Source organism: Sciurus vulgaris (assembly GCF_902686455.1).
Source record: "Sciurus vulgaris genome assembly, chromosome: 4".
Taxonomy (NCBI): domain Eukaryota; kingdom Metazoa; phylum Chordata; class Mammalia; order Rodentia; family Sciuridae; genus Sciurus; species Sciurus vulgaris.
The window spans coordinates 68,691,261-68,835,439 of NC_136464.1; the positions used below are offsets into that span (position 1 = coordinate 68,691,261).

At 37.0% G+C, this 144,179-nt stretch overlaps 2 protein-coding genes and 1 long non-coding RNA gene across 5 annotated transcripts; 2 read left to right on the plus strand and 1 right to left on the minus strand.

The window, feature by feature from the left end:
• Positions 1–18,007: 18,007 nt before the first annotated feature.
• CISD1 (CDGSH iron sulfur domain 1) lies at positions 18,008–36,183 on the minus strand. Its single transcript, XM_079138159.1, has 3 exons — positions 35,934–36,183; positions 28,473–28,678; positions 18,008–18,419 (listed from the first exon to the last, which is right to left on the minus strand). The coding sequence occupies exons 1-3, from the start codon at positions 35,962–35,964 to the stop codon at positions 18,330–18,332; spliced, it is 327 nt and encodes a 108-aa protein (XP_078994285.1). The 5' UTR covers positions 35,965–36,183; the 3' UTR covers positions 18,008–18,329.
• Positions 36,184–37,271: 1,088 nt separating this feature from the next.
• On the plus strand, positions 37,272–90,841 carry IPMK (inositol polyphosphate multikinase). Of its 3 annotated transcripts, none has more exons than XM_079138152.1 (6): positions 37,272–37,784; positions 52,387–52,481; positions 67,810–67,906; positions 75,175–75,347; positions 86,483–86,564; positions 88,560–90,841. In XM_079138152.1, the coding sequence occupies exons 1-6, from the start codon at positions 37,595–37,597 to the stop codon at positions 89,180–89,182; spliced, it is 1,260 nt and encodes a 419-aa protein (XP_078994278.1). In that variant the 5' UTR covers positions 37,272–37,594; the 3' UTR covers positions 89,183–90,841. The 3 variants fall into 3 exon arrangements, with proteins under 3 accessions (XP_078994278.1, XP_078994280.1, XP_078994279.1); XM_079138154.1 differs by having other exon boundaries at positions 75,175–75,293; XM_079138153.1 differs by having other exon boundaries at positions 52,387–52,472.
• A 39,852-nt stretch (positions 90,842–130,693) lies between these two features.
• LOC306659301 lies at positions 130,694–136,631 on the plus strand. The gene is made up of 3 exons (XR_013763264.1): positions 130,694–131,012; positions 131,114–131,924; positions 136,438–136,631. It is a non-coding gene; the product is annotated as an uncharacterized lncRNA (long non-coding RNA).
• The last annotated feature ends 7,548 nt before the right edge of the window (positions 136,632–144,179 follow it).

The window sequence follows — 144,179 nt, forward strand, 5'->3', positions numbered from 1 at the left end:
AGCCTCTCAAGTCACTGGAATCATAGGTGTGTGCCACTGTACCTGGCTTCTGTGGGTATTTTTAATCCAGCCTGTTGCCACGTCGAGATCCTGGGATCCAGCTCTCCTTCACAACAGCCTCTCTCCACAGTGAACCTCAAGTGGCATTTCAAGAGTGGAGTGGGGTGGGGTTACCTGCCAACGTGAGCCTGGCGGGAGATTTGGCGAGGGATCATTTGTTAAATCGTCCTTTCATTTTCAGTGCCATATCTCTTCCCACTGTGTCAAGTTACAGCCAATTCCTGAATATATATAGGGTTCAATTTTTAAAACTTTATTTTGAGATTTTTTCAAAAATAAAAATTGTTATTAATACAGAAAATTGAAAAATAGCATTGATACTTGTAAATATGTTTCCTTCTCTGTGTATTTTGTTGTCTTTGACCTTGTCTGTTTGATGTTTGTTATGCACAAGATTTTTTTGTTTTTTGAATTGAAGTTTTCAAAAGTTATGGCTTCAGCTTTTTTGTTGTTATATTTATCAAGTCTTTTCCAAAGAATGAAAACATATTGCCCTGTCTTCCAGAATTTTATAGTCTCTGTCTTTATATTTTTTGGGGAGGGGGATGAATCTGGAATTCATTTTGCTGTAAGATAGTTAAATAATGGTAGATATTATTTCCCCTAGCCATCTATTTAGTGTTTCTACACAATACTTGAATTGTTTATCGTTTTTTGATCATTTAAAATGCCATTTTTAAGAAGGGTAGTGGGGAGGGGAAGGTGGGAGGACAGGAGGGAAAAGTGGGGATCATGAACTGAAATCAATTTCTATGCATGTATGAGTTTGTTGAGATGAACCCAACTACTATGTATAACCATAAAGCTCTAATAAAAAAGGCAAAAAAATGAAAAGAAAATTCCATTTTTATATTAAATTCTCATTTGAATTAAGATCCTTTCTAAGTTTCTTTTTTATAGTTTTTTAAAAAAAATTCATGCTCCATTTATCACACCATTTCAATGATTATTGTAGTTTAATAATAGGCTTATCTATCTGGTTTGCTAATTTGGGGTTTAATAATAGGTTTGCTATCTTCCTACAGTGATCTGGAGAACATCCCAGTAAATGCTCAGGTTAAATGCCTCACAGTAATCCTTTCTCTTTCAACACAGACTACATCCAATCTATCAGCAATTCTGCTTCATTCTACCTTCAAAATATTTCCTGAATCTGACCAGTTCTCTCCCACTTCACCCTGAGCAAAGCCAATACCGTTTCTCTCATCTGCATTATTGTAATAGCCTCCCTAGTGGTTTCCTTGCTTCTGTGTTTGGTGCCCCTACCAGTTTAGTCTCTGCAGAGATGTCTAGGTTGTTTGTAAATCAGAAGTTAATGTCCAACTATTCTCAGTGTAACACTTCATCTTACTCAAGAGTAAAAGGGAAGTACTCACCTTGGCCAACACAGTCCTAATGACCTCTTTGACCTCATCCTCTCCTATTCCCTCTGTCACTCAGCTCCAGACCCAGGAACCTCCTTGCTTTTCCTCAAACACATGAACGAACACACTAAGCACAATCTACCCGGCCTTTACAATGGTCATTCGAGTTGCTTGGAACTCGTTTCCCTCAGATACCATTTAGTTGGTGGCAGAGATGGAAGACAGGGAGAAGAAAGTGTAAATCGTTCATGTCATGGTTTCTTTTTTCTTTTCTTTTTTTTTTGGTGGGGGAGGTGGGGCCGGGGACAATTGCTGGGAATTGAGCCCAGTGTCTCACACACACTAAGCATTTGCTCTGTCACTGAGCTATACCTACAGCCCCTCATGTCATAATTTCATTACATGTATATGTCTGCTCCAGACACCTATGAGATTAAATATACTTCATAATAAAAGTAACAACTAAAAAAAATACAAACTGTTCAAATAGAAGAAACACACATACCAAGACAAAATAAGCATAGAACATAATAGTGAAATATTATTTTAAAAATGAAGCCAAACAGTGGCCCATACCTGTAATCTCACCTACTTGGGAGGTTGAGGCAGGAGATCAGAAACAGGGCAAGACCCTGTTTCAAAATTTAAAAAAGAGAAAGAAACAAACAAAGAAACAAACAAATAAACTGGGGATAGAGCTTAGTGGTAGAGTACTTGCCTAGCATGCACAGGCTCTGGGTTCAGGTTCAATTACCAATACTACAGGAAGTTAAATTAAAAATTAAAAAACTATTGAGCCAGGCGAAGTGGCACATGCCTGTAATCTCAGTGACTGGGGAGGTTGAGACAGGAGGATCAAGAGTTCAAAGACAGCCTTAGCAAAAGCAAGGTGCTAAGCAACTCATTGAGACCCTGTCTCCAAATAAAATACAGAAGAGGGGTGGGGATGTGGCTCAGTGGTTGAGTGCCCCTGAATTCAATCCCCAGTACCCCCCCCAAAAGCTATTGAACTATGACTTATCTGTTATATTCAAGAATCTAAATATGTTAAAGTATAAAAGGAACCATGTGGTGGTACATACCTGTAACCCCAGCAATATGGGAGCTGAGGCAGGAGGATCCCAAGTTAGAGTCCAGTCTCAGCAATTTAGGGAGAACCTGGCTGAAAATAAAATACAAAGAGCTAGGAATGCAGCTCAGTGGTAGAGTACCCCATTCTATACATTGCACACAGAGAACAGATTTTTTTTTTTTTTTCCCCAGTACTGGGCATTGAACCCAGGGATGAGCTCCCACTGAGTTATATATCCCCAGACATTTTTATTTTTTATTTTGAGACTGAGTCTTGCTAAATTGCCCAAACTTGATCCTCTTGCCTCAGTCTTCCGAGTTGCTAGGATTTACAGGTGTGCACCATGGTGCCCAGCTTTAGAACCTAAACTACAAGTACTTAGAAAACTTGAAAAAGTAAGGGTTTTCTAGGAAAATACAAGTAAAAAGGAAATGACTTGGGCTAGGAATATAGCTCTGTTTGACTAGTATGAGCAATTCCCAATATCTCAAGAAATAAACAAAATAGAGTGAGAGGGCATATCATGCAAATTGGATAGCATAAGCAAAGATACAGAAGCCAGAATGTGGAGACATGCTGGTGAAAATGTATGAACAGGGATTAAGTATCAGGCAGGAATTTTAGGGGAGTAGTATATTTTAAAACAAGAAAGTTAGGGGTGTTGCATGAAGGACTTTGGGTGTCCAGGTGGGGAGCTCAGATTAAGTCCATTAATTCATGTGGACATGACTGATAAATGTACTAGAGTTTCAGATTTTTTAAAACTAGGTTAATCAAAAGACAGGGAAGGCTGCATGCCTATAATCCTAGCAGGAGGCTGAGGCAGGAGGATGGCAAGTTCGAGGCCAGCCTCAGCAACTTAGCAAGACCCTAAGCAATTTGATGAGATCCTGTCTCAAAATTTAAAAAATAAAGAGAACTGGGGATGTGACTCAGTGGTAAAGTGGCCCTGGGTTCAATCCCCGGTATAAGGAAAAACAAACAAACAAAAAAAACAGGGAAGCCAGGCATGGTGGTGCATACCTATAATACCAGTTCCTCAGGAGGCTGAGGCAGGATGATCCAAGTTTAAGGCTAACCTAGGGAATTTAGCAAGACCCTATCAAAAAATAAAATCAAAAGGACTGGGGATGTATTTAGGGGTGGAGTCCCTACCTAATGTGTACAAGGCCCTGGGTTCAATTCACTATACCAAAAAAATAAAAAAAATAAAAAAAGGAAGACAAATGCAAATGTATTTTACTTTGTATATTTTGTTGTGTATGGATTGCAGAATTCAAAATATTGGACTTACAGCTGCTTAGAGCTTTTCTTGCTGCACTCAATTTACTTCTCTGAGGTCATCATGCCTAACAGAGGACTAGACATTATAGTGAATATTTAATCACCATTACTGGCATTCTAATTATTGATTGATGCTTTGTTAGAAGGCTAGATAGCAGTCTACTCTAAGGGAGACTTGAAAAATAATTGATGGAGGGTAGAAAGATTGTGTAACGCAGAAACTGGAGAGTGAGTATTGGGAAGAACTGAAATTGAGAGGAGCCAGAGTTAGAATAACAAATAACAACACAACTTCTTGGCACTGATTATGTATGGACATTTGCGTTTTGGGTGTATTATCTGGTTTGTACCTTGCAATAACCCTTTGAACTAGCTATTACCTTTCCTATTCAACACACACAGGGTTGGAGGTTCAGAGGGGTTAACTGATTTGAAAAAGGTCATACAGGTGATATAAGAAAGGTGGGGCCAACAGCTACAGCCAGCTTTATCAGTCAATAGTTACTCAAATAGGAAGTAGAAAATAGTAAAAAAAAAAAAAAAAAAAAAAAAAAAAAAAAAGAAGAAGAAGAAGAAGCAGCAGCAAAAGAAACGCACAGTATCTTCTTCCAGCAACAAATAAAGGAAGGATCAGAAAAAATCAGGGAGAGAAATTTTGCTGTCCTCTGAAGAGGTCAAAAGATCAAAGGAACCTCATATACTAATGGGATATCTGCGTATTCCTCTAATATTACTGAAATATAAAAAGGAAGACCAGAAGTCTCAGAAAAAAATACTTGATCAGAAATCTCTGCAAGGATTATCTGTTGCTAGGATCAGTTTCCAAGTCAGTTGATTTTGGGGGATTATATAGGTGAAAGGTTGATGTAAAATCTCATTTTGCCTAGTTTTATGTCTTAAATGTGATGAAGGAGTATGTTGTGAGGCTTGTTGTTTATGTGTGAAGAAATATCTGAAGGAGTAATGAGATCTAAAAACAGTTTTTGCAGGAAATAACATTAAGTGGTGAGCCAAAGATTGCTCACGTATGTTATTTTTCAGTAGTGAAATTGCTATTGGAGATAATATGATTTGGTGGAAGACATTTCATGGTAAATCAACATAATATATTCCAGGGTAGTTTTCATATGCAACATGGGAATATGAAGGTTTTTGTGGCACTGGGACAAGTGATTCCTAAAATAAACCCTCTGAAATCTTATATCCAATTAGAGACTATTTTAGATGTTGTGTATACCGAGATTTGTGTCATAAATGGAAGTCCAGAGAGCATTTCAGGTTGAATCTGTCAAAGGACAAAATTGCAACAATTTAAAGATATTAATTGACTTTATTTTCAATTCTAGAATAGAACCACGTTTTATTCTATAAAATAGATTAATTGTTCTGCTGAGTTGAGCAGAGGAGGCTAGTTTTATAGACAGAAATGCTGAAGAAAGCAGAAACAAAGAACAAAAAAAAAAAAAAAAAAAAAAACCAAAATGGAGTGGTCATTTCAAAGTTCCTTCCCTTGCCAGGAGGGTGGAGAGGCATGGGGAAAGACAGAAAAATAGAAAAATAATTGAAGGAAGAAAAAGGAAGAAAATTAGATGCCCAAATTTCAAAACCCTTATTTAAAATAACATAGTAGTTACATAAAACCTAGGAACATCCTACCATATACTTTAAATCTAGGTAACTTATAATGCCTGATTCAATGTAAATGCTAAGTAAATATTTATTATACTGTATTGTTTAGGGAATAATTACTTCAGGGGTCATAACCCCAGTGACTGGGGAGGCTGAGGCAGGAGATGGCAAACTTGAGACCACTTTCAACAATTAGAAACACTTTCAACAATTTAGAAAAAAAAATGAAAAAAAATTGAAAAGGGCTGGGGATGTGACTCAGTGGTAGATCACCTTTGGATTCCATCCCCAGTACTGCAAAAGGATAAAAAATGATTTAAAAAAGGAATAAAGATGAGATGGAAAACAGTGTACATGCTCAGTGTACATGTCCCTGCCTTTTTTGGTGCTGGGAATTGACCTCAGGGCATTGTGCATAACCAGAAAAATTTCAGTCTGTGGTTAGTTGCATTTGTGGATTCAGAACTTGCAGATACAGAAGGGTGTATAATTTACATGTTTGTATATGATAAACAAGATGATCTATTGCTGCAGAAAACACACAGGACTTCAAGTCAGCATATAGCTGATTTTGACTCCCACTTTCCCCTTGTGTGACCTTTGCAAGGCACCTAAGTTTTCAGGCTATCTATAACATGAAGACAAAGAAACACTACCTACTACCCCACAGGGTTGCTGTGACAATCAACTGAGATAATATAGAAAAGTATTTTGTCATCTCCATAAAACCCTGTTACCAATATGATAGTTTTCATAGGCAGGTTCTTAGGAATCATCTGATTCAAACAGAAAGCCCAAATGATTGAGAATAAAGAAAATTTAATGGCATTTGCATAAGAGGAAGTTGTCATGAAATTCCATTTCACACAGAACTCTTCTTTCACTGCTTTGACCTGTGATCACAAATAAATGAGGGTGAGGATATTTGCGCTAGTGTCATTGAACACACAATTGTTACGGGTTCTTCTTTCCTTATTGTGTGCTTAGTATTTTAAGAACTAGCTCATGTTTGATTTTCTCCATGCAGTTGTGCATGCCCGATACATATGTGTGTGTGTGTGTGTGTGTGTGTGTATGTGTGTGTGTGTGTGTGTGGTACTGGGGACTGAATCCAGGGTCTTGTACATGCTAGGCGGCACTTTACCTCTGAGCTACAGTCACAGCCTTTTGTATTTCAAAACAGGGTCTCGCTAAATTGCTCAGGCTGGTCTCAATATTGTGATCCTCCTGCCTCAGCCTCTTTAAGAGCTGAGATTACAGGAGTGGGTCACTGCACCGGGTTCCAAGTCCTCTTTTTCCAATTATTGGAATTTAAAGAGCTCTTTCCTCTGGATCTCTCTGAACTCTTTGATTGTACAACTTCCTACCTTCCTCCCTCCCTCCCTTTCTCCCTTCCCTTCCTTTTCATGATGTGGGGGATCAAAACCAGGGCCTCCTACATGCTAAGCATGAACTGTACCATTGAACTGCATCCCCAGCCCCATTTACTTCTTTTCCAATTGTGTACTTCATATGTTGATTTGTATCTCTAATGTGATGCTTTATCTTGTAAGACATCATAAATACCATACATAAATTCATGCAGAGAAAGAGATAAACACCTAGAAAATTGACTCTTTGCTTTAAGAGTAGGAATGTATGGAATCCTTCTGATGGAGCAGGAACAAAGTCATTACCCTTTGGAAAACAGAAGATTAAGGTTAGAGAAACATGTTCTGCACAGGAAGTGTTATTTTAAATATTTCCTATAGTTTAGGATGTATTTGAAGGCAATGCAAGATTAGAAATTTTATTGGATATTACATGTGGAGTTTCTTAAAGCTCTTATCCCAAGTGTGCATTTTTCTGTACTCACTGATAAAAGAGCAGTTTGAGATCTATTTGCATTTTTATTTGAAAATTTTATTTAGATCTACTTGTTTTGATCTGTTTACTCTCTAACATTTGATTCTGCCTTTAGGATTTACATTCTCCCCTTTCTTAGATATTGATTAAAAACTTGTTGAAACGGTTTCTTTCAATCAAGTGGTACAGTAACCTCAGTCACTAGTATTGCAGTTCTTCTAATCTTCATAATATGTTAATGAGAAACATAAGATAAAGACTTTGACCTACTGTACTCTTACCTTGGGTAGAAAGGTGTGGCCAGCACTCCCCCTGGTGGGCATGGGAATTTCCAGAACTTTGCCCTTCCTCCATGACTTTGCTTCTAGGAGCAGATATTAATTAACTCAGCAGGCTGGAGGACGACAGGGACACTAGCGCACGAAGGAATGTTTGGGATACTTCTCTCAGTTCAAATTTCCAGTCTTGTCCCTTTGTGTGGTTTGTTGATTGCTTTTATCCTTCTCCAGTTTCTTCTTTGGTGTCTTTTAGACAGCGTTGACCAGAAGGCATCACAAACAAGGCAACCTTATCTACCAAACCAATTAGAGTTGGTTGACTAGAGTTATAGCTAAATTAGTTTCTGATTAAGAAAATGGCTTCTTTGAATTGAAAGTCGTGACTCCGCAATAGTAATGATTCCTATAGCGTTCTGATATGCTGCTGAACAGCTGAATATCAATGGTCAATGAATAATTGAGTACACTTACCAGGTGTCCCTGGGCATTGTATAAAGGGTGCAAAACAAAAACTGGGGAGGTTGTTGTTTTTGACTGAGCCACTGCACTAGGCCCAAGAGACTAGAAGAAGCCAAAATGGAATCACTCCTGCTGCCACTTAATCAAAAGGAAATTTAAAGGAAACACAAAGATCCCCAAACAGACCAGTTTTTCTGATAACGGGAGATTCCAGTCTACCTGAGTCAGCATAATGAGAACGTGACTTCTGCTTTGCTTCTTACAAGAGTTACCTGGGGTTAGCGGTATAGTTCAATGATAGAGTGCTTTCCTGCCATGCATGAGGCCCTGGGTTTGATCACCAGCAGGAAGGGGGATGTAACCTGATGTTAACCAATCAGTTTTATCTTATTTATTGTTCTGTGTCCTTACTATCACCTTGTAACCCCTGAACCCCATGCTTCTGCTGTTACCCAGTGGGAGCTCTCATTTTATTTTGTAGAATGGAGGCTGCTTTCATTTCATGAATTATTGATAAAAGCCAATTAGATCTATAACTAATTTGTTGTGATTTTGCCTTTTGACAGGTGCTTCATGTGCATTTAATTTTCATGACAGCTCTGTGAGATTGTCCTCTTATCCCTATGTTATAAGGGCTTAGAGAGGTTAAATAACCTGACCAAGAGTTCCTGGCTCCTTGTTAGGGATTCCCCCCAGGGAACTCATTAAAGGGCAGCAAATACTGAGAACGTGTATGATATAAACTGATAAACTAATCCTCTTCAGAATTACATTGTGGTATGTGCTTGTTCAGTAGCACATATACTAAAATTGGAACAATACAGAGATTAGCATGACCCCTGCACATGCATGACATTTATGAAGTATTCCATATTTTTTTAAAAAATTACTTTGTGGTATGGTATAGCTTCTGCACTTCTATGTTTATTGCAGCATTATTCATATTAGTTAAGAAATGGAAACAACCTAAATGTTCATCAACTGAAGAATGGATAAAGAAATGTGGTACATTATGCATGGACTACTATTCAGCCATAAAACAGAAAGAAATCCTGTTATTTATGACACCATGGATAGAAGAGATCACTAGGTTAAATAAAATAAGCCAGGCACAGAAAGGGAAGTACTGCATGATTTCACTCATATGTGGAATCTAAAAAATTATGGTTGTTGAGAGTGGAATGCTGGTTGCAGAGCCTGGGGAGAACAGGGAGAAGGGATGGGGAAAGGTCGATCAGAGGATATTAGGTTATAGTTAGATAAGAGTAGAAAGTTCTGGTGTGCTATTGCACAGTAGGGTGACTGTAAATTAAAATTTTGTACTGCATAGCTCAAAAAGCTAGTCAATTTAATGTTCTTACCATAAGGAGATGATAAATGTTTTGGAGATAGATATGTTTTAGATATGTTTAACTTGATTTAAACATTACACAATATATACATGTATTGAAACATCACATGGTACTCCATTAATGTGTATGACATTAATGTTATATATCGATGAACAAATTTAACTTATATTAAAAAACCCTAAAACTATTTGTACTGAGATAGTGAGACATTTCCACCTGCACCAAGTATTTCTTCATTGGGCAAAGACAATAATACATAACCAACATTGATTTCACTTTTTAGCCTTTCCAGCAAAGGGTCATGGTTAAATGCAAGTCCTTGGCGAAGACAATGAAGACCAACCTCTTCTACCCTGGTTTAGTCCTTTTTCCTGCTTTTACTTGATGAGTCAGGATTGACAACTGGACTTCAAATTGTACATTTCACAAGGGTGGTGGGGGGAGAATACTATTAACAATATTATTCCATAGGACTGTGCACTGAGACATAAGTGGTGGTAAGAGCCACCTGGAGCCATCTCAACAGAGATGAACCTGATCTCCCAGCCTGAGACTTGCTCACCCTTCTTCAAAAACTTACTCATGGTGCTGGTGACATAGCTCAATAGTAGAGTGCATGCTTAGCATGTGCAAGGCCCTGGAAATCAACCCTTAGCAACCAAAAAACAAAATAACATTCTTTGATTCTTACTGCCCTGACTTCTGGTTCTGATTTAGACCGGTGTGCTCTTATTGCTTTTGTTCTTAATCTCTCTCACCTCATATCTCTAATCATCTAATGGCCTGACTACTTGTCTCTTACACTAATTTTCCCCACACTAAGAGCTGAGTGGGGGATTGTGTGTTGACTAATTGATAAACTCAATGAGGGCAGGAATTGTTTTGGTTTTGTTACTTACAACTTGGTAAACAGTAATAATCATTTGTAGAAATCATTGTGGAAAGATCTTCTAACTTGAAAAAAACTGATTTTTAAAAAAATCTCTCTCATGCAGAAAGTAGGGGACCTTTTTAGAAAATTGTCTTGGAAATGTTTACAAAAGAAAATTACCAATGGTCAATCATTTCTCTATAATATGTAGGAAACAACACTGGGTCTCTGTACTGCTCTTAGCAGGTGACATGTTTTAGGGTAAGGAAGCCAAAATAGTATGTATTATGAGATACCATGATAGATGGGTAAATTCAGTATCTGTAACCCTCCTAGGGTGGGTATAATTGCTCTTTCATATGCTGAAAGAGAGAAAGAAAAGAAGAGGAAAAGAGGTCATGTTGGTTAGGATCTTCAAGAGAAACAGAACTTACAGGATGGAGGGGGAGGGGCGAGAGAAAGACAGGCAGAAATAGATGTTTCCTGAGGAATCTGTTCACCAGATTATGGAGGCTGACAAGATCCGCAGGGTGAGTCAGCAAGCCTGGAGCCCCAGGAGAGCAGATGGTATAGTTTGTCTGAAGGCCAGCAAGCTTGTGACCCAGGGAGAGATCATTCAGTTCAAAGGCAGGCAGTCAGACAGGAAGAATTCTTTCTTCCTGGAGGAGAGTCAGCTTTTGGTTCTATTCAGATCTTCAGGGGACTGCACCAGGCACACCTTCTCTAGGGACAACCATCTGCCTTTCTCAATCTAACGATTTAAATGTTAAGCTCATCCCCAAACACAAACTCTCAGAAGAATATTTGACCAACTATCTGGGCATCTTGTGGTCACACATAAAATAAACCATCATAGAAAATGAGTTCTTCAAGATCTTAACTAATGAAGAATAGAGCAGGGATTTGAATCAAGTCTGATTTAAAAGCCCATGATTGTTGCACCCATTCACCCCGCCCCAAAGAAGGGAGTAAATGTACTCATGGACTTTTCAGACTGACAAACACCAGAAAGTTTAACCTTTTACCAAGCAGCAAGCAGTCTTTCCTTTTTTGTCTTTTTCCTTCTTTTTCTAATTACTACAGTATTTATCTTCCCTTTATTAATAAACTAGTCAATGGGACTGAGGTTGTAGCTCAGTGGTAGAGAGCTTGCCTAGCACGTGAAAAGCACTGGGTTTGATCCTCAGTGCCACATAAATAAATAGATAAAATAAAGGTATTGTATCCGTTTACAACTAAAAATATTAAAAACAAAAACAAAAACAAAAAAAAACTTGTTCAACCATGTTACCTAGACTACCTGGAGAACATTCAGGAAAAGGTACGTGCAGGGCAGAAAGGAGAAAGAACAATGGGAGGCGGAGAAGGCAACTTTACCTAGTGAAGAGGATGAGAAAGGCCACCATCAGGCAAAGGGCCCTGCAGCCTCTGAGAGAGCAAAACCTCAAATGGAGAAAGGCCACTGCGGCAGAGGAGGGTTCCTGGCATCACCCATGGTGAGGCAGCTGCTGCTTGCTGTGTCCATGCCCCTTGAGATGGTGCTGCTTCAAAAGCTGCGGCTAGGGACAAGTGAGGTCAGGGGAATGAGAGGCTGCCAAGTTTCTGAAGCGGTCATCTGTCAGTGTCTGTTCCTTTCAGCCTTGCTGCATACAGCTGAAGGGTGGTCAGGACCAAGGAGAGGGTGGAGACGACCCGGCAGCAGGTGTACGTTGTTGGTGGAGGGACTGGCAAGGAAGCCAGTGCAAGGAAGACCCCTTGAAGTTGACAGTGCTGTCCACGGGTTTGAAAAAACATGTACTGTATGTCCCACTAATTATAGTACACCATGTGCATCCTGGCTTAAAACAAGCTACCCTGGAAAGCAGTTCTCCTTTCTTTCTTTTTCTTTTTTTTTTCTTTTTTCTTTTCTTTTCTTTTTTTTTTTTTGTGGTGCTGGGAATTGACCCAGGGCCTCAAACATGCCAGACAAGTGTGCTAACACTGAGCTACAGCCCCAGCCCTGGATAGTAGTTTTTGTTGGTTGATTTTTATATCACCAGTTTAATTAGCCACAGGAATGCTGATTAGGTAATCTGAATAATATTCAATCTTGTTAGGATAAGATAGCTGTTCAGTACATTTTCCTAATAGGGAAAAAAATCAAAAGTTTATAATACTAGATATAAACTACTTTGAAAAAAAGGAGTATCAGAGTTTGGGGCAGAACTTTTGCCGGGTGTGGTGGTACACACCTGTAATTCCAGTGGCTGGGGAGTCTGAGGCAGGAGGATCGACAGTTCAAAGCCATCCTCAGCAAAAGCAATGCCCTAAGCAACTCAGTGAGACCCTGTCTCTAAACAAAATACAAAACAGGGCTGGGGATGTGGCTCGGTGATCGAGTGCCCCTAAGTTCAATCCCCAGTACTCTCCCTGGCAAAAAAAAGAAATACTGATTTTTTGGCATTTATCTTTATATCTTTTAAAAATTGCATTCAAATCTGTTAATTGAAACAAGTTTTATTGAACATATTCTATGTGCTTGTAACTGTTCTAGGTGCTGAGAATAACTTAATGGTCAAAATTTGAAATATTTTCTTTCTCAGGAGTTAAACATGAGTAATTCCTGGAACATTACCAATGATTTCCCAAACCAGACATTAAAAGCATCAGGAAATCATAGAAATGTAAACTGTGGTTAAACAATCAAATTTTGAGGGGTACCATGGTACTTCAGGATCAGGGACTTAAATCAAGTGCATATCTTGTGGGGAGTGAAGGGAGGGAAAGGAGTATGGGGGAAGGAATGATAGTAGAGTGAAAAAGACATTATTACCTCATGTACATGTATGACTGCATGACCAATGTGATCCTGCAATGTGTAGTCAGAAAAATGAGATTACACTCCATTTATGTATGAGCTATCAAAATGTATTCTACTTCCATGTGCAACTAATTAGAATAAAATTAAAAAATTTTAAAAAGTGCATATCTTGTAGACAATGTTGAAATATAAAATGTTAACTTATGTTTTAATATTTTCATTATCAGAGACTCTACACTAGGTGGCGCCCTGGGTCAGGACTGAAGCAGTAGAAAGCAATGTAAACATTTTAGCTTTGTTCTAGAAGCAGTTCTCCCTGGATTCTAAGAGAAGTAGTATTAAGAGAAAGAGAGTTGGGCACAGTGGCAAAAGCCTGGAAGACCCATTGATTCAGTAGGCTGAGGCAGGAGGATTGCAAGTTGGAGATTAGCCTGGGCAAATTAGTGAGACCCTGTCTCAAAATAAAAAATAGAAATGACTTGGGGATGCAGCTCACCTATACAGTGCCCGGGGGTTCAACCCTCAGCACCTTAAGAAAGGAGAGGGGTGGGGGACATGGAGGAAGAAATGAGGTTGCTTTAAGTGATGATCACAGTGCTCTTTGTTGGAAGAGATGTGAAGAGAGTGAAAGCTAGTGTACTGGGAAAGATGAAGGCTGAGAAATTTTAAAGCTAAAATCACATTAAGGTGAAAGCACAGTCTTCTCTAGAATAAGAGGAAGCCTATGTTAAGAAATGTTAAGATAAAGAAAAAGGATTACTATACAGGGAGAGATTACGTAAGTGAGCTTTACCTTTCATGGTTGGGAGGTTTTGAAATAAATTTAACAGATTCAGCTAAACTTGATGATAGAGCCACAGGAGAGACACCCTCCTGTCATACAGAGGAGCCACTGTCTAATCCAAAAATGAACATATTGGTAGGCAATATTACCCAATAAAACTGGGAATCTATACAACCCTGTAATACTTACATATGAAAATAATCTCACACTTGAAGATTGAGGTCTTGATAAGAATTGACTTATGGTTATCTTGAGATAGGTTGGAAGAAGAACTAGAAAGGAGTATTTTATTCTCAGATGCAAGTACTACTAAAAGTGAGGAGCATCTCACACAGTACTTGGCTGACATTCTAAGCTTGGCACTCTGGTCCATGTTTGAGGCTCAATTACCTTTTTTGTTTTTCAGGCACACAGGTAACACCATAGCAACACCTCTAGTTTTATTTTTTTCAGATTTATTGATGAAAAAAATCTTATTTCCAGTCTTTCCCCTTCCCTGGCAACTTTGCCTAATATAGGCATTTTATTTATTAATAAAACATTTCCTTTTTTTTTTCCTTTTGTGGTGCTGGTAATCAAACCCAGGACCTTGCACATGCTAGACACTCTACCATTAAGCTAGGTCCCCAGCCAAGATTTCTTTTACTTTTTATAGTACTAGGGATTATACCAGGAGCACTTTCTCATAGAGTTGTATCCCCAACCCTTTTTTTGGAGACAGTGTCTAAGTTGCTGAGACTGGTCTCGAACTTGTGATCCTCCTGCCTCAGTTTCCCAAGTTGCCTCAGCCCAGATTTCTTTCTTCTTTTGGTACTGGGGATTGAACCCAGAAACACTTCACCACTGATCAACATTTCCAACTTTTTTTTTTTTTTTTTTCCCGGTGGTGCTCGGGATCAAACCCAGGACCTTGTACATGCAAGGCAAGCACTCTACCGACTGAGCTATCTCCCCAGCCCAACTATTTTCATTTTGAGACAAGAACTTGCTAAGTTGCTTAGGGCCTTGCTAAGTTGCTGAGGCTGGTTTCAAACTTGCAATCCTTCTGCCTCAGCCTCCCACGTCTCTGGGATTACAGGCATGAGCCACCATGTTCGGCTCCAGCTCAGATTTCTTAAACCCATAAAAACATGTGGATTTATTGTTGGGTGCCTGCCTTCCCACAGTTAAAACTTGCAAATTCCATGTTGTGTGGTTTAATCATTTAAAGTGACAGGCTGTGAAGAGAACAGGATAAATTGGCACTGTCTTTAGTGTGGATTCATGCTAGTAAAGTAAGTGAAAATAAAAACTTTTTTTAACATGAAAACTTTTTTCATGAAATCTCAAAACACTGTGCTAATAATCAGACATGAAACATTTCACACATACAAACTATGTATCAAAACCAATAAAACTGTGTTAATACCTTGATGAAATAACATGTCTCAGAACTTTGACAGAACTTGGCTTAAACTTACGTTTCATGGAGCTGTTAAAAAAATTAGTAGGGACCAATACAGGGCTGCCAACTTTTTGCCAAGCAGATATTTAAAGCAAGTAACATTAGAACATTATTATAATTTCATTAAAGAAAGGCAACAAAGGTGCTATAAAAGTTGGGATAATCTTATAGTAAAACTTAAGTTTGAGTTGACAATCTTCTACCAACAGTTTTTTCCCCTCTGTGGAGAGCGGAAATTTTAATCTTGACCTAGAATTTGGGGACAAATGCCTAAATCCTATCATTTACTTCACCCACTTTATTTTAAAAGGTTGAGAGTTGAGTGGCATAACCTGAGGTCTTTTTTTTTTTTTTTTTAATCAGGGAGAGAAAGCATAGCTTCTGATAACTAGTAGAATATACCATCCCTAATATTCAAGCACTACATATATTGTCAATTAAGAAACTTAGTCAATATTTATCTTAAAACCAAACCAAACACCTCCATAAACAATTATCAGTATCAAGTAATTCCACCTACTTTGTGGTAGTACTGCTTAGTGCAGTTGGTGATACCTGTCATAATTTATCAAGAAAAATAACCCCAAATTACAATTGCTGTAATTATGTAATCTATGTCATAAATTATAATTCATATTGTGAGCTTCTAATTCTCTGAAATGCTTCATTCTCCATTATATGATCCACAGTTAACTAATAAATATCTGTTGCAAGGATAGCTGTCAATCCCTCTCAACCTAGCAGAAGACTTTACTGTAGAAATCACTAGGTCAAATGATAGAGAAAAAAAGATGGACACACCAATTGCTGATAAATGAAAAGGCACTTTGAAGCTCTAATATGCTTAAACTAGATCAATAACTGCACACAATTTTTTTTTTGTGTAAAGAATCTCACATTAATCTAACCATACCCACTTTATTTTTATACTTAACAGGAATATGTTCCAATGTCATAAGGGAATTAGTTCAAAAGTGGGTGATAAAATTTTAACATGACTTTGAAACTCAATTTACCTAATTAGACTATCAAAATGCTCAATATTTGTATTTCATAGTAAGATAGATCATCTCGTTTCATCACATACACACAGTTCTGAAATTGTTACGAGCCCCAACTATAAAAAAGCATAACTAACAATTTCAAATTCAAAATAAAGACTATAGTTCATTCCATTAAAAGGATGTCCCTTTATCAGAAACTAGTATCATGGATTTTTCTTTAGAACAATTAATTTTTTAAAAGCATGATGATCTCTTTTGCTGACCCATTCATACTTATTTTAAAAATGGAGTGTGGGCATGGAAAATATTTACCTTAAGAATCTGACACAATCAGGGTAGATTTTAGATTTTGCTGGAGATGTGTCCTAAAGACATGTCTAAGTCAGTCACAGGGGCAAGTGCATATAATTATTGCAACAACCTTTATCTGCTGTAGTACATTAAATTGTACATTTAAAACATGTCAGTGATCAGAAGCTGGGGGTATAGTTCATGGTAGAGTGCTTGCTTGCAAAGCAGGCACAAGGCCTTGGGTTCTATCCCCAGCACCACCAAAACCACCCTCTACCCCAAACCTATCTGTTAGGAATGCTATCTGGTTTTATCGATTCTTGTGACTTCAAAGGGTACAAGAATTTGAAGAGATTGTGATTCAAGTGTACAAATGTTTGCTTTACCAACTTCAAATTATTTGCCCCAAATAAGGTATTGCCATGATTCTAACCTATAAAACCCCCAAATCTAAGCCATATACATGTGGGTTAGATTTTGATATATTCAAGGGAGGTGGTGTGTACCTATAATCCCAGCAACTTGGGAGGCTGAGGCAAGATGACTTCATGTTTGAAGGTAGCCTGGGCAATTTAACAAGACCCTGTCTCAAAATAAAGGCAAAAAGGGGCTGGGGATAGAGCTTGGTAATGACGTGCTCCTGGGTTTAATTCCCAGTGCCAAGGGAAAAAAATACACATACATAAAAACTATTCCTGCCTTCTTCCATTGCTTCTAATTATTTTCAGTTTTCATATGCATATTTTAAAATCAGCAGTGAATGCAATGCTTTTGGGCTGAGTCTTTACAACCCCAGCTCTGGTCTGTCTTTGAAGAATATAACATAAACACTTTGCCTTTTTAATTGAAGAAAAAAGATCATACAATTTAAGAGGCTGCATTTCATTTTTTTCTCCAAAGTAGTATCTTTACTAATATAAGCCATGTGTTTGATTATCCAGAGTGAGGAATACAAAATTTTCCCACGCCTTTGATCTAACCTTGTGACTACTATTTGTCACGGATGTGTGGCTCTCTGATCATGAGACTTGACACATGTGCTTCGATTTCTTCCATGTCCTCAGTTCCAGTGCTTGCCACTCCTTGATTAGAATTCTGGAGCATTAGATTTTAAAACATTCTTCATGACTACTTTAAATCTATTCTCACTGTAATCTAAATTTCTGCTAATGGATCAATTAAATATCCATGAAGATAAACACAAAGGAAGTTGCTGCCCCTTTATTACTGACCTGATCAACTTATAATTAAGTAGAGTGACATCCATAGTTCATTTTGATTGAAAACACAGAAGCTATTATTTTAGAGTTATTATCACTGTCAAGAAGAAAACCAAGGTTATAACAGGTTTTTCTTAGACTATTCTGAGAAATTAATGTAGCTTAATCACACCCTGCTTACTTTCTAGGTTAACTAAGCAATATGAAAAGGCGATAAAATTTCTTTGAACTCATAAGTACAATCTGCATATACATGATTTTGAGAATAATTTAATACATTAACTCCAAGATACAACTATAGTCTAATACCATTATTTTAAACTTAAAGAAACGGATCCTTACAAGACCAAAATAACCCACAGGCCATAAGGTTGGTTTTCCTTTTTTGTTTAAACAAATGTGCACCACAATGTTTCAACAAGTAAGGCAAATGCCATGAATGTGAAAGCTGAAGACTGCAATATACCACATCTAGAACCCAGGGGAGGTGAATTAGACAGAGTGGTAGTCATTCTAATTAAACAATCAGGTAACATCATGACAAGTTGGTCTGTAGCATCAAAACTGTCCATTTAAGTTTCTTTTTTCTTGACAAGCAGAGGTCCCACGTTGTCTCCAGTCTCTTCGTTATGTTTTGTGTGAGAACCATCACAGAATGGGAACTAGAAGAGAAAAAGAGAATGTGAAACAGCTAATCCCCAAACAGTATAGTACTTGGCAGAACTGGAGTGATGTTTAATTCACACCCATCAGACCTAAGAGATTTTTCTTGGCAACTTTAAATAGGCTTTCCTAAAGAGCACGTGCAAAGTATGCGTATTGAGTAGGAGGAAGAAATCACTTGTGGATAATATACATCATGAGTTGAATTTCACTGATATTTGACTATGGACGTGGCAAAGCTATTTCAGTATATTTACTAGTTATGTTTCCAGTGAACTACTATGTCCATTGCCTATTTGAAAGGATTGATTTTTTTCTTTTCCCTTGGTGCTGCGGTTCAAACTCAGAGCCTCTGCAAGCTAGGCAACCAGTGAGCTATAACCCTAGCATTATTAGTAAGATTTTAAGTTCGTTTATTTAAAATTAATTTGTACGTTATCTCTATTGCTCATCTTTGCAGCAATCTCTTCCCAAGTTTTTGTTTTTTTCATTTCCTTAGATTTCATTTTCATTCAGCTATGCCACCATTTCCCTTTTTACCATTGTTCATAGAGACTTCTACAGATGCGATGAATATAAATAAATTGCCAGTTTCTATTCTTTCACGTTTAAGTTATGACTGACTGTCTGCCATGACCTGTGTGGGTGGGGGATAAGTAAAGCCCCCAGGTGTGGGCTGGCTGGAAATAAAAGGCTGGAAAAGTAGTATTGTGAAATAAACACAAATAAGAAATATACTGAAAGCAGGGGCTCCATGGGTGGAAAAGACCCGATGGATCTGATCCTAACAAAGGGAAAAAGCCCGCAAATGCTTTATTTATAGTGAAACACACCAAAGGAATTTGTTGTGAGGAAGGGTTCTTCAAGGTAAACAAGAAGCAAAAACTGCGAGGAAGTTGGCCTGATTCGAGACTTATCACTTGCGCAGTAATTCTTTCTCCTTCAGGTAGCTGGCACCTCAAGGCTAGTTGGGGCCCTGGTACCTCTAACTCCGAGGAGTTGCACTGAAGTCTAGGGCTGTCTGAGCCAATAAAGTCCGAGGTATCACAGAATTCTTTTTGAGCACAACATCTGCCAGGGCAACGGAGCAGTCTCAGATCAGTAATACTGAGAGTTCTCTGAGGGGCACACCTCTGCTTTAGAGATGGCTCAGACATGCCCACAGTTTATTTGTGTCTTCCAATGACTGACAATTTGGTGTCTAGTAGGGAGGAAAGGGACAAAACTAAAATTTTTTTAAATAATTGAAGTTATACATTTTTATTGTGTCTTAATCAATAGGCATGTATTTTTGACAAGTTATAATTAATAGAGGAAGCACTTATAGGCATAGATGGGGAAAGAGATTAGAGATGTGATATTTGTAATAAGGCCCTGATATTATTTTAAAATAGCAAGTGTATTTTTATGTGACAGTATGCCAGGTGCTTTTTATAAAATGTAGTACAAAATGATTAATATTAATAGAGCCAGGCATTTACTGACTTCAAGCAAGAATTTTTAATAGTGTTTCCCAGATTGTTCTAAAGAAGCTGAATCCTACAGGTTATTCTGATTTAGTTTCCTTCTGCTTAAAAAACATACAGCCCTCTAGTCACAGCATTTTGTTGTTTTATTTTGAAGAAGTCATTTCGTAAAAAACTTATTAATCTAGAAATTTCTAAACTGCCTGCACTATTTTTAACTTTAATATCCATCAACATAGATTTATGTAGAGCATATTTTGCAAAATGCTGTTTAAGATCCTGTTGCTTCAATATTACTAGAGGCAATATCACTTTTCAAATTGTTATACCATTATTCATAATTTTATCAAAATAAAATCATATAAAAGTGCCTACTTATAGGTTCTTTGTTATCACACTGTTCAGGGGCAACTGTGTTTAAAAAGTTCCAGTATTTGATAGGGCAAGTTTCCCCTCATCATTCTTCTTTGCTAACTTTATTATGTCTTATTTATTCTTCCAGATAAGCTTGAGAATTTTTTTGCCTTATTTCTCTTGTAGTATTCATTTTCAGTTCTCATGCACATTCTCCTAAGATTATTTCTGTTGTTATTTTATATTTCTTTATATCATTTCCAAATATATTTCTGGTTAGGTATATTTTCCTATCTGAATACTCTTGCTGGGTATCATTTGTTTTTTGCAAGTATATCCTTTCTATTGTTAAATGATAAAAATGAGAATTCAATAACATTTTTGATGACTCCTCAGGATTTTATACTTAGGGGGGTCCAATTATCAGTAAATTTTTTTATTTCCTTCTATATTTGTACATTTTATTTCTATTTAACATAAAAGCATGAGCTAGCATTTACTATTCTTGATGTTTTGAACATAACTACACTCTAGAATCTGTGAACTTCATGATTTAATACAAGGTACATTGTTATTGAAGAAGTCTATTCAGAAGAGTAAAGTAACAACACCTTGCCTTCAAGTAACAATCACCTCATCGCTCAAATGAAGAAAGTATAATTTCTGATACCTGAAACCTGACCATGAAGGCACATAATCTCAAACTATGATACCCCAAAGCCTGTATTCTAAGGTTAAAATAATATTTGACTGATGTTCTAGAAATCTCATTTTAATTTTACTATTGGTACATAATTATAAGAGGTAACACATTAAAATTATAGAAAATTCAAGCTTTGAGCATATTTTATATTTCCAGATATAAAATATATCTTGGGGTAGATGGCAGTGCAAATGCAATGTATCAAAAGCTTATATATTTCTTTTTTTAGGTCACTAGGATGTGGCATATGTTCATATTAAAAATAAGTCCTTGTAACAAAAACATGAACTTAAGATTTCAGTTTTTTTCTTGGCATAGATGAGAAAAGAGGCTATAAAAATCAAACTAAAATGTATCCCACACCAGAGTTCAGCATTTCAAAGTGACATTTGTTTGATAAACAGATAATTTTACAGTAAGAATAAAAGTTTACATTGTAAAAGACTTCAGTTTTTATAAATAGCACAAAGCATTTTAGTATAGTGTTATCTACACAGAGTATAAAATATATTTGAAATGAAACATTTCTAAATAAAAAGCCTCAAATAACTTACTGAAATGGCACAATTAAAACTAACTTATTTTCTCATATTACTTCCTCCACAAAGAAAAATCAAGAACAGGAGAGTAATCTGCAGCAAAATATACAAAGAAATCTTTTTGTTTCTGAGGCGTTAGGGAGCAAATGCAGGGCTTTATGCTTGCTAGGCAAGTGCCTTACCACGAGCTACACCACCAGCCCAGAAGAAAATCTTATAAAATGTTAAGAAAATCAACATCTAAAGTCAGAATATACATTTTTCTAATAATCTATTTCTGCCTAAAAACTGAAATTTGGCTGTTTCTTTATGTTCTTAAGAGCAAACAAACAAAAAACAAACATTTCTTTAAAAAGTAGCAAACAGGGTTGGGCGCAGTGGCACATGCCTGTAATCCCAGCAACTCAGGAGGTGGAGGCAGGAAATTTAAAAGTTCAAGGCCAGACTTGGCAATTTAGGAAGACACCTTGTTTCAAAATAAAAAGAACTGGGGATGCAGCTCAGTTAAAGGGATACTTTAACTGAGCTGGTTCAAACCCCCCAGTTAAAAAAAAAAAAAGGAGTAATAAATTCTGGCTACTTGTTAATAAACTTTAATAGGTTTACAGCATATGAGGCTTTTATATCTTTAAAATGTAAACTAGGGCCTGGCCTGTAATCCCAGCTACTTGGGAAGGTGAGACGTGGATCACAAGTTTGAGGCCAGACTGGGCAAAGTAGCAAGAACCTGACTCAAAATATAAAGCAAAAAAGGGCTGGGATGTAGCTCAGTTTTATAGTGCCTCTGGGTTCAATCCTTAGTATCAAAAGAAATGTAAACTAGGTATTAAAAATAATTTTGTTCAGCAACTATTTTTTTTTTTTTTTTTCAGTGTTGGGGATGGAACCCAGGGCCTCATGCATGCTAGGCAAGTACTCTTACTACTGAGTTATATCCCCAGTGCACCACTGCGCTTGGTTATAGATGCATGAACATCGATTACAGTTCATGATCCCCCCTTTTCCCTCCTGCCTCCCTTCCCTCTCCCATTCTCCTTCCTCTACTCTACTAGACTTCCTTTTGCTTTTCTATTAATCTGTTTGATTGGTTCTTTATGTTATCCTATACAGATACCTTTTAATGGTACCTTTTTTATCACTTAACTTCAAAATTTATTGCACTAAATCAGAATCATGCCCCAAACCTTCATGTGACTGTATTCATTTAGTGCAGCTCTCTCATTTTAAGTTAATCAAAAGACAAACTTTTTTTTTTTTTTTTTTAATAGAGGGCTAAAATTGGTACTTTCTATTTCTCTCTGATACAGTAGGTCCCTTTTAGAGAGTAGCAAATCTAGCTTCTTTGTTTAACCTTAGTCCTTAGCCAAAGGTTTCATCTTTTTACCCCATCCTTCTTAGAAATTTAATGAGTATGTGTTTTCCTATGCTCAAGCGGTGGATGTATTAATACAGACTTTTTCTTCCTTAGATCTAGTAGGAAAAAAAATTATTTGAAGAAAGGGATTAAATATTTTTTTCCCTTATACTTTCTTGGTCAGGGACTTTATCTTTGAAAAAGTAGGAAATAGTTATTTGTAACTTGTCTGACGCCACAGCCAGCCTTAAAGTGGTCCATTCTGACTAAGGGTTAGAACAATAAATACTAACGTACTTGTTTGGGCTGTTGTTAGTTTATTTTTATCAAAATTGCCAGATGATAGGACTCAAGAACTTGTTACATGTTATTATTTGGTGTACTGATAACCACTTAAAAGTAAAGACTTTTGCCATACAAAAAAAAAAAAAAAAAAAAAAAGAAAATGGGTAATTTCAAGATAGGATTATTAATTTCTTAATACAGCACATATGGTAATGAAATATATTTATTGAAATTAACTCAGATTTTTCAATAAGTGAATGAATGTTACTTGGCATTATATTCAAATGGCAAATTATATAACAATAATCATGTTTTTCAGGAAGTGCCTTTCTTGACTTTTCAATGCAAGAGAAAGAAAATGTGATGAATATATGCTTTCAAACATACTTTCATAAGTTTTTGTATTAAATAATAATGTAATGAAAACAAATTCTGAAATTTGTTCAAAATTTAAATTTCTGAAATTTAAAATTCTGAAACTGTCAAGTGAAGAACTGAAACAAAAAACCCAAAGGATATATTTAATTCAGTTGACTTACTATCAAATTTGTTGTAAGATGCCAGCATTTCTTTATTATCAAATCCTGGAGAAAGTTTGTTAATCAAATTGGCTGAATTTCCTGGATGTACAGAAAATATCCTACTAATAACCCAATATGAAAACTATAAATCTTTATAACTGGGGAAGAGTATAAGAAGAGGTTAGAATAAAAGGGTAAGGAGAAAAACATCAGAGATCCTTGCTCTTCCCCTAGAAAAATAGCAATACTCTCAGGGTCTTTATAAAAAACACAAGACAACGAGATTTATTTTTTGAATGACCCCTATACCTCATGTGCCTACATTTAAGAAGATTCAAAATAGAAGTACATGCTCATCCCTGAGTCATCTCTTCTATCTGAAACAGTTAAAAAAAGAAATTAACATATTATCTTCCTTCTCCAATTTTTTTTTTTCTTTGTAATGCTGGGGACTCAACCCAGGACCTTGAACATGCTAGGTAAGAACTCTACCATAAGCTATACCCCAGCCCTAAATTTCATACTTTTTTTGGGGGGGATACCAGGGATTGAACTCAGAGGCACTCAACCACTGAGCCAAATCCCCAGTTCTATTTTTTGTATTTTATTTAGAGACAGGGTCTCACTGAGTTGCTTAGCACCTCACCGTTGCTAAAGCTGGCTTGGAACTCTCATCCTCCTGTCTCAGCCTCCTGAGACACTGGGATTACAGATGTGCGCTAAACTTTGTACTTTTAATGGGAGTTTTGATGCTACGCTCCCAGGAAGTTACTTGGGGTCATTTTGGCTCATTACCATTATCTGAACTGAGAAATATGATTGCTTTGGTTGAGAAAGAAAGTTAAAGTAATGAGATCTTTGAGACTACCTTAGAGAACAATATAACATTTTTACTTGTTTTATGTCCTTAGTTTAATAAAACACAAGATAGTGGACATAACATAAAAATACATAGAGAAATTAAGATTTTACAAGACCATAAATCCAAAATTGGATTTTCAAGGAATCTAACATTGGGAGTATTGCTTCTATGAAGAAATCAACTCAGTACAACCCACTACTAAACCATTAATAGGAAGGAGGCTTTCTCTCTCTCATTCACACACATACACATCCACCAAAACAGAAACAAGTGTACTGTCACCACCACTACCAACAAAAATAAGAATTCAAACTCCCAAAGTTATAAATGACAAAATAATTCTACATACTTGATGTGGGGGCCTGGGGAATGACAGAAATCTAGCAAGACTATGGTACACGTTCTTCCCTCTTACATTAAACTTCTTTCACTTTTCTTTTTGAAAGTGAGACTATCTCTTCTTCTATCCTCTTTCAAGATACTACTAACTCAAGTAGTACTTTCCCCTGAAGTTACTTTAATCTCTTCTCTACAGGCTTATTTCACTTTTACTTAAAATATGGACAGCCCTTTTGTAAAATATTATGAAATAGGCCAGTTTCTGAAACAGCAGAGAGCATATCAAATCTGGAAGGGCCAGAGGAGGTATGGGGTATGTTAAAAAGTGTAATTTCTATACATTAAGTAATCTGATTCAATTAGGTATGGGGGATTGCATCTAAAGAATATATTAGAAGTGAACAAAGTTTGTGTCTCATGATTTTTTGATTGGTAAAAAGGAGCTTAGATTTTGTTATAAATACAACGGGTTTGAATGAGAGTTAAATGAATATAAATTCAATACAACCATTTCAACATAGGTGTTAATTTTAAGTCTTCTGTGAGTTGGCAAGTAAATGTGTCACTTGGCTGCTATGTGATAACCTTAGGAACCTCAGGAATATGGGGCGTTTCCAAAGGTGTCTGAAGAATAAGAACATTCATTAACTTGAATGATATTCAAAGTGAATCCTTAATTGAGTCATGCAGGAATAACAAGTACCCAAGATTCAGTGAAAATTCATAACTGGCAAATCCTAGATGCAAAGAGGATTACTAAAGGCCCCCAAAGACTCCCTATCTCCCTGTGCAAAAAGACATCTGGCATTTTTTTTTCTTGAAGTTTATTCATGGGAAAATGGCAGTCCCTCTTCTAACCATCTGGGAACTTTAAATAATAAAAAGAAAGAGTAATACTGAAGTGTTTTGTTGAATCATAAAGTCTAATAAACATTTAAACCGGTAGCTTGTGTCCATTTGTGATCCTTCCTGACATAATCGAGATCTTGGTTTAAGAAAATCCATATTTACTTTATTGGACCCTTTTGCCTCTGGGAAAACCCAAAGGAAAACTCTCATCTTAAAGTGATGCTTTATTAGTATTACCTCAAGTAGTTACCTTATTTTTCTTTCCTTTATTATTTGTATTTACTGTAATTTTGACATAGACTTCTAGCATTTCCTTATTAGTAACTCAATATTAACCTACTTGGACACAGTGTTTAATCATTCTGCTAAAATGACACCAAAAGGTCAAATGCCTACTTACTTAATACAACTGTTGTACTACAATAGTTTATTTACCTGATTGTCTTTACATAGGCTAATGTTCCCTAATAATCTTTGAGAACTTTCCCATTTTCACTTTGAAGCCACAATATTTTTAGATTTATTGTAACCTCTTTGGCCTATTTCACCTCCTCAATTGACTTTTGTTCCTCTTTACAAAATGCAAAAAATTCTCCAAGATTTCATACTTAGCTTTTGATTTTTATCAGAATCAAGGATCAGTTACATTCTTACACTTGACTCATCAGTTTTGCTGATCTCTATCTCCAACCCTGATGTCTCAGTTTCACTCCCACATTTTGGATCATCTGCTGTATATTTCCATTAAGTGTCACCTCAAATCCACTCTGAAATTGAACTTGTTATTGCTGTTCTGGAAAACTGGGTTTTTATCTGATTAATGGCATAATCTTTCTAATCCCTCAACTTGGTTCCTTTAGTTTTGCTCTCCCAATCATCCACACACAGTCACTAAATGTGGCTGGTACGTCCCTCAAAATGTTTCATTATCTGTTTATTTTATTCTCATTTATACAGGTAGCATCCTGGTGTAAGTATTGTAACTTTATGTCTGAAATCCCTACTGAGAACCATAGGCCCTTCCACCCTCGCAAGCTCAGAAGGACAAATTCCTCACACTGTCACTCAGGACTCTCCTTAATTTAGATTTATTCCCTGGGGGAAGGAGGAGCTTGTGCAACAACCAGACTAGGGTTTTCACCCAATATACCCTTCCTCATATGAGACTTTTCTTGCAGATTTTGAAAAAGAGTCCCTAATACTTATAGCTTATTCATATACTACCTATCTTTTCAGGGGTATATGAACTCCCAATCATATATTACTATGCTTTCCCAGAAAATTTTAGTCCATGGTGTAAGCACTTCCTATTTTCTTATTAGAACACTTGTACTGCATTTATTATACACTTTCAAGAAAACTACTGTTTTACTATTTAACTTTTCTCATGCATGTATATATAGTAAGAGATAAATGAACTTATATTTAAGATCATTAACTAAAGAACCATTGCAACCCCAACAGAAATTCTATAATATCTAGTTGCATTACTTTCCATAGTTTAATGAGCAAAAAGAGAATGACACCTATTATAGCCAAGGTTTGTTTAAAAAACAAACCAAGTTTTGACTATGAAATATTATTAAATGATTATTTTCTAGCAACCCCACAAGTACTTACTAGGAACCCCATTCTAAATGTAGAGTGTTCTTTTTAAGGTATAATTTGTTTTAGTGGGTCTATTAATTTTGGGTTCATATTTCATATACTCATCAAGCAATTTCTGAACACAACAACATAATCTGACTCTGTATCACTGCACGGTACATAGATCAGTTTGGGAGAAATGGATTAGTGAAATATAATTTCTAGAACCTAGCAAACAGTTTCTTCCACATTTTTGATATAGGATTCATTAATAGGGTTCTTCACTGTGGGAAGGGCTCACCAATATGATGTATTTTCAGAAATAAATACTTTTTTTTTTTTTTTGGCAGAGCTGGTGGTTAAACCCATGGCTTTGTGCATGTTAGGCAAGTACTCTAATATTAAGCTACACCCCCAGACCAGATACATCGGTTTTATTGTTAATTTTTTGAACCTTTCAGTACCATTTTTCATGAAAAAAGTTTTATTTGAATGCTAATGGTGGTAGCACATATTGTGTTTTCACTGTATTTCTCAGAGTACACCACAAATTCTAAATCAAAAAAAGATGAACCCAGGAGAGGATTCTATTGTCTGGAACACTAGCTGTCACATCTAAACCTGAAAAGGTATCGTAGGTGATACTTCCACAAGCAATCTGAAATACAAAACTCATAAAAGATAATAAGATTTTAAAGAATCCTATATTGTTACATCTTTAACTAAAGGAGTTAAGAGCTGATAGAAGGCTTAGGATGCCAATAAGATAGGGTATTTTCAAAAGTTTCTTTTGAAATTTCTAAAACTTATTCTAGTATTCAGAGCTTTTATGCTTTAAAAAAAAAAAAAAAAGGTACCTCTTTTGTTTCTTGTACACAAATTGTACACTCCCATTTCCTGGGATAGAGGAAACTAAGATCCACTTGGGGAGGAAATCCTAAGAATAAATTAAAGAGACTTTTTTCTCCTATTTGGCCAAGAATATGGTTAAATTCACCTGAACTCAATTGAAGGTATGGCATAATTTTACTTCATGGTAGTTACATTTGTTAGCAGTAAATATATGGAAAATAGAAGAACAGGATGCATTAAAAAAGAAAAACGGTGTCAATATCTGGTAATACAAGTTTGATAGACTAGATTAAAAAGAAATGTTACATTAATAACAGCATCGTATGACTTATTTTCCTTACCTTTTTGGACCTCCAGCAACGGCAGAATACAGCTTTATCTCCCAGATCCTCCATGTCAAAAGCATGTACTATCTTGGGGTTGTCTTTCTGGATGTGAAGGTTTACCATTGCTTTATTGCTATGATCTTTAACACAGAATCTTTTGTAAGCTAGGTAACCAACAGCAGCTGTCCCAGCAGCAATGGTGACTGCTGCAATCCATTCAACTAAAACAGGGAAGGAAAAGAAGAATAATTACCAAAACCAAAATACACACTAAAAATCATTCACAAATGTTTAGGAAATCCAGTTTTTTAATACTAAGGAGTGCAGCAAAGATTTTCAATGTTACCAAAGTGACCAGAACATACTGGTGTAATAGTGAGGGCTGGGGAAAGTCCCAAAAAAGGTCTAAGGCAGTTAAATATTTTCTATTGCATGATGAAAGCTAAATTAAGATAGAAGAGGGAAACAAAGATTATTTTCCCTTCTTTAAGATAGAGAAGGAAAAACAAGGCTTTATCTTTCTTAAAGTGTTCATAAATAGATTTTTAAATCACAAGAGCCTGCAGGTATCTATGGCTTAAAAGAAAACAAAAAACCTGAAAAATAAAATTTTAGATTTAAACAAAACAAAACAAAAAAAGGAGGTGATTATGTTAGCAAAATGACTCAAATCATTTAAATAAAAAGTCCTTTGGTGATTTTTAAATGATTTAATTTACTAAAACTTCATTTAATTACAAACTGAGTCAGTATCCAAAGAAAAAAACAAAACCAAAACAAACAAAAAAACACAAAAACAAAACCACTCTTAAAGCTAAACATTCAAAGGAATGTACCTTGCAAAAGTCTAGGTTTCAAAGTCATTCAGAAGTCTGTGTTTTAAAGTTTCAAAGTGCTTTCTCATTAAAATAAAAATCAGAACATATGAATTTCACACAAAATGTGATCAATATAATTAATTATTTAACTAATTCACGTTTAATAAATTCAATTTCTATTAACCACAAGTGGATGATTATCTGAATTTCCTACAAACTCCATTTTTAATTTAGTGATATTATTCTCCTTTCTAATTATAATAATAATAAAAAACTTGTTTGACTAACAGGCCATTTACTTATTCTCTTTGCGTAGATTTCCAAGGAATCCTTAGAAACCCAAATTCTTAATGACTACCCCAGCTCCAGGCAGTGATGGAGAGAAGAAAGTTCTGCATAATCTGGTTAGTCTCAGCCTCAGATGAGAGTTGTCTATTCCCAGCATGTAGTGGGCTGCAGGACGATGTTGAACAGGGGTCAGGATAAACACACTGGACTGCTTCCCAGCACTTCCTGAGTCACATCTTCACAGTGTTTGAAATAAGTTCCCAGACTATCAAATAAAGCCCTAGGGAGATTAAGTACAAAAAACACATTCCAAGGCCAAATAAAAACACATAAGGAGTTAGTAACCATACGGCTTATTTGCATTACTGTTAAATTTCCTATTTAATTAATATGATCACTCACCATACCTAATAGTACCTCAAGAGTAGTTGTAGCTAAATCTTTAAACTGGAAAGGAATTATATCATTCTCATACTTAATTCCTTTTTATCTTGGTCTTTTAGTTTACTTAATTCTGTCTGTAACAAATTTTTCTAATTTCCATGTCCTATGGACTTTTCAACTTCAGTAGATTTTTTTTTTTTTTTTAAAGGGAATGCTGGGGATCAAACCCTGAGCCTCTTGTATGCTAGGCAAGTGCCCTACTACTGAGCTAGACCCCCAGCCCAGTACTCTTTTTTTCCAAAGTAATTTAGATTTTTCCTTTTCACAACACTTCCATTCTTCCATTGCTGTAACTCCCTAAAATAAACATTAACTAACATTTTATCCTTCCCAGGTGCTGCATGACTGAAAAAAGTCATTTGACAGTGTTAAACCTTTGGCCTCATCATGTTGTTTTAAAGTACACTTTCTGTAGCCTTCTCTTGAATTTTAGTGCTATTTCATGGTATTATCCTGTGGTATTTCCAAGCAAGGCTGCAACTTTGCTGTGATTTCTACCGTGATTTGTGATTTTCCTTTTTGATGCATTATTTACTATGGCCCTTTCTTGAAAAAACATTCTTTCTGTTAGGAGCTACAGTAATCTACTTAGCTAATGGAAAGCCACTCTGAATAGCTAAAGTATCTATTGTAAAATGGACTAAAACATTGCTATGCATAAGATATGCTCAGTAATATTTGCTGAATGTTGTCTTTAGTACAGACTTTAAAAGAGGTCAATATTCCAAGAGACAAAAATAACACAACTCGTTAAAAGTGAATCTTACATTTTACTTCTTAGGTGAATTAGGAAGTACTTTTTGACATATCTGTTTTAATGGTGCCTACATGTTGCAAAAAGTCCTGAGATCCAAAGAACTATAATTGACTAGTTATTAGTTTAATGTTATTTAAAAAATCCTCTAGGAACTTCAATATCAAACTCATCATAGGTCAAAAGAATCTCCCCTAGTTGTTAGAACATTCTTTTCTCATATTACCAACTGAATTCATTTAGTGACTTAAAAAAATTACCTCCTCTGGATTTTGTGATGGTAGAATAAGTGATAGAACAGCTGGCAGAGAAAAGAATCAATACTACAGGCATCATTTAAATAAATGGGCACTGAGTGTCTGCTCCATGGGGAATCAAAACATGTACTCTCTGACCCTACCCTATCAGGGGTCACTTAGGCCCTAAGCAAATGTCACAGTACGATATGTGTGCTAGACAAACAGCTTCGTGTTTGTTCCAAATGAGGATTTCAGAATCATGGAGCTAGATAATGTCTTAAGAATTTCCACTTTTTCTCTTTCCAAATTTTAACTCTCTAATCTTATTGGGGACAAATGTTTAAGAGTTCCCAGAAGAGTTGCTATTTTATCATTTCACTGCTGTGGCCCAAATCAGTCAGTCTTTTCTGGCAAAAAGCTGTGGATATCACTGACTACTCTAGGGAAAAGAAGGAAAAGGAAGCCAGATAGACAAAAATGAAGGTAGATTTAAAAGTCAACAATTAGGGGAGAGAAAAAAACTGAAAACTTGAGTGAACAAACAACATAACCCAAGTGACATTAAGTACCTGATAGGTATATGCCTATTAAGAATAGTCCTGCTGCCTATAATCCCAGCAACTCCAGAGGTGGAGGCAGGATGATTCAAAGTTCAGTCAGTCTGGGCAATTTAGGGAGACTCTGCCTTAAAATAAGAAATAAAAAGGGTTGGGGAAGTAGTTCTGTGGTAGAATGTCCTTGGGTTCAATTCTCATTATAAGTGGAGGTGGGGGGAAAAATAACTTCAGAGACAAAAAGGGACTCTACTAAGATTTAATATTTAAAATATTCTTTCATTTGGCATCTTTCAGACTCCAGGTCAGAACTGGGTCTCCTAAAATCTTCAGCATTTTTTTTCCCCCTTCTTCTGGCCTATCTTCATTTTGCTTTTTTATAGCCATTTCTCAAGGTGCAGTTATTCCTGTAGTTAGACTGAACCCTATTCTACCCAATCCTGTTTAATAAACTATCTCACATTAAAGAACATAAACATTGCTTGACTCCCCCTTTCTTATTTTCCCCTGGATTTCTCTCAAAATTATTCAGAGATGTTGAAAATGATAGACTTGGTCCCAAATCCCGCATCCTTACTTATAACCTATTCCTTAGGTTTTCTTTATCATAAGGATTATTTTGCTTTAACTTGGAAATCTCACCCTTCTTCTTTCCTTCAGTCCCTTTTCTGTTTCAAACTGCCTTTTTCTACCCACTGTCAACTGCCACAGAATCAGAACATTCCTTTTCTATCATGAGAGGGGGAAGGGAGCTGTGTTGAAACCCATTCCTTCCTGAGATTTTGCACGAACTGGAGGCTGTGCCTGGTAATGTTTTATTCTCAAGGCTTGGTATACAGGTGGTGTTCAATGCGAGTAACAAAAAAAAAAAAAAAAAAAAAAAAGGACTAATCTGAATTTGCAATTCCATCTGTGCACCTTAACAGTTTTATCATTCCTCTGCCAAATGACTTACCCTTACACCTGAATGACTTATCTTTGCCTGTCCATTAACCTATTGTAGCAAAGTGTGGAATTTACTTCCTGAGGTAAAAAACTTAAAAACCCAACAAACAAAAAACTCTTTAGTATGGAATATTTCAGACACAGAGAACATGCAAGAAAAAAAAAAAAAATCCATTTATCATCAAGTCCCAACAATTATCAACCCAAGACCAATCTTGTCTTACCTAGCCCCAAATCCCACCCCCAACCCTCATTATTTATTTGTTTATAACCTCTAGGAGCTACTGCTTTATCCTCAATATGATTTACACATTCCTTCTCAGAAAAAAAGAATCCCTTAAAGGATTACTTTCAATGAATCAATGAATTTACTGAATCAATATCATGAAGTTAAATGAAGTGGGAAATGTATGAATCAGTTTCAATAAAATCTAAGTATACAAAAGTCAAAGAAAAAAGATTTACATGAAGTTTGGGTTATATGCATTCTATTGATTAGGGTTTGGGATGGATGATGAAGTGCAATGAATATAGATAAATTTCTATTTTGTAACGAGGGGGTAAAGCCATGTGTGAGTATAAGTGGTTTAAATGAAAGGCCAGTTAAAGACGCCCTTTTAAAATACTTGGTTCAGTTGTTTTTTTGTTTTTGTTTTTTCCTTTCTAAAGATGAAGGTAAATTATGAGTGACTTTGGGCTGAAGAGAAGAAATTCATTATGAGGGGCTAAAGATTTAAAAGTGACAAGTAACAGTGAGGCGAGAGTTAAGGTAAACAGAAGAAAATGGCATCTGGAGGACATGGGAACAGAATGGCCTCAAGAATTATATTTTTCTTGTCACCAGAAGTGAAGGGGTTAAGGATGAGAGTGGATTCAATGTATTCCGGAGATATTAAGGAGCAGGGTTGGTTCTGAAAGTTGCATCTACCAGGTATCCAGAAGAATCCTAAGAGATTAGGGAAGCAAACAGGGAAGGGCACTTAGTGCTAAAATCTATAAGGAATGAATGGTCTCATCAACCAAATTGCTATCAAGAGCCATCACCAGACAAGATTTCAATTGCAATCACTCATTCTCATTGCCTACCTCCCGTCCTGGCTTGATCCCCATTTATTCTTATTTATAATCCACGCATAACTTTCCTATTTTTCCTGAATATAAGAAACTCAGCATGTATATACGAAGACTTTTACTTTTTATTCAACATATAACTTATCATTGTCATGTACTATATATATTCTAAACCCTTTAAAATTATGTATTCATTTAATTGAGAACAGGTATGATCATCTTCTTAAAAGATCTAAATTGACCTTCAAACCTATAGAAGTTAACAGGTTTGTTTTAAAACAAAAGAGGGCTGGTATGCTTGAGATTCTGGATTCTCAGCACCTCAAAAAAAAAAAAAAAAAAAAGAGTAGAAGCAAACTTTAATGGGGGGTGGGGATGTTTTATTCTTCCAACCAAATTCCTGTAAGAACCAAACTTTTATTGATTCAAATGTTAAGAGGTAGATTCCCAAGACATTTTCTGTTTCTACTTTGCCTACCACTGTACTTCAGGAGGAAGAAAGCGCTGGCGAAAGATTTATAAAGCCTCTGGGCCTCTCTCTAGGCCCCCACAACCTTTATGCTTATAGTTGAAATAAAAAGTAGTTACTCCACATAAGGAAGTTTCATACTTCAAGTTTAAGCTAACAATATGCTTTACCAAATGATTCTGTATCCCTTAGTCAATGACAAACTAACAGGAAAGTCACCTCTGAACTCCCTTATGGTAAGAATTAAAAAACAAAATAGTTGTCTTGCTTGCATGAAAAATGAGTCTGCAGATAGTGATAAGAAATCCTAGGGATTCCACAATATGCTACCTAAAGTGAGTTTGGTAGCAGGCATGGCTAGTCAGGAGGTTGGGACAGGAAGATGAAAAGTTTGATGCCAGCCTGGACAACTCGGAGACACCGTATCTCAAAATAAAAACCTAAAGGGCTTGGGATGTAGTTCAGTGGTAGATCACTTGCCTACCACCCGTAAGGCCCTGGATTCAATCCCTAATATCACAACAAACCAGCCCCTGAAAAGAGTAAATAGATTTCAGTACCTATTTACACAAAATAATCCCATATTTTAAACAAAAACATTTTGGAATCTTTTGGCCCATGTGCACAGTCTTTCTATAAAAATACTGGCAGCATAAGCATTTTATTTTACCTAACAGTCTTATTCCTGAGAAAAGTTTTTATAAAAATCAAAACCACAAATATCACTCCCTATTTTAAATGTACAAGGTGCCTCTATTTAAAGGAACCTCAAGACCACTATCCTTTCAAATAATTTTTGCAAATAATCACATTTTTATTATTACTAACTTATAAATGTCACTTTTTTTTTTCCCTACCTGCCAAGTAGATTTTGTCAACAGAAGTGGAACTCTCCAATTTATGGGGTATCTCTATTTAATACAAAATTAGGGTTCGAGTTAGTAGGGGCTTATTACAGAATCTGGAACTACAAATGCTCAGAGTTTACTTAATGAATCAATCGTACCAATTTTAGTTAACTTCTGGACAAACTCTCTACCTTTATTCAACTACATTTACAGGTAGCCAAATCTTGCGTTTTATACGTGGACAGAGATTACAAATATCATGTAGCATGTAGAAGGTGTTCTATTAACAAATACACTATCACTAACATTGTTATAAAGTGAACTTCGCACTAGGCAAATTTTATAAATAATTCTTTTAACTTTAATTGGACTTTCTGCAAAGTATTTTCCAAACACTAGGTACTAGTACAGGGAAGGACGACTGTGAAAGCTGAAGGATTAAGGAACTTGATTTTTAATCCTCTCTCTTGGACTAAGGCCACTGAACGCCAGATGCACGGGGCATAATAAAAAACTGGGAAAACAGAAGACCTCGGATTGGATTTCTTCACCTTAAAAAAAGATCTGCAAAAACTAAGATGTGATTAGTCATGCATGGCTTCAGGATTGTAGGAAATTGACTTTCTGGCTCCATGTTGATTTCAACTTGAGAAGGAGAACATGTTTGTTTTTCCCCTCATCTTTCCTTTTTCCAGGCCCAGAGACTGAAGGACACAAAGGCGTTTAGGGGTAAACAAGAAAAGATAGCAGCGAGATCATTATGTGTTAGGGTTCGACTAGTTGAGGGAAACACGTATCAGAGCTACGTAGATTACTGCATGGCCCCGCACTACTTAATGCCTAGTGACCATCCATGCACACCGATCTCGCTCCTTTTCCCAGTCCAGTTCAGAGCCCGCAGCCGGGCGGAGCGCGCACGTCCTTCTGCATCTCAAGGTTACAGGACTTGCAGGCGTGCAGGACAGCGATAACAAACCACAAGAGCTGCGGGCGCTGCAACCGGTGCGCAGGCCGCCAGCTTCACCCGCTCCCGGGCCCCACTTCACCTCGTATGCTGGAATGGGAAGTCAGACCCATGGCGCCGTCACTCGCAAGGCGTATGCGCAGGACACCGACCACAAATGGGCCAGCAAAGACCGCCGGAGTCAAAGCACAAGAAGCGTCTTAAGGGCACGGCTGGGATTGCTACGGCGCAGGCGCCGCGGCTGGAAGCACGTGCTTGTGTTCGCCCCGGGCTGATGCTGAGCATGCGTGGATCTGTGTCCCGGGCCCTAAGGAAGTCTGGAGTCCGGATCTTGACAGCTGCAGGAGCAGGGAGTAGGTAGATTTAGAGAGGCAGCGACTGAGTCTGCGCAACTCTGCAGGGCGGGGCCTTGGGAATAGGAAATCCAGGTCAGATTTTACGTTTCTTCCAGGTGTGTGAGTTTCTGGTGCTGGGGGACAGGTGCCTAGGCGTAAGATACTTCCCTTAACCATACCTAAGATATTACGTAAATTTTTCGTGCTCACTTCTTGCTTAATTTTTACCTGCAAGGCCGGGTTCAGTTTTCATATAAGATGCCAGCGGCAAACACATAGGGATCGACGACACAATCTCATTCCAGAACCTCCCTTAGGTCTCGATGTGCATCCACTCCTTTCTTCTGCCTTTCACCTAGTTAGTTATCCACTCAGAACCTTGGGGCGGGCGCTATCTAAAAGAGGTTCAGTATGAAGGCAGGAGGGAAAGGGGACATACTTATTTCTTCAAAAAAACGTGTTCACTTAAAAAAATTAGATTATTATTTTTCATCAGTCTGAAATTTGTGTCGCTTCCAAAATTCTTTTATAAGAGCAGTTTAGAGGCAGCAACTGGGGATGGGGGTTAAACTTGAAGAGTTCTTTAAAGGTGCGTCTTCTATCAAGCTACCAGCTTATACTTGTTCTTGTATAGGGTAGAGGCTGGAGAGAGTTGATTGCACAGAAGGGGTGGTCTCCCAAGCCAGCCCCGGCACTGCTTCTGCCTCATAATTCTCCCAGCACCTGACAGCTCTTCTCACCTGGAAGCCCAAGGGGTCTATAAGCCCGCCCCCGAGAAGCTCTGGGACGCGTGATGGATGAACGAAGGCAAAACTCCTTCTGTGATCGTGACGCCAGCCCCGGGGTGGGGACTAGAGGGACCCCAATTGCCTCTAGGTCGCGGTCAGCCCCAGCTGCGCCGAGCGTCCGCCCAGCAGCTGGGGTCCCGTCGGGCAGCCTCTGGGCATGCTCAGTGCGGCGCCGGCCGCGGGTCGCGCAGTCGGAAGCTCGCAGCCGCGGCGGCTGTGCGGGCGACGCTGACGCGCGCGCGGCAGCGGAGGGGACTGGAGGACGGCGGGAGGGGGCGGGGCGCGGGAGGTGGGGCCGCCGTCGCCGCCAGGGCCCCAGGGATCGCGGGGCGCCGCTGCTCCGCTCGGTTCCGTCTCCTGGGCAGCGGCGGGACCCGCGACCGCGGCGGGCGGCGGAGGAGCGGGAGCCGGGAGCTGCGGTCCGCCGAGAGTTGGACAGGGGAGCGCCCGCGCCTCCGCGGCGTCATGGGTCGCCTTCCCGGGCCTCAGCGGGCACCAGCCGCGGGAACCCCCAGGCCTCCTCGCGGCCGAGCCTGAGCGACCCCCGGGTTCTCAGGTGCCCGCTCCCTCCTCCCTATTTTTTCCTGCTTTCGCCGCCGCTACCGTTTGTGCTCCCCGTTATGGCAACAGAGCCGCCATCCCCCCTCCGGCTTGAGTCGCCCGGCCCCCCAGAGATGCGGACCCCACCGGTGAGCGATGCCACCCCCGAAGGCACCCCGCAGCCAGCGAGTGGCAGGCTGCGTTTCCTCAACGGCTGCGTGCCTCTGTCGCATCAGGTGGCCGGGCACATGTACGGAAAGGACAAAGTGGGTAAGTGAGGGTGGCGTGGGGCTCCCAGCTACCTTTCTGTCTCCAAGAGCTCCTTGGCCAAACGAGGCAGCCTGGCGCTCACGGTCGGAGCTTGGATACCCCCCTCCTCCCCGCTTCCCCTGGGCTGCACGCTGCACCCCTGGCCTCTTCCGCTCTCCCCCGGAGCCCCGCTACCGATGCAGAAAGGGGCCCAGAAAGTGGGGCTATTTCTAGGGTGTGGGGCTCAGGCTTACTGGAGGGGCGGCGGGAGAGGCGTGCCTGGTCTCCTTAGGGAGGGTGGGTGTTCTTTGGAGACGCGTTGTTAGTAAAAATAAGGAACTTCATTTTTACTGGACGGGGAAGTAAATTCTCCCTCGAGCGCAAGATCTGTTTATTATAGGCGAGTAGCTATTGCAAAAGAACAGGAATGAAATGCAGATGATGCTAATCTAGTGCCTCTCATTTGGGTGCAGCTGCATAGCTGGAGGGGGAAAAGAAAAATCCCCAAACAGGGCCTTCCCCCACCTCCTCTCGGAAGCTGGTCTTGGTTGAACCAGGATCTATCCCTCTTTGCTCCTAGAGGATTTTTTATTTTATTTTATTTTTCTTTTCTTTTTGGGTCTCCTCGGTTTCTCTGGGAGGCGTGGTTCCAGTAGTGCAGAAACTCGGATTCAGGGTAGGAAATACACCCTGCTAGAATGATACACAGATAAAACATTCATAAGATTATCATGGCCTCTGTAATACATTTTGTGAGTTCACAAGTTTTAAAGCATAATCTGAGGCTTATCTCAGTTTAGGAACTGTAATTCACCTCGTTTACTCACCGTGGTTCCCAGGGCCATGATTACGTGAAGAATCTGATGGCTGAGTATGTGAGTATTGCAGATCTTTGACCCGGCACCACCATCAAAGACAGTTTGGTTTTGCTGGTAAAATGATTCAGGTTTAGGATGATAAGGTAAAACGGACATTTTCAGACTACATAACTAAGGCTAAGCCTGGTTAAGTGACAAATACAGCTATTGTGTGTTAGAATCTGATACCAAGGGATTTTCCTTGGAATATTTTTTCATTGTTCACTACTAGGAGAAAGTACACACTGCGACTCAATTACACTAGGGAAATGTTGAAAGAATGAAAATTGACTGCTCTTTCAGTACACCAAGTTAGGAAACACAGTACTTAAGGTGCTTAGCATAGACATTTCCTCCTGTGTGTCATATCTGAGAATAAGAGTTTGAGTTAAGTCACTGTTAATAGAACCATATTTATTGATTTATACTAATAAACTGTGATAATATTCCTAATAATAATCTAGATATAGGGCTTAAAAATTGTCTACCTAAGGGTCCTAGAGATTGATTAACGTGCAAAGGGGAATAAGCCAAAATCCTAACATAAATAAAAACGATTTCTATGAAGATTGTTACTTAAGAACATAATCACTGCTTATCAAAGTATGTAATAGTGATCCTATTAAGAGTTACCTTAGATTAGTTACAAATTAATTAAGGTAACTTAAAACTACATTACAAACAGTGACAAAGAGTTAATCTGTCACCCAGATTGCCTAATTAAAGTAATAGTTTAGATTTTGAAGGATGTTTTTCCTCAATATTATTTTTGTGTTCAATTTAAAATACACCTTTTTTTCTATTAAGGGTCTTTTGACTAGGAACTGCCTTTATATCACCATAATACAGTTCTTCAGAAATACTGTGCTACCAACCTAATGAATATCGTGGAATTTACAGAGATATTTACAGAGTCATGCGTATATTAGTGTTTTGAAAGAACACCTGTATGATAATCTTTCTGTTCATAAAATAAATAACAAGATGGTTAGTAATTAAAAATTCAACATTTATGTCTCTTGCACTATCATAAATCACTTACAGTTTAAAGTACATTGTTTAGATCATACTTTGGTCTGTCAACTGAAATAATTCTCAGTAAACTTTGTTAAGAATATTGTGTGAATATTTGTTTTTGTATTGCTTTTTAATTTTTGTGTTTTCCATTTTAAGTTTGATACCTTAACTGTCTCCAAAAAGGAATTATTTTTGATAGTTTAAAAATGAAAAAAACATTTAACTTGATAGAACAGATGTTTAAACAGAAAAGTATATCTTGTTATAGCTAAGTATCAAGAATATATTCATATTTTGATTATCAGTTATAGCTTACATTCTCCACTGAAATCATATTTCATCAGAGTCCATTTTAATTCTGAGTTCTAAGATTAACACTATTTTTTTTTTAATTGTAAAAATGGTTCATAATCTTTTAGGGAAAATAAATTATTTAAGTAATGCCCTTCCAGGTATTCTTACTCTCCCAGAGACAATCACTGGTAACAATTTTCCATGCATCCTTATGCCTTTGCACCGACATAAACACATTAACACAATTCTAATTTTTCATACCGATATATCAGCAATTGTTTTTTTCTTTGGTAGTGCTGGAGTTTGAACCCAAGGCCTCCTGCCTGCTAGGCAAGGGCTTTACCACTGAGCCACACCCTCAGTCCCAACTTATTTTTTTAATCCTAATTATATTATGTAGTATAACCATATTTTTTTACTGAAATGTACAGGTGCTCCTTAATTTACAATGGGGTTACATCTAGATACACCCATTGTAAATTGAAAAAAAATTGAAAACACATTTAATACTACTATCAGCCAAACATCATAACTTGGCATCATAATATACTCTTATCCTTGTGATTGTGTACCTGACTGGGAGCTGTAGCTTTCTGCCACTGCCCGTCAGCGCAAGACAATATGCAGTATAGTCCTAGACCTGCAAAAGATTAAAATTTGAAGTATGATTTCTCCTGAATGCCTATTACTTTTGTACCATTATAAGTTGCACTGTTGTTAAATTGAATCATTGTAAGTTGGAGACTGTCTGTACTTTATTCATACTGTGTTATGTTCTGCAGACTAGATATATCAAAATTTGCTTAACAATATATTCTTATAAAAATATATTTTAGAGTTTGACCTTTTTTTTGCTGTTACAAATACTTTATTAAATATTCTTTTACATTATAGGAAAGCTTCACAAAAGCGTAAAAGCTCTCAATTTCCCAAAGCTCACCAAAGTTGGCATAAAATCCTTTTTCTGTTTTAATATTTAATATATACCATTAGTTTCTTTTAAAAGTTCTTAAAGACCAGGTGTGGTGGTGCATGTCTGTAATCACAGCTATCCCAAAGTCTGAGGTAAGAGGATCATAAGTAGAAGGCCAGCTTGGACAACTTAATGAGATGTTGTCTCAGAATACAAAAAGGGCTGGTGTTTAGTCCTCAGTAACACACAGGAAGAAAGAAAAGAAAGTCCTTAAGAGTGTTAAATAAGAGGTTCAAGTCTGAAATTTGTTCTTTGATCCAATTTAGGATGTAGAAATGAGATAATATATGGGGAGAACAAGAATTTAAACTGATAATGTGGGGCAGGGCAAGACCCCCAACTATTTTGGTTTATTGTGTTCATTCTTATTGAAATTAATTGACTTCAAATAACACGAAATGTACAGAAAAGTTGGAAGGACAATAGAACTTAACATTTGGCCAAATTTGTTTTATTATCCCTACACACATTATTTTTTTTCTGAACTATTTGTGAGTGGGTTGCATACATCATGCCACTTTACACAGTAATTGTTCCATGTTTATTACCTAAGAACAAAGATATTCTCTTCTGTAACCACAGTATATTTATTAAATATGGGAAATTTAATAGTGATAGTATTTTATAACCCATGTTCTCATTTTGCAACTATTTAAATAATGTCTTTTATTCCATTTGTTTTCTCAAGAAGAGCTGCTTCAAGATATCATGTTGCATTTAGTTATGGCTCTTAGTCTCCTTTAATTTGCAACATAACCTCTGCTTTTGTCTTTTATAACATTGTCATTTAGAAGAACAGTCTAGTTGGTTATTTATGAAATGTTCTTCAATTTGATTTTCTGATGGGTCCTCAGGATGAGCTTCAGGGGATGCATTTCTGACTAGAACATTGTGTAAGTGTGTCCTTTTTAAGATACCACATCTAGAGACCTGTTTCTTTGTCTGACCTTTATTAGTGGTTAATTTTGGTCATCTGGTTCAAGTGTCATCTGGCTGCTTCAGTATACAGTTCTTATTTTTCCTCTTGCAATTAACAAACTATATATGGGGAGACACTGAAGGTCATGCAGATATCTGGAAGCCTCATCCAACTATACCCCTGGGTTTGGCATCTTGGTTTTTCTTGCATTAGTCTTTTTTAGTTACAAAATCATGATTGTTCCAATTCTAATACTCCTTGTAAAAATTTTTATTATGAGAAATATCCCTCCTTTTACTCCTATGTGTGCATGCTATATTTATGATTTGTTTGGACTCATGGATTTCTATTTTATAATGTGTCATAACCTGTTTCAGAAATTTTCTTGCTGCTCAAATTGTACTGAATCTGGCTATTGAGAGCACTTCCTTTCTATCATAAATTACTTTAGACATTTACCTTCTCTTCTTCACCTTAGAATCAACCATTTGTCCAAGGAACCTGATTAGTTGAAATAGTATTTAGAAACTCTGATTTGGGTGCTATGTGTGGTCTTAACTACTGGGATGTCATTGCTTCCAGGTCTTTTCAATTGATGCAATTTAAATGAACTTATAAATATTTCAGGAATCACAATTTCATACTTCTAGTTTAATTCCAGTCTGAGTCCTTTCTTTTTTTGCTTGTTTCTGAATTGTTATTTCCCTTCATCCACATTGAAAACCCTGACTCCTAGTGTTATCGTATGTTTATGATTTTTGCTCAGTCCTATAATTTTCAGAATTTCTACACGTATACTCCTACAGAAAACAAACATAAAATGAAGAATTCAAAAGTAGATTCTTTTACCCTAAGGGTATATGGTTGGAAACTTGAAAAAATTTTTAGGTTAGATTTTTTGTTGTTGTTATTTTTCCCCTCTTTATGGTAATAGCATTTATTTGAAATAGTTGGGGTCATTTGTTTCTGTTTAAATTCATTTCCCTTCCATTATATACAGGAGTGCTTATAAACTAGCATGCTTCCAAAAGTCAAAACTCCTCCCCTTTCTTCAGTATGCCTTTGTAGATATTCAGTTTCATTGTTTTTTTGATTCATCCTTTTCTGAGTTTCTTGTACAAATAAGACAATCTATGAGAACTTTATTTCCCCTTCTTTCTGAGATAGCAGGTAGTAAGTATGCTGTATATACTGTTTCGAACTTTGCTTTTAAAAGATAATTTATCCTACAAATCAGCGTAGAGCTCTTCCTCATTCTTTTTTCACAATTCAGTTGTATGCCATTGTGCATCCGTACCACAGTTTATTCATTCGGTTTCCTGAATTTGCTTTTGGTCTTTTATTGGTTTTCATTGCTTTATTTATTTATCCTAATAATATTTCACTGTCTTGATTCAAGTGCTGTATTGTAAGAGTGATAAATAGAGCAAGCATCTTATTTTCCATTTCAAGGTTGTTTTTACTTTTTCTGGCCCTTTCCATTTCCATGTAGATTTAAATCAGCTTATCACTTTCCCCAAGAAACATGATGTGATTTTGTTTGAGTTTGCTTTAAATCTATAGATTGCTTTTAGTGAGAATTGATTTCTTCACAATCTTGAGCTTTCCAGAACATGAACTTGTTTTATCTCTCCATTTATCTAGTTCATCTCTAATTTCTTCTATGAGTTGTAGTTTTCAGTGTAGAGTTTGCTAAATTTTAAAGTATTTAATACTAATATAAATTGTATTGCCTTTAAAAAATAACTTATTTTGAAAAAGTTTCAAACTTAGGAAAATGTTTCCAGAATAATGAATTATACCATTCATCTAGATTTATCAATTACCAATATTTTACTACATTTGCCTAATTACTTTGTAGATGATGATTTTTGTAGAATCATATAATAGTAAATTACAGATATAATGACCCCTTTCCTCTAAATACTTGTCTAGCTCCTATTTTTTTTATATTTGGTTGTTTTTGGACTTTTATTTATTTATATGCAGTGCTGAGGATCAAACCCAGTGCCTCACACATGCTAGGCAAGCACTCTACCACTGAGTCAAAACCCCAGCCCCAGTGGTATTGTTGATATGACTTTGATCATGTGGTTAAGTGATGCCTGCCTAATTTTTTTCCACTATAAATTACCATTTTTGCTATAGTAATTAAGTAATTTGAGAGGAACATTTTGAGACTGTTGTATATCCTGTTCCTCATCAAACTTTATATCCAGTGATTAAGCATCCATTGATATTGACAGACTCACTTATTAGTATGGTTGCAAAACAAATATTCAAACTTTTTCTGTTACTTTGCTTAATTGGCATTCCACATTAAAGAGTTGTTTGCTCCTCCTTATTCTTCTTAAGATATTGGGGATCAAACCCAGGACCTTATGTATACTAGACTAGCACTCAACCCCAAAGCTATGCCCTATTCCTTTTAATTTTATTTTGAGGCAGGGTCACCCTGAGTTTCCTAGGCTGGCCTAATTTACCTCAGACTCCTGAATAGTTGGGATCATAGGTATGTGCCACCACGTCCACCTTCCTACATTACCTTTTAGGATGGGCTAGTGGATTTTTCAAATTTAAGTGAAAAGATATTATCTATTATTGTTACTGTTGATTTTAATACTGATGTTGTCGCAGATTGGGCACTGGCAGCTTCTTTAGGCTGGCTGCTGTGTGTTGACATTTCTTTTTTCCTTGTATTTTCTTACTTCCTGGCATTAAACGATTTTCCATGTTCATTTGTGTTCTCTTTGTTCACACCCTGGAATGAGCCATTTTTCTTCAAGGAAACTGGTTCCTGTGGGGATAAATGGTATTTAGAAATCAAGATCTGGATTCCAGGTGTGCTCATTGCTCCTTGTATGTAGTTCTGTTTATTCTTTCACCAGACTGGATTAAGAAATACTTAATTTCATATTCTTGAATACTGAGTTCATCCTCATAATTTAGCAGAGTTTTTATTTGTTTTTGGTGTTTTTGTGTTAGAGATTGAATCCAGGTCCTCACACATGCTATGAAGTGTGTCCTTTATCACTGAGCTCTATCCTCCAGCCCCATATCTATAATATACTTATTTGTTTAGTTTTTTTGTGGTGCAGGTCATCCAACCCAGGCCCTCAGTCATGTACTTTATCACTGAGCTACCTGCCTAGCCCCATCACTATACCTTAAATCCAATACCATAGGGATCCTGTTTTCCCCCATTTTCTGTTTGTATCCCCCTTCCTCATTACTAAAAACAATACCTCTGCTAAAAACAATTGTATATTTACTCATTTTTAAATATTTAAACCAACTTGCATTCCTGGAATAGAGTTCACAGGACCATGATAAATTATCCTATGTGTGTTGGTAGATTTGATTTGCTAGGGTTTTGTTAAAATTTTTGTGACTTATATTCATTTGAGATCATGTTCTATATATTTTATTAAGTCTGTTGTGGTTTTTAAAAATCATGATTATATTGGCTTCATTAACAAAGTTGGGAACTGATTGATACTTTTCTGTTTTCTGAATTTGGTTTTTTTTTTTTTTTTCGCTTGATATTTTATGTTTGATAAAACTTACTCATAAAGCCATTGGGTCCTGCAGGTTGTCTTAGGAGTTTTTAAATTATGAATTCAGTATTTTAACAGACATGACAATTCAAATTTCTTATTGTGTCAGTTTTAATAATTTGTGTCCAAAGGAATTTGTTCATTTATCTGAATTGTTGGTTTTACTAGTATGAAATTTCTAATTCTCTTACTATTCTTTTATTGCTTATAGGATTTATAGTGATATTTTATCTTTTTACTTATTCCTAATGAGAGTATATATTTTCTTCTTGATTCATCTAACTGGAGGTTTATCCATGTTATTAATATCAAAGAATCTTTTGATTTCATTGATTTTTCTCCCCATTGTTCCTTTCTTATTTCATTGGCTTTTTTACTCATATTTATGTATTTGAAATTAATATATTCTTATTTTTCTAGCATCTTAAATTGGAACCTTTTCTTTTTTCTTATATAGGCACTTAGAATTGCACATTTCTCTTTAAGTACTTGAATTAGATTCCACAAATTTTGGTATGTTGAGTTTTCATTATTTAATTTAAAGTGCTTTCTAATTTCCCCTGGGCTTTTTGATCCATGATACCTGTATGTTGTTTCCAATTATTTGGTATTTTCCCAAACATTATATTGTTATGTCAGTTGTGGTTAGAGAATATTCTCTGCATGATTCTAGTTTTTAGATTTGAGACTTGTTTTATGGTCTAGCTTGAGTCTTGGTAAATGCTCCATTTGTGCTTGAAGAGAATGTGTATTCTGTTGGATGTAGCTTTTTTTGAGATGGAATTTGGCCGTGTTAGTGTTATGGTTTAGATATGAAGCATTCTCTAAAAGCTCATATGTGAGACAATGCAAGCAAGTTATGAGAGTCTCAACCTAATCAATGTATTAATTCCCTGATAGGGATTAACCAACTGCAGGCAGGTAGAGTGTGGCTGGAGTAGGTGTGTCTTTGGGTCCATGTCTTGAGTATATATTTTTGTCCTTAGAGAGTGGGAGGGAGTATACCAGGGTGTGCTCTCTCCTTTCCTTCCTCCATCTGGTTCTTCTTTCAGTCTTTCTGTGCCTCCTATGGCCTTGTCCTGAGTTACTTTCTTCTTTCACACTCTTCTGCCATGGTGTTCTACCATTCCTTGGGCCCAGAGCAATGGAGCTGTCTGTCTGTGGACTGAGACTCTGAAACCTTGAATGCCAAATAAACTTCTTCTGAAGTTGTTATTGTCAGGTCTTTTGGTTGCAACAGTGAAAAAGTTCACTAAAACAGTTGATCGGGTTGGCTTCACAATCCTGGCCTCAAGTGATTCTGCTTCCTCAGTCTTCTGAGTAGGTGGGACTCTAGGTGCATGCCACTAAGCCCAGTAGGACATAAATGCCATGGCATTTTATGAGTCAAATTGGTCAAGTTGTTTGATAGTGCTTATATTTTATATATTATTACTAATGTTCTACTTGTTTTTTTATCAATTAAGAAAGTTATTGAGGCTTTATTCTTCATGGATTTGTTAATCCTTTCAGTTCTGTCAGATTTTGCTACATGTCTTTTGAAACTGTTATTAGGTGTGTATATATTTAGGATTTTGTGTCTTATGAGCTGACCTTATTAAAAAATGTCTCTATATAGGATAAGAATCCTTTTCTTGAAGCCTATGGTGTCTGATACTGTGTAGTTTGATATATAATATTGATATATCACCTTTCCTTGACCCACACTTGCATATTACCGTTTTTCTTCATTTTTTACTTATAAACCACATGTCTTTATATGTAAAGTGTTCAGGGTTTTGTTTTTTTCCATTTGTTTAGTATCCTGATTGTCTTATCTCTGTTTTTGTTTTCATTTGTTTTAGAACATTTCAGCCATTGTCTTGTCAAATGTTTCCTCAGTCCCTTTCTCTCATTTAAAGAAAAAATTTCCCTTCAGTATTTTTCCATACAATGTTTACATAATTGATTTTAAACAGAATATACAGTTCACATATACTTATTTATTATGTCATAGTTTTATTTCTAATAATAAAAGCAATACATGTTTATCATAACAGTTTCTGGAAGAAAAATTTTGAAAAAAAGAAAGAAAATTATCTAGATTGTTCCTTTCTCAGATAGGAAAAATAATTTATTTTTAAAACCAGGGATTGAATCCAGGGATGCTTAACCACTGAGCCACTTTCCCAACCCTTTTTATATTTTATTTAGAGACAGGGTCTTGCCGAGTTGCTTAGGACCTTGCTAAGTTGCTGAGGCTGGCTTTGAACTCTCAATCATCCTGCTTTAGCCACTGGAGCTGCTGGGATTATAGGTGTGTGCCACTGTGCCCATCACAGATGGAAATTTTAACGTGTTTCTTTTTACATAGTTATAATCCTCCTGAATACACAACTTTTAAAAACATTTTTTTTTCATGTCAATGGATCTTTTCATTTTATTTGTTTATATGTGGTGCTGAGTATCAAACCTAGGGCCTCACACATGCCAGGCAAGGGCTTTACCACTGAGCCACAACTCCAGCCCCCACAACTATTTTTTATTGTGGTAAAAGACACAATGTAAAATTGACCATCTTAAGTATTTCTAAGTATAAAGTAAGTGTTAATTGAGTTCACATTATTGTGCAACAGATTTTTTTTTTGTATTAAACTGCATCCTTTTTATTTTGCATACTTTAATCTTGGAACAAAATAAAACAACAAAACCACGATACAGCATCCAACCCTGTTGCCAAACTAGGTAGGGGATGGGGGCTTAGGCCCTCGTTTCCTGCCTCAAGATGCCAAGGACAGCAGCAAAACCACGAGAACATCAATCAGCAGGGGAAGCCAGGTGGGAAAAGGCCACTCAAGACTAATAGAAGCCATGGGGATACTATACAGAGGGCAATTTCTCAGTGGCAACTCCTGATCTACTTCTTCCACGCCAGAAAAACTCTATATCTATTGAATAATTCCCTTGTTCCCTTTTCTTCAGCCCCATGGTAACCAGCATTCTAACCTCTGTTTCTGAGTTTGACAGTTTTAGATACTTCATATAAATGGAATCATGCATCATTGTGTAATGGGATTTTTTCACTTAACATGTCTTCAAGGTTCATTCATGTTGTAGTGTAAGACAGAATTTCCTTCTTTTTAAGGTGGAATGATATTCATTGTATGTATATACCACATTTTCTTAATTCAGTCATCTGTCAACATTTAGGTTGCCTCTACTTCTTAGCTGTTGTGTACAATGATACAATTAATGTGAGTGTGCCTTTCATTGTTTTCTGGGTTTCTGATAATAGTTATCTTAGACTGTTTACTCTTATTCTACAGATCTTACATGTTTTCTCCTGCTTTTTCCACCTTTTTTCCCCTTCTTTTTTTTGTTTCAGTTTTTGTAAATTCTATTCATCTGACATCACATTCATTAATTCTTTTCCTGGGCTGTTTTGAGTCAACTGATGAGTCCATGGAAAAAATTCTTTGTCTCTGCTACCACATTTTAAAATTGCTATTATTTTCATTTGAATTTTAACATTTCTCTCTGCTAAAATCCCCCATCTTTTCATGCATGTTGTCTACCTTTTCTATTATATTATAGCCTTTAAACATTTAAAACAAGTTCCATTGTCTGATTATACTAACTTTAGTGTCTTTTCTGAAACAGTTTGAATTTTGCTTTATCTCTGGACAGTGTTTTGCCCCATTTCATTCATATGTGCCATAATTTTTATTAAGTTGTGGTGGGTGTCATATGCTATAGTTGAACTGTAGCATCTGAGGCAAATAGTATTTTTTCATGAGATAAATAAGCCTCTTTTGACCAGCTGTTATTTTGTTGATTTGAGCCAATCTGGTCAGGAGTAGGGCCAAGTTCAAGTTTTGTTGTTACGCTTTCTGTTTTTGACTCTTTGTGCCTCCCCAAATTCATATGTTGAAGTCCTACCCCCTAGTGTGACTTATTTGAAGATGGCGCTTTGGGGAGGTAATTAAGATAGAAAATGAGGTCATGAGGGTAAAGCGTTGACCTGATAGAATTAGTGTCCCCATAAGAAGAGACACTAGAAAGCTGCTCTTTCGCCCTCATAAGGATCTTCTACAAGCCAAGAAAAGAATCCTCACTAGGAAGTGAATCTGTCATTACTCTTATCTGGGACTTCTAGTTTTCAGAACCATGGGAAAATAAATTTCTGTTTTTTGAACTGACAAGGCTATGTTTGTCATGGCAGCCAAAGCTGGTTAATACATCTTCCGTGGATTTGAAATTCCTCTGGTATATTTGTGGGTGGGAACTGATTTGCCAAGTAATTTTTCTCAATATTTTTGTTAAACTCTCTGCTTTAGGTCTTCCTCATGCACCCATATTGTAGAGATGTGATCTCTTTTGCCCCTCTTTGCTGTGGGAGTCAAACATTGTTTTGTGTAGTTAGAAGGTCTTTGGCATGAATTTTCTTTCCCTTTTCTGTCAATAGGTGATCTCTAAAGTTAGAACCCAGGATAGCTTCCTGTTTTACTTCATCCCCCACCCCTAGAGATTAGAAGAGTTTCCTCCACCCCCATCCACAGTGGATCTTCACCTGTATCCGAGGGATGGCATAATTGGCTATCCTCACCTCAACTCTATACCCTCATGCTTTTCCTGTATCCATTTCTAAAAACTTAGCCAAATTATTATTCTCTGCTTGTAAGGTGACCCCGTCTTTTACCCATGCTTCTTCACAGGTAAACAAGTGCTCCCATCTTTTTTTTCTTTTTTAAAGTAAATTTAAAAACATTTATTTTAGTGGCATGTATCTTTCCTTAGATTTCATTCTGCAATCTCAGTTGTGTGATAATTTCAAGGAAAGTTATGATGTACATTACCTGGCTTCATTTTTTATTTTTTGGGGGTACTGTGAATCCATCTGAGGGGTGCTCTACCATTGAGCTACACCCCCAGTTCATCACCCACTATTTTAAAAATAGTTTTTTTTGTTTTTTTTTTTTTTTTTTTGAGATAGTCTTGCTTTTTATGTAGGCTGACGTCAAACTTGAGATCTTTCTGCCTCCGTTTCCAGCGTTGCTGGGATTAAGGTGTGTGCCACCAGGCCCAGCACTTTTATATCCTAGGTGGAAAGTAGAAACCTCTACTTTTTCTTTTCTGACCCATTCTCCTTTTGCCTTATGATACTCCATATTTGTTAAAATGCTTGGTACTACCCTGCAGGTTTCTAATGCTCTATTCCTGTTTTCTTTTTATATACTTTTTTCTCTTTGCTTTAAGGTAGATGTTTGCCATTGGTCTCTCTTCATGTTCATTGCTCTTTTTTTCTTTGATTATTTATTGATTTAATCCCAAAGTTATTTGTTTATTTCAGATATTATCTCTTTTTTATTGTACAGTTTCCTTTGGTTTTTCTTTAGTCTCTTTCTCTCCTGAAATGTCTCATCTCTTCAGCATTTTTATCTCTTCTGTAATTTTCTCACATGTTCTGGATTTTTATTTTAATATACTTATTTGCTAATTACAATTACTTGGTTATCTGTGTCAGCTACTGTTTACTACACTTATGCATCACATTTTTCTGACTTTTTTTGGATATAATTTCCTGTTGAATTCAGGGCATTTAATTTAAAGAAGAGTGGTAAATGAAATGTACTATTTTTGCATTTTGGTCTCCATAAAGTACAAGCCTCTTCCTCTGTAATTTGAAGGGCTAATAAGTGTATTCCCTCTAGAGGTTCGTTAAGCTGGTGCTGCAGTCTTAGATGGAGTCATCTGTTTTTGTCACAACCTACCAACACTCCTTGACAGTTTTTGAACTTGAAAAGGGGGTTAGCTTTAGTTTTGGATATTATCAGTTTACTTTGGATGTTGGAATTCACTGACTCAAGAATTCCTGGGATTATTGCCTTTTTACGAAATTTGAGGGGTACTTGGTCAAGTATTGTGGGAGACTTAGTGGACCAAGTCGTCAGTTTTTATGTTGGGACTATGACTGTCTTTCATCCACCCTGCCAGTCTCTAGCCTGACTTCCTCTTTCCCATTAAAATGTAATGGGAGGCTCACTTATTTCTAGATCAGGTGCCTGCCTCAGGTGGGAAAGCAGTCATGGTTTATGAGTGCCCTGTTTTTTCCCTCTGGAAATCTTTTCATCAAGACTTTTGTGTGTATATCACTCTTCATTAGCCCCATAGAAAATGTCATAACCCCATAGGAGCAAAGACTTTTCTTGTTCTAATTCCTTACTTTCAGGAATGGAATTCCAGTTTCATAATTTTTAGTTACATTATAATATTCTCAAAGTCCTCAAGTCTTTTAACTGCTCACAAACCCCATGTTATCCATATGGATTAATATTTACCTTCCTTCTGTTCTATAGTAGGTCTTAAACAAAATTGATTGCTGTATTTTTACTCTCTGCTTTCGTTGAGTTAAAGACTCCCCACCCTTGAGTGGACAGATTATATAAAAAGGTGCTCTTCCTACTCCCGATTTGATACCTGGTCTCAGCCCTTACTTTTTCCAATGGATACATATCCTTGTACTATCTGTACAGCTGTGCACAGTTCATATGAATCAGGACAACTTAAGTTGCTTTCTTAAAATGGAGGAGAGAATTCTAAAACATTATCAAGTAGGAAATTCATATGTAGCTACTGTTAACATGTTTATTTTCTGTTTTTAAAAACAGGTGCTACTGCATTTAACTTGTCTCTTATTTTTCATGGAATGTCTATTACTGGGGTATTTCCATAAAAATATACAAAAAATTATTTTATTTATAAAAATAAATTTATATTTATTTGAATATGAGGGAGCCCTAAGGGAATAGTGGTTGGAGACAATAAAACTAAGTGATTTAGAATTTGTGTTCTAGTGCTTTGCATATAACAAGTACTAAAACATGTTGGTTTGGTGTTAAATTTTCAAATATAAGTAAAAGTAAATTCTTAAATTTTTGACAATGGTTTACCTCTTCTGGAAGAAATATATCCTGTGAAGCAGGATATATAATTAAAACACTAAAAAACTTTCTAATTTTTTCCATAGGTATACTACAACACCCAGATGGCACAGTTTTGAAACAGTTACAGCCACCTCCAAGGGGCCCGAGAGAGCTGGAATTTTATAATATGGTAAGTAAGGTAAGATTTGTTTTGTTGTATTAAAAGTGTTTTTCAGAGTTTTTTGGTGTTGACTCATGGTAAGAAATATGTTTGACAGCCTGTCTTAGTTCACTGTGTATAATAGAAATAACACCTTTGTGGAAAACAATGCTTATTTTTTACAGTATTGGATGCAGTGTAGTATTTTATGTTCTATTTAATTTCTTAAAAATTCTGAGTCGCTAAATTGATTTCAACCTGGGTAGTGATCCACAATATGAAAAACACTTAACTGAGAGTATTTATAGTTGTCGGATATGCCAATTTAAATAAATGTTTTAACTACAAAATTTTTTAAAAAATGCTAATTTGCATCATGAATCTCTAAAGGGGAGAAGGATGCATGCTTAGCATCTAATTGACCATATTGACTGAGAATTTTTTTTTTAGTACATTCATAATATTCCGTGACCACCACCTGTCTCTAATTCCAAAACATTTTCATCATCCAGAAGAAAACCATCTACTTGTTAAGCTATGATGCTGCATTATTCCCTCTCCCCAGCCCCTTAAACTGTTTATCTGCTTAAACCACTAATGGGCTTGTCTGTTCATAGCTTTCATATAAATGGAGTCATACAAAATGTGGCCTTTTTTTCCTTAGCTTTTATTTTCTGTAATGTTTTTAACATACATCAGTGCTTCATTCATTTTTATAGCTGAATAACATTCCATCATGCATACATACTACATTTTGCTTACCCATCCACCTGTGTGGACATTTGGGTTGTTTCACCTTTTGGCTTTTGTTAATAGTGCTATGAATATTTGTGTACAACTATTTCAGTACTTATTTCTACTTTTTGATTATACTTAGAAATGGAAATATTAGGTTATTTGGTAATTCTAATTTTTTGAGAAACTGTCAAACTGTTTCTAAAGTGGCTGGGCTATTTTGTATCCTTTTCAGCACTGTATGAATATTCTAGTTGTTTTACATCCTCACCAAGGTTTCTTATTTTTTAAGTGGCATCCTAGTGATTATAAAATGTTACAACTGATTTTGATCAGTTGATTATGAATGTAACAGAGAAATGCTTAAAGGAATTCTGCAGGTAATGAAGGGTGAATTTGGAATCAAGAGGCTGATACTGGTACAGACTGGTTTGTAAGTTCTCAGTTCTATTCCATTGATCTAGATATCAATCCATACTCTTATTATAGCTGTGTAATAAATTTTGAAATTGAAAAATATGAGTCCTTCAGCTTTGTTCGTTTTGAAAATTATTTTGGCTGTTCTGGGTTCCTTGAATTTTTGTTTGCATTTTAGAATCAGCTTGTCAGTTTCTGCCAAAAAAGCCAGCTGAACTTTTTTTTTATGAACTTCATACATCAGTTTGGGAAATATTGTGGTTTTATCCTTTATTCTTTTAATATTACATATTGTGTTGATTGAATTTTACATATTGAGTCAACTTTTCATTCTAGCAGTAAATTGTAATTCTTTTTATATAGTCAGTGGCTTTGGTTTGTTAGTATTTTGTTGAGGTATTTTATGTTTATTCATAAGGGATGTTGGTCAGTATTTTTTTTATACTGTTGTATATGATCTTTGAAGAATTCCTCTAACTTTAAAAGAACTCAGCTTGAAATAACAAATAATTTTAGAATTACTTGAAAATTCTTTAAATGATGAAACACTGTAAAACCATTCTGCCAGTTACCAATTTTTTGCCTTTCAGTTCCTTTCAGTTCAAATTCATCCATCATTACCTCCTCTGTGATTACAAGCTTAATCCCCTGTAAGCATTTCTCCTTCACAATGAGATCATTGTTAAACATCCTCAGAAGGCATCAAAGATATTGCAGGAGAGATTTTTGATGAATCTCTCTGCTGTCTCATTGGTCAGCAGTATAGGTGAGGGTTTCCTGCCACAGCTGCATATCTGGAAATACAGATCCTCTGTGACCACAGAGCCCTGGCTTAACCTGGTTATCACCTTGTGGCCTTCCTAGTACAGAGGGCTTCCTGTGTATGAATTGGTGCCCTGACTCCTTCATAGTCATCTCCTCTTCATATTTGTCTCCTGCCACCATCCTGGGATAGACATCAGTCATTCTAGATCTTCTTCTTATTATGGCACACCAACTCTCTTTTGGGCTCATGTTCTTGGTCACTCCCTGTGTGGTTGCTTCAAGCATGCCCAGTTGTGGGCCAGCTCTAGGGTCGGTTAACCAAGTGGACTTCTCTGCTATCCATTGGGCTTCAATTTTGCCTTCTCCAGTGAGGTCTGGATATCTATGCACACTTTATTATTGTAGCTGTTTAGTAAGTTTTTAAATTGAGAAATATGAGCCTTTCAACTTTGTTCTTTTTGAAAGTTGTTTTGTCTCTTTTGGGTTCCTTGTATTTTGGTTTGCATGGAAGTGAATGAGGTCTGCTTAGGAGACAGGCTCACTTTCTGAGTATATCTTTCTTAAGCCATGGAGTATCTTAGAGAATTCTTATTACATCTTCTGGTTGCTCTTTCATTAGTTCTTAGTAATTCTTTATATTAAATGTGCTTTGCTTAAATCATTGAGGGTTTCTTTTTCCTTATCACCCTCAGAATGATGCATGTTCTCTGTGGGTAATGTTATCTATCAGTTGTGCAATTTATGGAATGCTTATTTTAACTCACTATGATATGTAAATATATTTGAATAGAAAACCCAAGTGCATTTATGTGTGCTTGCTTTCTTTCTTTCCTCTTTTTTTTTTTTGGATGGGGGAGTGGATATTGAATATTGAGAGTTGAACCCAGGAGCACTTTACCACTTACCTACATTCTCAGCCCTACTTTGTTTTGAGATAGGGTCTTGCTGAGTTGCTGAGGGTCTAAGGTTTTTGTTTGCTTGTTTTGTTTTTTGCTTGCTCATAATGGTTTTTATTTGCACTGAATGCTTTATATAACAACTTGGTAATTTTTTTCATTGGGAGTGCTTCCATTGATCCTATATTAAATATCTTGCCAGTATCTCTTAACCTAATGAAGTTCTCATAAGTTTAGGGTCCATCCAGCAGGAGAAGATATCAGAAGTTTAATAGATAATAATGAAAGGACTAGGTGGGTACTTTCATTTGTTATGACTGTCAGAACAAAGTAACACAGATTGGTTACACAGATACTTGCTTTTACAGTTCCTAGAAGTCTCCGATCAGGGTGTTATTATCAGGACTGGTTTCTTTTGAGGTTCTCTCTCCTTGTCTTGTAGATGGCTGTTTTTTCTTAGGGTCTTCCCTGTGTGTGTTCCCTGTTCTCAGTAGAACATAATTATAACAACTTAGGGACCATGCTAATAACTTCATTCAATCTTTTTTTTTTTTTTTTTTTTTTGCGGTGCTGGAGATTGAACCCAGGGCTTTGTGTTTGCAAGGCAAGCACTCTACTGACTAAGCTGTCTCCCCAGCCCTTCATTTAATCTTAATGACTTTGTTTTTCTTTCCCAGTTCTGGGGACCAAACCCAGGGACTCACCACTGCCAGGCAAGCAGCCTACCCTGAGCCACATTCCCAGCTCCCTTTAATTAACTCTTAAAAGACTGTCACTATCTGATTGGGGGTTGGGGTTAGGGCATATTAATTTTTGTGAAGCACAATTCACCCTGTAACAGTTGGTTGGATTCCTGTAGAGTAAAAAAAAAAAAATTTTTTCCTTTTGTGTAAAGTGACATATTACTGGAGCATAGGCTTTAGAATTGCACAAATTTGTGTTCTAATTTCAGTTCTAACATTTAGTTGTATGACTATGAACCATGACTGATTTTCTCCAAGTTTTATAATCCCATGGAGATATTAGTACTTAATTTATAAGTTCCAGTGAGACTTAGAGGGAATACAGTAATCTAGATATCATGCTTGAATAATGGTGCTACATTCTTTTTCTACTTAATGCACAGCATTTCTTACTTAGTATACAGTATTTTTCAAGGCTGTTTTTGTGGAGAGGGAATAATGTATTTTCCTTTCAGTTTCTGGCAAATGGAATTCAATTATAACATATACTTTCTAGGAATTTGTCATAATGAGATATTACCTGTATAAGTATGTATGCTCACTTGTAAATTTATTTGCATTTTAGACTTACTTTAAAGCAAAGAATTTCCCTTCCCCCAATCAAACAGTTTAAGAGTAATATATTTACTTCTCAGCCTGGAATATACAAGTAGACTTAATAACCATTAAATTTGTATGGAATTGTAATTTTGAGGATGCATGAGATGAAGACCCTTGAATTAGAAACTGTATTATGTCTGGGATATTAGGTCATAAGTTTGAGTATTGGGTTTTTTTTTGCAGGGGTTTCTAGTATTAGGCCTTTGTATAGTGAGAATAGGTGGGTATGTGTATATATTTGGACAGCCATACTTTGTATATTCTTTTGAACAAACCTGATGTACAGTATTCTGTGCTGTGTTTTTCTAAGTACACTTGTTTATGTTGTACCAAATTACAGGTTTTGACTTGCAAAATGTGGTTACTATTCTGTATATATTCTATATTCAGGCATTTGGAGAATCTGTTATCAGGTATATTCACATTTTATCACTGTCGCAAAATACCTGAGATAATAAAATTTTAAGGAGGAAAGGTTTATTATGACTCACAGTTTTAGAGGTATCAGTACATGATTGATTGACTCTGTTCCTTACGGCTTGTGATGAGGCAACAAATCATGTTCCTATGGTGGAACAAAGCCTCTCACCCCTTCCCAGGAAGCAAAGTGGAAAAAAAAAAAAAAGTATGTAAAGAGACTGGGGTCCCACAGTCACCTTCAAGGGTATGCCCCCAATTACCTAAGGGCCTCCTACTAGACCCTACCTCCTGAAGGTTCTCCCAGCTCCCTATTGTACCAAGCTGGAGACTAAGCCTTTAACATATAGTCCTTTGGGAGATATTTAGCATTCAAACTATAGAATCAGGCATCTCCAATTTCCTCATTTGTTTTAAACGCAGAGTATATATAGTGTGATGGTTCAGAGTTGAGGCAGTAAGTCTTTTTTCTTTCAGTTAGTTTCACAACTTAAAATTTGTGTGAATTTTAGTGAATTGATTACTAACCCTCTGTTTCTGTACACTAATAGCTAATAACATGTACTGAATATGCCAAGGTCTGTTCTAAGCATTACCTTACAAAATCACCACAACCAGTGATTTTCAAATGTTTTTGACTTTGTCTCATCATTATAAATAAAACTAAATAATACATTAGTGTTTAGAATAAAAATTATTAGCATGACTATAACTCCAGCAACTTAGTCTCACTCACGACCTGCATGGGGAAGGAGTGGGTAACTGTTGGAAGTGTGGGCTAGCTGTGAAATAAAGGCTATGAAAGTAGTATTGCAGAATAAACACAGAAGATCAGAAGTATATTAAAAGTGAGGGCCAGATGGGTGGATCAGACCTGATGGGTCTGACCCTAACAAAGAGAAAAATCTGAGCTTGCTTTATTTATAGTGGTATAGACCAATGGTGATCAGTTGGAGCTCCTTCAGAAAAAAACAAGGTATGAGTGGAGGAAAAACAGGTTGTGTGGTACTTGTCAGGTTATGCCCATCTTCCTATGACCGTGTTTGAAACTGGGGCTGTGAGCTAAGGCATGGCACCAGCATGATCTTGGCTTTCTTGAACCAGGGAATTTTACCCAGTAGTTGTCAAAAAAGCAGCTTCCCTGCATTAATGGCACAAATAATATCCATAGTTAATACAAGACTCCTGGCAGCTTGGGAGGCTGAAGCAGGAGGATGGGTGAATTCAAAGCCAGTTTCAGTAATTTAATGAGGCTCTAAGAAACTTAGGAAGACTCTGTCTCAAAATAAAAGTATAAAAATGGACTGGGGATGTGGCTCAGTAGTTAAGTGCCCCTGGGTTCAATTCCTGGTACCAAAAAGAATAATGAAAGAAAAGAAAAAAGTCTAAAGTCTCCTGTGAGATTCAAGGGAGACTCTTAGTTGTGAGCTCCTGTAAAAATAAAAAAGTTACATACTCGCAAGATACATTGGCACAGGGTAAACATACTCATTCTAAAAGAGAAGAAAAGGAAAGTTGGAGGAATCAGACCAAAGCAAGACAGAAAACCAGTGGGGCAGATATTAAATTTTAAGCTCCTTGTCTGGCATCCTGGGTACACTGTGGCAGGAGGTGGGCCCCCAAGGGCTCGAACAGGCTCACCCTTATGTTCTTGCTGGCTGCAACATCCACGATTCTCTTGGTTCTCTTGGGCTGGCTTTCTTTACTGCCTGCAGCTTCCTTCGGCAGGAAGTCCATGTTCTTGGCACCTCTACCTTCCTGGGGTCTCTCACAGCTTCATTTTCTTTCTCACAGTTACATGTATCACCCTGTTGGGCAGCTTACAGGGACTGACTTTACATACTGCCTGGCCTTGTAGGCTTTCCTTTGAAAAAAAGGTGAAAGCTTTTGTGATGTTATGACACTTGTGTTCTACTTGCTTATAAAAATAGCATTACGTGGAAAACACCAGTGTCTGCTGCCAGCACAAGCAGTGCCTGGGCCTGATTGAACCATGACTGCACTGGCTTCTGAGTTCCTTGTCAGCTGAAATGAGTGCTGGTGGAAAGATAACAAGGTGGTCCTGGGTGGGCAGAATGTCCCAGAGCTCTCTTTTTAAAAGACTCCGCCCTAGAAAGTCTGAATCAGTTTTCACTTTTACACCTTTGAGCCTGTGATGGGTGGGTTCCTACAGGACATTTTCTGGTACCTATGTGAAATATCTGGCTTCTTTTTTAATGGCCTTAATTTATTCACCATCCTTGACCACACACACCTTTAACCTATTGTCCCATCATCCTAGATGTACAATACCTATAAAAGCTTAAATATAGTATATTATATAGTATATTATATAATTACAACTATAATATTAATTACATATATATATGTAAACCCTGGATTATGATTTCTAACATATTTTAATGTACCTGTGTGAATTTCATTGAAATATTTGTAGAATTAAAAACTTGGAACTGATTAAACATTCTCCTTTTTTTGACAAACTGTTTTTCAATCTGTCTCCTTTTGCTTTTTGCTTCCAGTTCTCAATGCAAATCTAGCAGAATATCAGTGATACCCATGTTGCAGACTGAGTGCTTTGTTGCCTTGAAATTTTCTCACCACATAAACTCGTCTGTCCTGTTTAGGGTCAGTCTCCCACAACATCTCAGGACATGGACATAGTGCAGCCTTTTTTTTTTTTTTTTTTTTTTTTTTTTTGCCACAATGTAACAAGAATGGCCTCCAGTTCAGTATCCGGTGGAGTCCACATTCCTATCACCCTAGCCTTTACTGTCCACATTTCTATCAGCATTTTGGTCTTCCGAGCAATTTTTCCTCTGTCTTCCTTTCCTTCTTTCCTGGGATTGGATAGATTTCTTTAAACAACTGATTCAGTTGCTTTACAGTTTTCAAATTTTTTTATTTGCAATAGTAAAATATAGTTTTATTTTATGTTTTCAAAATTGCCCACTTGGTAAAGTTCTGCGTAGTATTAAGAAAGATATCTGTGCTGTATCTAGTATGAGTCCTTTTTCAGTCCTAATGTGTTTGCCGCATCTTTCTTGATCATTTGGTTGATAGCATACTTGGAGTGCAGCGTGTGGAAAGGAGAGAAGGAAGCCATGATATTTCACTGTTCAGTATTTAGAATTTTATTTACACCTCATGCTTCAGTATAGTGCTCTGCTCTCCGCTGTGCCTTGTGCCTGAGTTTGGAGATCCTTTGATTTAGGTCATGAGAGTGAAACTCAAGTGCCACTACTTAGCATAGTACTTTTTTTTAAAATTTATTTTTATTGTAAACAAATGGGATACATGTTGTTTCTGTTTGTACATGGAGTAACAGCATACCATTTGCGTAATCATACATTTACATAGGGTAATGAGGTTTGATTCATTCTGTTATTTTTTCCTTCCCCCCCCACCCCTCTTTTCCCTCTATACAGTCCTCCTTCCTCCATTTTTGCCCCCCTCCCACCCCCCCCATTATGTGTCATCATGCGCTTATCAGCGATATCATTCGTCCTTTGGTTTTTTTGAGATTGGCTTATCTCACTTAGCATGATATTCTCCAATTTCATCCATTTGCCTACAAATGCTATAATTTTATTACTCTGTATAGTTGAGTAATAGTCCATTGTATATATATACCACAGTTTCTTTATCCATTCATCAATTGAAGGGCATCTAGGTTGGTTCCATAGTCTGGCTATTGTGAATTGAGCAGCTATGAACATTGATGTGGCTGCATCTCTGTAGTATGCTGATTTTAAGTCCTTTGGGTATAGGCCAAGGAGTGGAATAGCTGGATCAAATGGTGGGTCCGTTCCAAGTTTTCTAAGCAATCTCCACACTGCTTTCCAGAGTGGCTGCACTAATTTGCAACCCCACCAGCAATGTATGAGGGTACCTTTTTCCTCCACATCCTCTGCAACACCTCTTGTTGCTTGAATACTTGATAATCGCCATTCTAATTGGGGTGAGATGGAATCTTAGTGTAGTTTTGATTTGCATTTCTCTTATTACTAAAGATGGTGAACATTTTTTCATATGTTTATTGATTGCTTGTAGATCTTCTTCTGTGAAGTGTCTGTTCATATCCTTAGCCCATTTGTTGATTGGGTTATTTGTATTCTTGGTGTAGAGTTTTTTGAATTCTCTATATATTCAGAAATTAGTGCTTTATCTGAAGTATGAGTGGCAAAGATTTTCTCCCACTCTGTAGGCTCTCTCTTCGCATTGCTGATAGTTTCCTTTGCTGAGAGAAAGCTATTTAGTTTGAATCTATCCCAGTTATAGATTCTTGCTTTTATTTCTTGTGCTATGGGAGTCCTGTTAAGGAAGTTTGATCCCAAGCCAACAAGTTGAAGATTTGCACCTACTTTTTCTTCTATAAGATGCAGGGTCTCTGGTCTGATTTCAAGGTCCTTGATCTATTGTGAGTTGATTTTTGTGCAGGGTGAGAGATAGGGGTTTAGTTTCATTCTGTTGCATATGGATTTCCAGTTTTCCCAGCACCATTTGTTGAAGAGGCTATCTTTTCTCCATTGCATTATCTGGCACTTTGTCTAGTATGAGAAAATTGTATTTATTTGGTTTGTGTCCATGTCCTCTATTCTGTACCATTGATCTACCTGTCTATTTTGGTGCCAATACCATGCCGTTTTTGTTACTATTGCTTTGTAGGATAGTTGAAGTTCTGGTATTGCGATACCCCCTGTTTTATTCATCCTGCTAAGGATTGCTTTAGCTATTCTGGCTTTCTTATTCTTCCAGATGAATTTCATGATTGCTTGCTCTATTTCTAGTAAGGTACATCATTGGGATTTTAATTGGAATTGCATTGAATCTGTATAGCACTTTTGGTAGTATGACCATTTTGACAGTAATAATTCTGCCTATCCAGGAACACGGGAGATCTTTCCATCTTCTAAGGTCTTCCTCAATTTCTTTCTTCAGTGTTTTGTAGTTTTCATTGTAGAAATCTTTTACCTCTTTGGTTAGATTGATACCCAAGTATTTTATTTTTTTTTTGAGGCTATTGCAAATGGAGTTGTTTTCTCCATTTCCCTTTCAGATGTTTTATTGCTTGCGTATAAAAATGCTTTAGTTTCATGCATGTTGATTTTATAGCCTACTGTTTTGCTGAATTCATCAATGAGGTCTAGAAGTTTTCTGGAGTAGTTTTTTGGATCCTCTAAATATATAATCATGTCATCAGCAAATAGTGACAGCTTAAGTTCTTCTTTTCCTATTCGTATCTCTTTAATTTATTTAGTCTAGCTAGAGTTTCGAGGACAATGTTGAATAGAAGTGGTGAAAGAGGACATCCTTGTCTTGTTCCCGTTTTTAAAGGGAATGGTTTCAGTTTTTCTCCATTAAGAATGATGTTGGCCATGGGCTTAGCATAAATAGCCTTTACAATGTTCAGGTATGTTCCTACTATCCCTATTTTTTCTAGTGTTTTGAACATGAAGGGGTGTTGTATTTTGTTGAATGCTTTTTCTGCGTCAATTGAAATAACCATATGATTCTTATCCTTAAGTCTATTGACATGATGGATTACATTTGTGGATATACGGATGTTAAATCATCCTTGCATTCCAGGGATGAACCCCACTTGATCGTGGTGCATGATTTTCTTAATATGTTTTTGTATACGGTTTGCCAATATTTTGTTAAGGATCTTTGCATCTATATTCATCAAGGATATTGGTCTAAAATTTTCTTTCCTTGATGTGTCTTTTCCTGGTTTGGGTATGAGGGTGATATTAGCTTCATAAAATGAGTTTGGTAGGGTACCCTCCATTTCTGTTTCCTGGAATACTTTGAGAAGTATTGGAATGAGTTCTTCTTTGAAGGTCTTGTAGAACTTGGCTGAGAACCCATCTGGTCCTGAGCTTTTCTTGGATGGTAGGTTTTTAATGGCTTCTTCTATTTCATTGCTTGATGTTGATCTGTTTAAATTGTGTATGTCCTGGTTCAGTTTGGGAGGAGCATATGTCTCTAGAAATTTATCAATGTCTTTGGTAGTTTCTATTTTGTTGGAATACAGATTTTCAAGGTAGCTTCTCATTATGTTCTGTATCTCAGTGGTGTCTGTCATGATATTTCCTTTTTCATCACCAAGTTTAGTAATTTGAGTTTTCTTTCTCCTCTTTGTTAGTGTGGCTAAGGGTTTGTCTATTTTGTTTACTTTTTCAAAGAACCAACATGTTGTTTTGTCAATTTTTTGAATTGTTTCTTTTGTTTCAATTTCGATTTCAGCTCTGATTTTAATTATTTCCTGTCTTCTACTACTTTTCTGTTATTCTGTTCTTCTTTTTCTAGGGCTTTGAGCTGTAATGTTAGGTCATTCAGCTGTTGACTTTTCATTCTTTTCTGGAATGTGCTCCATGCAATCAGTTTTCCTCTTAATAACGCTTTCATAGTGTCCCAGAGATTTTGATATGTTGTAACGTCGTTCTCATTGACCTCTAAGAATTTGTCATTCTCATTGACCTCTAAGAATTTTTTTATCTCCTCCCTGATGTTTCTGTTATCCATGTTTCATTCAATAGCATATTATTTAGTCTCCAGGTGTTGGAGTAATTTCTGTTTTTTATTTTGTCATTGTATTCTACTCTCAGTCCATTATGATCTGATAGAACACAAGGCAGTATCTCTATTTTTTTGCATTTCCTCCGGGCTGCTTTGTGGCATAACATATGGTCTGTTTTTGAGAAGGTTCCATGTGCTGCTGAGAAGAAAGTGAATCTGCTCGTTGATGGATGGAATATTTTATATATATCTATTAAATCTAGGTTATTGATTATGTTATTGAATTCTATGGTTTCTTTGGTTGGTTTTGTTTGGAAGATCTATCTAGTGATGACAACCGTGCATTAAAGTCACCCAGAATTATTGTGTTGTGGTCTATTTGATTCCTGAAATTGAGAAGGATTTGTTTGATGTACAGGGATGCACCATTGTTTGGGGCATAAATATTTACTATCGTTATGTCTTCCTGATTTATGGTTCCCTTAAGCAGTATGAAACGTCCTTCTCTATCCCTTCTTATATCAGATAAAGTCCACTTTATCTGATATAAGGATGGAAACCCCCACTGTTTTGCTGAGTCTATGTGTGTTTTTTCCCATCCTTTCACATTTAGTCTGTGGATGTCTTTTTCTCTGAGATGAGTCTCTTGCAGGCAGCATATTGTTGGGTCTTTCTTTTTAATCCATTCTGCCAGTCTATGTCTTTTGATTGATGAGTTTAGGCCATTAATGTTCAAGGTTATTATTGAGATATGATTTGTATTCCCAGTCATTTGGGCTTATTTTTGGTTTTTAATTTGGCTTGGTTTCTCCTTTGAGTGGTTTTTCTCTAAGGTAGTTCCTCCCTTTGCTGGCCTGCATTGTTGGTTTTCATTTCCTCCTCATGGAATATTTTGTTGAGAACATTCTGTAGTGTAGGCTTTCTATTTGTAAATTCTTTTAACTTTTATTTATCATGGAAGGATTTTATTTCATCTTCAAATCTGAAGGTTAGTTTTTCTGGGTATAGGATTCTTGGTTGGCAACCATGTTCTTTCAGAGCTTGAAATATGTTGTTTCAGGCCCTTCTAGCTTTTAGAATCTGGGTTGAGAAGTCTGCTGCTATCCGTATTGGTTTCTCCCTATATGTAATCTGATGCTTTTCTGTCACAGCCTTCAAAATCCTATCTTTATTTTGAATGTTAGGCATTTTCATTATAATGTGCCTTGGTGTGGATCTGTTGTGATTTTGTGCATTTGGTGTACTGTAAGCCTCTTGTATTTGATTTTCCATTTCATTCTTCAGGTTTGGGAAATTTTCTGTTATTATTTCATTGAGTAGGTTGTTCATTTCTTTGGTTTGTATTTCTGTGCCTTCCTCATTCCCTATAATTCTTAAATTTGGTCTTTTCATGATGTCCCATAGTTCTTATAGATTCTATTCATGATTTCTTACCATCTTCTCTGTTTGGGCAAGTTTATTTTGAAGATTAAATATTTTGTCTTCATTGTCTGAGGTTCTGTCTTCCAAGTGGTCTAGTCTTTTGGTGATGCCTTCCATTGAGTTTTTTATTTGGTTTATTATTTCCTTCATTTCAAGAATTTCCGTTTGTTTGTTTGTTTGTTTGTTTTTTGAGAATCTCTGTCTCTTTGTTGAAATGATCTTTTGCTTCCTGCAGTTGCTCTTTCAGCTTATTTGTATTATCATTCATTGACTGCATTTGCTCTCTTATCTCATCCTTTGCTTCGTGAATCATCTTAATCATGTATAATCTGAAGTCCTTTTCTGACATTTCTTCTACCATACTGTCATTGGATTCTATTAATATAGAATCTAGATGTGTTTGGATCATTTTCTTACCTTGCTTTTTCATGTTCATGTATCTTCCCCTCTAGCAGTGCAGATCTGTGGTATTGCAGATTTCCCCCTGTAGGCTTATAGTGGCCCTATAGGTTTCCAAAACCTTTTCTGACAGTGAGCTTCCAGTCTCCAGCAGGCATCTCAGGATGGGATTTGCCTCACCTAAAGATCAGAGCTACGGCTTCCAGGATTATCCAAGATGGCCACTCTGGCTTCCAAATGTGTTGGCAAATGGGGAGCTGCAGCTCAGGGTGTGGATGTGGTCAGCTGGAGGTCATAGAGGCGGGGTCCGGTTGGTCAGGCAGGGATCCTGGAGGTCAGGTGTGTTTGTGGTTATGGGATCCTGGAGGCCGGGTGCAATCAGTCGGTCTGGGGTCCCGGTGATAGGGCACAGTCGGTTGTTCTGGGGGTCCTGGCGGCAGGGAGCATTCAGTCGATGTGAGGGCCCCAGAGGCAGGGAGAGATCAGTCGGGCTGAGGGATCCTGGAGACGGGCTCAGTCAGTCCAGCCAGGGGTCCTACGGGGCCTGGCTGTTGTCTCAAAATGGCGGCAGCCATGTGTAATCAAACCTGCAGGTACTGTGACAGTGAACTTCCAGGCAACAATAGGCAGCTGGTGCTCCACTGGCGGTCAGCCATCAGTTTGCTGACTGTTGTTGGACGATTGGGAGGTGAACCTCATGCGTTGCGTGATGGATAGGTGTAAGGCAGGCGATGGACAGGCAAGAGACAGGCAAATGGCGGATGATAGGCACCTCACAGTGAGCATTCTGCACTCAAAAAAGGCATCAGTATGCTGGCAGACTGCAGATGATCACAGCAGATAAATGGGGTAAACAGCAGGGGATTGATAAGCAGCAAAAACTGCCTCACCAAGAAACAGATACACTCTGCTTGAAACCGGAATTACTGAGTGACAAGGAACACAGCCTCCCTGTAGTCCGCCATCTTGGATCTGCCCAGCATAGTCTTTTTTGGTTCCTCTTAATTTGGGGTAACTGTGAATTTCCTTTTTATTCTTAGGGGCTCAGCTATGCATTTAAAGAAATACTTGTTAAATTTTATTCTACATTTCTATGTAGAAAGACGTCATTTCTGCAACTTTAAAAATACTTAAAGAAAATTAATCTCTCTACTTTTCCATTTCTGTGCTTAAACTAAACTATGAATAGTTTGAAATGTATTTCACAATTCTTTTTTGCTTTTACAGAGATAATATACCAAGGTACATTTGTTTTTTAGTTTTGTGAACATGCAGTACCATATTTTTATGTAATATACCTTTTATCTTTTTCACTTATATAAGGATCATGGACTTATTTATTTAGGTCAGTACACAGAGATCTACTTCATTCCTATCTTGTAATTAGGTATCATGATCACTGTGGTCTGAAAGTGATTAATATTACTTCTATTCACATTTCAACAGGGGAGGGTGGGTATTTGGTAAGTCTGTCATACTTGGTTTTTATTTTCTGTAGAATTATGGTATATGCATACCTACTTTGTATGAATATGACATATTATTAAAATTGCTAATTCTGAGCTTTCAAAAGCATTTTACACTGGTAAACTTTGATAGTCTTAGATAACTAGGTAAAAAATAATTGGAGAGAAATCATTGGCTAAAATGTCTTACAAATTGTTATTAAAACAAATACTATTTTTTTTTTTTTCCTAGGGAGAAAACTAGAACCTGGGTCTAGGATATCTGTAAATCTGTAGTATCTTCTAGAATTATTAAGGGTTATAAATCATTAAATTAAATGAGCAGCAATTAGACTTAAATTGTATTAAAGGATAATTTTTTTTTTTTTTTTAATTAATTGGGCCTCATGCTGCATGCCTGTAATCCCAGCTACTGCTACCTGGAAGACTGAGGCAGAACGATTGAGGATTACAAGTTTGAGACCAGCCTCTAAAACTATCGAGACCAGATCTCAAAAATAAAAACAAACAAAAAGGGCTGAGGATGTAACTTAGGGATAAAACACCCTGGGATCCATCCTCAATATCAAAAAAAAGAAAGAAAAAAAGGAAAGAAAAGAAAAGGAAGAGAGGTTGAGACGAATTTATAAGTGGGCACTACATTCCCTCCTTCCCTGGGGCATGAAGGGGAGTTAATTATTAATTGAACCTTCTCTGGCCAAAATTTATATGTTTATGATCAAGAATTATTTTGCATTTTTTATCAGTTATATACAACTGTGAAATAATTCAAGGAGAGTGGAAGGGTAGTATTAGAGAACCAAGGAAAGTGTGTTCTGTATAACATATAGTTTTTCATTGGAGATGCCTAGCAATCTTTTTTCCTTCTCCAAATTTACTTCCAACTGAAATCACACCAGATAATTGAGTCAGTAATATGATGTTTGAGAAATGTGCAGAGCAATAATAAGAAACTAACCAGTTTTATATTTCTCTTTGTTTTTAGGTTTATGCTGCTGATTGTAGTGATGGTGTTCTTCTAGAGCTACGAAAATATTTGCCGAAATATTATGGCATCTGGTCACCTCCCACTGCACCAAATGGTAATATTTGCTTAAAAATACATCTTGTAGTTTCACTTCATGAGATTGGTTTTCTTAAAAGCTTTATATAAAGAGAAAACTAGTGTATATTATAAAAATACAGAATATGTGTCTTCTTACTAATCTTTCTGCACTTCACTAAACAATTCTTATTAATACTTTTGCTTTACATAACCATTTGCTTAAATGGCACATACAAGTTAAGTGATCAGACTGTTGTTATAGTTGTAACAGTTACAGTTATACTGTTGAATGAAAGTATATATACTAGTACTTAATACTGTTTTAATTTATATATGTCCTTCTTTCCTAACTTGTTATATAATTTCTCTTAATATTTTGAGTAATAAAAAAATTTCAAGAAAACTAATTACTCTGCATGACTTCTCTCTATCCTTTCTTCTTCACCCCTGCCTCACCTTCAGGCTCTAAGTTGCAGTCTTTTCAAAAACACTGCAAAGTTTCTTAGAGGATAAAATAATCTATATTAAGAATTTCATTTTCTTAGTATTAGTTAATACTTGAAGCAATATTTGCCCCTTGAAGGACTTTGGTGGAGCAGGCAGACTTTAACTAAGTGAGCAGTCATTGTTTGAATAGGTTTAAGAATAACATATAGTATTTTTATTTTTTATTTTTGTTAGTAGAGGATTTCCACAGAGTTGCATCCCTAATCCTTTTCATTTTTTATAGTCTTGTTAAACTGCAAATTTATAGGAATTAAGATATTTTGATTATGCAGGTTTGAGTTTAGTGATATGTTTTGTAAATAAAATCTACAGGTTTTCTGATGTAGCTCATGAGCCACATTTTGAGAGTAGAAAGACAAGGGGATTTCATTTGTTTTCTTCAATGCATTGACTTAGTATGCCAAATTTCATTCGTAGGAAATCATGATCTCTCCAATTATTGTCAGTTAGGTTAGTTGTAAATTGGATGACTCCTTTGTGTAAGGACTCTCCTCTGTTCTTCAATTGCATGAAAAAACTGAAAGTGAGCTCAGGCTCTGATAACATCAGGCAGAATGTTCTTATCTGAAATGCTTGTGACCGGAAGTGTTTAAGGTTTGGGAATTTTTCAGATTTTGGAATATTTACATATGTACATGAGATATCTTGATGGGATTTAGACTAATCATGAAATTCATTTATGTTTTATATGCACCTTGTAACCTGAAGGTAATTTCTTTTTTTTTCCTTATTCTTTATTTTATTTTATTTTATTTTCTGGTACCAAGGATTGAACCCAAGGGCCCTTAACCACTGAGCCACATCCCTAGCCCTTTTTATTTTTTAGACAGGATCACACTAAGTTGCTTCTACCTTAGTTATCTGCAAGTGTTGTGAACTTGATAACTCAGTAAACTTTTTGAGCTCATTTTTGGCATGTTATGTTAAATTGTTTTATAAACACTAATTCTCTTAATTGAATAAAACTGGAGATTTGATGCTGCTACAATGAAAAGATAAGGTGAGGAAAATGAGAAAGAGGGTAGAAAATTTAAACAATAGGCAAGTAAATGACAGGTCATAAAGTATACATGATATGGAATAGTCCAGTGATATCAACAGTTGCCTCAGACAATTTCCTGTTCCTTTCCTACATTATTTGCTCTAGAAGATATTAGACAAAACTGCACCATGCAGATTTCTCAGTTTAAATTTTGCTAGAGACTTCATAGAATTGTATTTCTACTTAAGTTAAAGAAATGTAAGATGGCAAACTTACATTTATGTTTAGGTTATAGAATCATGAAAACAAATAGTAGATTTAAAGTTTAATAAAGTATTGAATATTTAATGTGGTTTGTATCTGTGGTTTACATAGTATTAAGTTAATGACATTATTTCCTGGGTTGATTTTTGTTTTTTTGTTTTTTTAATTTGGTTTGAGCATCTTATGTTCTCAGGGTAGTGTTTTATAAAGCTGATAGTTTTTTTCTTCATAATTCAAAGTAGTAAAATGCTGAAAGTGACAAAATATATAAAGTCAACTTGCTCAACAAAATTATTATATAATAACTTAAAGCATAATTGCTGACCACATACATTATTTTCTTTTAATTTTTTTACAGCTTTATTGAGATAAATTTACATATCATAATTGTAAATCATATGATAATTTACATATCATAAAACTGACTTATTTGAAACATATAATTCAGTGTTTTTTAATGTTTTCACAGAGTTTTACAGTCATCATTGTTATCCAATTTTAGAACATGGCCAGTGGGATTTTTTTTTAGTTGTACATGAATGCAATAATTTTGTTTATTTTTTTATGTGGTGTTGAGGATTGAACCCAGTGCCTCACACATTAGCTAGGCAAGTGCTCTACCACTGAGCTATAACCCCAGCCCCCAGTGGGATGTTTTTAATATTAATATTTATTGTCAATTATCTTTGGAAATTTTGAGCTAGTTACATGTAATAAATCTCATTTGTATTTATGTATAAACACATAGAAGTCTACTACATGTATCATAAATAAACCTTTAGATATTTGATAGTTATTTGGAGGGATAGAAAATTTTAACTCGAGAATATGAAGTAGCATTGAGCAGATGGAGAGTTTTCAAATAGAATTGGTAAGTTTCTGGATCAAGCTACTAATCAGGTTTCAAGAAGCATGTACTAAAACAAGCCAGCACACATGTCTATTTCCCCCTCCCTTTACTCCAAATTTGGGGGCTCACAGTCTCTACTTAGAATTCTTTCTACTTTAAATTTTTTTTTTCTGAAAAATGACTGAAAATTGATGTGGAAAAGCAAAAATTCTCTTTCTTTTTTTTGCATATGGCTTAATTGTTGTGGTGGTTCTCCACTGGGCTTTAACTCCTTTTTGGAGAGGTTCAGAAAAGAAGATAGTAGGGCTGGGGTTGTAGCTCAGTGGTAGAGTACTTACCTGGCATATGTAAGGCACTGGGTTCGAGCCTTAGCACCACATAAAAATAAATAAATAAAATAAAGGTATTGTGTCCATCTACAGTGTGCAGATACAATCAGTGAAAAACTTACTGAAACTTGGAATCCATATTTTAATAATTTATATAATCATTAATATTCATTAAGGGGACCTTAAATAAGTTTTCTTTCAATTCCCTCAGTGTCCCCCACCCCGACTTTCCTTTAAAACAGTTGACTAGCCAAGAGTTACATATCTGAGCCCAAGATGGGACCAGAATTAGAAATCAAAGCCCAGGGCTCTCTCTTTGCAGGTTTCTCAATCCTTCCTCTTCTCTCCTCTGCCTTCTTGTGTTAGCCCCACAGGAAGACCCAGAAATGTCACCAACAGGGTTTTTTCTGAGTCCCATTTCTAAATTGGTAAGACTGGCCAAGGTTGTATCAGATTAACTCCTGCCCAGTGTCTGTGACCAAGGGACTGAATTCCAGAGTATAACAATGACTTCATTTCTTAGGATCTGTGGATAACTCTTGAGTAGACACCATAATACCCAGGACATTCTGTCTAGTCAAATGTGTTGTAAAAATTCTTTGCCTGTGACATTTAATATATTTTTACATCACAACTCAATGTTTCTAAGATTGAAACCAACCCCATAACAATATTTAGTCTTATGTTATACAAGACAGTCTCATATTTTCTAATTCTTTCATCCATTAAGTTGGATTCGCAGTCCAATAATGGGTAGTGACCTACAAACAGAAAAGTACTGCTCCACTCTACCCACCCCCGGAGGGACCTAGCTGAAAAAGTGCCCTTTGTTATCCAGTCTGGCATTGCCTTATGAAGCTGCCTGTAGAAAATGCCTTTGATCATATAAGTAACTGAATCTCAAGATTGACCTACTTTGAATTAAGCTCTGTTCTATGGAAAGAATTTACTAGTAGCATTTTTCAGAGTGAATTAATACTCAGATTTATATACAGATGACAACCTATAAAAAAATAATAATCTCAGTGCTCAGATCATGCTGCATTTTTTCCTGCTTACCTTCTTCAGAAGCTTACTTGGAATTCATAACAACAGTTCTTTCCTAAGAACTCTATCTTTAAAGTAGGTTTTGATGTTTACTTTTAATAACTTAGAAAAAAAGAAATGAGAATCTCAAGTTCTTATTTTTACTTAGAGAAAATTGAGTCTGTAGACCTAAAACAGAACACCAAGCCAACCCTCAGTAGGCCTTAGGGTTTTATTTCTAAAGGCTATTAATAAATTATGTAGTGATTTTTTTGATCATTTCAATCATCTGAGTCACATCAAGAACCTGAAAGTAAAGAAAAATGAATTAAGTCAGTGATAATCAACATCAAATAAAACTCATTATACTCATCCCTATTTACTGAAGAAATAACTCTATTTTAGAGTGAGGTTGGAGGGCGAAGTCCAAAGTCCCATTGGGAAGTAAAATTGGGCAGGACAAACTCTCATCATTCAGCAAACCATTATATTAATATTATAAGTAGTTTACATTTGTACTTTTTCCCCTTTCCATGAGAAAGAAAAAACTAGGGATTTTTATATTCAGACTTGTAAAGTCTTTACGCCAGCTTCTGTCAGGTCTATTTTATCATAAACAAACAACAGATGAATGAATAAAGAAACTATGCTACATATACCATATGGAGACATACTCAGCCATTAAGAAGAATGGCTTTATGACATTTGCCAGTAAGTGGATGGACCTGGAGACTATCATGCTAAGTGAAATAATCTAATACAAAAACCAAAAAAAGGTCAGATGTTTCGCTGGTATGTGAAAGTTAACACACAGTAATGCAGGGAGGGAAAGAATAGAAGTTCAATAGAGAAAACAAAGGGGCAATGAAGGGAAGGGAGGGAGAATAGGAAAAGCAAAGACAGTGGAATGAATCTGGCATAACTTTCCTATGTACATATAGAAATACACCACAGTGAATCTCACCATCATGTACATTCACAAGTATGGGGTCCTAGTTAGAATAAGATAATTTTATCAGTTATATCAAGATGGATTCTACTGTTATGTATAACTACAAAAAACAATAAAAAAGAAACAGTTTGTCTTTAATCACTGCCAAATCAACAAGTTGAAAATAACCTTACACCGAAATATAGATGTGGGGTTCCCCTACTACCTTTGTACTTTCATGGATAGCTTCATCTTAGTAAGATATTGGGGTTCTTTTGACTCCAAATCAGTGATAATAATTTGTGAATGTTAAGGATCCTCCATAAGAGAATCTTTAGTCTTTTCTGATATTTAAAATTCAGACCTTTTCTGTATAGAGAGAAAATTGATCTGTTTCCTTCCCTTTTGCTTGAGGTGGTTGGACGTGGTAGGAGATTGAAGGAAACTGCTGTGTTGCTTCCTTTCCTATCTTCTACATCCCTTGGTTGTCTTTTACAGCATAGAAGCTCGACTTCTATATTTACTGTCTATACTGTTATGTCTGTAGTCTAGACCTTTTGTTTTTTCTTATCCTGTTGAAGATGTCTGTCTAAAAAGTGTGAAGGGCTCCTTCTTGTACATTGGTGCTGCTCTCGTGGGTTACATTTGCTCTTCTGTTCTATTTGGGCTTAACTTCTGTATAGTCATGACTTTCCTCCTTTGTTCCTTTGTCTAAGGGAGAAAATTTATATCTTGAGGAAGATCTCTCTCTCCTCTTTTTTTTTTTTTTTTTTTAATTCTTGTGGTACTGAGGATTGAACCCAGGGGTGTTCTACCATTTGAACATCTCCAGCCTTTTAAAAGTTTTTTTGTTTTGTTTTGTTCTGTTTTAATTTTGAGACAGGTCTCACCGTGTTGCTGAGACTGTCACTGAACTCATGTTCTTCCTGCCTCAGTTTCCTGAGTCTCTGAGATTACAGGTGTACCACCACGCCTGGCAGATGTATGCCTCTTAAATCTGAAGTGCTTAAAACTCTTCAAGTCCTAACTGATCTATTCTCAATTTTGGTTCCACCAATATATATTTTTATAATATATATTTATATATATATTTGTTTTTGTAATTTAATAACTGTGCTAGTCCTGGTGAGACAGGAACAAAGAAAAGGACATCAGAGGGTAAGCCTTCTTTTATCTCTAATATGCATTTATTTAATTCTGAGAAAATGTGCTGTTTCTGTGTTGATATTCTCTATCTTGAAAAGTTTTCAGGAGGAATGCTTGTTAGTACATTCATAAATGAAAATGAATGATGATAGTATTTTACCTAGGAAAGGGGAAAAGAATTTCTTTGCTTATGTTTTCCCTCATTGAACCTTACTTCCAAACTTAAACTGTAAGCAGCTCATCCATGTATGAAAACTGAGGCTTTTTAATTTTATTCTTGAATCTCTTACATTTAAGTTTTCTATGGGAAGATGTAAGCAGAATGTCAAAGTGATTTACAGACCAACGTTTGGGGAATGCCTGCATTCTAAAAAGCAAGATACTTGTTTTCTCTGTGAAACTAGTAAGACTGGATGGAATGTATATTTGTAGTGACCATCATTTGAATGGTTTTACCCTTTTTCAACCTATATTTCTGTTGTATACTCTGTGGGAAGGACTTATTCCAACTACTTATTTTAGTTTTTGGTACCAGGGATTAAACCCAGGGGCACTTAACCACTGAGCCACATCCTTAGTCCTTTTTATTTTTGAGACAGGGCCTTGTTGAGTAGCTTAGCGTCTCACTAGGCTTTGAACTTGCCATTCTCCTGCCTCAGCCTCAGGAATCAATGGGGTTATAGGCATGCACCACCATGCCTGCCTCTAATTACTAATTTTAAATGAAAAATAAATATTAAAGTACTAAGAGATCTTTTGCTGAAGCATACATAGATAGCATGAATGCATTTAAAGGGGGAATGTGAATGCATTCTGGAACAGCTCTTGAAATAATATTACTTTTTTTAAGATTCGATTTTTTTAAACTTTATTTTATTTATTTATATTTATGTGGTACTGAGGATCAAACCCAGTGCCTCACACGTTAGGCTCTGCCACCGAGCCACAACCCCAGTCCATATTATTGCCTTTTTTAATGCCCGTGAAAACTTTATTATTGACTTCTTACCTTTGCTTAGAGTTGAATACTTTTTTTTCAGTTGAATACTTTTAAAATGCACCTCCTGCAAGAGTTTGTCAGTGATATTTATACTTGTTGTAAATTTGTTGGTCATTTTTTTTTTTTTTTTGGTAGAAGAATAATAATTGCAGACTCTAAATTTATTTCAACCTCTTTCTGTTTGAGGATTTCCTCATTTTGGTTTTCTCTAGTAGTTACTTGAGTAGTAGTATGTTTGTCTATTTCTAATTAAGGTTTTTTTAATAACAGATTTATACCTAAAACTGGAAGATGTGACCCATAAATTTAATAAGCCTTGTATAATGGATGTAAAGATCGGGCGAAAAAGTTATGATCCTTTTGCCTCATCTGAGAAGATTCAGCAACAGGTCAGCAAGTACCCATTAATGGAAGAGATTGGGTTCTTGGTGCTTGGCATGAGGGTAAGAGCGATTATTGGCATAATATGTACATTTTTATTTGCTTGTTTTTCCCTTGAAAATTTTGGATATCATAATACTACTGTATCAGAAGATGATATTTTGAAATTGGATTATCTATAAGTCCCCAGTGTATGAATTACATACCTTGTGTAATGAAGATAGGGATTTTTATCTCTTGTTCACTGATACATGGTCAGTGTCTCTGGTTAAATGAACACATAACTGAACCTCAAGACTATAACTTTGGTGATTTTGTTTTAAAAAAGCTAAGTTTAGTTGCAAAAAAATGTTAAAAGTAATATGATGATTTCCCATGAGAATTGAACTGTTTATATATTCAGTGATTTTACTATATTTTAAAAATTTAAAATAAAATGTAAGTTGCTTCAACCTTTGTGGTTTAAAATAGTTGTTTTATTTCCTGACAATTCTGTTGCATTTTTAGTTTTTAATTTTTAACAAAATACCAAATAGTTTTACATATTTGGCATACCATGTAATGTTTTGATATATGTTTAATGTTCCCATCAGGGTAAACATATCTATTACCTCAAATATTTACATTTGTGATGAAAATATTCAAAATCCTTTCTTCTAGTTCTTAAAAAATATACAGTACATTATCATTATCTTTTGGTACCTTACTATACAATAGAATGCCAGAACTTCTTTTCTCTCTCTTTTTTTTTTTTTTTTTTTTTTTTTTTTTTTTTTTGGTGATGTGCTGGGTATTGAACCCAGGCCTTTGTGCTTGTGAAGCAAGCACTCTACCGACTGAACTTCCTCCCCAACCCCTCCTTTTCTCTTTCTAACTGTAACTTGGTACTTACTGGTTGACCTTTGGATTGGCAGTTTGAGTTGGCTCAGGTAATTGGTCTCACCCAGAGCTCCTTGTGTGGTTGCTGTCATCAGATAACTTGACTAGGACTTGCTGGTTTAAAATGACCTCGCTCTTGGTCTAAAAGTTGGCACTAATTGTTAACTGCCTTTTTTGTGGTGTCATCTGTCAGAAGGCTAGCTTAAGCTTTTTCATGTCACAGCACCACATTCCAAGAGGCATCAGCAGGAGCTGCAAGTGTTCTTAAGTTGATAGGGTTGAGAAATAGATTCCACTTCTGATGGTGAGGAAAAACCAAGCCACAAGTTGAATAACAGAGTGCACAAGGATGGGAAAGAAGAATTGTTCAAGCACATAGTTGGGAAATAATATGGAATAAAATTCTCTAAACAATGGTATGTCTTCTAGATGTAGGGAGATAAAATTTGTGGATATACCAAACAATTGCTTACCTCCGTTAGCATAATAAATCATCATGTAAGATGATATGCAAATCTTCCTTTGCATTTTAAATAGGAGGGCTAATAGGAAACATTATAGGTGATTGTTAGTATGATGGTAATAATAACCATTGCATTTGAAACTCAGATTATAAGCAAAACGAGGAAAATTATCCATGCATTTATTTCATTTTAGAAAACAATAAATTGTGGGTATACAGAAAAGGAAAATAAATGGAATAATATTAAAACAAATAACAAATAGGCATCCCATAGAAATCTGACTGGACAGCTATTTAAATCTCTACTCTTCAAATTTCTTATCCTCTCACTTTATCACTTAGTGGATGATTCTCACCTTTGGAAAAAATAAAAACCATCAGAGAGGATTTACCTTAAAACATTTCCTCTAAAATCATGACTAAGACAAGTCCACTCTCACCACCCCCACCACACCCTTTTTTCTTTTTCATTAATTTTTTTTGGTACTGGGACTGAACTTAGGGGCTGTCTACCGTTGAGCTACATCCCTGCCCCTTTTTATTTATTTATTTATTTGTTTGGTTCTTTTGTGGGGGGACCTTACTAAGTTGCTGAGGCTGGCTGCAAACTTGCAGTCCCCTTGTCTCAGCCTCCCAAGTTGTTGGGATTATGATGTGTCACCTAGCTTCACTAGTCTCTTTTTTAGCATAGTTCTTGACATTTTAGCCAGAGCAATTAGGAGAAGGAAATTAAAGAAATACAAATAGGAAAAGAAGTGAAATTATTTCCAGATGATATGATCCTATGTATAGAAAAACCAAAAAACTCTACCAGAAGACTTCTAGAGCTGATAAACAAATTCAACAAAGTAGCAGGAGACAAAGTCAGTATTCAAAAACTAATAGTTTTTCTATATACCAATAAGGAACTCAATGAAAAGAAATCAGGAAAATAATTCCATTCACAATGGCTTTAAAAAAAATAAATAAAATGCCTGGGAATATATCTAACCAAGGAGGCAAAAGACTTCTACAAAGAAAACTGTAGATTCCCAAAGAGAGAAATTGAAGTGGACATTAGAAGATGGAAAGACAGCCTGTGTTCTTGGATAGACAATTAATATTGTCAAAATTACATACTCACAAAAGCAATCTAGTGATTCAGTGCAATCCCCATTAAAATACCAATGACATCAGTCCTTGGCCCTGAAAAAAAAAAATGACATTCTATAAAAACAGAGTCCTAAAGTTTATATGAATGAATAAGAGACCCAGGATAGCCAAAGCAATTCTGAGCATTAAGAATAAGGTTGAAGGTAACCCAATACCTGACCTCAAATTATACTGTGGAGTTATAGTAACAAAAACAGTATGGTGTTTTCATAAAAAACAGATAGGAAGATCAGTGGAATAGAATAGAAGACACAGACAAACTCAAACAGATAACAGTCATCTCATCCTTGACAAAGGTGCCAAAAAACAATGTCGGAGGAACCCTATCTATTTCTGTATAAAAGTCAATTCAGAATGAATCAAAGACCTCAGAACTAGAACAGACGCTTTGCAATGGTTAGAAGAAAACATAAGGTCATCATTCCAACATTGAGGCTTAGGCAGTGATTTCCTTAGTAAATGTTCTAAAGCTCAAGTAATAAAGCCAAGAATTATAAGAAGTGTGGATCAAATTAAAAAGCTTCTGTACAGCAAAGGAAAATAAAGAGAGCTGGGTGCAGTGGTAAATGCCTTTGATCCCAGTGACTTGAGAGGCTGAGGCAAGAGGATCACAAGTTAGAGGCCAGCCTCAGCAACTTGGTGAGACCCTGTCTCAAAATAAAAATGAACTCGAGTTGTATGTAGCTCAGTAGGGTAAAGTGCCCCTGCATTCAATCCCTAGTACCAAACTACTGGGGGGGAAAAAAGTGAGAAGAGATCTTTCCTATGGAATGGGAGAAAATCTTTGCCAGCTACTCTTCCAGCAGAGGATTACTGTCCAGAATATTTAAAGAACTTAAAAAACCTAACACCAATAAAACAATCAGTAAAAAGGCAAATGAACTAAACATATTTCTCAAAAGAAGAGATACAAATGGCTAAGAAATACATGGGAAAAAAAAAAAAAATGTCCCAAATCCTTAAATAGTCAGGGAAATGCAAATCAAAACCACTGAGATTTCATCTCACCCATTTAGAATGGTAAACATCAAGAATATAAATAAATGCTAGTGAAGATATGGGGAGAAAGGAACACAAAACATTGTTTGCGTGACTGCAGATTAGTACCACCACTATGGAAATCAGTATTGAAGTTCTTCAAAAGACTGGAATGGAACTTCCGTATACTCAACTATTCTGTTTCTTAGAATTTATCCAAGAGCTGAAATCAGCATAGTGTAGTACTATTTGCATTCCAATGTTCATGGCAGCACAATTCATAATAGCCAGATGAATAGTATATACACAAAATGTGTAATATATATATATATATATATATATATATAATGTGGTATATATACACAATGGAGATCTACTTCACCATAAAGAATAAAATTATGATATTTGCTGGCAAATGTATGAAACTGTAAATCATGCCAAGTGAAATAAGCCAGACACAGAAAGTCATGAGTCAGATCTCTCCTGTGGAAGCTAGAGAGAAATAAGGAATTAAAAAAGGGGATCTCATGAAAGTAGAAGGGAAAACAGTAGAGTAGAAGAAAGGGTTTTAGGGGTTTGGGAGAGTGTAGGAACAGTAGAATGAAATGACTAAATTATACTGTGTATATGTATGCATATATTACATGGAATTCTGCTTTTATGTATACTTATGACATACCAGTTTTTTAAAAGTTAATAAGTAGAAGGAACACCAATCAAGTAAAGGAACGGAGTTAGGAGAGAGGGGAGGGGAAGAAAAGGGGAAATACTGGGGAATGAAAAAGAGCAAATTATGTTATATACATGTGTGAATATGTCACAGTTAACCCTGCTGTTATGTATAATTATAACACTCTAATAAAAACATTAAAAATAGAATCTTTTACTATTGATTTTCTCATCTTATATCTTCAACTTCTGCCTATTCACTGTTTTTTGTTTTAAATATGTTCATACCAATTTTTTAAAAAAATAGAACATCAAAATCCCTCCTGTTGTAGATTTAACTTGTCTCCTCTTCAGAACCAAACTGGTTATTTTGATTTCCTTACTTCCCGCTCAGAATTCAACCCATTCCAATCTGGCTTCTGCTCATACTGCTACCAGGTGACTCCTCACTAAGGTCCCTAATGACACCCCCGTGTCACTAAAACCGAGTAACATTTTTCATTATTCATTTTACTTTACTTTAAAGAGCAGCCTTCAATATTGACCAAGTTCTCCTTTAGACAGTTTTCTTTGTGTTGGTGACATCCCACCTCCAGTCTGGTTTCTTCCTAAGACCACTTTGCAATCTCCTTTGCCAGATAATTTCTTTTTAGGTGTTTCTCTTGGTTCCATTTTAATACTCCCTCTCCTTTTGTGTAGTACTTTCTGTTCTCTTTGTTTCAGTTTTGGTTCACTGATAACTCCCAAATATATATGTCTTCATCCTCTGCTATTTCCTTGTATCTTCTAGTTTGTGTTTCTAACAGCCTCCTAGACATTGACTTAGACGTTTCAAACCCAGGACATAGAAGACTGACACATTTATTCTTCTCTCAAATGATTATAACAGTAACACCAAACCTCTCTTATTCCCTATTTTAATAAATGACACACCATACATCCAGTTTTACAAAGTAGAAACCTGGTAGTCACTGTCACCCCTCAGAGCCATCTCTTAAATTCCCAAACGTCTCTTGAGTCTCATTATCACTGTTGTACCTTTCTGAACTTTGGTCTCTGAAATTCAGTTTTGCTCTTTTCTGATCTGTTCTCCAAACATTGTAAAATGTTTGTCTATTCACAATATTCCCCTGTTTAAAAACTTGAGTGGATTTCCATTACCTTTAGTGTGCACTTACAGGATAAATAAGGCATTGTGTACTGTAACTTTGCTGGGATATATTGCTTCCCTAGATAGAGAGGTTTGTTTGCATTTTCTTGTATCTTGTTTTGTTTTGTTTTGTTTGTGGTGCTGGGTATTGAACCCAGATCCTTGAATCTGCTAGGTATGGGCTGTATCACTGAGCTTTATCCTTTGCTCCCTGCTTTTATTTCTTTAAATTAGCTTTATTAAGACTTAACTTAAAATCCATTTAATTCGTTCAGTTAAAATCCAGTTGTGGGTATAGCTCATTGGTAGAATACTTGTCTAGAGTGTGCAAAACCCTGGATTGGATTACCAGCACCACAAAAGTAAAAATGAAAAAACAAAGTTGGTCCTCTGGTATCCAGGAGTTCCTGCACTTGTGAATGAGTTCAGTCAAATGTGGATCAAATATATTTTTCAAAAAAATGGCATTTGTACTAACATATAGACATTTTTCTTATTCCATAAGCGTTACCATATAAAACATTTACATTGTATTAGGTAATGTAAGTTTTCTAGCAGTGGTTTAAAGTTTACAGATGAATGTGTGCATAGCTTATATGTAAATATTATGCCATTTTGTGTAAGGGACTTTGTCCTTGGATTTTGTTATCTGCAAGGGGTCCTGAAACCAATCCTCTGTGGATATTGAAGGATGACAGGATGACTGGATACCTTTAATTGATTTTCATCTATTTACATAGTTGGGCAACCATCACCACATTTACCTTTTTTATCACTCTTCAAAAACACTTTATACTCATTAGCAATCACTTCCCATATCTTCCCAACCCCCCTATTGTTACATGACCACTTACCTATTTTCTGTCTCCATAGATTTGCCTCTTCTGGATAATTCATGTAATTAAAATAATGTGGTCTTTTATGACTGTCTTCTTTTAATATTTTCAAGGTTCATCCATGTTGTAGCATGTATCATTACTTTTAATTGCCGAATAACATTCCAGCATGTGGATATACCATATTTTATTTTTCTATTTGTTCGTTGGTGGACTTTAGGTTGTTTCCCTTTTTATAAATATTTAATGTACAAGTTTTTGTGTACAAGTTTTATTTCTTTTGGTTAGATTCTTAAAATGTGAAATTTGTAGCTACTATGGTTAAGTTTATGTTTAAGTTTTTAAGGAGCTGCTAAAGTAATCGTACCATTTTACATTCCCACCAAAAATATTCTTATTTTCTCCATATCCTTGACCTATGTTACTTTTTATTATTTTTTATTTTGGGGGGATCCACCTGGTGAGTGTCATGTGGTATCTTATGGTTTTGAATTTCCTTTCCCTAATAGTTACTGTGGTTGAGTATCTTTTCTTACTACTTATTGACTGTTTATCTATCTTCTTCAGAGAAATGTCTATTCAGATTCTTTGTCCACTTTCAGTTGGTTTGATTTTTATTATTGAGTTGTATACAAATCCCTTGTGAGCTACTCAGTACTCCATTTTGTAACTTTTTTCCTGTTCTGTGGGTCATCTTTTTACTTTCTTAATGGTGTCCTTTGAAGCATAAAAGTTTTTTGTTGGGAAGTCCAATCTGTTTGTTTTCCTTTTTTTTTTTTAACTTATGCTTTTGGTATCATATGTAAGAAACCATTGCCTAACCCAAAGTCATCAAGATTTAAACATTTTAACTTTTAAAAAATAATTTATTTTCTTTAGTGAATGGTAAGTTCATTAAACTTTAAAAGATCATGGTGGGTTTTTAGACTGATAAAAATGACAGACCTGGATAATTTTGAAATTACCAGGGTCTCACTGAGTTGCCTAGTGCCACACTTTTGCTGAGGCTGGCTTTGAGAACTTGTGATCCTCTTGTTTCAGCCTCTCGAGCCTCTGGGATTACAGGCATGTGCCACAGCTCCTAGCTTAAATACATTTTTGTTATCATGTTTTCTGTTATAATGAAGGGGTTTAGTAGGTCGATAACATGCTTATTTTCTGTGCAGTTAGGAATTCTTTATTTTTAAATGTCTTTAAGCAATTATACTATTTCCTTGATCTCAAGATGGTATAGATTAATAAGACTCACCATTGACTTAACAAAGTTTCTTAACATGTGTCATAAAAGAGGTAGAGCTGGGCATGGTGGCACACACCTATAATTCCAGCACCAACTCAGGAGGCTGAGGCAGAAGGATTGGAAGTTGGAGATCAGCTTCAGCAACTTAGCAAGACCCTGTCACAAAATAAAAAAATAAAAGGGCTAAGGATGTGTGATGCAGTGTTGAAGTGCCCCTGGGTTCAATCCCTAATACCAAAAAAGTAAATAAATAAATAAAAATAAAAGAGGTAGAAACAGAATAGGGCCTGTAAAAGCAAGGAAGACATAAAAGGGAGAATAGAGTAATTTTGGAAAAGGTGGGGTTTTAAGACTGACAACAAGGGATAATAGTAGATGGAAAAACCAAGAAATAGCAGAACATGTTTGTGAAACCATTAAGAGTATATGTAAAGGACTGGAATAGGATAGGTGTATATGATTTTAAAAGTGTCAGACTTACAGCACCAATAAAACAACCCGAAAAAAAGTGTCAGGCTTAAGAGAAGTGACTTGCTTTGGAATTTAGTATTTTTAAATAGTGATAGTATCCATATGGGCTAACTGTTGTATATGTAGTTATTTAATTTTTCAATTCTGTATTGTCTGAAAACATATGGTATATAATTATAGGGATTTATTACACTTATATACCAAAATTAATTAAAATATAATTTGTAAAATTCATCTGAAGAATTTTTAAATACATGTATTTTAAGATTTTAGGTGATTTCATTTTTAGTGTTCCAGTATATTTTTGGCAACAACTTAATTTTTTTTTTTTTTTTTTTTTGGTTCTGCGGATTGAACCCAGGGCACTTGACCATTGAGCCACATCCCCAGCCCCTTTTAAAAATACTTCATTTTGAGACAAGGTCTTGCTTATTTACTTAGGCCTCACTAAGTTGGTGAGGCTGGTTTTGAATTTGAGATTCTTCTGTCTCAACCCACTTGGATTATAGGCATGAGCCACTGTGCCTGACTTAAGTCAATAAAGAAGTTCCGTTTAACTTTTAGTCTATATGTGAAATTTAGGTTCTCACGTGTGAGATTTAATTTGGATCATATAATATATTGTTGAATAATAAAATAGCGACAAATGTGTTTTTAGAATTGTGTGTGTGGTGTGTGTGTGTGTGTGTGTGTGTGTGTGTGTGTGTGTTACTTACTGGGGTTTGAACCCAGGGCCTGACTGAGCTACTTCCCCAACCCTTTTCTAAATTTTATTTTTGAGATAAGGTCTCAATAAGTTGCCCAGGCTGGCTACAAACTTGTAGTCTTCTTGTGTCAGCCTGCAGAGTAGCTGGCATTACAGGCACGTGCCACCACACCCAACCTTAGAATCTTATTGTTATTTGTTTATTCTTTGGTCCTGGTGATTGAACTCAGGTTCTCACTCAAGCTAAACTTGTGCTCTACCACTGAGCTATGTCCTTAGCCCTAGAACCCTCTTTGAAACATATGTAAAATAGAGAATGTGATTTTAAGACAATGTTTTAGTTGTGTTTAACAGTTCCTTATTAAAAATAATTTGTCCTTAACTGAATGGAATCTTTGGTGTTTATAAAGTGCTTTCTTCCATTCATAGTACCACTTTGTTCAAATAAATTGTCTTTCTTGGACTGGGAGTGTAGCTCAGTGGTATAGCTCTTGCCTAGTATACTTGAGGATCTGGGTTCCATCTCCAGTCCTGGGGGTAGAAGTCTTTCTTCCCGCCTTAAATAGGCCTGTGTCTGTGAAAGAACATAGTCTGAACTTTTTCAATGTGGTGAAACATTGAAAATTAGCCATATCAGACTGGAAGTTAAAATGTATCAATTTCTAAATTATTCTTAATGCTTCTTAAAAATAAGTTTTGAGAATATGCAGATTCCAAAACCTATGGAAACATACAGTGAGTAGTTCACCTCCACACAGTATATCTTATTATAGTTATTTTTTTCCCATTGTAATCTTGTGGAGATACTTTAAACATACACATAAGTGGCATCTACGTGTTCTTTTATCACAAAACCTGCTTCTAATACTATTCTGTGTGTTGCTTTCCCCCCCACTTAACATATCCTGGAGATCTTTCTATTGTGGAACAGTATTGTTATTCCATAATTTAACCAGTTCCCTTTGATGGATTCCTTGTTTCTGGTCTTTTGCTATTACAAGCAGTGGTTTAGTGAGTAACCATAGACCTACTTCATTTTACCAGTGTGCTAGCATATCCCTGGGATAAATCTTTACAGGGTAATTTCTGGGCTTATGTGCATTTATAATTTTGAGAGAATATTGGCAGTTTGCTTGATATGGAGCAGTGTTTTTCAACCAGGGGCAATTTTGCTGCCCTGGGAGACATTTGGCAATGTCTGGAGACTTTCATTTGCCACATTTAGAGGGAAGGGCTATACTCCTGGTAAGTTTGAGAGCTATTTGATTTCTGTGAACTCTTCAAATCCTTTGTTCATTTTTCCTTCAGTGTAAACATTTCAGCTAGTTTCATTAGTAAGAAATGATTTGTATTTTCATTTCTGTGTGGCAGAAACACTATTTAAAACATACTGTATGGGGTGAAAATTCCTGAGTTTTGATTGGAAATACCTTCCCTAATTATAAGTTATTCAAGGATTCTTCCATTTTTTTTTAGAAGGGGGCTTTTATCATTTCATTTTGTGCATTGTGGTCTTTGATATATTTGGAATTTATCTTGGCATACAGTATAAGGTCTGAATACAACTTACTCTACTTAATCAGACTAAACATTAATAAATAATCCATCCTTTCTCATTGGTGTAAAATTCTATTATCATATACTGAATTCTCATTCGTGTTTGATTTTCTAAAATACATTTTAATATCTGGTATGTAGGATGGTAAGGTTAGTCCTATTTGTTTTTTCCTGACTCTTAATTGTTTTTCTAAGTGAACTGTTTTTGTTGTTGTTGTTGAGGGGGGTGATCCTTTTTTTGAGTTGGGGCCTCAAGTTGCCCAAAGTAGCCTAAAACTCCTGAACTCAAGCTGTCCTTGTGCTTTGATCTCTTAGTTGGGACTGTAGGGGTATGGCATACCTGCTCTATGTGAACTTTAGAAATAACTTATATGGTAGTTATAGATTAACCGAATAGAAGTGATATCTTTTATGATGTTGCACTGTCTTCTTGGAGAACATAAATGGGTGTTTATCTTAGGAATGTTCTAAAGATGTCTTCATATAGATTTGTACTTATTCAATTTGTTTATATGTCTTAATCTTTTGGTTGCATTTGTAAATGGGATCTTTTCTCCCATTTTCTGACTGGCTTTATAAATATAAAAATTGTTTTCTGTTTACTAATTTGTACTTTATGACCATTTCAACTTTTATTATTTATATTTATTTTTTAAATCTATTACCTATGAAGAATAATTCTATATTATCCTTTTTTATATGATTATACCTCTCTTTTTTGTTTTATCTATTTGCATCTGCTAGTAACTGCAGAACAATATTAAATAGTAATAGTGACAAAAGACATTGTGGTAGAATACTTTTTGTGGAAGCTTTTTGTATTTTAAAAGAAATGCATCCTTATTTTCCTTTAAACTTGATCCCAACTTTTGGTATATTAAGACATAAATTTATCAACAGTGGATATTAAATTTGTTAAATATCTTTTTAGCATTCATTGATATGATTACATGATTTTTTTCTTTTAAAACCATTAGAATGAATGATATAAGTCAGTCTTATTTTTAACTCACCATTTCATTGCTGAGTTAAATCCATGTGGTCAAGGAGGGATTAGTTTTTTTTTAATATTCACTGTTTTTCTTCTTTTTGACAGGTTTATCATGTTCATTCTGATAGCTATGAGACACAAAATCAGCACTATGGAAGAAGTTTAACAAAAGAAACTATAAAAGATGGTAAGTATTTAAGAAAGAAAGAATGTTTTTATTATTGTATCAGTAATAATTCTAAAGTTACTTCAATTTTAGTTTTCCTTCAAAATAATCAAATTCATAATGAAAGTTTTTTTAAATGAAGCAGATTAACAAAATTGGATTAATCAGAACTCCTGGTTCATAAAGCACCCAAATCAAATGGTACTTTTTAACATTTTCATCATTTCTTACTATTATGTGTGTTAACTTTCCATTGCCATGATAAAAATCCCTGAGATAGTCAACTTTTATTTTTCCTTTGGTGCTGAGGATTGAATCCAAGGCCTTGTGCATGCGAGGCAAGCACTCCACCAACTGAGCTACATACCCTAGTTAACTTTTTAAAAGGAGAAAAATGGGTGTTTTGGCTCACAGTTATTAGTCTGTGATCATTTGGTCTTATGCTTTAGACTTAGGGTGGCACAGTACATTGTGGTAGGAGCATGTTATAGAAGAAAGCTTTTTTCCTCATGGTATCTAGGAAGCATGGAGAGGGGAACGAGGGCAAAGATCTCAATATGTCCTCCAAGGGCGCAGTCTCAGTGATCTAACTTCTTCCCACTAGACCCACCTCCTAAAGGTTCTACCACTTCCCAGTGAGACCAAACTTCACACATAGGCAGGGGATACTACATATCCAAATTGTGGCAGTGTGCTTTTTTATAAACAAAATTGAACATTTGTGAATCAACTGTCTAGCTCATACTGAAACTGAAGGTTGTCTTTAAAATCATTTTTTAAGTAAAGACTGTGAGTCATAGTATATCACAACTGCTTGTTATATAAGAGACTTTAAGATATATGTTGTATGTAATTTTTTTTGAAACTTCTAGTGTGTAGTTGAGCTATAAAACTGATATATGCTTCTAAAATATTTGTGGTAAGATATCACAAAAGCAAGGATATCCTGGATCTCTGGAACATTTATTCTCGGCTCTACTAAGTTAGAAACCAGTTAATGTGTAGCACAAGTTTGTGAAGCATTTTTGTGTTATTTATAGAAAACAGACATCCACAGTGTGAGCTTAACAGTTAATGTTTCCTTTGGTGTACTTAACCAACAGCCAGATAGTATTAAGATTGGCTACTTTCAGAATATTTTTCTGGGACACAGTCTGGTCCTATCTGAATATCTTTCTTAACATTGTTCTAAGGTAGAGGAGCAGATTATTTAAAAACAGAAATAAAATTTTACATGCCCATAAATTCCCATAAAAGTTTAAGGCATAATTTGAAGAGATGCCTAGTAACACAAGTTGTTTAAAACATTTAAAAGTTTCCATTTTAACAATCAACCTGGAGAAGTGCTGGTCCCAAGCAAACTTAACTCTTGTGAAAAGACTAATCAGTATTGAGGAAAAATAAAAATTAGTAGAATTATGATTTGGTATTTGGTAACAAGTCGTTGATGTCATTAAAAATGGTTATAATTTGACTCTTGGTTTTAGACTAGCTCTTAATTGTAATCCTAACGAACAGGTATTTTCTCTATAAAATTCCTCACAGCAAATCTTGGAATTGCATTTCTTCATAGAAAACATAAAGCTAAACTTCTAGTCTACCTGTAATGCATTTTTCTTTGACTAGGGTATTTCACTTTAAATTTGTGTCATTTAAATGTTTTCTAATATGCATTCTTCACCAAAAATTAAGTTGAGAGCTAAAGTTTCTGTGTCTAACAGGAATTCCTAGAATTCCAGGTTTAGCTATTCAATTAACTATAAGGATGGTGGGAAAAATACTGAAGAATTTTATCTATTGTGAATCCACTTTCCAAATGATAACTCTTCAAGCAAAATTAAATTGAGATCTAAAATTTCTATGTCAAACAGGAATTCCTAGAATTTTAGGTTTAACTATTCAATTAACTGTAAGGGTGGTGGAGAAAATACTGAAGAATTTTATCTATTGTGAATCCACTTTCCAAATGATAACTCTTTCATACATTGGTTCTAATCCTAATGTATTGTTTTATAGGAGTCTCCAAGTTTTTTCATAATGGGTTCTGCCTAAGAAAAGATGCTATTGCTGCCAGTATTCAGAAGATTGAGAAAATTCTCCAGTGGTTTGAAAGCCAGAAGCAGCTTAGCTTTTATGCAAGTTCGTTACTGTTTGTTTATGAAGGTTCATCTCAGCCAACCACTACAAAATCAAATGACAGAACTTTGGCAGAAAAGTTTTTGTCCAAAGGACAATTGTCAGACACCGAGTTACTGGAGTATAACAATAACTTTCATGTGTTAAGTTCCACAGCAAATGGAAAAATAGAGGCTTCAGTAGGCAAAAGCTTATCCAAGATGTATGCTTGTCACAGAAAAATGTATTCAAAAAAACATCACAGTCAGACTTCATTGAAAGTTGAAAATATGGAGCAAGACAATGGGTGGAAAAGCATGTCACAGGAACATTTAAACGGAAATGTACTTTCCCAACTGGAAAAAGTTTTCTACCATTTTCCCACTGGTTGCCAAGAGATTGCGGAAGTAGAAGTGCGAATGATAGATTTTGCTCATGTGTTCCCTAGCAACACAATAGATGAGGGATATGTTTATGGTCTAAAGCATTTAATTACTGTACTTCGAAGTATTTTAGACAATTGAATCTTTTGCTGCAGTCTTTTTAAGGGGTGAACAAATCATAATGAAGAGCAGCAGTCATTATCTCTGCACCTGTAATGCTGTGTAAAAACTTTGTATTGTGAGTCAACATTTTATTTGTCTTTATACTTTTGGTAGAAAGGTTAACTTTTTTATAATCTTACTCAGGAATACTAATTTGTTCATTAGAAAACTATGAAGAATAAAGAAACAAGAATGTTAAGCAGGGAATGTGGTGGTACATGGCCTAAACATCTATTTGGCTCAAGCAAAATGGAAACCATTTTTCAGTAAGTAAGAGTTTATTTAGCTTTCTGTAGCCAATGTATCATGAAATCTGTCCACCCAACCTTGAAAATGAGCCATACTAACCTATTGCATAATTAGAACCCTCAAAATCTAGAAAGCACAGGTTGATATTCTTAGTATTGCTACGTATGAAGTTATTAAAACTGGAGAAAATTCTACTTCAGAAATAAGTACCATTTAGGTTTTATATTAAAAGTTCAGACCAGCATATCAAAAGGTGCTTCTTAGTGAAATGATGTAGAAATGTTGCATTCCAAAAGCAGGTTTTCCTTTTAATTTCCATTTATCTATGGAATACAAAATAGTATACTTTGTGAAATATATAATGGAAATGAACAACAACAACAACAACAACAACAAAAATACCTTGAAATTAAAGGCACTGATGATTCTTACCAGAGTCAGAAGAGAGAAATTATTTGTAAGAAACAAAATATTTTTCTTTTAAATTCTTTTATCGCAAGTTCTTTTATGGCAAAATTGGAATCTATATTTACTACATTGTGAGAAGGTATTACATAATATAGAAGGTATACATGTAATACCTTTTTCTTAAACAGAGGCTTCAAAGAGGTGGATGGTTGAAACTATTTTTCCTCTAAACAATTTTTTAGAGTGTTTTCCTTTTAAAATTCATGTATTTATGTGTTCCCATTTAGTTAAGCAGTAGTGTAAATGTTTGTTGCTAAATATAGTGTTTCTCAGAATTTGGTTAAGCAGTGAAAAACCATCAAATCATGTAAGTGTTTTCAAAATACTGTGTGTAAATTAGTGCATCTTATAGGGTTTGGTGCATATCTGAATCTTTACTTCTGTTTCACTATTATAACAGTTTTAGACTATATCCAAAGAGTAATTAATTTTATTGGGAGCAGAGGCAAAAACAGATTTGTAAATATAATCTTTGTTTCACACACACACACACACACCACCTTTTTAAAAATAACTAGGTATTTTTCATTGAAAACTTGTAAGACTTTGAAATTAAATTTGCAAATACATTTAATGTTAATGCTTTCAGAGCACTTTGACTCAATAGTAGCACATCTAACAGTTGAGCAGTTTTGCTATATTCCTGGAACACATTTTGGAGTTATGAATTGTTAAGATCTTTTCCTCCTCTTTTCACCTCAGAATTACAAGTTAAACTTTTAAATCCAATTGCCATTTTTATGTGGTATGGAGGAAATTTTGTTTATCTTACCTTCCCAACTCTAAGGGTACTTTCAAATATCTGAGTCCAAACAAAGATACCAGATAAATGTTCTATGAATTCTATACTTAGCAAATCTATTAAACTGGCATAACTTTATATGCATTTTGTTATTTTTATTTAGAATTAGTGTAAAATATTTTTCCACTCCCAAGTGAGTATTGGCTGTAGTTTTTGTTTTTGTAGGAATGAATTCAAATCTTAATAGTAAACTTTTTAAAATTTACCTGTTTTTCTTACAATATGGACTTTTGTTGTTGTTGTTGTTGTTACTTGGTTAGTGTTCAGTACATCTTAAGCTCAGATAAATAAACACTATGTTGAATCTTCAGAGGATTTTTTGTATGGGATGGTGTCAGCCTATGTACATTAAATTTAATAAATTTAAGTATTATCAGATTATTTGCACATTTTAGTTCAATAAAGCCTGAATCAGCTGTTCCAGATTTTCTTTATCTGTATTTGGAAATAGAGTTTTGTAAAATCAGTGTCTTGCCTTTCTGATACAATAGATCATGTTTTGTTTTAATAAAACAAGAAGTGCTTTTATCTTTGTTTTTCAGGGAAGGGATTAACATTTAATTCTTTTTGTTTACATTTTTTATCACTGTTACCCAATACCCATTTTGTTATTACTTTATAAGTAAGCTTGTATGTAACAGAATAAGTATCTGTTTCTGTAATCTACATGTGACTATTATCTAGTCCTGTCTTTTAAGATTATGCTGAAATATGCCACTGTGGGAATGAATGATCACTATTCAACAAACATGTTTGAACATGTAAATGTTTAAGAAATAAGCAAAATAATGACATAGTTTGGATTAATAGGATTATTGGTTTTTTTCTCCCCTAGGAAACATAAATAATGATGTTTGTGTATTTCTTATGGAATGCACTCATAAAAAGAACTTTTAAGAAATTGTGGATGTGAATACATTTCTCAAATAAAATTTAAATTGTAAAATAGTTTTATAATAAAGTATTTACATTAATTGATATTTTAATATGGATGAAAGTTGCATAGATTCAAATAAATTAAAATCCATGATAAATACTACATATTTTATCTAAATAGTTTTTCAAGAAATAATTATGAAAATGTGTATATTAAATGGCTCTAACATGGAGCTTGTGGTATTTCAAATCGGTATTCATGATTCTTTGTTTTTTGTGTCTGGAAAGATTGTACTCATTATGCTTCTTTACACTACAGTTTGCTACTGTGGGCCTCTAGGCTGTTCAACTGAAATAGAACTTTAAAAAATTTTTTGATTAAGTTTAATTTAGTATTTTATCAAGATATCATATCTGTAAAGTCTCTACCAAATTTATAACATTTGAAATCGAATTAATATCCATAGTTTTTTTTAGTTGCAGTTTTCTTGTGTCATGAACCTGAAAACACAATTTTAATTTTATTTTTAAGGATTTGGAATATTATAGGATAAACAAAAATTGTTGAACAATGAAAGAATTTTATCATGAAATTACAGAAATTGTGTCCACTATTTTAAAGCATTGTCATCTTTTTAATACCATTTTCTCTTAGAGTTTGACATTTAAACTTGATTTGCTTTAAAAATTGTTTACAGTGTTTGGTAATTTTATTCCTTATCCAGTGCCTTTAACCTTGCTTTGGTATATTTGTAGCTTCAGTTTTCCTTTCTGTTGTATCTTATAATGTTTTTAGTAGCCCGGGAAGCATCAATTTCTTTTTAAAAATTGTCGGTTGGATTATCTGAAGAGGTAGTAATTACTTGTTAATACTTTGGGAAACAAGTACAGTTTCCTCTGATGGCCAGGCTTCTTAATTTATTCAAAAAACATGTATCTGATGTATACCATGTGCCAAGCATTTTTAATCCCCACCCCTAGTATATAGTTTGAACTAATCGGACAAGGCCCTAACCATTTCCAGCATCCTGTCTAGGCCAAGTGGTTAGGAACTCAATTTAAATAGAGATTATAGAGAAACATGCATCTAAAGATAATAAAGATAACCAGCATTTGAGTTTGTGTAAAGATTAATAAGTACTGAATTAAGATGAGGCAACTAACAATATGTTAGAAAGATTAGAAATATTTTGCAGCTTTGTAAACTTCATTTGACTCTTGAGTTTTGATAGTAGCTGTTGATAGTGTAAAAAAAAAGCCTTAATTTTCAATATTGATGGTAAAGGTACGTTTACTTAGACTGTCCATTTAGAGTAGTGTTTAATATAACATTACTGTGAAAAACATTCCATTACCTAGTCATAAGCACATTAACTACACATTTTAAAATTGTATTTTATAATTTAGTACAAGTAGTTTTAGGCCTCAATCTTAAATCACTGGTATTTAAAATCTGGCAGTAGGGAGGTGTGGTGGCTCAGACCTGTAATCCCAGTGACTTGGGAGGCTGTGGATTGTGAATTTGAGGCCACCCTGGGCAATTTAGGGAGACCCTATCTCAAAAGGCAAAAAAACAAAAATAAAAACTCTACCTGGGGGTATATAGTTCAATGGTAAAGCACTCCTGGGTTTAATTCCCTGTATTACAGAAAAACTTTTTTTTTTTTTTTTTTTTTTTTTTTTGGGCAGTGGATACAAAGCTACTTTTTTGACTCAGTGAGACTGATTTTATTCTAATTTAAAATGCTTGTTAATATTTGAGTATTTGAGGAAATTTGGGATCATCATCATTTTGTTTAATGTTTAAATTCTTATTGCTTATTTTAATAGATTCTAGTAAGAGGAAAGGTACTCATGCAATTAAACAAATTGGCATGTATATTCAAGAATTTTTTTATTCTTGAATTTTGTCATCATTGGGGTTAAATTTTGGCCTGATGTTCACCTATAATGTAAACAGTTTAATTATGAAGTGAAATAACCTTAAATATGATATATGATACACCTGCACATAAATGAAAATGGAGTGCACACAGACACTTTACTATGGGAACTGTACTGGAAGATTTATGAAAGCATGTGAAATTGCACCTAAAATTGTGTTATTAGTGACTAAGCAGCAATGCTAAATTTCTTGTACTTGATGAATGAATGTATTTAGTCACAGTAACTTTGGTTTAAATGTCTAAGTAATGTCTCTAGTTTTTTTTTTTTTTAGTGTGTTTGTAATTTGTATTATTGATGGGGGGTATTCTTGGACTGCAGGGGTTATTGTCAATGTGTGATTTGTGTTTTTATTTTATAAAATCATCTAATGTGATATACCAATTTTTATAAGTGATATTTAGATAATTCTAATAACTGTGTATATTTGACAACCCATTAAAATGTTTTACATTGGAGTTTTTTTCATTACTTGTAACATGCTTATAACTCATGGTAATTTAAAAGTAACTCATTCATTCAACAGATATTTTAGTGTGTGTTATGTGCCAGAAACTATAGGAATCACTCAGGATTCAAAGAACAAAATGTTAGTAGGAAGAAGGGTACACATCAGGAATGATAAAGTATATGAAGAATTTTGTATGACTCTTTTTCTATCATATGAACTAAATAAAATCTTTGTAATTTACAGAAGTATACTATAGGAGAAACATTGACTTGACTGTGAGAACACTATAATTTTAAAACTTAAGTAGATAAGATTTTTACCTGTATTTGAAGTTTTGTGAATTGGTTACTCAGTGACCACGTTACTCTTTTCATGTATTAGGAGGGTACTGTCAAACACCTAACACCTACTCTTTACCAAGCACAGTCTTTGACTTTGGAGATTTAAAAAGTTGAATTAAGATTCAGTTCCTGTTCTCAAAATATGTGCTGTTTGGTCTGGCAGGGGTGGAAGAGACATGTAAATGTGGGGTAAAATGATTTTGGAGCTCTGACTGATACTTACAGTATCTAGCAGGATTATGAAAGGGGGCATTTGTAACAGCACAAAGAAGTAAAGGGTCATGGTTCATAACATCACAGAAAATGTAAGTCAATACCCAGTAAATTGCATTGAATTCCTTATGCCTGTTTCTGTGTGCACACTATGGGAAAGATCAATACTTCTCAAAGCAGCCTTACTCCATTCCTGTTAAGTTGGCTGCCAATTGCTGAAAATAACAAGGAATTCTGCCACTAGGATCTCCTAGTTACAGTTAAATATAAAGACTAAAAGCTGAAATTAAATACAAAGTGAAATAATTATAAAGTAATAATAAAAGTGAAAATAATCCCTTGGGGATTTTGCTTCAATGCATATTTGATTTCAGTAGGCTTAGAAGGGGTCTGTGATGCTGCTGGTTCATGGACCACACTTCAGTAAGGTTTTCAAGAAGTTCTTTGAATATAGGAATGTGGTATAATTGATTCATAAGCTTGATTTGATGTTGAAAGTTTATAATTTTAAGGAAAGTTAGGAATGCCTTTAAAATTATTTTGTAATGCTGGGGATCAAACATGGAACCTTCTGCATACTCAGCAAGCACTGTACCACTGAGCTACAACAAGTTAATACAATTTGACAAAATGCTTTGGGATTTTTTTTAAAGGATTAACAGAAGTCAAAGAAATTATCATTTGGAAACAATTACAATTTGGGTACACTGAATTAGCAGCTCTGAATATTGCAAATCAAGCACTGGAGACTTAAAAACTTTTTTTTTTTTTAATGGAGGATTTCCATACAAAGAGAATGTTGTTTTTGAAGGCAATTCATTGGCTGGGAAGAAGCCCTCTTTTGGATTTGTTCGTTAATTAGGCACTCCAGCTGAAGGCCAGCAAATACTGACTTCAGTTGTTTATCCAAGTCTATTAGAACATTCTGTGGTTTGACCTTACGTAGCAGGTGTGAGTGCATTCCTTTGGATCTCCACTTTAGAAAATCTTAATCTTAGTTACTTTGTTTGCCATCACAGGATGGACACAAAGAAAAATGAATATGATGTGGTGGAGACGTGTTAAGTCTATGGAGGGATAAACTATATTACCTCATGCATTTTGGAGATTATAAACTTAAGGTAAGCAAATTTAGCTTATGGGACTTGGATCCAGTTCCAAAACCATCCTCATATTTGTAAATTTGTAAAGAAACAACTACCATAGTCTTAAATTTCCATTTTCCACTCCCTATAGTAATTGACTCTAACCCATCCAGGATATTTCAGAGGCAGAGAGAACAACCCAAGCAATGGACTGACCAGCTTGACCACTCTGTCAGCAATTGTTGCTGCACAGTAACCCAAAATGTAAGTGACTATTATTTTTATGACTCTATAAATTGGTTGGTTGGTTCTGCTGATCTTGGCTAGAATTACTCATGCTTACAGGCAGGTCAGCTGGGGTGTGGTGTGTGCATTGCTACAATAAGTCTCCTACATCCTCCCAGCAGTTTAGTCCAGGCATATCTCTCATTGTAAAGTTCCAAAAGAAGCTGAAAATATGCAAATACGATTGAAGTTTATGTTTGAGTTGAATTTACTTCTGTTGCCAAATCTAGAGTCAATGTGGGAAGGCACTAAAGAAAAGCACTGAAAGTATCATAACCCAGTTAACCACATGCTCCAACCTTGGAGCAGCTCACACAGGGCATCAGGAAGCTGAGTCTTGTCATGGTCCGTGGTTTCATCAGGCAGCACCTTCAGGTAAGTGAGACTAGATATTTATTTATTTATTTATTTATTTATTTATTTTTAGTTGTAGATGGACATAATACTTTTATTCATTTTTATGTGGTGCAGAGATTCAAATCCAGTGCCTCACACATGCTAGTCAAGTGCTCAACTCCTGAGCCACATTCCCAGCCCTGAGACTGGATACTTAATTCTGAGGATCATAACAGAAGCAGTAGGATAAGCATCATATGCAAGTCTTTAAAATTCCTTTTCTTGTTTCCTTTGTTACTTTCATCCAAGTTTCCATTGATTACCTCCTCTGGGTACAGCCCAGGGGGCAGCTCCTCTTCAATTTTAAATGACCTATGTTATTGTAGTGTGTTATCCTAAGCAATCTCATCTTATTCATGAGTCTCCTTGGTGATAAATGTCCGTTGATTTTCTTCCAAGTGTGTACAAACTGTAAGCTTCTATGACAAAAAACTTATGCAAAAAAATGCTCATTTTATATGTAGTATTAATGCCAGTTCATTAATTGATGCTTAAACTCTTTTTTCACTGAACTAGTAGTTTAGGTTCAGTATTAGATGCTGGAGCTTCTGAATTCTAAAATAATATTTGAACTTGGATATGCTATTCTATTGTCAGTTTAATTGGATTATTGTTCCTCTAAATCAGAATTTCACATTTTCTCCCTACTACATTTTCTTATTTTATTATTAATATATAAAATCCCAGGGAGGGTGAAAATTGATTTTTCCCAGAGTGGATACTATTATTTTTGCCCATGTATTAACCTCTTGTTTTCTTAGAAAAAGATAGCAGAAGCTGGAAGCTTTATTAAAAAAAAAAAAAAATTCATTAGGCTCATGGTTTTAGAAACTCAAAGATTTGCTGACTCCATTTGTTCAGCCTCAGATGAGGACCTTCTGACTGCCTCACAGCCTGGTGCATGCATATCGTAGTAGGAGCCTATCAGAGGCATGACAGGTCACAGGCAAGACAGGAAGCAAGAGAGATTTGGGGGCCAGGCTTACTTTTTTTATAACAACCTACTCTCATGGGAACTAATCTCCAATAGACCATTAATTTCTTCCAAGAATGGGACCCCAAGACCTGTTTACCTTCCTCTGTTCCCCACCTGTTAAAAAGGTTCTCCCACCTCTCAATATTGGTAGGCTAGGAGCTGAGCTTCCAGCATATGAACTTTTGGGGGACACAAGCTATATCCAAACCACAGCAGTCCTCTGGTAGACCCACACTTATGCATCTTTTATTGACTTTTTCCTTGTCTTGGTAACTATCATCTTATTTCTTCCCTTTGCAGAAAAATTCCTCAATTTATTTCCACTTCCCCTATTTTATGTTAAGTCACTCCAGTGAGGCTGTGACAGTCCCACCCACTCCATCCCCCAGCAATAGAAATGGTTCTTGTTGAGGACACCAATGACCTCTATATTGTTAAATCTGAAATTCAATTCTCACTGCTCATTTTACATGACACAGTAACATTTGACACATTTTTATGTGCCTTCCCTCATATGTGTTCGCTTTCTTCCCTTGACTTTGTTGCTCATGCTCCCTTTTTTCCTTCTAACCTCCTTTTTTCTAAGACTCTTGCTGTGTCTTTGTGTCTTCACCAGCCATTGGTCTTGGTGAACTCTGAAGACTAGTCCTCTCTTTTATGTAATAATTCTACAGATCAGCCTCTCAAACCTAATAGACCTGACGATTTTAAATAACGAATACTTCATAAAACCATACCTGTTATCCCAAACTGGAATGTACAGGTGATATAATCTATTCACACATAATTTTTTTAAATGAAGATACAAAACACTGATGAAAAGTCAAAGCAGACCTATAAATTGAGGATACATTGTGTTTATGGAGGTGAAGACTCGATGTTTTAAGATATCAGTCATCATCAAAATGATATATAGAGTTAAGATAATTCTTACTAAGATGCTGACTGAAATTTCCACCCATAGAAATCTATAATCTAATTGTAAAATCCGTATGGAAAGGGCAGAGAAAAGAGAAGGGCCAAAATGACTTTGGAAAAAAATGCAATTGTAAAATTCATACTACTAGATTTCAAGATTCACTAAAAAGTAACAGAAAATAGACTGTGGTATTGGAGAATAGATAGACATAGATAAGTGGAAGAGAATAGAAAGTTTAGAAGTAGACTCAAACAAATAGGATCAATTGGATTTTTAACAGCTTTCTTATATAATTGACAACTGTTCCTGTTGAAAATGTATAATTGGGTAAGTTTTGTTGACTGCATACACTATCACCATGATCAAGAAATGAACATGCCAGTCAACTCTAAAAATTTCCTTGTGCCCCTTGGTAATCCCATCCTCTGACCCTTCCTTGTCAGTCCCCTTTCCACCTCTATCCCCAAGCAAACAGTGATCTATTTTCAAATCACATGCATTATTTGAATTTTCATTATTCATGTATTTTATTTGGTCTTGTTTCAGTATAACTGTTTTGAAATTCATTCTCATAGTTGCATGTATCAATAGATACTCCTTTTTATTGTGTGTATGTACCATAATTTATCCATTGACCTGTTGAAATAAATTGGAATTGTTTCCGTTGTTTGAGCACTACCATAATAAGGTTACTCTGAACTTTTGTGTATAATTCTTTGTATCAATGACATATGTTTCTCTTTTTCTTGAGTAAATATCTGAAGTAGAATGGCTAGGTCAGATAGTTTAACATTTTAAGAAAGTGCTGAACTATTTTCTACAGTGATTTTCTGTTCTGCATTTTTACTATTCACTTGCTATACATACTTTACAACACTGGTATGGTCAGTTTTAAAAACTTTTAAATATTTTAATTCATGTATAGTTTTAGCTCATTCTTGTTTTACTTTGCATTTCTTTAATAATATGAAGTACCATTTATGTGCTTTTTTGCTACCTGTATGATTTTTTTGGTGGAAATGTATGTTTTACTCTTTTGCCCATTTATTTATTATAGGCTTTTAAAATTTACTATTGGAGTTCATAATGTATTCTAGATTCAAGCTTTTTATCAGATAGGAGATTTGCAGATGTTTTCTCCCAGTCTGTGGCTCGTATCTCATTCTCATGACACACAAGACATTTTGTCTTCTGCTTAAAGACCAGAAATTCTTAAATTTGCCAAGGTCCAATTCATCTAGTTTTTTCATTTATGTATGGTGCATTTGATATTGGATCTAAAAAATCTTTGCCTAATCCAGGATCACAGAGATGTTTATGCATCTGTCCTCTAAATCCACCTTTGTTTTATAATTGGTAGATTGTCAGTGTTTGTATATATACATATAAAATTACAACCCTTATGTTTTTCAATCATACAGTGCTTTATTTACTTTTTTGCAATTTTTTTTCTGGGTCAGTCACTTTCATGATGAAATTTATTTCTCTGCTGAGTAGATGAGAGAGCTTATGCCCAAATAGTTTAAAAGCTTTGCTTAAGGTATTAGGTGCAAAATGAAATACACCATAATTCAAAGAGAGGCAAGCTTCAGCCACTGGTTAGGTCTATTATATTAGCAGAGATAAGCTAAGGCATTAAGGCATGCTAGTTATTTTTTTTTTCTAAACTAGGGGAAAGTATTAATTGTGAGAAAAGTTTACAGGGAGTTTTTGTAGTTCAATGGCTCCTCCTTTAGTGAAATTATTTTGTCCTTAATAGGGTGAATGCTCCAGTGTGTTCTCATCAAACGGTGGCATCAAAAAAAAAAAAAAAACTTAAATAGAAATTGAACAAAAATAGAAAAAAAATTAGGTTACATTTACATTTCCATATCTGTAAAAATTCTAATAATAAAGGAGTATTGAAGGGAAAAGATAATAGCTGAAGAAAAATGAAATCTTCAGAAAGAATCTTTCTTGGTGTGAAGCCAAGAGACTTTGGAGACCCTCAAAACCACACTGTGGAGGTTCTTCCACCAGGATTAGCTCCCTCCAGTGGGCCAGGTCTGTGGGGTGGAGACTGTGGGCTGCAGTAGAAGCAGGTGCTGCCCTCAAGGCACATAGGTCATCAGGGAGGTGAATGCACTAATACATGAAGCCAGTACCTGGGGCCACTGTTCACTTTACAGATGAAGAACAGGCTCAGTCTTGTTAACTAACTCTATCCAAGGTCACGTAGTTAGCAAATGATATCGATGCAAGATTTGGGTCCTGGGCTGGCAGATGTTCATCCTTCTCCTCCTATACTCATCATTTCTCTATCTTCTACACTTTACTTTGTTCATCTTTCATTAAAATCCATTTAGAAAAGTCCCATCCAATGACAAACAGAAGCAGTTTTTATCTGAGAGCACTTGGAGAAAAGAAGAATATTAGATAAAACTCTGAAAAACTTTCTTAATACCTACCTCTTTCCCCAAATACACCAGGTAATGTCACTCTGGAGTAGGAGTCCTTCCTCCCCTGTAGGAAAATCACCACAGGTACATAGGTGTGATTTTCCTGGCTAGACAGAAATGTTTGACTTTTGGGTTGTCATTTCTAATAGTAGAAAAGGTAGTCACAGAAGAGTTGGAGGGAGATTTGCTGTGATGGCAATATTGTTTGTTTGTTTGTTTATTCATTTATTTATTGGTACCAGGGATTGAATCCAGGGGGACTTAACCACTGAGCCACATCCCCAACCCTTTTTATTGTTTATTTTGAGACAGGTTCTAACTAAATTGCTGAGTTCCTTGCTAAGTTGCTGAGGCTGGCTTTCAATTCATGATCCTCCTATTTTAGCCTCCCGGACTGCTGGGATTACAGACTTACTGAGGAGCCGGGGCAACATTGTTTAATCTTAATTGTGACAATGGGTACACAAATGTATCTATCAAATCTCATGAAACTTTTTGAAGTTGTACTTTGTTGTATGTAAATTTTAATTTTAAAAGTTTATTAAAATCATCAATGGACACCTGTGGGACCTGCACATGCTGTGCTAGTTTCCTTCTTGTAAGACACACATTCTATTTATTTTCAGGGTACTAAATTGTACAGCATGGAGCAAAAAAAGTATGATTGAAAGATTTTTTGATTTATTAAGGTTACATATCCTTCCCCTAGTCACATTTCTTAGGGATTCTCTATTTTAATCTCTGTTTCCTAAATGTCTAATTGTCATTTCAGTTATTCTAAAAGATCAGAGATCCATGCATTTATATTTAGTTTCTCATATATATATATATATATGAGAACATTCTTTTTCTTTTTTTGAACATACGTTCTTTACCTAGAAAAATGACAAGTCACTAAGTCAGAAAAAAATTGGATTATTTCTCAGAGATTATCTTTATTTTTGGTCTGGTTGTTCTAGATATTTTACGAAATAATTTACTTAGAAGTTAAACCATGTTTTAGAGTGTCGTTAAATACTGGGTAATGTTTATTGAGTCTTTACTTAATCCCTAACACAGTACTTCACATGTCTTAACCATTAACCATTTAGCAGCCAGAGTCATTAGAAACCATGTAGTCCAAGGCAATTCAGTCACTATAGCACCAAATAGTCCAGAAACACTTAGATAGACAGATTCCTTCTTGATATTCTCTGAGTTAATGTCAACATCATCTTTCCAGTTGTCCCTGCAACAAGACTTGAAGTCATCCTTGACTTCTCCTTTCCCATACAGTCCAACTCCATTCCAGTTGTAAATCTTGGTGGTTCCACCTTCAAAATACATCCAGATTCTGACTCCCTCGCACCACCTCCAGTGTTACCATCCTAGTCCGGTTACCCTGGTGCTCATCCCAGGAATGCTCAGTAGCGGTCCTTACAGTTCAAATGTCTTCCCCCTTTTGCCTTATCCTCATTTCTTCTTAGCAGCAAAGTGCTTACAATACAAGTCAAATTGCTTCATTCTTCTGCTCACAATCCTCCTACTGTTTCTCATCACGCCTGAATAAAAACCAATATACTCACAATGGCTTCAGAACCTTATATTCTCAAGTTTGTGACAAGCTCCCTGATCTCATATTTTATTATTCCTATCATACTTTGCCCTCTGGCTAAGTTGGCACTTCCCTCCTGCAGTTCCTTTATCCTACATCGGAAGTTTACACGTAACTTTACCTGAAATTCACTGCTCTCACAGTTTTGTACGGTTCTCCCCTATACTTTTCAGTCTCTGTGCATCTATTACTGCCACAGAAAGTTTCCCCCTGAGTAAAAAAAGTCAGCACCTCATTACCCAGTGATTTTATACTAGTTTTTCTTCATAGCAATCATTACTATCCTATCACGCATTTTTTTTTCTTGTTCATTTACTGTCTATCCTCTGCCTCTTTTTCCCCCATGGTGCTTCCTGCTAGAAAGAACACTCCATGAGAATAAAAACTTGGCAAGTTTTGTTCACAGTTGCTTCTGTAGCACTCTTGAGGCTCCAAAAATGATTCCCCAAAGTATGGCACTTTGTCATGCTGAGTACCTTGAGCTGAAGGATATTGGAAGGGCTGCAGAGGCAAGTCTCCTGATTTTCTCTGGCCCTTTTTTCTTTAGCTTCCCTTTCTTCCTCAAGGAAGGCCATAGAAACTAGAATTCTTTTTTTCTCAAGGAAGATCATGGAAACCAGAATATTTTTCCTCCAGAGATATCCATAAATCCTAGAAATATTATTAATATTATTCTAACCTCCTCCTGGCCATAAAGACATTCCTTGGCCTACTTGTCTGAAGTGGGTCATAAGATCTTCATTCTAAAAGGATCCTACCCTATACCTGGGCAGAAGGAAAGGGATAATTAGAAGAGACAGGGCCTGCTGTTTCTTGTCTAAGTCTATTACCATAAGATCATACCCTTTGTCTCATCATGTTTCTACACAGTAGTCCATTCTTCATCAAATCTAAGCATAAATATAGACAGTTTCCCCTGGGTCTTAGGGGTCTTCATTTTCAAAGGCTTCCATGTCATGTAAAACATTCATTGTGTATATTTATTATGGATTTCTCCTGTTTTCTTGTCTTTTGCTGGAGGAATGTTAGTTGTGACCCTTATGGTGGGAGCACAGATATCACACCTCTCCTTCCCTGTAGCACCTAGAACACTGCGTGGCACAGAGCAGGTGCTCATTCTATGTTTGCTCAATGCAAGAAGTGAACAAATGAGTAATGCCTTTGGGCAACACTAAAATTTAGGAAGTAAGAATTCACGATCCTGTTTCCCAATAGCTTCACAGCTTTTGACAACTACAAGCCTGTCTGACCATAAATGACTGTATTCTGCTGTGCTTCTGGCTAGTTTTTGCATTACTAACTTTTAGCAACTTCTCTCTGCCTCTTTCCCCTCCCCTGCAATGCTGGAATTGAACCCAGGGCCTCATGCATGCTACACAAGTGTTCTACCACTGAGCTACAATTTCCAATATCTATTCTCCTCTTCCTTTTTAGAAGAAGTTTTTAGAGTCATAAAAGCTCTGTTTTTGGAACCCACTGTATTCCACATGTCTCTTCATTCATTTGGTCCTGATTTGTATCCTTTCTCAATAAACTGTTATCATAAATGTTTCACTTTTATGACTTCTGTGGGTTATCCTAGTTATATTATGAACATGAGGGAGTAACTGATGTGTAGCCAGATGGTCAGGAGTGCCACTGGCCTGGACATTCCAAACTGGTGCCTGAAGTAAAAGCAGATTCTTGGGGACACTGCTACTCTTTTGATCTGTAAAGTCTGAATGTTAACTCTGGGAGATTAGGGTCAGAATGGTAGTACAGTGGCTCAACATGTGCTTCTGTTTAAAGACACCATAGTTAAAATATATATTGTTGATTCATTAACATTGAGCTCCCAGCCAGAGGCACTAGGCCTCCTTCCTGAGCACAGCTTAGCTACACACTTGTTTTCTTCTCTAGGCACATTTGTAACTTTCTATGTTTAGGAGCCTGAGACAACACTTCAGTATTACACTTGGGAAGAACATTTTAATCAGGAAAATCTATGGAACTAAATAGACTTAAAAAGGCACTTGTTGCCAGGCAGGAAGGCAGAGGCCTGTAATCCCAGTTACTTAGGAGGCTGAGGCAGGAGGATTGTAAATTCAAAGACAGTCTGAGCAATTTAGCAAGTCCTGTATCAAAAAAATGAAATAAACTAAAAAAATATTTTAAAAACTATGAAAAAAAAATTTTAAAAGGTGATGGGGTTGGGGGCCAGGGATGTAGCTCAGTGGTAGAGCACCCCTGGGTTCAATCCCCAGTACTGCTAGTGGTGGGGGGATGGCAGTGTGAGGAAAAAAGAAAAAGAAAAAATGCTTTTATTTGTAGTATGAGAGCTGAAAAAGCAATGCAATGCATTGCCTTGTTCCATTTCAGCTGATACCTGAAAACTCAATTTTTTTTTCCTGTTCTTTGTCCACAGATGACTGAGAAAATGCCATTAGTATTGACTTGGAGACTACAAAAAAATTTTAGCCAGTAGGTGAATTTCCAAATATGGAATTCATAAATGAGGTTCAACTGTGTGTGCACACTTGCGCGCACGCACACACACACACACACACACACAGTTAGAACCTTTTATCCCACATCCTAAAAGAAATCTGATGTACTTTCTGAGAATCCTGTGAAATCCTAGGGACTTGTCTTCAATACAGATTAGTTTCTATTCTTCCTAAACCCTTATCTCGTTGATCACAGTCCTTCTTTTTGCTCCATACTTATTCTATGGGGCACTCAGCTCCTCTTGTTTGATTTGCTCCCAAATAACTAACACAGTGCCTTTGTGTAGCAGGCTTCAGGGGAGGTTCATAAATGATAAGCTTTGTTACATTGCCGGAACACAAACAAATTAAAATAGAATGTCAAACATCCCTGTCTTAAACTATCCTTCTGTCCCTACATCCCCTTCCTGGAATTTTTAATAGTTACTATTCCTGAGCATTTAATGTCTTTATTTAAAACAACAGACTCTGCCTACTTTGCATCTTAAGCTCGACAGCTCTAGCCAAGGCTTTCCCTCTTTGTTTTCTCCCCTCAGCCTCAACGATGTCTATAAATAGAAGAACGGAGATTTAGTTTTACTGAAATGAGTTATGGTAGCCATTTCTCGACAAGCACAGTTGGCTGTGGTAGTTTTAGTAACATTGCCCTCCCTCTGTGTTCCTGATGTCAAACCCATTTAAGCCTCAAAATCCTTATGAGAAAGTTGTATTTCAAAATACCAGACGAGGAAGAGGCCTAGCAAGGTTGATCAGCTCCCAACTTCTGAAGTCTAAGTTCACAGAACTTGAATATATGCTACATGTGCATTATTTCATTTAATTCCCACAATAACTCTCTAAAATAGGCTTTTTAAAGAAAAGCCCATTTTATAGTTAGGAAACAAGTTTGGGAGGTAGTCATGTGGTTTGTCCAAGGTCAAGTAACAATCAGAGCCAGAATGAGAATTAAATTTGGCATTTATAATAGTAATTATTATTATTCTATTGACATCTCTACTTACATAACTCTGTTTGCCAAAATTAATGCTCTAAAGGAGTTCAATCTAGATCTTAGAGCCAAGGATGAATTCGCTTATTTCTGTGCTGGATTTGCTTCCTTTTCAGTTATCTAATTTATCTAATAAAAGGATGCCTATATTAGTGAGAATATGCTATCCTGTGTACTTTCAATTCCCTCATCCCAAAATCTGTAATTGAATTAGATGTACAAAATGTCATCTGATTTGAAAATGTGGGTTTTGGGCTCTTTCTCTTCTTGGATGTACTCTGCAAGGTAAAGATGTTGAAAAGCCAGAACCAAAAATTGAATTGTCTCTATTTGAAAGTACTGCATAACTCAGGAAAAGAGGTATTAACTAAATCCTGTATTATACTGGGTAATTAGTTACTTGCATTATTCTGGTGATTTTCTGATGTTGCAAAGCAATTTTGAAAGACTGCAGATTAAAGGAATAAAAGTAGTGGTGGGTGCATGCACAAATCATATAAATGAACTCAAAATTTTAAGTTGTACCTAGACAGAGAGCTTTCTTATGAATACACAAAGTATATGAATCCTCAAGATTAATTATGTATGGAAAATTATTTTAACATTTTTCTCTTTATAGCTTTATGATGTAATTCAAGACCTTTTTAGAAAATTTTTGATTTACTAACTACAAATCCAGTTTTAGAGCTTTTCCATCACCCTCCAGATTTTCCTCAAACCCATTTTAATCTTTTAAAGGACACAGGACACACACACACACACACACACACACACACACACTCCTAAAGAGGAAAAAAAATCAACTAGTACCATCTAGTGGTGCATAAGTGGATAGCAAGTTGACATTGGAATTGCTGAAATTCTCAGATTTGATATTTCTTCTTTGAGATCACTAAATCTGCTACTTATTTTTTATGGGTTATAATAAAAAAACCAACCTCAAAATATCAAAAAGCTTATGTAAAATCCTTACTAGATAAAATTTTAAAACTTTAACTTAAAAAATGAATGATGTTCTTAATTTGAGAGGTTAGTTGCAGCCCTCGGATGCTTAAATAAATTCATAAATGCCTATTGACTGTTGTTTGACAGAGGAATGGGGTTGCTCCCCCACCTGTGAAATTAACTTTATAAAGCAAAAATGGTGTAAGAATACACAAAAATAGAAAGAATGGTTATCTTTGGGTGTTGGAAAATGAGTGAATTTTTCCTTTTAGTTTTATTTTTCTCTTGAGTGTGTGTATATATATATATTTGTGTGTGTGTGTGTATATACACATGTATTTGGAAAAACTGGTAAAAACTCTATTTTTAAAAGTGACCATAAAATTTCAAAGTATGGAATAAAGCAGAAGTAATTAAAAACAAAGTATTGAAAAAATGCATAGCGAAGTCCCTGAAAAAACAATTTTCCACCAATATTATTTCTTCTTGTTTTCTTCCTAATGCAGATAGTAGGTCTATCACTCATAGGTTATGACTGAAGGTGGTGGTTAATTGGGAATATCTTCTCAGCCTCACAACATGACTTCTTTCAGGAGACTCCACATGTTGTCTGGCTTCATAGAAGTTCAATATTGCAAGATTAATTAACTCATGTCACTGTAAGATTCATATGGTGAAATGCTCATAATTCCAAAAGAAGTCCTGGTAAACAGTGCTGTATTACAGAAAAATCATTCATAGAAACAAAAATTTTGACCAACAGAGTTATGTAAGTAGAGATCTTCATATAATAATAATATTAGTAACAACAACAAATGCACAATTTATATTCCAATTTTGCCTGTGATTCTTACTCTCCATGTGACTATTGGACCTCCTCCTGAACTGGGCAAACCACTTATCCTCCCCTGTAAAATAGGGATAACAAAAATACCTTGAAGCATTGTTATGGGAATTAAGTGAAATAATATGTATGTAATGTATATCAAATGCTCAATAAAATGGTAGGCACTTCTACTGTTATTTTGTTATCAATATTATTTTCTTAAAGTGTTACATAAGATTTGTCTTAACTTTGACCCTGGGAAAATCTGATCATACCATTCTCACAGGTGTAGAAACAAAATTCTAAGTGTGGAGGAGGTGGATAAAGTGCTGTCCTTGGTTCTGAAATCACCCCACCAAAAGAGCATGATTGGTTTGAAGCCTCAGGATACTGATGATTCCTGGCCCAGCCTCTTCCAAGACTTTTGAAACTGGTGAGGGCACACACACACACACACACACACACACACACAAAAAAAAAAAAAAAAAAAAAAAAAAAAACGGGGAAAGAGAGGGAAGGAGGGGGAGAGAGAGAGAGTGTTCTGAAAAGTTAGGGAATAAGGAGTTGAAAGAAACACATGATTCATATTGTTTTCAAGAACATTGCTTTCCATCATCAAGAAAGAAACAGACACACCCCTTGCATTTGGGCAAGAGCTGTGGGTGTGTGTTGAGGAAGGTAGTTTATATGTTCCTTCCCTGAAGCTATCCTTGGTGTACTTCCCTAATTATCGTACCTAATTAGGTATTAGTACCTAATTGCTAAACTGCAAGTTCCCCGAGGGCAGGAACTGGGTCTTGAGCACTCTGATGAAAAAGAACAGTGCCTGTGACAGCTCTTGCTGCCAAAACAAAGCAGTATAAATAAGGTGACTTAACAGAAAGTTATTTTCTCAGAGTTCTGGACCTGATAACTTGAGGATGGGCATTAGTATGATCCGGTTCTGGATGGGACCCTCTTCCTGATTTGTAAATGGCTGCTCCATTCTGTTGCCTGTGTCCTCACATGGGGGATCACATGTCCTCACATGCTGGACTTTGGGGAGAGTTGCACAGAGCAAGCTTTCTGGTGTCTTCTTATAAGGACACTAATCCTATCATGAGGTCCCCTAATTACCCAGGTCCCATCTTCAGGTAGCAGCACAACAGGGGTGGGTGGTCAGGCTTAACATATGAATTTTTGGGGGCTCATAAACATTCAGTCTACAATAATTTGTAAAGGAGAAAAATCTGTCACACAGAAGTTCCTAAATAAATGGTAGTTTTATTTAGAGAGGAACTGTAACCTGAGCCTCATTTCTTCTATTTCACTGCGTAATTCTATTTCTTTTCCTTGTGGTAACCAAGGAAGATAATTCTGATATAACACTGTCCATGTCTTTGCTTGGTCACATGTACCCATCCAGCACAGATGGACTGTGCTGTGAGTGGCAATGATCCAAAGGTCAGCGTGTAACCTGCCTGGCAGCAAATCTAACTACACTAAGGGCCGTTTGCTGAATGGAGCCCAAGTACACTGTAATTTAAAGCTAGTGTAATGGAAAAGGTAATGAACAGTTAAGATGTACATAGTGCTTATCGTGTGCCGGGTGTTCCAATCGTGTTATATGTATTATACTGATTCATTTAAATCACTGCAGAAATCCTCAGAAGAAAAACAATTATTATTCCAATTTTATAGATGAGGAAACTGAGCTAAAATATGTGAAGGACCTGGACTAGTGTCATGCAGTGTCATAGGCGAAGGCTGAACTTAGGCCGTCTGGTGCCAGAGCCTGTGCTCTTTATCACCATGATATGCAGTCTTTCCTGCAGTGCAAACAACACTGTAAAGTATTTTGTGAAAACTTATTTAAATTTTTTTGTTCTAATGTACATGACAGTAGAATGTATTTGTACATTTTGATAGATCATACATAAATGGAGTATAATCTCATTTTTATGATTATACATATTGCAGGATTACATTGGTCATGCAGTCATATATGTACATGAGATCATAACGTCTGTTTCACTCTACTATCAATCCTTCCCCCCTACCCCTTCCCCTCCTCTCACTCCCCTCTACCTAATGTAAAGTGGTTTTTTTAATGTCTCCGAATATATACTGCATGTCCCTCTAGCTGATATCTGAAGACCGTGAGGAGTGGTGGGAAGGAGAGATTGAGAATGGGGATTGAGAAGTGACTTCCTTTTGCAAAATGACACACTCAAGGGAGTGACAGTGTCTTTAGAAGGTGGGTACAGCCTCATCAGGCAAGGGCAGATAGGCTCATTCATTTGTCAGAGGAGGTTTGGGATGATAGTGGGGTTAATCCTGGGGTAGTCCCAATTGTCTAAATCCTGCCATATATTCTAGCAAAATTCTTGGCATCCTACTCCATTGTGATCAGTGCTGTAACTGTCATGGGAAATCATGAGGCTGGAAACTACAGCCTGAAGGACCGTGGTCCCCAGTTTTCTCATCTCTGGTGCTAAATCATAATGGACAGCCTTTACTTCATCCTAGTCCAGAGGATTTAAGGGTCTGAACTGCCCTTCTCTCTGTCTAGACTTCCTGGTTTTGTTAGAAGTGACACCTCATAACTGTGAATTCCTTGTGTTCTTCACATTATTCTAAGGTTAGAGAGCAGCTCAGTTTCTCTAAATCTCTTTTAAAGGTCAGTTTATTCCAGGTGATTCCAGGACTTAGTTTAATCAGATATTTCACCACAGCACATTATAGGCTGCTGACTTTTCGTTTCTGAGTATTAACATGATTTTCATGGCTTTTAAGTCAATAACCAGTGTATCCTTGAGATTATACTGTCTGCAACTAACTCCTGATGATGTAATGTAAAATTTTGACCCAGAAATATCACTTCCACCTGTACTAGTTTTTTAGATTGCTGTAACAAATTACTGCAAACTGGGTATCTTCACACTAAAGAAATAAATCCTCTTACAGCATTCGCGGATAGAGTTCCCGCCCTGCCTAAATCAAGATGTTGGCAGGGCTATGCCCCTTTTGTAGGTTCAAGGACTCTTTCTGGCCTCTTCCTTGCTTCTAGTTGGTGTTCCTTGCCTAGAGCTGTCTTTTTTGTTTTTTTAGTTTTTTAAGAGTACTTTATTTTAGTTGTGCATGCTAGGCAAGAGCTCTACCACTGAGCCACAACCCTAGCCGGTCTAGAACTGTTTTGGTACTGAAAATGGACTAAAAAAATACTTGAGGCTGCATTCAAGGAACTTTATTATTATTTTCATGTGAAAAAATATGAAAAGATAAAACTATAATTAAATCAAGGAATATCATAAACAGAAATGCGAAATAATCTTGATTTGTGCTACAAATGTTTGCTTGATACCAACCCCCAGTTTTGAATTATCTATCAGTTTCACTTTACAATATCCCACATAGCATTACTTCAAAAACACCATAAACAGTGAAGGCTGAAAAACTTCAAATAATTAAATATTGGGCTAAAGAAAGTTAATTCAAATTTCTTAAAGGCAGACTTCATGCATATTTTTCTTCCTGTCCAAAGCTGCTTTTGGCCTCTTTTTCAAATCCCAAATCTTAAGCAAAAGAAAGATTTTCATGCATGATTGAACTATATGAGAACATTGTGAGGGAACTGGAACCTCCAGAAGTCTGTTAAAAAATTTGCACTTCAGTGTATCTTCCATGAATGACTATGCTGACTCTCCATTTCAACATCTATTTGCTCTTTCTTCTACAGCAATAGAAATTCCAGTTTTCATGTTGGAAAAAGGAAGGCTGTAATAAGCTATACATTTCCTTGACCCTAGGAAAGTTCAGTGTAGTCATATGACCTAGTTCTGTCGTGGGATGTGAGCAGTGGTAACATGTACATCTTTCAGGTCATGCCCTTTTAAAAGCTCAGTTTCTCTAAATCTCTTTTAAAGGTCAATTTATTCCAGGTGATTCCAGAACTTAGTTTAATTAGATATTTCTAATTAAAAGGGTCTCACTTTCCACTCCACTTCCCTGATAACTGGAAAGTAAAGGTGTTAGTGAGCTATCTTGGACTATGCAGATACATGCTAGAAACCAGTCTTGCACCTTTTTATTTCCATTTGCTTATCTCTGAATACTAATGAAACTGAGCATTTTTTTCATATATTTATTAGTCATTCAAGTGCAACATGCAACTCAAAGTGCATCCAAAGAGACAGGAAAGATTTATTTTTAACCTTTTTAAAATCCTAATGAGAGTGTGTAAAACAATAAATTTCCCCTGTAAGTTCTGTCCTAGTTATGTCAAACGAATTTTTACATGAATTGAATTTTGTTTGTATTCAGTTCTAAATAGATCTTAATTTCCTTTAGGTTATTGTTTTTTAAAATTCTTTTAGTCTGTGAATTGTTTGGTCATGTATTATTTTGTTCTCAAACATGTTATACATCTTAATAAAATTTATGACTTTATTGCATTGTGGTTGGAGCAAATAGTCTGAAGCACAAATAGATCCTTTGGAGTTTATTGAGACTTTTTATAACAGGCCTAAAATAGTTTATTTTTATACACCTTGCATGTATACACAAAAAGGATATATTCCACTATGTTAAATAGTTTAATAGACCCAATATTAATTGTTCAGATCTTTGATATCTTCACTTATTGTTATGTGCTTGCTCTATCAGTTTTTGAAAAGATTATGTTATACATCTCTCACTTTATTTATTTGTTTTAGGATTTTACATTTATTTTAATGATCATCCTAAACATACATATTCTGATCTTTGCCAAATGATACAGAAATTGATTACATTTGTATTTTGGCTTAGATCAGATTTTTCTAATTATTTTAGTGTTTGGAGGGCATTCTTACTTTGAGAGAGGGGCTAAGTTTTAGTTACTTCTCCCTTTCCCTCTGTGTTCATCATGTCTTATTAGTGGTTTTGCAATCATAAAAGGGAGGGTGGAATTTCAACAAGAAGGGATGTTTCGCAAAATTTTACTGCATTGTCTGGCAGTACCTTAGGGTACACTGGAAAGTGTGGGGACTGTGCAGAATAAATTTTACAAATATGTGGTAGCATGGACTGTGCTGGGAATTTCTGGGAGAATAAGTGGGGAATGTAGGCTGGATCCATAGCAGTGAGAATCTTTAAAACAAGGCTCCTCATTTTATTCTGTAGTCTATGAACAGTTCTCAAATACTTTGTTGTATTGGCTTTGATTCCGATTCCTTAATAATAGAACAGGGATAACATTTACTTAATATTATTCTCAAAGATGTCATGTAAACTACTTGTTACTATTTGTGAACATGATTTGAAGATCTGAAATGATAAATTCCCAATGTGTAAGAAATTATTTCATTATTCTCAAAACTATGTCTTTGTGAATGTCTCAAGCTATTTGAGTGATATGTTTGAAGTCTCTGGCTGTCTCAGTTTGACTATTATCACTATTTAACACCATCCCAAAGATCAAGTGATATGCTTCAAGTATCTGGCTGCTGTGATTTTACTTTTATCATTATTTAGTATTCTCCTGGGTTATTTGTTCTCTAATTGGCAATGTTATCAGGAGAACAATTTTAATTATAGTTGTTTAGTGTTTTAGAAATATAAAACCAAATGCATCATTTTAAAAACTTTGTTTTATTAGCACTTAGTAGCTTGTGTTGTGTTAAAAATACTTATTTAAACCTGTAAAGACTTCTAGTCCTTCTCTGCTCTGCCCCTTAGTATTCATGCTCCAATTATTCAATAATGATATTAAATCTATACTTTTAGTTGAATGCCCAGAATAAGTACATATTTTCTACCCTCTTTGGTAGCTGGATGTGGCCAAATGATTGCATTTTGCTCAATTGGATGTAACTGGGCGTTGTGTTTAATGGAAGGAAGATCTGTATTTCTTGTATACTGCCTCCTATCTATTGGTAGAATAAGGATGTAATGCTGGAGTTGCAGCATCCATATTAGAATATTAGGTGATCCTTAGAATAAAAATCCTGCAGGAGGCAGCAACAAGACAACTGAGCATAGATTTCTTACACCCTTCAATGTCTAAACAGTTGTGACCTGAATACCACTGGGCTTCTTAAGTATGTGTGGGAAATAGAAATATGTTTCTGGAAACCTCTGATTTTGAGTTATTCTGGCACTCACATTCTAATATGATTTTAACCAATGTAGCCTATGTGTTTTTGCATGTGCAGCAGACATTTGCAAGTCTTCAGGAAACACCACTCTAATGTTTCTACTTTTTTTCCATGTGATTAGAGGAGGCTGACACCAGCCTCACAACTCAGGGAGCCTTGCCTTGCCAATCATTGCTTCATCTGCTGGGCTCCAGTGAGTGGCTCATGGATGGTACGTGATCTACCTTGCACCAAGGAGAAGCAATTGGGACTTTTTTTGTAACCCATGAAAGAGAATTTAGCTTTTTCAGCTGAACTGTGAGAACATGAATCTGAGGGTGTTATGTTGATACAGGAGGACTGGTCTGAAAAAGAAGTCAACACAGGCAAATACTGGAACAGAGTTAACATACATACTTGCACAGAAACACGTTGTAACATTGCTTGAGCATTTTAATCTAGCGATTCCTGAAGTTAACTATGTCGGGGCTTTCGTTGCTCTAGGCAATAAACTTCCTTTTTTCCTCTTTGTGATTGAATGATTCCTACTACTTGCTAAATTTATTTACATCATTAAAAATGTTTTGCATGTACCGTTATCTTATTTTAATTCTCAAATCACATCTTTCAGTTAGGGAGGAAACAAAGACTAAATCAGATGCACTTCTGTACTTCTCACAGGGCAAAGCACTATTTCATTTAAGACAGCAGATGCCTAACAATGGCATAAGTGATGCCTGTCAGATTTCTGTTTTATTTTAAAAGAACTCATACAAGAGGAAGGGAAGTAAACTCTTTTTATTAAGTTTTGTTAAAACTCATATGAAAACCTACAAAGTAGGCATTGTTATTTTTGTTTTCCTGGAAGAAGCTGAGGGGACACAGTCCATGTTGCTAGGGACAGGGGACTCAAAGCCAGGTCTGCCTTACTCCAAAGACTATGCCTTTTCCTATCAGCCTTTCTGCCTTATTAGGGCTAAATTTATTTGAAATAAAAACCAGGAGGTGACTGTAAAGCCCAGAGACACAATTTTTTGTTGTTAAGTTGTCATGCCATGGGGCAGGATAAATACCTCTGCTGACACAAGGAACAAGCATGAAGAGAGGGATATGGGGGTGGCGCTAAGGGTCAGTCCATTGTTTGCAGGGGGCTTAGGCAGAGCTGAATGCCCCTGGAAAGTGTTACATGGCTGAGGTTCTCCAGGAAACTGAGGCCGTGCAAAGATTGCCCTCTTCCCCCTCAACTGAGATTCTTGCTCTCAAGTCAGAAAGATTTCAGGTTTCAAGATGGCAGCCTAGAGGGTGGCTGCATTTCATGTTGCTCCAGGACTCAGGATTCAAAAGAGGAGATATTGAGACACTTGGGACCAACTGAAAGCAGCCGGGTGACTCTCACCCGTTGGGAAGGCGTCCCGGATGGGACAGTGGTCCCAGAACGCAGGAAACTTTGTGAAGTAGAGCTGCCGGTGAGACGCCCCAGCCCCCGCTGGAGTAGTGAACTCGGACAACTGGGAGCGCCGTAAAGGAGGCCGCTCGGCACAGCGCTGGGACTCGGAGCAACCACTGGGGCTCCGGTGGCTGCCCAGGGGAGGAGTGGCGAGGAGAGCTGTGTGGACTCAGAACACCAGGGCCTGCCCTGAGGAGAAGGAGGAACGTGGCCGCTTGGATTTGGAGTGACTGCACCAGAGCTACAGGCGGTTGCCAGAGGAGAAGCCGCGTGGCGAGCTGTTTGGACTCAGAACGACGCTTCTGAACACCGGGGCCTGCCCTGAGGACGAGGAGGAGGAAGAGGAGTGCGGCTGCTTGGATTCACAGTGACTGCACCAGAGCTACAGGCAGTTGCCAGAGGAGGGGCTGCGCGGCGAGCTGTTTGGACTCAGACCACTTCTGAACCCCGGGGCCTGCCCGGAGGAGTAGGAGGAGGAGGAGGAGGAGCGCGGCGGGTCGTTTGGACTCGCAGTGACTGCATTAGCGTTCCAGGCGGCTGCTCAGAGGAGAAGGCGAGTGGTGAGTTGTTTGGACTTAAAGTGACAGCTCCTGAACACAGGGGGGCTGCCTGGAGGAGAAGCGTGGTGGGTCGCTTGGTCTTGAGTAGCCGCACCAGAGCTCCGGGTGGTTGCCCAGAGGACCCGTGCAGTGGGTCACGTGGATTCAGAGCCACTCAGAGCGACCGCTCCTGAACACCCGGGGGGTTATCTGGAGAAGGAGGAGGAATGGGGAGGGTCACTTCGACTCGGAGTGATTGATTGTCCAGGGCTACGGGTGGTTGGTGGGAGGTGGAGGCACGCAGTGAGTTTCTTGGACTCCTAGTGACCCCACCGGAATACTGGGCGGCTGTCTGGAGGAAGAGGTGTGTGGTGGGTCCCTGGGACTCAGAGCGATTGTACGGGGCCCCAGGCTGCTCAGAGGAGGGGCCGCATAGCCAGGCGATTAGGTGCAGAGCAGGGTCCCAGGATCTAGGAGGTTTCTTGTTGGAAGAGCCGCACAGAGACAGGCTTAGGGCAGAGCGAAGGTTCCAGGACTGCGGGCAGATTCTCTGAGGAGGGGCAGCCTAAGGACATTCATCTGCGAAGGGTGAGGCTCCCAGGCCCAGGAGGTAGGGCCGGGCCCCTGGGAACTTTGCAGAGGAAGGCAGCCCAGCCCAGGTGGTAGCTGTAAATTGAGGGGAACCTCTAGGAGGGAACTGACCAGCGAGACCTCCCCACCGGGTGAGTCTTCCCCGCCGGGTGAGGTTTCCCCACAAGGACGGTAAAACCAGAGACTCAGGCCCAAACAGGCCTTGCCTCAGCCCGCAGCCTAGGTCCCCTTTGGATGACCATTGGTCAACAAGTGGAGGCACCTCTGCCCACTAGCAGGGATTATACCCCACCTGAAGGCCACCACTCCTAGAGAGGCAGCTTCCTTGTGGAGCACCGCATTATCAACTTCCTCCAAGACTTCAGCCTACTGAAGGCTAAGGGGGGATATATATAGAAATCTTCAGGGACATTGTAAGTCAACAGAGGAAATCTGCAATATCTCAGCGGTCCACTGATACCTGAACAATATGAGAAAACGAGGAAAGAAAATGCTGCAAACAAATCTAGATGTTACATCAATAAAACCCAAAGACAGCATGGCAGAAGAAATGACAGAAAAGGAGTTCAGAATGTACATAATTAAAATGATCAGAGAAGCAAACGATGAGATGAAAGAGCAAATGCACGCACTGAATGATGAGATGAAAGAGCAAATGCAAGCATTGAATGATCGCACCAATCGACAATTAAAAGAGCAAATACAGGAAGCAAAAGATCATTTCAATAAAGAGTTAGAGATATTGAAAATAAACCAAACAGAAATCCTTGACATGAAGGAAACAATAAACCAAATTAAGAACTCCATAGAAAGCATATCCAGTAGGATGAACACCTGGAAGACAGAACCTCAGACATTGAAGACAAAATATTTAACCTTGAAAACAAAGTTGAACAAACAGAGAAGATGGTAAGAAATCATGAACAGAATCTACAAGAACTATGGGATATCATGAAAAGGCCAAATTTAAGAATTATTGGGATTGAGGAAGGCCTAGAGAAACAAGCCAAAGGAATGAACAATTTATTCAAATGAAATAATATCAGAAAATTTCCCAAATCTGAAGAATGAAATGGAAAATCAAGTTCAAGAGGCTTATAGGACTCCAAATACACAAAATTACAACAGACCCACACCAAGGCACATTATAATGAAAATACCTAACATACAAAATAAAGATAGAATTTTAAAGGCTGTGAGAGAAAAGAACCAAATTACATTCAGGGGGAAACCAATACGGATATCAGCAGATTTTTCAATCCAGACACTAAAAGCTAGAAGGGCCTGGAACAATATTTTTCAAGCCCTGAAAGAAAATGGATGCCAACCAAGAATCTTATACCCAGCAAAACTTACCTTCAAATTTGATGATGAAAAAAAATCCTTCCATGATAAACAAAAGCTAAAAGAATTTACAAAAAGAAAGCCAGCATTACAGAACATTCTCAGCAAAATATTCCATGAGGAAGAGATGAAAAACAAAGAAGCAAATCAGCAAAGGGAGGAATTATCCTAAAGGAATTGTCAAATAAAGGAGGAAACAAGTTGTGTCAAACAAATAAATAAATAAAATTTAAAAAATGAACCAAATGACCGGGAAACCAAATCATATCTCTATAATAACCCTGAATGTTAATGGCCTGAATTCATCAATCAAAAGACATAGAATGGCAGATTGGATTAAAAAGAAAGATCCAACAATATGTTGCCTGCAAGAGACTCACCTCATAGAAAAAGATACCCATAGACTAAAGGTGAAAGGATGGGGAAAAACATACCATGCACATGGACTCAGCAAAAAAGCTGGAGTATCCATCCTCATTTCAGATAATGTGGACTTCAAGCCAAAGTTAGTCAGAAGGGATAAAGAAGGTCATTTCATACTGCTTAAGGGAAGCATAAATCAGCAAGATATAACAATCATAAACATCTATGCCCCAAACAGTGGCTCATCCATGTATGTCAAACAAATCCTTCTCAATTTCAGAAACCAAATAGACCATAACACAATAATACTAGGTGATTTTAACACGCCTCTCTCACCACTGGACAGATCTTCCAGACAAAAATTGAACAAAGAAACCATAGATCTCAATAACACAATCAATAATTTAGACTTAACGGACATTTATAGAATATACCATCCAACCAAGAGCGAATACACTTTCTTCTCAGCAGCACATGGATCCTTCTCTAAAATAGACCATATATTATGCCACAAAGCTAATGTTAGCAAATACAAGAAGAGACACTACCATGTATTCTATGAGATCATAATGGATTGAAGTTAGAAATAAATGAAAGAGTAAAACACAGAAACTATTCCAACATCTGGAGATTAAACAATATGCTATTATATGATGAATGGATAACAGAAGATATTAGGAAGGAAATTAAAAAATTCTTAGAGGTAAATGAGAACAAAGAAACATCATATCAAAATCTCTGGGACACTATGAAAGCAGTACTTAGAGGGAAATTTATTTCATGGAGCGCATTTAATAAAAGAAGTAAAACTCAACAAATAAACGACCTAATACTACAGCTCAAAGCCCTAGAAAAAGAAGACCAGAACAGCACCAAAAGTAGTAGAAGACAGGAAATAGTTAAACTCAGAGCCGAAATCAATGAAATTGAAACAAAAGAAACAATACAAAAAATTGACAAAATAAATAGTTGGTTCTTCTAAAAAATAAACAAAATTGATAAACCTTTAGCCACACTAACAAAGAGAAGACGAGAGAAAACCCAAATCAATAAAATTTGGAGTGAACAAGGAAATATCACAACAGACAGGATTGAAATACAAAACATAATTAGAAGCTATTTTGAAAATCTATACTCCAACAAAATGGAAAATTTCGAAGACATCAACAGGTTTCTAGAGACATATGAATTGCCTAAACTGAACGAGAAGGACATAAACAATTTAAATAGACCAATTTCAAGTACTGAAATAGAAGAAGTCATTAAAAGCCTACCAACAAAGAAAAGTCTGGGACCAGATGGGTTCTCAGCCGAGTTCTACAAAACCTTTAAAGAAGAGCTCATTCCAATACTTCTCAAAGTATTCCATAAAATAGAAGAGGAGGGAACCCTCCCAAACTCATTCTATGAAGCCAATATCACCCTGATGCCTAAACCAGACAGAGACTCATCAAGGAAAGAAAATTTCAGACCAATATCCTTAATGAACATCGGCGCAAAAATTTTCAACAAAATTTTAGCAAATCGCATACAAAAACATATTAAAAAGATAGTGCACCATGATCAAGTGGGTTTCATCCCAGGGATGCAAGGTTGGTTCAACATCAGGAAATCAATAAATGTCATTCACCATATCAATAGACTTAAAGTCAAGAATCACATGATTATTTCAATAGATGCAGAAAAAGCATTTGATAAAATACAGTACCCCTTCATGCTCAAAACACTAGAAAAAATAGGGATAGTGGGAACATTCCTTAACATTGTAAAAGCCATTCATGCTAAGCCCATGGCTAATATCATTCTAAATGGTGAAAAACTGAAAGCATTCCCCCTAAAAACTGGAACAAGGCAGGGATGACCTCTTTCACCACTTCTATTCAACATCGTTCTTGAGACTCTGGCCAGAGCAATTAGACAAACCAAAGAAATTAAAGGGATATGAATTGGAAAAGAAGAACTCAAATTATCCCTGTTCGCTGATGACATGATTATATATTTAGAGGAACCTGGAAATCAGAAAGAGAAATTAGGAAAACTACCCCATTCACAATAGCCTTGAAAAAAATAAAATACTTGGGAATCAATCTCACAAAAGAGGTGAAAGACCTCTACAATGAGAACTATACAACACTAAAGAAAGAAATTAAAGAACACCTTAGAAGATGGAAAGATCTTCCATGTTCTTGGATAGGAAGAATTAATATTGTCAAAATGGCCATACTACCTAAAGTGCTATACAAATTCAATGCAATTCCAATCAAAATCCCAATGATGTACCTTACAGAAATAGAGCAAGCAATTATGAAATTCATCTGGAAGAATAAGAAACCCAGAATAGCTAAAGCAATCCTTAGCAGGAAGAGTGAAACAGGGGGTATTGCAATACCAGATCTTCAACTCTACTACAAAGCAATATAACAAAAACGGCATGGTATTGGTACCAAAATAGAAAGGTAGATCAATGGTACAGAATAGAGGACATGGACACAAACCCAAATAAATACAATTTTCTCATACTAGACAAAGGGGCCAAAAATATGCAATGGAGAAATGATAGCCTCTTCAACAAATGGTGCTGGGAAAATTGGAAATCCATATGCAACAGAATGAAACTAAACCCATATCTCTCACCATGCACGAAACTAAACTCAAAATGGATTAAGGACCTCGGAATCAGACCAGAGACCCTGCAGATTATAGAAGAAAAAGTAGGTCCAAATCTTCACCTTGTTGGTCTAGGATCAGACTTCCTTAACAGGACTCCCATAGCACAAGAAATAAAAGCTAGAATCAACCACTGGGATAGATTCAAACTAAAAAGCTTTCTCTCAGCAAAGGAAACTATCAGCAATGCGAAGAAAGAGCCTACAGAGTGGGAGAATATCTTTGCCAATCATACTTCAGATAGAGCACTAATCTCCAGAATCTATAAAGAACTCAAAAAACTCTACTCCAAGAATTCAAATAATCCAGTCGACAAATGGGCTAAGGAAATGAATAGACACTTCACAGAAGAAGATCTACAAGCAATCAACAAACATATGGAAAAATGCTCAACATCTCTAGTAATAAGAGAAATGCAAATCAAAACCACCCTAAGATTCCATCTCACCCCAATTAGAATGGCGATTATCAAGAATACGAGCAACAACAGGTGTTGGCGAGGATGTGGGGAAAAAGGTACACTCATACATTGCTGGTGGGGCTGCAAATTAGTGCAGCCACTCTGGAAAGCAGTGTGGAGATTCCTTAGAAAACTTGGAATGGACCCTCCATTGGACCCAGCTATCCCACTCCTTGGCCTATACCCAAAGGACTTAAAATCAGCATGCTACAGAGATACAGCCACATCAATGTTCATAGCTGCTCAATTCACAATAGCCAGATTGTGGAACCAACCTAGATGCCCTTCAATTGATGAGTGGATAAAGAAACTGTGGTATATATATACAATGGAATATTTCTCAGCCATAAAGAATGATAAAATTATGGCATTTGCAGGCAAATGGATGAAATTGGAGAATATCATGCTAAGTGAGATAAGCCAATCTCAAAAAGCCAAAGGACGAATGATATCGCTAATAAGTGGAGGATGACACATAATGGGGGGGAGGGAAGGGTTAGTATTAGGGTTAGAGTTAGGGTTAGGGAGGGGGGCAAGTATGGAGGAAGGAACTACTGTATAGAGGGTAAAGAGGGGTGGGAGGGGTGGGGGGAAGGGAAAAAATAACAGAATGAATCAAACAACATTACTCTATGTAAATTTATGATTACACAAATGGTATGCCTTTACGCCATGTACAAACAGAGAAACAACATGTATCCCATTTGTTTACAATAAAGAAAAAGAAAAAGAAAAAATAAATAAATAAAAAAAAAGAAAAAAATGAAAAAAAAAAAAAAAGAAAGATTTCAGATGTGTCACTCAGAGCAACAGGCATGAATTTATTGAAGGGATAGGAAAAGGGAAAAGGGTGATACCACTAGTTATCAGTGAAAGTTCTGCTTCCTCAAATGTTGAAGTTTGAACATTAGAGAAGAGTACTGAGACAAGCATAGGAAGTGAGTTTTATTTAAAAAAATAATAAGAGGAGGAGGGAGAAGGGAGGGAGAAGGGGGTCATAACTGGTGTCCTGGTATCCCAAGAAGTGGGAGTGTCCTGTCCCTTTTATGCATTAGGTTTTCTTTGCTCTCCTGCCCTATTCCTCCTTTTCTCTCTCCTTCCTGCATAGTGACTAGGCCCAGGAGATGCCAGTGGGATGGCTAAAAGATGAGAAGCAGACGGGCAGGGGGATGGGCCAAACGGAGTGATCCAGGCATGCAGCAACCCAGGAGGCATTAATTAGCAGCTCCCTTTCTGCTCAGGGGGTGCTTCATTAACAACCTCTGGGAGGGGCAGTATAGGCAGGTTATCTTGGTAATCGAAGGGCTCTAAGGCATTCGGATCCTAATCTCCCAGGGCAGTCTCCAACTTCCCAGACACACAGGGCCTCCATCTTTGGGATCAGACCCAATTACCTATCTACAGTGACTGCCTGTCTTTAATTTTTGCTTCAAGAGGACACTCTCAAGGGAGAGAGTGGTTCCTCTCAGAGAGCAGGGACAGTGTGTCTCTCCAACACTCCAGTTTATTGGGGGTCCTAGAGAAGTTTCCAGAGAGTTGCACCCAGGTCCACCTTTTGACTTTTGGCTGACAGCAGAATAACATCAGACTTTCAAGTCTCCACTGCGATGACAGTTCTGGGCCACTTTGGCTCATGCTGACCAGTTCTAGCTGGATTCTTAACCATAAATTCTTACAGATTTTACGGTTAGGAGGAATTATCCTTATCTCTTTGTGTTTTGGATCTGGTCTATACAAAGTGTCACAAAAGTCTCCCCCTTCAGGGTAACTTGAGTTCCTCTTATGGGTATTATTTGAGGCCTACATTTCTCCCTCAGGTAACAGTTTGCTGAGGAATGGGACATAACCTGTCCTCTTAAGTCAGGCAGGGCTGCAGGTAAATTGTTTCTTGGAAAAGAAAGTATTCTATAAAATCCCATTTTATAGAATTTGTCCCTTAACTTCAGTTTCCCATCATTTGCATCTGTCTGTCTTCTATCAGATAGTGCTCCATGAGAAGAATCCACTTTACATATGTATGGAGAACAAGGCAGGGAAACTAGAAACCCTTAGCTGCAAGAAGTGGCCTTGCTGGAACATAGGTGTATCTGGAGCTCAGACAGGGGTTCATGGTTTAGGGAGCTCATGTACCATTGGCTAGTATGATGTAATCACTTTCTAGCCCTCCAGTGGAACCAGCTCAGTCCCACTGGGCTATCTCATTGCTGACCACCCAAGGGGAAGGTAATGGATGGGATCAGGAGGGTGTACCATGTAGGTAGAGCCACAGGGCTTCCAACAGGCAGATACTTTTGTCTTCTCAGCAAGTGTGTAGATTCCTGACATGACTACTTTACTTCAATGGATGTGTGTGTGTGTGTGTGTGTGTGTGTGGTGTATTTGGTTTCATTCACTTTCATCTTTTTTTTTTTTTTTTTTTGGTACTGGGTATTGAACCCAGGGGCACTTAACCACTGAGTTACATTTCCAACCCTTTTTATTTTTTTGAGACAGGTACTCAAAATAAAATAAACAATTGCTTAGATTGCTTAGGATCTTGCCCAATTGCTGAATCTGACCTCAAACTTGCAATCCTCCTGCCTCAGCCTCTGGAGACACTGGAATAATTTTCATCTTGTTGCCTCTCTTATCACTTTGCCCTGCATAATGTATTTCTAGATAACACCTCTAAATGGTAACAGGTTCCACTCTCTTTTGGGAAAGTGAGTTTCCGGAGGGTGCCTGGGTGTATACTATCTGGGACTCTCAGTTTCCCAACTATTTGAAAGAAATTCCCTCATAAGCCTTAACAGAGAAGAGGAGGGAGGATTTCATTGATATCTTGAGCATTGATAGTGGTAATCTAGCCAGAACATGCTGGGGAGCAAAAAGGCCCAAGGCTCTCTGATAGTATTACTTTTTCCTTGCCTGCTCTTTTGAACCTAATCTGGAGATGGGAAGAGAAGGGAGGCAGGCATCTTCATGAATGCACATGCTGCTGTCTGCAGATAGAAGTTGTTTATAAAAAGAAAATCTGACATTCCTGACAGGAGGCCTTCTTTTACCTGCTTCTTCTGTACCTGCCTGTAGCTGCAGGGTTTCCAGCACTGCTAGATGGAGCACTGTCATTGTAACTGTGTGACTGCCTGTTCAAAAGGTGACTTTAAAAGTTTTGTAATTGCTGCCTATAAAAGACAGTCCAGTTGTGGTGCTGTTGAGAAAAGGACAGGCCAGGCTGCTTCTGGCTTCAAATGCAGATGACAGAAAACAATACCAAGGGCACAATGAGGGGAGGGTTCTTGAAGCAGTCACATTTTGGTTTATGCAGGGACATGTTCTGAAAGACATCATAGTGTTCTTGCACAAATCCAGATAGCATAGGTTAATCACTAGATGTGGCCTCCTGGTGCAGTAAAGCTGCTGCTGGCGTAACATGGCATACTATTTTATAGTAACCTTTTCTTAAATTAGTAGAAGTACATCTAAAATAGCAATAGAAAGGATGTAGAGCAGATACATGGGCCAGTGCCATAATCAGTTACTGTCATAGTTGTCTGATGCACTGTACATAATTGTATGTGCTATACTTTCATACAGCTGGCAGCTTAGTCCTTTGTTTATACCAGTATTGCCACAGAAGTGAGTAATGCATGTCCCTGAGACATTTCGACGGCTATTACATCATTAAGCCAGAGGAATTTTTTTGACTCCATTATAATTTTATGGGACCACTGTTGTGTATGTGATCTGTCATCAACTCATTTGTCACTGTGTGGTGCATGAGCATAGGTGGGAAATGAAGGGAGATGAGCCATGTTGTGCACATGAGCACAGCCGGTCTCCCTTGCATCACTTCCTGACTGTGTGATGGTGACCTGACAATTTAACCCCTCCTGCTTCATATCTACATGAAGATGGGCAGATAATCGTAATAATAGAAATTATAATATCTACCTCCTAGAATTGTTAAGAAGAGTGTCTACTAAGTGCAGACACCAAAGTTAGCAATCAAAATGTTGGTTTTGGGGTTGTGGATGCAGTTCAGTGGCAGAGCACTTGTCTAGCATTTGTGAGGCCCTGGGTTCAATCCTTAGTGCTGTGAAAAAAAAAAAAAAAAAAAAAAAAAAAACAGATGATGATGACATTAAAAGTCTCATGGAAGAGAATGGGTATTTTGGGAGCAATTGGTTTGATTTTGTTCTACATTATCTTAGATAATTCTAATCTTTAAAGTCTTTTTTTTTTTTTTTTTTTAATACAACAGCAGTGACAATATTATCTTATTTACTCTTCTCTCTTTGAAGTAGGCAGGAAGGTCTGAATAACCCCACACTTCAGGTTGAGGAAAAATGAGGCTTAGAAAAGAAATTAGACTTTCCTTTTGCACAATGTTTGTAGGTGGCAGAGTCAGCATGTTGCGCTCAGATGATGCAACTGTGAGCAATATCCTCAAAGGTTCCAAGACTATATGAGACAAGGATGAACTTTTTCATCGCAAGGGTGAACTGGGGGTGACTGGGATGCGTGCCTCGTGAGAAAGGAGAGTGGGGTGGGGGCACCCAATTGGAGCATCTTCTGGAGCCCAGGAAAGGCAGGGATGGACACCTGAGACAGCCACCTGGCCAGTTCCCACTCAAGCCTCAAGCCTCAGCTGCTGACATGCCACTTCTGTGAAGCCTTTCCTGGTTCTCAGACCACGTTTGCACAACTCTTCCTCTTCACAGAGATCTGTGCTTCTCCTTGCAGTACTTACATGTTTTCAGTTGGTCTCTGGGTTGATTATTAACTTGAAGAGCAGACATTGTCATGACTGTGACCCCAGCTGAGCACTACCTGACTCACAGCTGGGGTCCTCTCATGCAGTTGCTTAATGAATTAAGAGGAGGAAGGAGGGACTACCAGAATGACAGGTTGTGCCAGATTGTCTCTCAGTACCTCTGATTCTGTGGTGTTTTATGAAATCTCCAAATTTAAATATTCCCTTGGTCATAGAATGAGGGTTCAAGGACAGGTATTCCACAAAGAAACTAGAATTGTTTATGGGTGGATAAAGGTGAGAGTGCTACTGGATAGGCAACTGAGGAGTGAGGAGGTCCCTCAGAAGAGGAAAGGGGACCTCAACTCAATCCTGGCAAGTTCTTGACTTTTTTCTATATATGTATATATTTTATGGATATTATAGTTGTGCACAGTGGTGGAGTTTGTTGTTTCATATTTGTATATAGACATAATATAAAAATATAATTTGGCCAAAATAATTTCCCAGTATTTCCCCTTTCCCTTCCCTCTCCTCCTTCCCTCTAGGTTCTTGACATATACCAGTGAAAGGAAATTCATGTGTCAAAAGAGTCATAAAAATTCATTTAATAAAGCCAGGAGATTTATACAGGGAAGCAATCGAGCAGGATACATATTCAGAAAGAGATGCACTTTGGGTTTTTGGGCTTTTTGTGTTTTGAGGAAAGCATACATACTTATTTAAGTTTAACATGATGTGGAAACTTTGAGAAATGAAGACCCAAAGAAACAGTATTATTTATGTATTTTTATGCTTACTTTGATGAAGAAGTGGATAGATGTAAAGAAGAAGGACAGGGGTGTGTAAACTAATTGTAAGGTCTATTCAGAATCTTCTGTGTTCCTTTATCTTCATGTTAGGGACATTTGTTTCCTCTGGGTATAGGGTGAGGTTCTCTGGAATGAAGCTTGGCACCTGCCTTGGAGACATGGTGAGGGGACGCAGAGAGGGATCTTCCTTCTTCTGTGGTTTCTTATGATATCAACTAGCCCTTTCAACTCTATATTATTAACCACATCTCAATAAATAAGCACAGCTCTCTTGAGTCTCAAATTTTATTTATAATAAGGATACTTGATTATTTAATTAGAAAAAAGAATGAACTAAGAAAAATGGTTATCATGCTTAGTATGTATAATGGGGATTCAAAATATTATGAACTCTCCTCAGGAAGAGAAGTTCTAGAGGGTTCTTCCTTTTTAAAGGAAACTTTGTAAACAGTAAACATGAAAAGTACATAGAACTGACATGAGCCTAATGAGCTTAATTCTCATACTCATGGAGCTCAGGGTGGGTTGTGGTGATCTGGTTCTTTCAGGATCTCCAGGTTGATGTCATCCAGTCAATAGATGATGTTTGGAATATGCCCACATCATAAGTCTCTAACTGTATTTTCCCCTTGACTTTACTGAGTCTAAAGAAAACAAGTTGTATAATCTAGCAATGTATGTAGGCATTGGTCACCTAGGCTCACAATACTGTTAAAATTCAAGAATTTAGGCTTGAAGGAAAACATGGATGGAGATTACGGATAAGGGTACTCATGGAGTTTATCAGATTTAAAATTAGTTATTTTTTCTTCCCCATTGATCTCCTTTTTATTGTTCTTTATTTCTTCTATCCTCCCTCAAGAGGAAGTAGCAGATTCCTTTTATTACCTAAAAAATGTCATCAGTGCCTTCTGAATTCAGGCAGAAGATGGATAACACGGGTCAGGAGCAAGAAGATATAGGTTAAACACACTTAGAATTTTTTTCAGGGAAAGCTTTTGAGGCAGGGAAATCAAGAAGCATCCTGGTCAGGCCAATAGCTCTGCAGGAAGAACCAACGCTTGATGGCCCAGGTGGAGCTTGTTTTTAGCGATTCTGTGGTTTCTTTTGTGGATCATGCAGAAAGGTTCAGTAGCTTGGCCTGTTTGCGTCTCAGGCCAAGGAAAGTTTGTTGGTTCTTTTATTTTTAATTCTGTAACAATATAATTAGAAGAACTCACATTCTTTATGAAGTTTTCCCATGATATATTTTCCACATTACACCCCACTTTCCCCAGTTGCTCCATTCTTTCCTCCCAAACTATAATATTCCTTAAACACATACACACACACACACACACACACACACACACACAATTTTAGGCTCCACCAATTTACCCTATTCCTTTCCCTCCTATTCTGAACTTTCAGTAATTCTGCTGAGTTGTCTCTGTTTGATAGATTTCCAAAGCTCCATTTTAGATTTTAAGTTCAACAAGCACTGTTAGTTTTGTCTCTTCTCCCTCTTTCCTCTCAGAATCCCTCAAGATCTGAATCTGGCTCCTTGCAACCACAGGCAACTGGCCTGAGGCTCTGGGTGCTTCAGGCTCTATCTGTCTGTTCAGAAAATCAAGTTGGCATATCTGTGATCCCTTTGCTGCACACCACTGGGCCTTGGCACCAGGGCTGAGAATCTGATGTATGCAACTCTTAAGACTCTCTTTGCTCTGGGCCTACCTTGAGGCAAGCCTCAACTTTATGAAGCCTTTAGATACATCCATATTCCTCTGTGTTAATGAGTGTCAAATATTTTAAGGTGGATAAATGGATGAGAATTTACATGGTACAACAGAAAAACAAAATCCTAAATTCGATGATCTTTTCTTCACTTTTCTGGTTTCTTATTCATCATTCTGCTCTTATTTCTTTTAGCTCACAGATGATCAAATTCTCTCTGTGATCCTGAACAATTTATTTCTCCTCAACTTTGCATACTCCACGTGGCACAACAGAACCCCTGTTATCTGAATAGCTGAATGGGGGCCATGTGCATTGGGTGCCTTGGTTTAGTTCACTATATTTAAAATGGGAGACTGTCGGGGTCTTAAGCCCCCTCGACCTTCTCGACCAGCGACAAGGGAAGGGGATGCTCCCCAATAAAGTCAGACCGGGATAGGTAAGGCCGACTGACCGCCTGCTCCCAGCCCTCCATGAGGAGGACAATCAGACGCGTCAGGGACTCGTCACAGCAGGAACTCGTTTATTGAGGAAATCACACAGCTTTTATGTAGGGTGGGGGCTAGGTGGGAACCAATCAGCTTAAAGGTCAGCAAGGCATGGGGGGTTCACGCAGGCAAGAGTCCCATGAGACTATATGGCAAGCACGAGCTGATCAAGTTCGCGGAACTATTGTTAACCAATCCCTGACGGTGGTCCGATTCATCGTCATTAACGATTGAAACCACCTTTGAGGCCTTGATCTTGCTCACTCGCCAGGGAGTAAGGAGTCAGCCTGAGTTAGTTAACGTGTCATTAGTCCCAACACATCCCCCTTTTTTGTTTTACATTAAGTGTGTGTCTGTTTTAGGTTGCCCCTCATGGAACATCACCGTAGCAGTTTGGGGGTCCACCTTACTCGAAGGTGTGCCTGTCTTAGGTTGTCCACGGCAGAGCAGCATCCTTACCCGTCATTGGACAATGAGGCTCTAGCCCTCATTTCCTGTCTTAGGTCGGTATGAGCTCCCCATGAATCTTACCCGTCATTGTCTACCACCTTAGCACTTCAGGTGGGCCCCTCAGGAGGAGCAGGGCTTAAGGGAGAGACACTTAGACCCCAGTGTCCTGATACGAGTGATCCATGATCCTACAGGGCTCCCGATCATCATCATGAAGGGCGGTGTAATGCTGTCGGACCACCATGAGCTGCACAGACTTAGCCTAGCTTTTCAGGAAATGGATAAGCTTATTGATTATGCAAGGCCCAAAGGTGAACACAAGGATAATGGTGATTAGCAGTCCCATAAGCGGGGGGAGGTAGGGGAGCCACCCATGTAACCCAGTCCAGAGGAAATTAGAGTGGAGCTCGTTCCTACGATGTTCCAGATCTTCTTGTAAGTTTTTGATTTTATCTTGTACAATGCCAGAGCGGTTGGCATAGAAACAGCACTTCTTACCAAGGAAAAGGCAAAACCTTCCTTCCTTCGCTGTTAGCAGATCCAAACCACGACGATCTTACAGGACGACAGTGGCCAAGGAATCAAGTTGAGCCTGTATATCTAAGATGGTAGATCTGCAAAGTGCAATGTTAGGAGCTCTGTGTAGCTCTCAAGGAAGTCCACTGTCCAAAGTCATGAGGTCAGAGACCCCAATCTCAATCACTGCTGTCCCATTTTTGCTACTGCATATTACACTCTTTCTTAAATGTCATTTTAAGCAGTTTACATATATTGAATCCTGAGTCTATATGAACATTAGTTAACACAGTTTAACATTGTATCTAAACATGAATTTAAGCAATGCTGAGAGAGCTTTTAACTTTCCTTTTGTGTGACGAAGTATCTAAATGTTTTTATGTCTAACCTTTAAACAAATCAGGATCTCAATAACCTCCAGAAATACATTTAACAAATTTTACATATGCCCTATTGATGAAAGGTCCTATAATAGAACATTAAATGATAGAAATAAATCCCCAATAAAATTTACTCTTTTTAAGTTTAAACTTAACTATTACAGACAAGTTTAGTTTGGAGAATAGCTGCTTGATAAATTCCCTGCTTTAAAAACTTGTATACCTGGAAAATATGAACACATTTAATATATAGAGTGACCATTTCACAATTACCTTGACATTTTTATCTTACCAAATTTAGTTTTTTTTAAAGAAAAAATTAGACTCTGTAACATAGTACAATACTCTAACAGTTGTTTAACCATAATTGTATACCCCAATTTTTAAGACTAATTGTTCTAAAGAATAAAACTTAATAGACACAAAGTTAAGAGTAAATTAGTGTTTCTAAGAAATCCTTGTCATTTTACCATATAGATTAAACTTTGGTTTATATCAGAACATTAGTATTTCACCGTAGGAAAAAACCTTAAATAGCTTTAACTATGTTACATACATACAACCAACTTAGTTACATGCAAACTTACTGAAACTTGCCCTTTACAGACTTTCTTAGCACTTATTTAGACCCTCATGTATTTTATCACATAAGCAATTTCTTACCCAGAAACATTTTGTTTTTCACTAAATATATTTCCATATCTAGAACCTTTTATTTTTTTCTTTCCTATCTATTGACCTTTTTGTTGACATTCTGAAACAACTCTTAGGAAATTTCTTAATTTATATAAATTACTCCATTTTAATAAAATTAAATATTTTGTTATTTATAGTACTCTAATTGAAACACAGTTGAAACCTTTAGAACCCTTTGTATATAGAATTATACCTGTTAGGACATAACTCTTAGTAAACTTGTTTTTAGTTTAGTGATGACACAAAACAATTTTCTCTATAAACACATTTGAGTAATCCCATGCATGTCAACTCTAATTCACTTATCTTATTGTAAAAAAAAAAACAAGATATCAGACAAGTGTACCAACAGTATTTGCCGTCTCTTTCCTGTTGAAGAAAAGGCCTAGAAAAATTGATGTTAGACATTTTATTAACATCAACATTTTATTAGTTTGACTACCTATAGATTTGCAAATTATTTTTGAAGGCATTTCACTTTTATTACTTTACCCAATTTAAATTAAACCTTTTTAAATCACGTGAATTAAAAGTATTTGGATCCATTTTTAAATTTTAATTTTAGGAGCGCTCAGTTTTGATACAGACAAAACATGACATCAGACAGCACGGCATACACATAACACAAAATCAAAGGCCTTGTAACGTTATAGGTGAATCTCCATTGCAATGTAACAGATGTTCAAAAACTCTAGTTGAATAAAAAAAAAAAATAGAACTGATCAAAAAAGTCATGAGCTCAAAAAAAATGTAGAATTCAAAAAAAACAAGAGTCCTGGAAAAATGATACGGCCGTTAATTACTTTAGTAAAGCACCATAAAATTTACTTTTGCTGGAGTTCAGGTAAGATTCTTTTTGCTCTTTTTTTTTTTTTTTTCCCTTTGGGTTTGAGACTGGTCTCCTACTGAGCCTTCAGGCTTTCTCTATTTGCATTTCAATGTAAGCTTTGACTGAGATTTGGATCTGAAAGGGGCCAAAATGTTCTAGCAGAAACTTGATGCCTAGGGCATTTTAACCCTTATCCCTGGTTAGTAATCAATTCAGGTTTGGATGCAGAAAATTGTGAAACAATTATCTCCCAATACTTGTGGGGACTGGGGCTACTGTATCATACTCCTTACTAGGACATGCCACTGATGGTTTGGCTGGTTATTCCCTCCACACAGGTATATGTGGGACCTCGTGGCAGGAGGACTAGGTGGGCTGGGCTGGGGAATGGAAGCAGAAACAGCTGAGTCGAAGTTGGAGGAGGAGGAGGGATTTTAGAATACTTGCAGTAAACATACCTCAAGAGGGTGTGCTCTTGTGAGTTATATTGTTCTGGTTGATGGTATTTGAGGTTCCTGGCGGGCACCCAGATAGGGTTTGGTTCTCCAATTGGGAATACACATCCAAAACCTCTGCCAGCACTTGTTAGTGGATCAGGACCACGCCAGCATCCAGTTAATGGATCTTTCCATTCAACTTCAATTTTCAGGTAAGGCACCTGATTGGCCCAGTGTTGTCAGAAGGCAGTTAAAGGCTGATTTTTTGAGAAATTTAAAATATTTAATGTAAGCATTGCTGTTCTTAATTGATCATGGGGGTTATTTCCCCCTTTTTATTAGTTGATTTTTTAAAGTTTTATTATGTCTTTCAATTATGACTTGTCCTTTTGGATTATATGGGGTTCCTGTAGTGTGTTTAATATGCCAATTGTTGAAAAATTCTTGTAATGATTTACTTGTAAAACAGGGTCCATTATCCGTTTTGATTTGTTGAGGCAAGCCTAAAATGGCAAAACATTGCAAGAAATGGCTTTCAGCGTGCTTGGCCTTTTCACCAGAGTGAGCAGTGGCCCAGCAGGCATGGGAGTAAGTACCAATAGACATGAATATATATTTTAATTTTCCAAATGGTGTATAATGAGTTACATCAGTTTGCCAGATAATGTTAGGTTTTAGATCTCTGGGGTTTACCCCAGGCGATTGGAGAGGTGGAACCTGTAAGAAAGGTAGGCAAGATTTGCAGGTTCTTACAATCTTTTTTAAGTCCTTTATGGGGACCAAAGGAAACTTATGATGTAACCCTCTCCAACTTAAATGGGTCAGGTCATGAAGGCCTTGGACTAGTTGTAAGTCCTGTTGAGGTTGGGCGGTAGCTATTGAGGTCTCTGATGCGGCTAACTGGTCAGCCACAGCATTGCCTTGTGCAAGGGAGCCAGGTAGATTTTGATGTCCTCTTAGATGCTGTAAGAATATGGGTTCAGCACGCTCCTTTAACAAGGACCGCACCTGGATCATCAAGGGAGTAATAGGATTTTTATCTAACTTGATATATAAAGAGACCAATGTAGGTAGCAGGTTTACCACATATAGGCTGTCTAAGAAAAGATTCATGGGTTCTTGTATTTGAGTTAGGGCCATAGCAATTGCATATAACTCCTTAAATTGTGCTGACCCAATAACTGGTTCAAAATGGGTAATTACTTCCTGTTTCACTAATCTGGGAGGGGGGTAAATTACAACAGCAGATCCCTCTTTTCCTCCATCTGTGAATACATTTACAGCTTTAGGGAGGGGTTTAGTGGAAAAAAGTATAGGGGGTGCCCATTTTAGTTTTGAAAATGAGGACACCCATTTGGTAGACCCATAATGGCAATCAATCTTCCCTAAGAAACCCTCCAATGCACAGGATACTCTATTGTTATTCCTTTGAACCCATTCAAAATCCGACAGGCCATAGGGCACTGTCAAAACACTAGGCTCTTTTCCATAGTGCCTAAGGGCAGTATCCCTCCCTGCCTGCCTTTAATTATAAGGTCAGCCAATTGGTCTAGGTGAGCATAGACCCTTGGAGCCGCCCCTATGACTGCGTGTATCCATTGAAGGGGCTCTCCCCGCTGAGTTATGGCTGCAGTGGACAGCTGAGAACCGGGGAGAATCCAGAGGCTAAGGGGGTCTTCAGGCCAGTATTGAGCCAACTGGGTAGAGTTAAGGGCTGCTTGTATATTTTGGAGTATGTGTTGATAGTCTTGAGTTAGGGTAATAACGTTTGTTGGATCTTTGTCCCGTAGCAGGTCAAAGAGAGGGAGGATGTCTTCATAGAGATAGGAAGCCATGGCCTCAACCTATTAAGTTCCCCTAATAATTTTTGTAAATCAACCAAGGAATAGGAGGATTGGAGGAGTAATTGAGGTTTAAGGGGACAAACAGAATCCAATTTAAGAGCAGTTCCCAGTATCTTGAAGGGAGGGACAGTTTGGACCTTATCATTAGATATATGTAGTCTTCCTCTCTCCAGAAGGCCTTGGAGTTCTTTGTATGCTGAGCTTAGTTGTAGGGCATTAGTGGCTCCTATAATAATGTCATCCATGTAAATATACAAAGTAATTTGTGGCCTTTTTCGTAGGGGTTGAAGGAGCTCAGAAACAAAATGTTGACAAAATGCAGGGCTATTTGCCATGCCTTGGGGTAGAACCACCCATTCGTAACGTTCATCTGGTCCTTGATAATTGGTAGAGGGCACTGAGAAAGCAAACTTCTCACAATGGTCTGGGTGGAGTGGTATTGAGAAGAAACAATCTTTGATATCAATAACAAGAAGCAAGAGATCTCTTGGGATAGAGGGGATCCAGGGAAGACCCCTTAAAGGGGTTCCCACTGGAACCATATGACTATTAATTTTCCTGAGATCCTGAAGCATCCTCCATTTTCCTGATGTTTTTTGGATGACAACAACTGGACTATTCCAGAGGCTTAGAGATGGTCTGATATGACCTAAGGTTAGTTGTTCTTGTACAATATTTCTTAAATGTTGAAGCTTATTTTGGGGTAATGGCCACTGTTCCACCCATACTGGGGGACCTGGGAGCCATTGGATGGCTGGCATTATTGAAACAGTGGCCCTTAGGATTGGGGGTGAGGCTTTACCTGGGGAGCTGGGACCTTCTGCCTAGATGCCTCAAAAAGAGGGTCTCCTCTGTAATTGCTAAAAGGGCCAGATAGATTAAATTGTTGTTCATATTCCTCTTGCTCAAGGAGGTCATCATACACTGCCTTGTGATCAGTTGTTATATAGACCTCTGCTTCCCCTAAGATATCCTGTCCTAGTAAATTTGCAGTAAGACCTGAGGCCACGAGGGGGCGCACGTCTCCCTGGGCACCGTCCACATCCTGCCATTTGAGCCAATCTTTGGTCTCTTCTGATTTAGTATTACCTCCTACCCCAAGCAACTGGGGGCCAGGAATCAACCTCATTGAGGTGGAACTTCCTCTTTTCTTAACACAGTCCTATCTGCTCCAGTGTCGATGAGACAGCGGAATTTCTTTCCTGCTATAAAAATGTCCATTTTTGGCCTGACCCCGGGGACAATGGGAACAGTCCAATGTGCCTTAGGGGGGCTATTGGGGGAGAAACCTTTGTGTGACGGGGCTGGAGGGTGCCCCCTGATTAAAGGTTTCCCCTCAATGTCGAATTTAGATTTGCAATCCTTCTGCCAATGGAATCCCTTTCTGCATCTTGGGCAAGGCATTTTGGGGGTGGCCAGCCTTTGAGCTGAACTGGCCGGACTTTGAGCTGAACCCCTAGAGTGTCTGGGCAGAGCCTCAGAATACACCCGACCAGTGGGGCAATCCCCTCTTGAAGTGGCCTGGTTGCCCTTAGCCCCGACTGGTGACAAGGCTGCCGTGAGAGCCTCAGCAAGTTAGGCAGTTTGGGCCTGTAGGGCTGCAACCAAGGATTGAGACTGATGCGCTTGCGTGCCAATATCTTTGGTAGCCACTATCCACCTTCCATGGAGCGATCTTTCATCCCTGCACAGGCCAATTTGTGATCGGTAGTCATTCCTTCCCAAACTAACATTTTAACAAATTGATCTCTTAGGGGCCCTGGAAGAAATTTTTTCTGAAGGCTTCTTTCTACCCTTTCAATGAAGGTTGCTAGGTCCTCAGTTGCTTTCTGGGTAATTCCTGCGATGGGGGGTTCTGAGGGCCCTCCTCTAGCTTTATCCATGCCGCCAACCCTAGGGCTCTTACTTGTTCTTGATATGGGGCTGGGATGGCAGCCTGTAAGAGGCCAGTAGAGAATTGGTCACTGGACCCCGAGAGCATCCCATAAGTAACCGGGACGGGAGGGTTATCGGCCTGGTTCCGTTCAGCCTGAGCATGCCATTCTTCATTAAAAAAGGCACACCACTTTAAATATAAAGGACCAGGAAGGACAGCTTTAGTTAGGTTCTTCCAATCCTGAGTGATGCACTGCTGGTGGGCGAGGCCCTGAAGGATGGTTTCAGCCCAAGGGGAATTGGGCCCATCCTCTGAATCAGCTTTCTTTAGTTCCTTTAAATCTTGTGCCTCCCATGGGTACCATATAGCAGGCCGGTTACCCCCTGGATTAGCATTTACTGGGAAGGCCATACAGGGAGGGGGAAGGGTAGAGTCAGTGCGTTCTCCTCCAGTATCATAAAATGGCCGCCGGGAAGATTTCCCGCCATCCAGAAGGAGGAGGGCGAGGGCTTTCATTGGAGTCTGATGTGGCCCCAGAATACAAGATGGCAGCAATGAGCCTCCCCGGGGCGGTAGTGGGCCCTCTCTACGTGTAGAGGCTGGCTGCCCTCGTGGTTCCTCAACCTCAGGAGGAGCGGATGGAGATGCATTGGGCTCCTCATTAAAGGTCTCCCAACGTTGTTTACTATGTGGCAAGTTTCTGGAAGGAGATGCAATGGGAGGAGCCGGCGGTTCTTTAGGTGGCGGCTCTTTGGGGAGAAACTTGGAGCCCCCTTTGGGAGGTCCTGGAGAGAAGCAGGCCTTAAGGGCGGATAATGTAGGGCAGACTCCCAATGGGGGACCCTCCCCTAAATTGATTTCCCTCTTCTTAACAAGTCGTTTTACACGATCCCATGTGGACCAGTCAAAAAGATTAGCAGCGGGAAGCCAGGAGGCCACCCAAGTAAAGGTGTCCCAGGCTTTTTCCGCCTGTGTATCAGACCACTCAAGACCCTACTCTTCAGCATGAGTCTAAGAGCTGAGCGCGCAGGGTCACCATATGTGGTGTGTGTTTGCCCCATCTTTTGGGGATGCCTTACCTTGGAACTCGCTTGGCCCGATCTGCCGGTACTTTCGGTTTCGAAACTGCCTCTTCACTTTGGCTGCGGTTCAGCCTTGAGGGGCTCCACGTTGGGCGCCAGATGTTGGGGTCTTAAGCCCCCTTGCCCTTCTCGACCAGCGACAAGGGAAGGGGACACTCCCCAACAAGGTCAGACCGGGATAGGTAAAGCCGACTGACCGCCTGCTCCCAGCCCTCTGTGCGGAGGACAATCAGATGCGTCAGGGAGACCCGTCACAGCAGGAACTCGTTTATTGAGGAAATCACACAGCTTTTATGTAGGGTGGGGGCTAGGTGGGAACCAATCAGCTTAAAGGTCAGCAAGGCATGGGGGGTTCACGCAGGCAAGAGTCCCATGAGACTATATGGCAAGCACGAGCTGATCAAGTTCGCGGAACTATTGTTAACCAATCTCTGACGGTGGTCCGGTTCATCGTCATTAACGATTGAAACCGCCTTTGAGGCCTTGATCTTGCTCACTCGCCAGCGAGTAAGAAGTCAGCCTGAGTTAGTTAACGTGTCATTAGTCCCAACAGGAGATTTTTCTCTTCCTTCCTTCCTTCCTTCCTTCCTTCCTTCCTTCCTTCCTTCCTTCCTTCCTTCCTTCCTTCCTTCCTTCCTTCCTTCCTTCCTTCTTTCCTTCATTTTTTTCCTAATCACTATTCTTGGTGCCATGTTTCTCAGTTGGATTGGGTCACATCTCCAACCCTGGCAGAAGACATCAATCTGGGACTAATCAGGAGACAGAAACCACACAATAACTTAAATAAGAAAAGTATGATATAAAGAACTATTAAACTATGATAAAAGAGTAAGACGTAATAAAAACTTATAGGGTACTATAGGCTGAGGAAGAGTACACATGAAGGACAAACTTGAGAGTTACTCCCCTTTAAGGCTGGGGTTCAAAACTTACTGCAGAAGGTATAGTTATAGTCACTGGGTGACAGAGAATTTTGCTGATTTTCATGGGGTGGGTTAGTCTACAGTGTCTGGGCAAGTAGGAAGCAACTCTTTAGTGACAGATAAAGCACAGATGAGTTGCGGCCAGTGTCTGGGATGTGTAGACAGAGTCGTGGCACCAGCGCAGGTTAGTGACAGTGTGGAGAGGACGCTGGGAGGGTGATCTCCAAGCCAGACCAGTGCTTTCAGGTCAAGGGACTGTGCCTTCTAGGCATGTGTCTGAGGCTAGGACAACTTGATATTCACACCAACATTCCTGACTGACCTTGTTGTCCAGGAAGCAGCAGGAGAGCTCCTTCCTTCTGGGATGTTGCTATAGTGTTCTCTCTAAAGAAAGCACAACAGTCAGGTATAGTGGCACAAGCCTGTGGAGGCTGAGGCAAGAGAATTGCAAGTTCCACGCCATCCTCTACAACTTAGTGAGACCAGAAATAAGATAAATAAAAAGAGGTGGAGATATAACTCAGTTTTAAAGCTCTCCTGTGTTCAACTCCCATTATAAAAAAAATAAATAAATAAAGGAAAAAAAGAGAAGTACACTGTGCTTCTCACTGTAAAGAGAAGTGCATAAAGAAATCCATCTTTTAATTCAAGGCATATATTGAAGGGTGAATTTGGAGTTGAACAACATATTGATAACAGATACTGATTATTTCCTGGTCTGTGATAACAGTAAATGCTCAATAAACACTGATAAAATCTTTTGTCCCAAACTAACTGGTTGAGTTAGTAGATAATTGATTTAGAATGAGCATTGAGTTGAAATTCAGGGGACATGGAGTCCTACTCCCGTTAGTAGCATTGATTTTGTAACCTTGAACACATTTTCTAGCCCTTAGTTTCCTTATCTATAAAATGAAGGAATTGGGCTAAAAAATTGCCTCCAATGTCCATTTTAAGACAAAAATATTAAAATATGTTTAATTTAAATAGGACAGTTCTGGTGTTGCTGTGGTATGTATCAGTCACTTCATTGAAGATCATCTTGGAATAGATGAGGATGCTTCCAAGGAGTTCCCTCCACAGATACACAGTACTGGAGTAGTCATAGTCCTATTTCTTGTAGTTATGGAATGAGAAATTCACCCTTTTCTTTTGCATGAGTCATGCAGCAAGGAATAAGGATAGGAGATATTTTTCTTGTCTCTGTCACTCAATTACTGGTTTTCTCTCTAAGGGAGAGAGATTGAACAAATAGCACAACTCATTTTGAAGGGTTTCTTTCTCAACACTTGCATAAGAAAATAGCAAGTTAGTTAAATTCCAACCCCCTTCAGAAGTGACTAAATGTTCCCTATGAATTCCTTTTCTGATTAAAAGGATATCATAGAGGTGAGCATATTTCTTGCTGTCTTATAAAGACATCTAGCAATAAACTATTTGTGTTAAAGTGGGAAAAATTAAACAGAGGAATAAATTTTTGATGCAAGAGAAGAATAAATTGGCAACTTGGTAAAAGAATTTAGCATCAAGTGTTTGAAATTATAGTACTAAATAGACCCTAGGAGTCCAAATGAGATATTGTTGCTGGTAAAGTAACCAGTGATCTTCCATTCATATAAACAAATCAATATTCTTATAGGAGAAAATAGATTTTCTTTGCCAGTTAATACATTTTCTTTTTCTTGCTCTTATGTGAAATTGAATGATTTCCAAACTATCTGGTTGAATCATATTTTTCAAGATGTCATCTTGCCAGATAACTTAAGAATGCCTATATGTTTGATATGAGACATATTAGCAAATGACAGAACCAAATCCTTGGTCACCCTTGACAAATATTATGTAGTATACATAATGCATTGAGGCAGCTTATTTTAAAATATTGGTTGCGTGTGGAGAATATATAATTGCTATTAAAGGAAAATACAGTTTTGGTCTACCTCATTTTTGAAAAGTGTTATAAAGAGTGAATTCTTCATTTTTCAACACATCAGCCCCATAGATCCCCAGCAGGACCTAATTTAATGGTAATGTGGGTAGTAATACCTATGTAAACTGAATAAATTGGAAAAAATATACATGAATTCTATTGAATTTTTCAATTGCCTACTTTCACCAAAGCCTCCTAGAATGCTTATTTTAATGAATAGGTAGGTTTATGAAACCAGGAACAGAGAAGTTCATGACACCACCATGCTAAGTGTACTGTAGTTCTGTTGTTTGTATATAGAGACACTCTATCAGTGGTAACAGTGAGGTCTGTTTGGATTGTTTTAGCTTTGATCTGGACTATAGCGAACCCAATTAGGGTACAGATGTCACTGACCAGGACCAACTCCCTCTTGGTCACTTGATTTTATTCTGTTTCAGGGTCATTTGTTCTTGCAAATGAGCACTTCTGGTCAGTAGGTGACTCACAGAAGTAAAAGAGAACCGACCAGAGAACGTTCACTGTGATTGGAGAAACTCTTATGGCATGTTAATACTCCCTATAATTTCATTGCTAAATATTAGCTTACGAATGTTTATAAATATAACACAATAGTTTTTGCTTCGTAAGTAACTATTACTTTTTGCAAAAATATTCTAAGAACATTTTTTATTTTTAAAATTAAGATGCACTCTACCATATATGCTATCAATACTATTGATTTTCTTCATAAAAATTTTTTCTCCTCATAGACAAGAAAATAAAAAAAAGAACTACAATGTAAATTGTAATCAATTTCAAGTTGGCAAAGTCAAGCATGATGAATGTTGATTGTATGTATGTTAAATTCTGACAGGAGATAATTTGTAACAATGGGATACTATTAGTTCTATCTTTTGGCATCAGAGTGGCTTCCTCTTGTTAGAGTTGTTTTATCTTTTCCTCTCATGGCTATTCCACCAAGACACTCTGAAGTTCTTCATAAAAACACCAATAAGATTTAGGTTGAAGAGCTTTGAAAAGCACATTTACTTCTCCATAAGAACTCTACTTGGTTCCAGAAGGAGTATGTATTTTTAAACTGAAAAAAAATCTGGGCACTTTTTGTAAAATGACATCAAAATTACTTCTCTATTTCTACCTGCAGTGAAATGGAGTTTACATAAAGAAAGCTGATAGGAAATTGGAGCTTGGAGTATTTTTATAGCAATTTTTTGGAAAAGCTATTTCTCTTTTGTATAGTAATTACATATAAAATTCCCACTGACAGACATTCAGCAAAATTAAAATGTCCAATGCCCACGCTTTTGCTGGATAAGGTGACCCAGCCATACACTTAGTCTTAAAAATGAGGATTGTATTTATGTGCTCATGTGCATGTGTATGTGCGTTAGGAAGAAAGGAAGAGGGAGTTAGGAGAATCTGCCCTTTACCCACAGATGCTCGTGAATCTGACTCTTATCAAGGATAGATAACTGAGGGAACATCTTTTCCTTTTGTCACCTGAAATCCATTTATTTTTGCATTTCTAATCAATGCATTCTCCTTTACTTCTGATGAGATAGTCCAAAAGTGCACCTTTCACAAAATTCTTACTTGTTTCTAGGCTCCAACTTTTTGTCTACTTTGGGGTTTATTATGTACTGTTTACTGATTAATGATAAATGCAGCATGGGACTACTGTGTGTTTTGGTTTGATGCCAGGTAATCTGAATTAGTAGTTCGGAGGAACCATTTGAGAAGTAGTTATAAGAATCAGGTGAAAAAAAATTTAAATAATTATCTATCTATCTATCTATCTATCTATCTATCTATCTATCTATCTATCTATCATTTTTGTGGCCCTGGGGATCAAACCCAGAACTTCACACATGCTAGGCAACCTCTCTACCCCTGAGCAACACCCCACCCCTACTAGGTGGAAATTTAAATGCAGTATTGCTTAGTCCATTTGTGCTGCTATGACACAACATCACTAATTGGATGAGTTAGAAACAACAGAAATTTAATTTTAAATTCCAGGAGCTGGAAGTCCAAGATCAAGGGACCAGAAGATTTATTGTCTGGGGAAGGTCTGCTATTTTGGTACATAGATGGCTTCTTTTTCTTGCTGTGTCCTCACATGATGAAAGGGTAAAGGCACTCTCTGGGACTTGTTTTTTCTTTGCAATACTGGGAATTAAACCCAAAGACCTGATGCATGCTAGACAAGCATTCTACCACTGAGCTACACCCCCAACCCCTTTTATTTTATTTTGAGACAGGGTCTTGCTACATCACATAGTCTGGCTTTCACCTTGTGATCCTCCTGCCACAGACTCTCTAGTAGCTGGCATGAACCACAGCACTCACTTTCTGACTTCTTTTGTATGGACACTAATCCCATTCATGTAGGCTCTGCTCTCATGACATAATCACATCCTGAAGCCCCCCACCTCCAAATATCCTTTCATTGGGTATTAGATTTTAATACATTAATTTGGGGACACACCCACATTGAGATGGTGTCAAGGAGTCATTTGTTAACTATATAGGATTCTCTTTTTATGTACAATGTAGTCTAGACCTTGGAAACTGCATGTAGGAGTTAGAATCACAAGGTGAATGCTTCTTGTCGAACAATTGGAGGATCAGTCTGCTCAAAGCTCTTCAAGTTTAGACAGAAAAGTCAGAAGGACAAAAGAGAAGCCTGTAAGACTGAGCCATTCTTGGGGCACTTATAGTATGGAAGCAGGAAGAGAAGACCTTCCACTTATGAGCAGCCTTGCTTGGGACAGAGCAATAAACAGAGCCCAGAGGACAGTCTGTACATGTTCAGGGACCTTCTTCCAACTTCCCTAATTAGGTCAAATCAGCCTCTTGTACAGGAGCAAGTGAGAGAAAGAGGAACAGATGACTGGCAGAATCTTCCCTAATACTTAGCATAAAGTTAATGGTACAAATATCTACTTCATAAGTAATGCAGGAACGAAGAGAAAGAAAGGAAAATACTCCTGTTTCAAAAGTCAAAGGCCCCCCCAACCTGGCTGACCACCAAAAAATAATTGGGAGTTTTAACTAATAGTTTGTTTAGAATTTGCATGTTTTCTTTATCCTTTTTTTATTTTTTGTTATTAGGGATTTAACCCAGGGGTGTTTTATCACTGAGTCACATCCACAACCCTTTTTATTTTTTATTTTGAGACAGCATCTCTCTAAGTTTAGAACCTTGATAAGTTTCTGAGTCAGTCTTCCTTCCTCAGCCTCTAGAGTTTCTGGGATTATAGGCATACGCCACCATGCCTGGCTTACCAGGAGTTTCAAAAAATTAAAAATTCTTGGACTTCATCAGAGTCAGACTCAGATGTTCTAAGGTGAGGCCTGGGAGCCTGTGTTTTTTGAAAATCTCACCTCAGTTCTGATGATTAGTTAGTTCTGGGAATCATTGATTTATGCCCTGGGAACCATCTTCCCAAACTCCTTTTTCAAGGACTTCACATGGTAGAAATATATTTTGTCTGCTGAGAGGAAATAGTTTAACCCACAGGAATTAAAAAAAAAAAAAAAAAACCAAAAACCCAGCATATGCATCAAAACCATAGAAAATGGTTAGTTACCAACTTAGATTGACTTTTAAATGAGATTGTCTTAAATTGTTTGACAAATTGTGTTTGCAAATATTGAAAACAAAATCCAGATACATCATTAACAATATTGTCCAACTTAGTCAAAAAGGAACTTCAATTATTATACAGTGGTCACGTTGGTAACCAGGAGGACCGTGGCTGTGAGCCGGCAGTGCACACACACGGCGAGAGTCCTGGCAACAGTCCCAGGCATGTTGATGTCGGCAGTGGCCCAGGAATGGTTTTGTGGTTTCACTGAGCCATGCTTTCAGGAACCAGCTGTCAGGAGTATTTATCCTATGAGGAAAGAATTAGAATTAAAATCCTTTTTTTTTTTCTTTGAGGAAGAGTGAAGTTTCTGATTTAAGTTTAAATGGCATCACATTGATTTTTGTTTGTTTGTTTCTATTGGACTGAAGATAATGTAACATTCATGGAGAAATAAGTCACTGCTCTGTAAGGGCTGCACAGGGCAGTGGTTCAGAGCCCAGGTTGTAGCTCCCACTGTAGCCTGCCTGGGTTCAGTCTTAACTGCTGCTGACTGCTGCACAAATCATCTGTTGCCCAAATGGGGTCATTTGGTCCAATAAAATGCTGTATAATCTGGATTTGACTTATTCATCTTTATGGCATTGCTTGGTTTGTCCCTGAATTTTTTTATAAACCGATAGTTAGATCTAGAGGCTTAGTTTTCGGAAAAGAGTTCTTCATACTACAACGCTTTTTTTTTTTAACTTTCAAAATTGGTCCGTTATAATTATACATAATAACAGGATTCTTTGTGATATAGTCTTACAAGCACCAACCATAGTAGAGCCATTTCATTCCCCAGTAGTCCCTCGCACCCAGTCTCCTTCCTCTACAGCTTT

Excerpts from the sequence above, each read along its gene's own strand:
- CISD1 (XM_079138159.1), bottom strand. The coding sequence starts at position 35,964 with ATGGGTCTGACTTCCCATTCCAGCATACGAG. Across the intron at positions 28,679-35,933 it reads TTCCCATTCCAGCATACGAG|TTGAATGGATTGCAGCAGTC; the intron begins GTGAAGTGGGGC and ends TCCCTGTTTTAG. Across the intron at positions 18,420-28,472 it reads GTTGCTGGAGGTCCAAAAAG|TTCCCATTCTGTGATGGTTC; the intron begins GTAAGGAAAATA and ends TTTCTCTTCTAG.
- IPMK (XM_079138152.1), top strand. The coding sequence starts at position 37,595 with ATGGCAACAGAGCCGCCATCCCCCCTCCGGCTTGAGTCGCCCGGCCCC. Across the intron at positions 52,482-67,809 it reads TTTATAATATGGTAAGTAAG|GTTTATGCTGCTGATTGTAG; the intron begins GTAAGATTTGTT and ends CTTTGTTTTTAG. Across the intron at positions 67,907-75,174 it reads ACCTCCCACTGCACCAAATG|ATTTATACCTAAAACTGGAA; the intron begins GTAATATTTGCT and ends TTTTAATAACAG.